Source organism: Melitaea cinxia, chromosome 30 (assembly GCF_905220565.1).
Source record: "Melitaea cinxia chromosome 30, ilMelCinx1.1, whole genome shotgun sequence".
Classification (NCBI taxonomy): Eukaryota; Metazoa; Arthropoda; class Insecta; order Lepidoptera; family Nymphalidae; genus Melitaea; species Melitaea cinxia.
This window is the reverse complement of record NC_059423.1, coordinates 4,024,449-4,157,606: the sequence shown is the minus strand read 5'-3', so window position 1 is coordinate 4,157,606 and position 133,158 is coordinate 4,024,449. Positions and strand designations below refer to the sequence as shown.

Sequence of the window (133,158 nt, the reverse complement as noted above, 5' to 3'; positions counted from 1 at the left end):
ACTACATGAACAGATAATACAATCTGACATTATAACAAAAAGTATGTCTGTTCAATTGACCACATGTATCACGTACATTATCCAAATGAAACATTTAAAAACAAATAATTTAAATTATTTTAATTGGTTATCGTAGCTTATAGACGCCGGCAACACCTGAACCATCACAAGCGCGTTGCCGAAATCGACAACACCTGGCGTCAACACAGCTTATCTATAGAAACTCTTTCTACTTCTCACAGGAACACAACATTATTTAGTGGTGATCTTCCGTACCACTGAGGACTCTTTCCCAGTCGAGCTACCCCAATCTTGAGCAAGATATTTTCCACTATACCCCACCTCAATGAACACATACAGCAATATAAATCACATTCATACACACATCCCTACATATATCCGTGAACTCGGAAATCTATTTGTATGGAAAAAAATGAACGTGTATGAACACGTGAAAATATTTTGCATTGTGCTAGGAGACCTTGAAACAACCTTCAATTACTTGACTACGGTAACTGCGGACTTAGCGATGCGAATGAAAAATATTTAATACTATTTTATTTTTATTATAACTACGAACAAAAAAACTGCTCTTAGATTTTTTTTTTTGTATAAAAAATTGTTTATTAATCGATAAAGGTTATGAAGGTAAAGTGAATCGTGCATTTTCCGTTTTTTTTTTTTTTAATATTAATTTTTTAAGTTTTTTATGATAACCGTTCAGGAGTAGTGGTGCGTAATGTCTAGATATAGATCGGCGGCCGCGAGTTAAATTCTCGCTCGGGGAAGTTATTTTACTTGTTACTTGTACAAATATGTATTTTTAGTCTGGGTTGACGTGTATGGAGTATGAAATCTTTGTCGATTAATGGGGCGGCGGATGGTGAATCAATGAATCAATCAAGTATTTTTTGTACTAGTTTTGTGTCAGTAGTTTATTACTAATTTTTGATATTTAAATAAAAGAATTAAAATATATTTTCTATTTTCATCTCAGAATTACTGGCCTATGTTAGTATGTTATAGTGCATATGAGATTTTTCAGTTTTAATCAAATAAATATTTTTCTTTAATAAATATGTAGTCCTGTTGGTGAGTAAGGTGACGAGAGCTCCTGGGAGGAATTGGGGATGGAGTAGGCAACGCGCTTGCGATGCTTCTTGTGTTGCAGACGTCTATAAGCTACGGTAATCGCTTACTATCAGGTGAGCCGTACGCTTGTTTCCGACCTAGTTGTATATTTAAAAAAAAAAATAGAAAAACTTTATCATCACATCATCAAATATTCTTAAATATATTTTATATAACCAATCTAAAATTTTAAGCTAAGAAAAAGAGGCATCGTAACAAAATCATTTCTTGTACAGTACACAATTTATTATCAACAATAATTATATGACATTTAATGCATATTTTTCATCGATATTATTTTTAAACACAAAAAGCATCGAACCTTGACCTTGTTAAACTAACGAATCGCTTGAACAAGTCGGGTTACATTAAAAATAAACAACATCTACATCAAAATAATATTTACGTCAAGTCTAAAGTTTAAGTGTTCTCATTTGTAGAAGAGTATTGTATTCACAAAAAAAAGTTTTTGTGATTATACGTTCATGAATACCAGTTTCATGTATTTTGGGGGGTATAGGGGACAAAGGTGGCTCGCATTAGTAAATTTTTAGTAAAGTGCGTGTGTCAACTTCGATATGTACTGAAAATTAATCCTTAAAAACCATTAACGTAATAATTATAAAATAGTGGTCGCCCAGACGTCGAAATTCGACCCTAATTAAACATTTAAATAAAATAAAACCATAAAATAATGAAAATAGAGAACCTTTTTAAAAATTTTAAATTGACTCTGCTAACGTCTGTACAATCAACAAAAGCGTATATATAATATGCGTGTGTATGTCAAATACATGGTAGCACTTATGTGTAATGTTTTTTTTTTTGATTTAATATGTTTTTGTGCATAATTGTAAAATGATTGGCTTATATGCGTTTGAGGTGATGTTTTGCTATGACGTTGTCATGTTAAACTATCGTCCGTAAGCCGTTCATCGATTTAATAGACGTTGTCACGTCAAAAATAATATAAAAACGAGAAAGTTACTTTATTACAATAAGGAATCAATAAATTGGATACTTTTTTGTCAATGTTAGGTATATTTCGATTATATCCTTTAGAAATAAAGAAACCGCAATACAAAAACAAACCAGAAACATATCAATGGTGGGAAACAATCGTACGCTCCACTTGGTGATAAGCGATTACCGTTGTCTATTGACGTTGCAACACCAGAAGTATCGCAAGCGCGTTGCCGGTTAAACCCAAAGCCCTCTCCAGGAGTTCTGGACACCTTATTCACTACAGGAACACAGCATTATTTGAGAGCTATATAATTTGGTTATGATCTGTAAGCTGGTTATTTCCTGCTGTGCCTTATCTTCATAAACGTTTTAATTCCTTTGATATTTTCTAGCCGTTTTTGTATGTGTTGTGTGGATTTCTAAATCCTAGCACAGGATTATTAAGGTACTAAGCCTATAATTCAGTGCAGGGTTGCATAAATGATAAAGATGTGTGGACTTAGTGACGCTGTATTTCATGCAAGATGTTGCCGAATTTGTATAAAAACACAGTTTATATATATTTTTTAAAAGAGAGACAGCGGTGTTCTTTTCGGGTCTTTTATGCAGAATCTGCATTCTGAACCGGTGGTATCTTCACATAAAAAAATAAATTAATTTGTGAAATAATTATTTATTAATTTAATAAATTGTTACGTCCTTTTGAAGCCTATTTGAATAAAGCTATTTTTGATTTTGATTTTTCGAAACGATAAAACACAAGATCATAAAGACAAGACCGAGTATTTAAAGGTCAAATCTTAAAGACAGAGATGGCAATACTTCGCTAAATTAACACGAAAACAATTAGAAATGTGTTTTTCCCACGATGCAAAAATTTCAACAGAGTCAAGACAAAAACTGTACAGTTCACCTCCTATGTTACCTAGGTCTTATGTAGTAGGTATTATGGCCGTTAATAAAAATTTCCAGCGATCTCTGTGGTACACTGTATGTTTGTACACCTGGGGTTTACGCAGTGAAGTTTTCTACGTAATTACTTTTGTGAAACAATTTTATAATTAAATGTTTAGTTCATTACAAGATTGTAGGTAAATAGTATTGTCAGTTTTATTAATAATATGATAGGAGGTCATCCATTAGTCACTAGAGGATCGAAAGGGGAGGCAGAAAAACATCACGAAATATCACAAGGCGGGAAGAGGGGCGCTATATAGAGATATTACGTGTATTTGTTTTTGTTGAACGCGAAATATCTAAGCAAAAAATAATGTTTTGAAATTAAAGCCGTCATATATATAATTTTAATAATTAATTAATTTACTAAAACAAAAGCAATAATATTTTTTTTTGTTGTGGAGGCCGGTAGAGAAAGCAATTATCTATAAAATGATAAGTATATAATTTATGAGGAGTAATTGTGAGATTTTTCTAAAAAGGGAGTCAATATTTTAACCTTAGCATATTAATTAATTATTATAATACTAGCTGACCCGGCGAACTTCGTATCGCCTAACACAAACTTTATCGTATGGTATTAAAGTTCAAATTGACTTTTAAGTATTATCACAAATCTTTTGTATGGGAGTATAGAAAAGTGTTGTTTTTAGACCTTTTCAGGAAATTTAATTTTTTTTTTTTTTTTTAGAATTTTTCTCTCCATAAGAACCATCCTCGTACTTCAAGGAATATTTTAAAAAAAGAATTAGCGAAATCGGTCCAACCGTTCTCGAGTTTTGCGCTTAGCAACACATTCAGCGACTCATTTTTATATTATAGAGATATAATTTATAAAAATAGACTTTGAGATTGATAGAATCTGGATGTTTGTCGAGCTTGGGGAGACCTAAGCGAGCAAGCATAGACAAATCAGAAAATAAACAGTAATATTACTTCAGTTGTGAAAAAAAATTGTATTTGACCGATTTTTTGTATGTAATAATTTAGAAACGGTTAAATACCTTGTATCATCCTATAATATATATATGGTAATATTTGAGAGATTGATAATATGTAATTTAAAATAAAATCACTGTTTACATTGATTCTGGTACAATCGTGGTTCCGCTGAGTGATTCCACTAACGTCACGAGTTAAATTATTAAATAAATCTTCAATTATTTTTAGCGCAAAAACAAAAAATATTACAGCGTTTTAAATATTGAATATGATGAACATAATAACAATACTGTGCGACTTAAAATAAAGTTTTTATACAACATTATTTTTTACATTTTTTGTATACAATGAGCACCCTAATCTTTAATTTAACATTTTTGCATAACATTAAGTATTGGAGTTATGAGCGTAGGTAAATATATGTATGTATATGGCACATTCCGATGACTCATTTTTTATTTGATATTAAATAAAAAGATAGATATTAAATATACATTTCATTTAAGCAAATGTTGATATTGTAAACACTTATATTTTAGTTTATATTTTCCTTCAGCTTATCGCAGTCCACTGCTGGACATACGCCTCCACAAGTTCGCGCCAAAGATGGTATGAACTCATTTATTTTGCTTATAGTCACCACGCTGGACAGGCCGGTTGGTGACCGCAGGGCTGGCGTTGTCGCACCAAAGACGCTTCTGCCTGTGTATTTCAAAGTCAGCAGTTGGATGGTTATCCCGCCATCGATCGCCTTTATAAGTTCCAAGGTGGTAGTGGAACTGTGTTATCCCACAGTCGCCTCTTACGAGAACAACGGCAAGAGAGGGGGTGGCTATATTTTTTACTGCCGTAGCCACACAGCTCATGTTATTATATTTAACAAAACGTAACTAATTAACTTTTAAATTTCACTACAAAAAATTTGTGCGAATATTATTCTGTTATTATAAAATGGAAAGTACTAGAACATCAAGAATGATCTGTAGAATTAATAAACACAAGTCAAACAATGAAAAGCGTTTTTGCTAATTAAAATTGAATCGTCTTCTTACACTTGAGCAAATAAAATACTTTATGGTATCAAGACAATAAACTATTCGTCAGACCTCACTTAAATTTGAATGGAACCACTTAAAAAGCACCAACTTTCGAATAAAAATGAGTTAGTTACCTTCTACTTTTATGAAGTTGGTTAAAAAAGATTTTTGATTCTATTTATTTTTTTTTTTAATTATTATTAAACCTCTTTATGTCACATTTTAGTTGTTCTGTTTATTTTAACAGTGTGATTAAGTTACAAAGATGTATCCAAAATTTCCTATTTATATTAGTAACAATTACGACAAATATTACGTTCAAAAAAGGTATCACGCGGAACAAGGCTATCAAAGTCGTTCATATATCAAGACAAAGTTAAATTTAAAAAAAGGGCTAGAATTATTTTTCATATTGAACGTGATCTAAAACTCCTATAAAACGCATCATTTGAAGTATAGCACAGTTAGGAGTCGAATACTCTATATACATACATATATCATACAAATAGTTTTTTAGCTTTTTAAAATATTATCAATAATCCACAATCTAGTTTGTAGCCTACTTGTCTGGTCTAGACATGCTCTTTGAAGGAACTAGGTTCGCGCTAAACGAAACTGGTTTTTCGAGTAGTGATGTACCATTAATTTATTCTATCGATATCGACTGTTTTGAAAAATATATTTTTATTATTCTTACTTTGGTAATTATGGTAAAAAAAAAATAGAAATAAATAGAAAAATATAGAAAAAAAATGGTTTCTTAAGAAATCGATTCGAATTAAATATCGACATACTCTGTCATCACTTGTAAAGTGCTATCGAAATAGATCAACAAGTACAAAATGGTCACCGGATAGTCGCATTACAGATACGATGGTCTGCATTGTGTGCCCATCTGCGCGATTAGGAGTAATATACCTAACACTTCCCTTGACATCGTTCCCAGTCGATTGCCTGGTAAACGATTGACAGACATTTTTATCACTAAGACATATTTATTACTGTCTGACTCAACATGAGTTATTCTGTCTTAAGGGCTGTCAAAAATCACGGGTTTAAGTAGAAAAAAAAAACTAAATAGATACCTATCGGTATGAAATAAACTTTAAGACCCTCATACCCATTACATTTGTAATAATCGGTTGTCGTTCCGGAGGAGTTCGATAAGAAAAACTGTGACACGCGATTTTAACATATCAGATTAAACGACTTCATTATATACTAATTTAATATTTAATAAGGCCGATGATATAGTAGGAAGCTAATATCTACAAAGAGATTACGATTTAGTATAAAACAATATTGTAATCAAGTTAAGGTTGCTGTACATAACTAGGTACATTACCTAAGTTTTTAATGTACTTAATGATAAGATGTAGCAATTATTTCATTGATTATTGTTTTCGCTACCCTGAATTTTTATTTTTGTTAGTTTTTTTTATGAATATAGATTTTTTTGACGTTTATTGCAGGTTTTCAATTCGACTGTATGTTTTTTAAGTGTAATTAACTCATAAATTTTCAATGTACTGATTTTGATAAGTTTTATTCGAAAGCCGGTGCTTGTCGTGTGATTCCATCTAAATTTGAGCGAGATCTGACTAGTTTTTGAGTTATCCGTAATTGATGTTAGTTAGATGATTGTTTTTTTTTCGTCTACCTAACCATGAACGTATTACGATGTTTTCATTTTATTACTTGTCGATGTAAGTGGAAGTCGGTTTTTTTTTTCATAACAGACACAATTATAGCTCTCGAAAAATATTAGTTATGAATTAAATCGGCGAGGAATATATTATAATAGTACGTTCAAGAAAGGGAGGACATAGAAATACACCTATAATGACCAGAAGTCACGAATTTAAAAACGAAAACAAAATACTTATTAGTTCCCATTCTGACTTATTTAGAAAATCTCTGTTTTACTAAAGGTATTTTTTCTCTACTCGCGAAACAATCTATTATTATCCGTGTATATAAAAACAGATATAAATTTCAAATAAATAAGTATGGGTCGGTTTCAGTCTTAACGGGTATCTCTAAAGTAACGGTAAAATTAATTAATAATAGACTAATTCAACTTAATAATTTTAATATTTTATTAACTTCGCAATATGGTTTCAGTAAAGTTAAATTTACGCAGGATGCCATTCTAGACTTAACTTCACACATTGTCAACCAACTTGATCGTAAAAATAAGTGTCTGTCTTTCTTGAGTTAAAAAGGCGTTTGATACAGTATCGATTCCCATCATTTAAAAAGAGTTAGTGTGTATTGGTATTAGAGGAAATCAGCTTGATTCGATGAGGGACTATTCAAGTGGTCGAACCCGGCGTTTAATAATAGGGAAACACACTAGTACCTTGATTTAACTTACGGAGTACCACAAGGTAGTGTCTTAGGATCTACATTATTTTTATTATACATAAACGAGCTATGTGACTTTATTATATATAAATTACTGAAAGAAACCTAATGGACCGTGTACTCATTTGCGACTCTCTCTTAAGATGTAATGATATTCTACCACTTTTGATGAAATTGATCACTGTTGACAAAAGTGAATCAACTACAACAATGTCGTGGTCAAAGGTTAGTCAAGTTGCACAGATTATCGCGAAACTCGGGTTGACCAAGTTGTATAAAAAATACATGTATTACACCCATATTCGGGCCGAGAATCGGACCCAAAACCTAAAGAGCAGGATTATTTTAGTCAGCTACTATCTATAATACAAGCATTAAGTTAACCTGCTTACCTGAGGAACAGATGACCGTGTGTGTATGTTAAGGACATTTATTTATTTATTTACAGCTTATAACTTTTAATAATCCAACCAAATTGAAGATCACGTTATAAAACTTAAAATAAATACAGTTTTACCACATGATAAACGGAATATAGAAATAGACTAAAAAGCTAAGTCTCGCCGATACAGACATAACCGGTTCAGCATCCGTTGTCGTCCACGTTGCGTATTGGACTCGAATATTTCTAGTTTAAGAGATCATCTCTTAGAAACCGCTCGACTGATTTGGTTCAAAGTATTTATAGGGATATCATATTAGAAGAATATTATTGAAAAACTCACAGATTATTTCTGCAATTGTTTAACCGTCTTCAATAAAAAGAGAAGATTCTCAATTCGACCGTATTATTTTTTTGTTTTTTTTTTTTTTTTTTTTGAATATCATATCAAAAATTGACCGCTCCAGCGGGGTTCGAACCCGCGTCTCCGACGTACCGTGTCGGCGCTCTAGCCAATTAAGCTATGGAACGATACACCCGCTCGAGCGAAATTTTCGATATGATAATTTTAAATTACGGTTTAAGCGAACCGTGGCGCCGTCTATAGTGAGCTCTTTACAGAAACCCGTAACTATTCAAAGTTTCATATTACAATGAAAATCTTTGACAGGAGACGACACCGTGCTATTTTTAATATCTAAGATTTTATTTTTGTGTTACCCACATTAGGAATTCTAAACATTTTTTTTTTTTTTTTGAATAACCCCGAGTTCGAACCCCGCTGGAGCGGTCAATTTTTGATATGATATTCAAAAAAAAAAAAAAAAAAAAAATGTTTAGAATTCCTAATGTGGGTAACACAAAAATAAAATCTTAGATATTTTTTTGTTGTTATGTATGTGACCTCAAACTTTTCACTGGGCGTACAGATTTTGGTGATTCTTATTTTTGCATATTAACTTGAGTGAGATCTGACTAGTAGATTTTGAGTTAATTGAAAAAGGGTTTTGTTTTCGTTAAAGGACGAACAATATTATACATTTCCTTGATAATCATAATTTCTATAAGCCAAAAATTTTCAGCATCATAATATAAGTAGGATAAATTATAAATCATCTTAATATCACAGCATCAATCAAGCAAATTAACCACGAGAGAAATCGCAAACACTTTAATAGTCGTGTCTTGCAATTCTCATTTCCTTTAATTATGTATCTGTGAACATTTTATAGTGTTTGCTTTAACTACCTAACTTTGCGGACAAAACTGAAGTATATAGATTTAAGGTTTTTTATTTCTGAAAAGTTTAAATATTAATTTACCAGCTGCCCGGACAGACTTCGTTATGTCAAAAGTTAATAGTAAAATGTTTTTTTTTTTTTTTGTAATAAAATCTTCTGTGGATCTTAAGGAACTTACAAAAAAAAAATAGCCGATTTGGTCGAGCCATTCTCGAGTTATGCGCTGAGCAACATTCATTTTTATTTATATAGATTATTTAAAAGAGCTTATTAGACAATGACCAGTTTGTCATTGGAATGACCTAATCGTACTAACATTAAAAATGCTTGGGTTTGTGGTGATGGATGGATCCATTGATATTTTTTTTTTACTCTTTCATGCAAAAACTAACGAATTCATTGAATTGAAACTTCACATCTTCATTGGTACGAAACTGGAAAATCAGAATAACATATAAATTACTTTTTATCCCAATATTCAAACAAAAATAATTTCTTCAAACTTCTAGCGTCAATTAATTAAACCAGCAGATCTAGTGAACTTCGTTGGTACAAAATCATATTTTTTTCTCATCAATATATCGATTGTTTTAATCATCACTTCAGCCTATGGCAGTTCATTGCTGGACATAGGCCTGCACAAGTTTGCGCGGCAATGGCGTGAACTCATATGTGTTGCCAATAGTCACCACGCTTAGCAGGCGGGTTGGTGGCCGCAGGGTTGGCTATGTCGCACCGAAGACGCTGCTGCCCATCTTCGGCCTGTGTATTTCAAAGCCAGCAATTGTATGGTTATCCCGCCATCGGTCGGCTTTATAAGTTCCACGGTGGTAATGGAACTGTGTTATCCCTTAGTCGCCGCTTACAACACCCACTTGAAGAGAAGGGATGGCTATATTCTTTACTGACGTAACCACGCAGCATGTTTTAAATCATCTTTAAGTAATGTAAACCTTCTGAGAATAACACACACACAAATATAGTCATCCGATTCGGTGCACATGTTCGAAAGTTATACACGTACACACAATTCGGTGATTATTTTTATTTATATATATATGCTACGTGTAACACTGTACTGCACTGTAAACACAAATCGTGATAATGGAAAAAACTCTTACCTTTCATATACTTAAATGATAATATTTCCTTGTATCGATCATTATATGACGTAGGTACGTAAATACTTACAACGTGAATCCTCTATGGTTGTAGTATAAAACAAAACAAGTTTTATTTTAGTGCGCAAATATCACTAAGACAAGTTTTTGATTTAAAAAAAATATTTCTTAGAAGTTATATTTTCTGGGACAAGATTATACATTTAAAATAATAAATTTTTAGTAAAACAGAAACCAGAATAAAACCTATTAGTTAAATAGCAGTTATTTACTGATTTTCCTATCTTTTTGCATGAATTGAAATTATTTTTTCTATATATTAAGAGAAAAAACCTATTTTGAAACATTCTTAATTGGTACTCCATTCCTATTGGTTTTAGCGTGGTGACATGTATCCTATAAGCCTTCCTCAATAAATGGGCTAACATTGAAAAAAAAAATATCAAATCGGACCAGTAATTCCTGAGATTAGCTCGTTCAAGAAAACAAACAAACTCTTCAGCTTTCATCACTTCAGCCCAATACAGTCCACTGCTAGACGTAGGCCTCCACAAATTAGCTTCAAAAATGGCATGAAATCATATGTTTTGCCCATAGTCACTTCGCTGGGCAGGCGAGTTGGTGACCGTAGGGCTGGCTTTTTCGCACCGAAGACGCTGCTGCCCGTCTTCGGTCTGTGTATTTCAAAGCCAGCAGTTGGATGGTTATCCCACAATCGGGCGGCTTTATAAGTTCCAAGGTGGTAATGGAACTGTGTTATCCTTTAGTCGTCTCTTACGATACCCATGGGAAGAGAGGGGGTTATATTCTTACTACCGTAACCACACAGCAAATAATATTTGTATAGATGGTGTGCTTTCTGGTGGAGATTTTTAATATAAACGTCATAAATAAATGAGTAAATAAGTAAATAAATAAACTACTATGTAAATACACAACATAAATGAAAAGCTAAGGGTCAAACAGTTATAACGAGTATATGTCTATTTAAAAGTCGGACAAAGACAAATATATCTAGTGATTTCGGTTTCCTTGTACGTAGACAGACCGAAATTCACAGATAAAAATATTGTCACGATGATGAGTCATTTAGTTAAATGTTTATGTCATTTTCGTACTTTTCGATTGTTTTGTAGTTAGACAAATTCGATAATAATGCTTATTGTGATGTCACAAATTATTGTTTAGCAAAAGATATTCTGAATGACGTCGTTAAAATCTATTCTATACAAATAAATAAAATTGGAGTGTCTGTTTGTAATATTAAAATAGCCGCTTTTTACTATATTCATATTGATTTATACACGGTACACATACCAAAATAATATTTTTTACAATTTTTGTCTGTCTGTCTGTCTGTTTCTTCCGGCTAATCTCTGAAACGGCAGATAGCTGATGTAGTAAGGAGTATCTTAGGCTACTTTTGTTTTAGAAATTTATTTATTTTATAACTCTGTGAACTCAACAATATTTTTTTTTGTTAAATTCCACGCGGACGAAGTCGCAGGCACAGATAGTTCTAATATATTTTTCAAAATCACAAAATTTTACAGGAGAGCGAATAAAGTATAGTTTTTACCGATTATAAAAAGAAGGAGTTTCTGAATTCAGATGGTATTGACAATTTATGACAATTTACGACAGATCAAATTGACACCGATAGAGTGTGACTTTGTTTTTTATTTTACAACTTAGTGTGTGTGAACGATGAGGACAATGCTTATTTCTGATTAGCTAAACACGTACTCGGTAATATAAAAGAGTTGTACTTAAAGCCTTTCGCCTTTTAAAAGGATAATAGGTATTTGCGTAATAATTAACCGACTTCAAAAAAAGAGGAGGATATTTTTTTAATGTGTTCACGGATAACTTCGTCGTTTACGAACCGATTTTGCTGATTCTTTTTTTGTTAGAAAATGTGTTGTTTAGAAAAGGTCCCAAGGGTGGTACCCTGATAACGAAACCAGGATCTGATAATGGCATCTCAGAAAAATCGAGTGGAATCTTCGAATTTCGTAGTGACGACTAGTGCGTTTGTAAATTTTTTTCGTCTACTTCCCTACGTTGTATTACTTGTCGATGTTATTGAAGTCGGTTTTTTTTGCGTTGGCTAGCAAACACAATTATTCGTCAATGTGATTTCAATGTAGAAATAATTATACTGATACGAATGTTATTCACTACAGAGTTAAAAAAATATGTACATTAATTCTTTCGTTTCCGTTCACAAATACGAAAAATACTTATCAATATTCGTAAACAGTATTTTTGGCAATCAGTTAATAAAAAAAAAACACGCGGAGTTAAGGAAAATAATAAAATAATAGAGCTTATTAATATTGAGTGTTATGTACATTTTTTAACATTTGCTATATATACTTCTTCTTAAAATTATTTGAATGCAAAGTTTGTGTGGATCTTTGTAACTCTGTTATTTCAAAACGATTAAACTAATTTGTGTGAATCTTGGTACACAGATAATATATTATTCTGAAGGACATTGAAAAAGCGCGGGACGTAATTATTGTCGCATAAATGAAATTTTAACTAGAAAAATGAAAATAGTATATCATGAATTATTAAGAAAAGATATAAAATATTACAATAACTTTAAATACATTTTTACAATATTCTTATTTAATAAAAACTATTTTACTACTTTTCCTTTTTACACTTTTGCGATTTCATTTGAATGTTATAATGATGTTATACAGCCTATTTACCTTTCTAAAGATACAAAGTATCTAAGTATATAAAACAGACTGGTAATGTTTGATTTTAATGTGTTGAAACAAATAAACTTTTTAAACTTATATTTGTGCTCCCACAGTCTCTACAGTGCTTTGTTTCAATATTTACATAAGTGAGAGACAGGAGATCGTGAGAATTGACCTTATCAACAAAAATAGTTGGAATTTTTTTAACATTAGTCAATTAACAGCTTAAACTACGTTTTTTTTTTATAAACCTTTATTGATATTATATCTAAATAACTGTATTTTAAAAATAGGTCAAATTTTTATTAAATAAAAATATCGATATTTTTACTGTCACTTCCCAAGACCAAAGACGGAACATTAAATAGTTAATAAATAAAACGAGGTTTTCGCATAAACATTTACAATAATAACTAGGTACTTTCGGGTTTTTATTAAGACTAAAAAAATTTATTTACTAAAATAAAACTTTTAAAATAAAACTTTTAAAATCACTTACTCAATTGTGAAAAATCCGTGATCAAATCCATGTTAGTAAAAACGATAATGTTTTTTCTTTTACTTTGAATGGATGTTTCAACCTGTCACCCATTTCTCAACCACTATTAATATCACATAGAACTATGCACACACACGAATTAAGCATGTTTAGATAAGTTTGTCACACACTTTTCCGTGAGACTCGCAATCACACAATTAATATCATTCAACAACGTTTATACAATATCCTGTTGCAGTACCATAAGCGCAAACGCACTACGCAGTTACTATCAAATAATTATTGATGTAATCCCGGTATTTCACTCACTAAACTATTTAATTTCGTCTCAAACAACGCACGTATATCGTACCATTAAAAGCTTCACAAAAACATAGGCGAAACGTCATCGTATCAAACAGGTTCTGTTATTTTTTTTTTCATAACTATACTTACGTGACCGATCTCAATATGCAGTTCGCAAAACAGCCGATAGATGGCGTTAATAGTACAAATAAGCGGGACAAATTGAATGTTACGTTTTGTTATTTCATTCGTGTGAAACAAACCGTATAAAAATTAATAATGTCGCGAATTCCATCGGAGTTAATGTTAATTTTATGTTGATTGGACTGATAACATTAAGATATTTTTTACAGCTTGTTATGTATTCATATTTAGAAGGAATTACTTAACATTTTGGTTCTTATAGTGCAAGATTAGACAACAAAACATCTCTACAACGAGCGTTTTTCTTTTTTCTTTTTACATCGTAACTATTCACTTAGGGTGTAATTAGAGATATTATATAAATGAGAAAGATCTTATAAAAATGTTTTTAAGGTTTGTAAAAGAGTAACGGTTGAGTTTTGTGTTATAAATTCACATAAATTATGTTTAATTTGTTAAAGAATATTACATTATTTATTGCCTTGTTTTAATTGTATTAACTAAAAATGATCACATAATTATGTATGACTATTCAAGCCATCAAAAATATTTGGATTCTATACTAAGATTGAGACAGGATTTTTAACGACTTTTTCCATGCCACAAATATTACTGTATATTTGCTATACGGATTTAAAAGAAGAATAATGATATAACAACTGAATAAAACAAAAATTGCAATTTTTTTACAAATTAAAGAAATAATAACGATGATTATTATGTTTTCAAAATAGAAACGTAAGATATATATTTTTAGATTATTTATGATTATTTATATTTAATGATTGATTTTTTTGTAAAGATTTATATTTTTTATACTTTTAGTTCTTAGCAACTTAGGTTTTACTTATTTACAGAATCCCAGATATTATTACTTCATTATGGTCACATTATTTTACCAAGTTTTATCAAGTTTTCTTTTGTATAGAAAAATACATGTTATAATAAAAATACGTGTGTCGCAAGGGCAATTTTTTTAGTTAAAATATTTAAATATTTTTATTGATGACTTTTGTTCGACGGTTTCTGACAATTTATTCTGTACAATGATTACGTTTTATTAACAACATTCAATTAAGTATAACTAGCCCTCTAGCTCTGCTTCACCTAAATTAATAAATTACATTTTTTAGTTTCACAGATTACAAATATAAATAATTAACCCTATACTTGACATTGTGTCCTAGCGGATACGTTAATTAAAAAAAAATATTACACCCGTCGGAAGTCACATTATTTAAAACTACACAACTAAAATAGTGGATATTTTTGTGCTTTAGTAGTGTAAAAATACTATAATGTTTCTGGCAACCACAGATTGTCAGTAGATCGCAAAATGGCGGACCGGGTGCACGCGTCTACTACACACATGGTAAGAAAATTAGTTATTTAATATTATTTGGTCGTAATCGGATAAAAAAAGTTGCTTATCATGTAGATGAAATATTTTGCTTTATGTAAAAGTGCTTTTTTTGTTATAATACTGTAAAAAGAGCATGTAAAGAACACATTTTTGTGATAGTATCTCCTGATGCACATTGCTAGTCTGGCTACAAATTACGCTCTTTTTCTTATGTATCTGTGTGGATACACTGTCAAATATGTAGTGAAATTTAAAGCCTTATATCTGTAGCTAATTTGATTGAAAGATGTTTTTTTATGGGTGTAGGTACCTCTTCTAAAACGACAACAGCAAAATAGAGCCCGCCAAATCGCCGCTCTCGTTCCAAGGCCGGGAGCCAAATCCGATTTGGATGACAGTGACTCGTCATCTGATGAGTTAAAATTTCACCAACCTTCCACGCTTCGAACTAACGTATCGGACAGCAGCTCTTCACCTCCATCATTGCCGTCCTCGTTTGAAAAACTAAACATTCTCGACTCAGATGAAGACGAAAATGAAGATTTGAATGTGGTTCTACATAATTCGTGCAAACTGCTTAAAGGTAGAAGAAGAAACGCGATTCAGCATAGATGAGATGATGGTGCCTCATAAACCAGAGCAGGAATTCGTAAGCAGTATATTAAAAATAAGCCCAAGAAATGGGGCTATAAAATATTTGTACGGGCAGGTATCTCCGGTATCGTATATGATTTCCTTGTCTACGGAGGAGAAGATACTTTCCGATTTCACACATTTACCGACGAAGAAAGCAGCATGGGGTTGGGAGCAAAAGTTGTCATTGCCTTAGCACAATCCATTCGCTAACCTGCATGTAAAGTTATGTGCTTTGATAACTTTTTTACATCGATTGAGCTTTTGACGCATTTACGAAATGAGTACGGAATATTTTCCGTAGGGACAATAAGACAAAACAGATTGCGAGGAGCAAAGAAAAAGCTCCCAACAGATAAAAACTTAAAAAAAAGGGGCCGAGGATCTCATGCCCAAGTAGTTTGTAATAAAAACAAGGTTGTTGTTGTAAAGTGGCACGACAATAAATGCGTTAAAACCGCAAACACCTATCTAGACTCTCAACCTGTTCAGGAAGTTTTAAGGTACGATAAATATGAAAGACGGAAAATACCCGTGTCTTGCCCAAACATAGTGAAACATTATAACATAAATATGGGAGGCGTAGATCTCTCGGACATGTTAATCGCTTTATACCGAACACCATTCCGCGGACACCGTTGGTACTTACCCCTATTTTCACAAATGGTGGACATTTGCATTAATAATGCGTGGCTTCTTTATAGACGTGACCTAAAAGGTTCAAAACCTATCGCACTTAAAAAATTCCGAATGGAAATTCATGAGAGCCTCCTCAAGTTTAGGAGAACTCAGGCTATAGAAAATGAGAGCTTAGCTCAAACAATAAAGAATCCGCGGACTGAAAGACCTTCCGATGCCATACGATATGATCAGGCTGGTCATATTCCAACCTACTCAACAAAAGGACGGTGTAAGTATTGTACGAAGGGGCAGACCCGTCTATTCTGCCAAAAATGCAACGTAAGGCTGTGTTTAGTGCCTGAACGAAACTGTTACCAAAGTTACCATACTAAATAAACAATAATTATGCCTATTCCTTTTAGGTTAACTTTTAAGTTTTACCCTTTGAAGTGACAATCTAATCATTTAAACATTTAATTAGAATGATAAGCTAGATGAGACTGATAGATATAAGAAAGGTACTGAGTTTCTATTTCTATTATTATCATGAGGTAAAGTAGTATTAGAAGATAAAAGAAAATATTGTTTTAGATGCATAGCGCAGAGTTTTGTTACAATAATATGTTGAAAATGTTACATATTTTAAATTGATCTCGTTATTTTGTAAAGTTTTAAATGTTTAAAGAATAATTATACAGTATATAATCTTGACAGTGTATCCGTGTGGATACTTACTTTTTATTGACATTTGGACGTATACTTGGCAATGTATCTTATAAGATACTATTAATAATAAAATAATTAGAAAGTGTAGATTTTTTTTATTATTTTTTCACCTGTCCTCTATGTACCTAGAAGTAAAATCAATTCAAAAAAATATAAAGTTTCAAGAAAAAAATTCTTGCCAAGTATAGGGTTAACAGATAACATCGATGAAAAAAAAATATTTATAAACTTTTCTTATACTGTTTATCTTATTTAAAAATTTATAATATATACGAACAGAATTGTATACAAATATTGGTAATTGAAACTCACGTATTAAGAGTGAGTTTATCCCTAGAAAAGAATTTTTTTCCAGCACACCCGAAAAGGAACAGTTACAGACAGAAATTAGAGTAATTTTATCTGTTGAATACAGTTAAACGTCAAATAATTTGAACAGCAAATTATTTTTTATTATTATTACATAATTAAGTTACGAGTTTAGTAATAATAATAACATTATAATTCACATTTCACAACTTAAGAACTAAATATCTACAGATAGTTATGGTAAAAATCATGTCCGCGTGGAATGGTGCCAAAAATGCTGAGAGTATTTCGTTTTTTTTTTTGTTTTTTTTTTACTATTCATCCATGTAAAAATCATACTTTTATGTACAATTCCACGTGGACATGATTTGTACCAAAACTATCTGTAAATAATAAGTTCTTAACTTGTGAATTGTAAATATGTATAATGTTTAATTCATCCACTTGAGGTCTCTAATGACGTTTTACCTCTGCGGATTTTTCAGACGTAGTAATATCGTTACCAGGGCAACGTAAACAGCAAACTCTGTTCTACTCTTGACTGGTGAGTTGAATTTATTCATAATTCACTAAAATTGTGTATTTAATACAATCTTTATTTCTTGACAAATATAAAAGTAGTTAGGGCATCGTTTTCCTAATTATATTCATTATTTTTTTACATAATTATAATTAATTTTATATATTTTTTAGGTTATTAATAAAAGTAACATCAATTAAATATTTTATTCAATCATACAGTTTGACAATATAAAAATACAAATAGACTTATTTAGTAATAGAAAAATACAGAGACATAATTATTTTATCACAAGTGATAGATTGCTTTTTATTATTTTAAGGCGTTTTTTGCCTTGTAGCGCTTTTTTAACCACTTCAGTAAAGGAGGAGGTTACTCAATTCGACCGTATATATATAAAATACACACACATGTATAATTATATATATAATAATTATATATAATGTGTGTGTGTATATTCGGTGATAACTTCGTCGTTTATGAACCGATTTTGATAATTTTTATTTTGTTGGAAAGTAGATATCACAAGTGTGGTACCATGATAAGGAAACCAGGATCTGATGATCGGATCCTAGAGAAATCGAGGGAAACCCTCGAAAATCCTCATAACTTTTTACTGGGTGTACCGATTTTGATGATTTTTAATTTAATCGAAAGCCGATGTTTATCGTGTGGTCACATTTGAATTTCATCAAGATCTGATTACAACTTTTGGAGTAATCTTTGATAATGCGTATTTACTTGACTATTAATTGAAGTCATTTTTTTCATTTGCCAGCAAAAAATTACTTTGTTGATTTATTATTATGGATATAGCTTGTTAGCTGTAATCCATCTAAATTTGGTTTAGATAATAATCATTTATGTTATTTATTATAATCTCAAAGTATCTACACATGTAATTTATATAAAATATATTGAAATTAATATGCCACGTTGTTCCATTGCAGCATTGCAAATACCTTTTAGAATTTCTCCCAATATATTCGTTTCTGAAATCATAATAAATATGTGTATAATGCGATAAAACCTTAGGCACTTAAGATAATTGTGGTTACTTGGAAACCAAAAAAAAAAACGTCTTCAATTACATGAACAACTAACACAACGGTCAATCAAATACGCATTAGGGGATACTCAAAAAGTACTCACCAGGTCTAGATCAGATTTAATTTGGACCGCGACAAACTTGAGTTTTCGATTTAAAAAAAGGATCACCAAAAAGTTATAATAAAAACACACAATAAATATATACATAAAAATACAGTTGAATTGTGAACATCCTCCTTTTGTTGACGTGGTTAAAAACTAAACCATACTCTAACTACTATAATAGGCTATTCCATCTCAATAACAGTCCTGGATTTATAAATAGGCCGTATAAGCCGCGGCCTAGGGGCGGCAGATTTCAGAGGACGGTCACTTGATTTCAGAGGGTAAAAAATTGTATTTCTTGTTTCTTTTTTACGCTCTCTTTCGTAATGACTGATTCATTCGTTTACTTAACTTTCATTTGTTTATTTAAATAATAATTTTCCATTTGTAGTAAAGGAGGCCAATTTACTACAAATGGAAAATTGGATGGAAAGGTATGTACATGGGGCGGCAGAAATAAAGTGGCCTACACTCATAAAAAATATAAATCCGGCGCTGCTCAATAATAATATCATGTCATGTCAAATGTCTTTACCAGGTGCTGCTTGCTAAAGTTGTCACTATGCCGGAGCTCATAGACCAGATGTACTGCTCGCAACAGATCGTCATACCACCGAAGTTTCCTTACATCCTCAAGAAATATTGTAAAGGTATTTGCGTAAATCGGTCTTAAATACTCATCAGTCATCATCATCAGGTCAGCCTATTACAGTCCACTGCTGGACATAGGCCTCCCCAAGTTTGCGCTAGACATTCCGGTTTTCCGCTATCCTCATCCAGCCTATACAGGCAATCTTACGCAGATCGTCAGTCCAACGGGCCGGAGGATATCGGATTTAAATAATGAATTTTATTCATTATACTAGCTGTGCTCGCGACTTCGTCCGCGTGGATGTAGTTTGTGTTATGTTCAACGTGATTCTTTAAATTGGCATAACTTTTTTATTTATGAACCGATTGATGTGAAAGAGACACTAAATGTTAAGCTAAGGTTGCCACAATATATTAGTAAAAACCACATCTAAATCGGATAAGCCGTTTCTGAAATTGGCGTGCACAAACGCACAGAAAAACAGACAATTTTTTTGATAATTATTGTTTTGGGTCCTATTTGCGTTGATAAAGGTCCCACTAATATTTTTTCTCATATATCCTTAATGTACAGACAGCAACCCGTTACATTTTCGTAATATGTATTGATTATCCTGGTGAACTTCGTACCGCTATATTCTTTTCACGGCTATAGCCGAAGAATATGATAAATAAAAACTTGATTACGTTTTTCTGTTTAATTTTTTAACCAAGTTCCAAAAAAGGAGAAGGTTCTCAATTCGACTGTACTTTTTTTTATGAATGTTACTTCAGAACTTTTGACTGGGTGGACCGATTTCGACAACTTTTTTTTAATCGAAAGGTAGTGTGTGTCATTTGGTCCCATTTAAGTTTATTTGAGATCTAACAACTACTTTTCGAGTTCTATCTAATAATTCGTTTTTACTTCTCTTTTTTTGCGTCGACCTACGTTGTATTATACCGCATAACTTTTTACTGGGTGTACCGATTTTGATAATTTTTAATTTATTCGAAAGCTGATGTTTATCATGTGATCACATTTAAATTTCATCGAGATACTTGACTATATTTTTGTCTACCTACGTTGTATTACTTGTCGATGTAATTGAAGTAGGTTTTTTTTCGTTTGCGAGTAAATACACAAACGAAAAAATATATATCCAAATTGGTGTGCTCGGTCAGAAGTTATGTCTGAGTCCATTTCGGCGACTTATTTTTAATATTTATATAGTTATTTACTTATATAGTTAATGTTAAACTTTTTGCCTTACCAATTACTTATGATGCACCCACTTTAAAGCTTAAATAAGTATAAGTTAAGATATAATCGAGACATAATTAACAATTTCCCTTTGATTTTATCGTATATTTATTCCTTCAATATTACAGCGGCCATTAAAACTCAGCCATACGACCTTCTCCGCTGGTCGTTCGAATACTTTTCGGCGCTTGCGCAGAACCGTCCCCCTCCCGTGAAGTTGAGGTTGGAATACCCAATATACAGCACGGAGGGTGGTCTGACCAGAGGGTGCTTAAAGGTTCTGGCCAATCAAGTGAGTTACCTGCTTGTATAAAAGGTTTTGGCTGTAAGTTTGAGGTATTTTGCGAGACGGGCTGCTTCAAATCTTAAGTAACATAGTTCCTGCTATGCCCTTTTTCATATAAAAAGTCTATTTTCAAGCATTTTGTAATACTGAAAACATTCAAAATGTAAATAACGTTACATAGATAGTACTAATCCCAACTTTTATAAAAATCTTTACATGTCTGTATATTATAAACAGAGCATTTAAAGAAATAAAAAATTTTAAACTTACTTTTTCCCTATTTTAGTTAATTGGCATGTCACAAGTACCGTTACCAGCTGTCCGTAAAGCCTGGGACGGTTTTTGCCTGGATCCTGAGGAGTTGAAGAGGATATTCTGTTTGTGTGAAGTATATCTTCGTGAAGATTCGGTACCTTTCTTGCATTTTATAGCTGTCGCTGGAGGTCTACTCACTAAGGTATGTTGTTTATCTGAACGGCATTAGACGAAATATCGTCGGAAAATTTGTGTTTCTTTATATAATCTTTCCCTTAGATTACCAGTATAATGAATCTTAATTTTATAAAAGTATCAAGAAGAATAAAACATTTGCTATTTATTTACACCTTATTTGCCCAAAAAACATCCAGACTTTAACCCACACCATGATCCTGCTCTGCGAGACCTTGACCAAGGAGCCTGATGGTGGATCAGCAGCCATACCACTCCAGGACTTCCTCACAATGTACCAGTTCCTGGCTCGCATGGACGCATCCAAGGATGTGAAGTACTTCAATGGCTACCGAGAAGGTATGATCGCTCACTCGCTTCAGCTTACCGCAGTCCACTGCTGGACATAGGTCTCCTCAAGTTCGCACCAGACATACCGGTTTTTTGCTATTCTCATCCAGCCTACACCGGCAATATTACGTAGATCGTCGGTCCAGCGGACCGGAGGACGTCTCACACTGCGTTTGCCAACAGGCGGTCTCCACTCAGAGAATGTATGATCATTATGATGTATTAATATTTTAAGCAAGGCTTGATCACGATCATCACGGATATTGTGTCTAAATTTTCAAATTTGTTAGATGTGTTAATAATTTTATGTACGTAATCTTATTGTCCGGAAGTGTGCGTACCAATTTACAAAGTAAGAGATATAAACATGGTTATGATCTCTAAGCAAATATTTATGGGATTAATATTACTAACTGGCTTTTTTTAAGATCAATATAGTTTCTCCATTCTTTTTTTTCTTGTACATTTAAAGAGTAAATAGTTCCTAATTCCGTTCAGTATTTTTGTTTTATAACTACCCTAATTTCGATATCATAAAATTCCATTTAAAATTATACTAAAGAAATGCCTAAAAACCTACAGGTTAACTGCCTGCTAAGGCTTTCTCTCCAACAGAGAAGATCAGCAAAATTGTAGTTATTAAGACAATAAAGTTAAGTTACCTAAGAATTTTTTGTCGATTCTTTCTTGGTAATATCAGAATTAAAAATTTGTATGAGTTCAACATTAACTCATATAAATTTGGCAATGTGGATTCCAAAGCGCTTATAAAGCCAACTTTAATCACTTTCGATTTTAAAGTGAAGACAGAACTGTACACAGAAATACCAATAACGCTGAAAATGAACACGGTAAAGCCTTCAGGGAGATTGGATTAATTTTCCGATATGATAAAGTCAATATAGTTTAGTACAATTTTCAAATTTCAGGCCAAACACCAAAACCTGAAAGTCCAGTCGAAGAAGAGGAAAACCCAGAAACAGTTGAAGAGCAAGCGGATACAGAGGTAAGGCTTTTAACAAAATGTGACGATATTGTGCTCTCTATATAGGCTAAATGTGAGTTTATCTATGAGTATGAATTATCGAAAACAACTGAACTATGGGCAATTGTATGAAATGGGCAGTGGTACGTTCTGCAAGTCTCAAATGAAGATTTGAGCTAACTCCGTTGCGTCCCTTGTTGTGTATCCATAGGTAACCAAATTTCATAATTTCAGATATTCGCTGAATACTGTAGTGTTCCAAACTTTAACGCTTTTACTATAGTATGGTTACTTCTTGGCGACTTTCTTAATAACAAATTAAACTTTGAACAGTATCATAAAATATTCTAGGTACAAAGTCAATGTAGTTTCCAACTTTAGAAATATTATAATTGTCGTACAGTGCGAAGTAATTATTTCGTACAAAATTTATATTCAAAATTATGTATTGTATTGTTGTATAGTTGTGGGCTCGGTTTTCCGCATTTAGACACAAAGGTGGTCCGTTGTGCGTGAAAAGAGGGCGGACTAGTTCAGCCAGCCCAGCTCCTTCCAAAAGCTCAGAAGCCTCCTGGGGCGTTCACAGGCTTCTCGGATCGTCCTTATTTCTTCAAAATTATGATTATATTTTTAATAGTTTTGCTAAAAATATAAGTAAAACTAATTAGAATGCGCAGTCTCTTATTAGCTTAAATTCTGAGTCAATAATTGTTTCATAGTCATTATCAGAAGATTACTGGCAAGAACTACACGAATGGGAAAATTGCAGACACCTTCAAAAAGTTAATCTCATAAATGACCACGTACCTCAAACGGCGAGATTGAGTGATAAACTGAACATGCCGGTGATTGGCAAAATTAAGAGATCTCCCTCTATCGAGAGAGCTGGACAGATAGAGAGGGAAAACTATATGAGAGAGAGAAAAGGTTATTTTGTCTTTTGTTGTTCATTTCAGTCGTTGAAATAGCAAATTTTCGAAAAGTTGGCAGGTCATGATCTGTTTTTGGGGTTGTTTCAAACATTCAACATTATTTTGCTTTTGTATCATTATGAGACTGATCATATAGGACTTGAGTTTCAGTTACTCCGTCATATGTTAAGCGATTTAAGCAATTGGTTTGCGTTTCTTGTTCAAATAGATAGATTCTAGTATAAATAAGATAAGGTAGCATCCAATTTTGTTTTGTAACAAAAACTTATGAGGTATTATTTATACTTACAATATAGGGAGACGAAAAAATAGTCAAGTAAATACGTGTTATTAGAGATAACTCGAAAAGCACTTATCAGATCGCTATTAAATTTAAATGGGACTATACGACAAGCAACACCTTTAGTTTTAAAAAAGAATCATGGAAATTGTTCCATCAAGTACAGAATTATGATGTAACACACACAAAACCGTAGTCGGTTTGAAAACCCCCTCCTTTTTTGAAGTCAGTTAAAAATAAATTGTATTTGCTAATTGTCAAAACGGAGTCAACGCAAAAAACTACATTTTTGAACTCCCAAAAACGAAACGTAATGAAATAAGACAAACGTACAAGTAGTATCATCCCTTCAGCTAGAGGTAGAGATAAATCCCTCCAGACATAGGCCTCTACAAGTTCGCACCAAAAATGGCGTGAACTTGTGTATTGCTCACAGTCACCACGCTGGGCAGGCGGGTTGGTGACCGCAGGGCTGGCTTTGTCGCACTGAAGACGCTGCTGCTCGTCTTCGACCTGTGTATTTAAAAGCCAGCAGTACAAATAGTAGTTTAGTTTTAATCTGTAAACCTGTCTTTAAATCTTCAAAAATATTTCAGGTAGACCTGCTCCAAGCGAAGAAGTCGAAGTTAGTTTAAACATCGAAATACCAAATTCATTACCGTTTCATTGTTAATGGCTACCATTTTTTTTTCATTTAGTTACTGGTTAAACTTAATAATCTATAATCGAATATATAAAATTCTCGTGTCATGGTGTTAAACATTGAACTCCTCTGAAACGGCTCGACTGATTTTAATAAAATTTTGTGGGCATATCGGGTAGGTCTGAGAATCGGCCATCATCTATTTTTCATACCCCTAAATTATAAGGGGGGGGGATTAAGCGGGTTAATAACATATATGGCAAAGAAACGTTTGCGGGGTCAGCTAGTAATATTATATAGATGAAGAGTTAGTTTGTTTAAACGCGAACTGAAAAATTCTTTATGTGTTAGTTAGTTCATTCACCAAGGAAGGCTATAGCCTATAGGCTATGTAACATAACTTTACATCCAGTAATATCGAGTAGTACCATCTAGTAGATCAGTATCCAGAGCTGAGCATAAATAATAAATGTTAAGAAACCGGAAAAGATTTTCTATTTTGAGGGTTTCCGTTGCGTGCTCTACGTAAACGGTTAAAGCTACTTAAAAATAATCTATACGGAAAATAATTGGCATTAATAGTTCTAAAATAAAGTCTGTGAGAGAATATTTTTATCTTTTAAGATGTACTCAATATAATCTTTTTAATGGTAATCAATTTCGTTCTAAACTTTTATAGTAATGCATTATTTGCGAAGGTAGTTTTAAAGACATGATATAAATATTTATCCAAATATATACATTTATTCGTTACAAGTATTTCTTTCTGAACAAAATAGTGCTTAACATCATTTGATTTCGATGAATATCTTAGGAGATATCACAGTATTAAAATATGTTTTAAGAACTAATGATCACAAAATTTTTAAATGGATGATTTAATTGCATTATTATCAGACAGGCATGAATCATTGCGAATGAAAAATTCTTCACTTCAAATAAGGCAATTTTATGAAGAGAATTTTTGTCTTTGATATTAATTTAAGATTAAGTTTTATTTTCGACTCATAATTTATTTTCTCTTTTTTAAATATAAAGACATACTAAGCATAATTAAATTATACCTAATTTATAAAACATGACGAGAGATAGTAAATACATTAGACAATGATCTAGTTCTAGATTCATTTAGATTCCATAGAATCTAGGATATTGTATCATTTCATCATTATCTCTAGTGTCATTCATTTTAATTATAATTGTAATCGTTCTTACGGCAATTTTTTTTTAAAAGATAGAAGCCATCGTAGAAGAAATTTAAGAAGTCACAAAGAACCAAGGTATATCAAGGAATTCGTAGCCACAGATAGTGTTTTAGGATTTAGTCTTTTCATCACTTCAGCCTATCGCAATCCACTGTTGGACATAGGCCTCCCCAAGGTCGCGCCAAACATTATGGTGCGAACTCGTGTGTGTTGCCCATAGTCACCACGCTGGCAGGCGGGTTGGTGACCGCAGGGCTGGCTTTGTCGCACCGAAAACGCTGCTGCCCATTTTCGGCCTGTGTGTTAAAAGCCAGCAGTTGGATGGTTATCCCGCCATTAGTCGATTTTATGAGTTCCTAGGTGGTAGTGGATCTGTGTTATCCCTTAGTCGCCTCTTATGACACCCTCGGGAAGAGGGGGGGAGGCTACATTCTTTACTTCCTTAACCACACAGCTCTTATAGATATGATAATATTATCCAACCAATTTTATTTCAGAAAAAGCTTCGAGAGCTTAGTAGTGCAAAAGTCAACGAGGCAGAAGATAAGAATGGTAAGGTCATTTTTTTTACATTTTTTTTTTGTTATATGATATTGTATTATACATTTGCCATCAATATATTTTTTATTTTTTTTATTTTTATTTATTAAGAAGCCAACGTCATACACTAAGAATCCATTTTTTAACTTAATACTATCTTATAAAATTCTCATGTCGCGGTGTTTGTAGTTATTCTCCTCCGAAACGGCTTGACCGATTCTCATGAAATTTTGTGTGTATATTTAGTAGGTCTGAGAATCGAACAACATCTATTTTTCATCCCCCTAAATGTTAAGAGTAGTCCACCCCTATTTTTTTTTAATTTTTATTTAAATTATTTATTTTTTATTTTATTATGATTTGGCGTTGAAAAATACATACAACCCTAAATTTTCACCCTTCTACCATCAACCCCTATTTTTAAATAGCGTTTAGCGGTATGCATAACATAATGCATATAGTAAAATTTCATTGAAATTATTCGTAAAATGTTCAAGATATACTAATTTTTGGCAAAACTCTTGTACATCTTAATTCAAATAGTAAATTGTAGTAGTAATAAATATTTAAAAGCTAACTCTATAAGTTTATATGCATGAGCTTAGACTACATATTACGACACACAAACTCAAGTTACATTTTCGGAAGGAATAATTTATTATTTTTCTATAAATGACCTTAAAACAGTTGTCCAAAAATCGAAAGATGAAAACGTTGAAAAGAACAAAGAAGAAATTAAGATCATAGTGACGGATGAAGACGGTCAGGAGATACCGTTTGAAATATATGGTTATTACTTATGATTTTATTTTATTTCAATTAAGTTAAGTGTATTAATTAGACTTATAGTAAGTAGAATACGGTGCTGTTTCAATCGTTCTTGTAGATGTTGTTGTTATATTTTTAAATCGTGACTTTAATATATTCTAAGTTATAATAAATCATAATAATTTTTTATTTGTTAATAATCTTTATCATTAATAATACAATTATGTACTTGAAATTTATCTACTATGTGTTATGGCTTAATTCTAAAATATTTCGGAATTGTTGATTTCATTAACTTTTGAATTATTTGAGGTTAAAACACTATAACAACTGAACTTTTTAAAGTAGTAAGAATGAAGGCAAATTTTTTGTGTAGTAATAAACTTTTTAACGATGAAAATTTTGTGAAGTAACAAGTATTAAAACAAATTATAGGTGAACCTAAACAAGAAGAAGATGCTAACGTAATTGATGAAGGAACAGATGTATTAGGTGTTGAAGAAGTGAAAGATGAAGAAACAGAGAAGAAATTTGAAGAGATAGACGAAAAAGAAAGAATTACATTATTTGTTACAGAAGTATAAGCATACTTAATGAATATTGTGATAGTATACTTATATTTTAAAAGCAGACAAATTTATAATAATCATATATCTAGCTATGCTAATACAGAGTAGGTAAAATATAACGTAATACTTGCCCAAGTATTCTGTTTGAACATAGCCAGCAATGGGTTAGATTCACCACTAGGTCGTCTAGGTCATCACCAATGACCAAGTAAATATGCAGCTTCAAAGGAGTTATAGATACTTTTCTGTCTTAAGACATAACGCAGGGTAGAGAAAGCTAAATATGTTAGGGTAAAGCATTAACTTCTGGCTCTCTAGAACGTACAAACGAAAGTGAAAAAGTTTTTTATAACATATTTCTAAACAGGTTGAGACAGTCGGTATTAAAATACAATAAATATTGTTGTCACTTGTTATTTAGAATCACGCTTCAGCCTGTAATATCCACTACTGGGCACAGGCCTCTTTCCCCATGTAGGAGAAGGATCAGAGTTTAATCCACCACGCTGCTCCAATGCAGGTTGGCGGATATATTCCCTACTATGAGTAACGATTGCTATCAGGTGTACATGATAGAAACCGGGACCGAGCGCTTAACGTGCTCTCCGAGGCACGGAGGGGACCCGCAAAGACTGCACAAACACAATACCCTTAATGGTATAATATTTTTCTTTTTTTTTTCTTTTAAATTTTTGTTCAGTGTTACGAAGAGCGCGAGCGGCGTCGGGAAGATTTGGAACTTACGTTTGACGAGATAGCTGAAATCGTGGATAGGTTCAAGTCTGCTAACTATGATCTTGGTTAGACTTTAATGGCTATTTTGATTTTAATATCTTTAAGTTACTTTATTCAGAGTTGTTTAGTTGAAAATCTACAGGCATAAAATTGATATAACTGTCATTTATTTACAGGCATGGTAGCTGGTAGGCAGATGTCGACGACAAGTGGGGAGTTTGTGGTTTCTCACATCGAAAAGGAGATTATGGATTACATTGACGGTCAGATTGCGATTTTACCTGATCCTGACTTGAAGAAGAAGAAGGTAAGACATGACTTTATTTAGGCTGTTTCGACGATAACATCGAAACAAACAGCTTAAATAAAGCCAGTTTCCGAAGCACGGTAAACGGCTAGTCTCTTAATGATTTACACCCACACAAGAGACACGTAATCTAAATTGTTTTATTTTATACGTCAAGGGTGGCAAACAAGAATATGATACATCCAATGTCAAGGGGTTAATATGAGCATTGCATAGCGTTGTCGCCTCTCTCCCGGAGCTCTGACTACCTTACTCACAACAAAAATACAACACTACTAATCTTTTTCTTTTTCTAATGTTTACGCGAATTTTATTCATTTAATAAAACACTTTTTTTCGGATTTTATCGCGGTTTATTGTTAACTTTTGGTCAACCATGGTCACGGGAGGACAGTCCTCCCGTGACCATGGTTGCTGTAAAGTATCCGAAACGTCGGGAATCAAAAGTTAACAATAAACCGCGATAAAATCCGAAAAAAGTGTTTTATTAAACTACTAATCTTGCTTCCTCAGTGAATGGCGTTAAGGTGACATACACGTTACGATTACACAAGAACGATTGTCGAAACGTTATCCCGGTTAAATCTAGAATACAATTTGCCCTATGTTATCTTCCGGCTTTTTCCACATTACATATTACGCTTCAGCCTGTAATATCCCACTACTGGGCATAGGCCTCTTTCCTCATGTAGGAGAAGGATCGAGAGCTTAATCCACCACGCTGCTACAATGCGAGTTGGCGGATATATTCCCTACTATGAGTAACGATCGCTATCAGGGGTACATGATAACAACCGGGACCGACGGCTTAACGTGCTCTCCGAGGCACGGAGGGGAGACCCACAGGGACTGCACAAACACCCAGACCACGGCAAACACCTGTATGGCCAATACAAATGTTTGTCATGTGTGGGGATCGAACCCACAACCGCCAGCGCAACAGGCACAATCCATAGCTGTGAACGTTGGGCCAACGCGGGGTTACAACCTTACATATATAAAAACATCACATATATAAAAACGCAACTATTTTAAATTACTTTTCTGTTGAATAACTCGAATTGCACCAGTTTCATACACGTTTTAATCGACAGCTACAGATGGACTATTAAAATGGATTAAATCCAAAAAAAAAAATTAACAGCTTATTCCACAACGTTTCTCCACTGCAGGTTGGCGAATGTATTCTCTACTATGAGTAACAATAGCTATCAGCCGTTTATGATAATATCTAGGATCGACAGCTTAACGTGCTTACCGAGGCACGGTGTGAGACCCACAAGAACAGACAACCAGACCGGAAAATTTGCAACGGTTCTTCAGCACATATACGGCACACATACTACACCTAAGTGATGTCTATCAATATGTTTCTTAAATATTACTAATAAAAAAATAATATTGTAGGCTAAACCAGAAGAGGTGGCCATGGTGAAGGATATCCTCGAAAACTTTCTCGATGAAAATATGGACGTGATCGTACCGGAACTTGAAGAAGTTGAAGAAGAGGAACAGCCATTACCGGAAGTAAGATATACTTAATAGTAAAAAATATGACCATTTTCAGAAATGATTTCATTATACCTCGAATATTTCTTAGTGTTTTATACAAGACTAGCAGTTGCCTGGGGATTTGCTCGCGTAGAAATTGATAATATTTACAGAAGGGTTAAAATAGTGCAAAATCAATATATATTACAACAATTTACGACTTCTTGATATACGATATTATTTTATGGTTCATCTTTCGTGCGCTAGACCTACCAGACTGCTCCTGCTCGATCACTCTTCATGGAAACAGTAGTTCAAAAAATATCTTTCTTTAAATCTTTTCAAACCATTTTGGTCCATGGTCCTAATTTAAAAAATGACGGATTTTCATACAACTTTTCAACTCCCATTTCACTTCCTTAGAAGTACAATTTAGCAAAATCTGTTTAGTGAACACCTATTAACTACACACTTGTAGTGTTTTGCCATAAAAAATTAAAAACTTTCACACAAATGTGAGAGTCCTTAGAACACGTTAATCCAGTTCTGTCACAAAATCCTTACGTAACGGGCCTTTACTAAAGATAAACAAACTACCTATGTCAATTTTTAGAGTTCCGTACCTCAATAGGAAAAAACGGAACCCTTATAGGATTACTTTGTCTGTCCGTCTGGCCGTCAAGACCCTTTTTCTCAGAAACACGCAAGCTGAAATTTATATAAAATATTAAGTCACAGTAGACTTGGAGCTGTGAAAAAATCAAATTTCTAAGCTAACGCAATCAAAAGATACAGACAGCCGTTTATGTTGCAAAGTTTCGACATTTGCAAGGGAATCAAAACCTACAGGATACTCAGAGTACCTTCCGAGAACTCAGTCTTGAAATTTGGTACGAAGCAATGTCTAAAGCACAAATAAAAGAAAAATTGCGAAAAACATACATTTTTAGTTACATCATATAATAAAAATATTTTTAATAATTTTTATACGGAACCCTCAGTGCGCGAGTCCGACTCGCACTTGGCTGGTTTTTTTTTGAGTTTGAATTACAAAATTATGAACATTTATATAATTAGTCCAGAGCTCTTAGACTTCCTTGATGGGGCTCTATCGCAAAGTTTCTTCGAAGTAGAACTAATTATTAACTATCTTTTTGCCAAATTTCATGTCTGTAGCACAAAAATTGAATGACTTTCATATAATGCACACACCCACAAACACACGTACACACACGCTCGCACACACACAAACATTTTGTACAACACACACAGACATCTTTAAATTCCACATCATGCATCCCTTTTTTATTATCATTGTTTTATTATTGTTTAATCTTTTATCCTGGTGATCATTGTGTTTGCGTTTATATTTTGTCACTACTTATATTTTGGTCATCTTTGTGATACGACGCTTTGTGAGTAGGGCGTTAATGACTACGATACAGTTTTATACTAATGTAGTTATTATCGTTACAAATTGTTTTTGCTATGTATCAAATATTTAAAATAAATAAATATTATTATTTAAAAAAATATTATTAATTTGCGAGAGCCCTTAAATCATCTTGGCCCGGTCCTGTCTCAAAATTCGATCTTAACGGATGTCTACTAACTATAAACTACTCCCTTGCCAAATTTCAACTTTATGGGTCCAGTGGTTTTTGAAATTTCGTGATGAGTCGCCAAACGACTAACCTAACCTAACGATTTTATATATTTAGATTAATTGAAAATATTTGCTTATAAAATATCTTCGACCCAATTCTTATCGCGAAAATTACCTTGGTGTGCTTTTCAACAAACAGTGAGTTTGCTACAATTTTCAAGATATCTTCAGAATCAGAAACAGAATCGGAATCAGAACTAAAAATCAATGTCAAAATCAAAATTGGAATCCCAATCGAAATCCAAGTCCAAATTCAAATCGTAATCTTAGTGTAGTCGTATTTTTAGTCGTAGTCGTAGTCGTTGTTGTAGACGTTGTCGTATTCGGAGTCGGAGTCGTAGCCGTAGTCGGTTTCGTAGTCATTGTCCTAGCGCTAGTCGTTGTCTTTGTCGTAATCGTAGACCTAGTCGTGGTCGTAGCCCTTATCTTTGTCCTTGTCTCGATGTCGTTGTCGTTTTCATTGTCGGAATCGAAATCTACACATTTTTAAGCACAGTCAAAGAGTTCTCGAAAATGCCAATACCAGTCATAGTCTTATACCTCTTCTTGGTCTTCTTAGTCACGCACCATGCGAGAGACTGCATGTGTCTTTACGCAGTGGATGTATAAATAAATTAGCTTTTGTTAAAAATTAGCATTCGTTTTTATATAACTAAAAAAAAAAAAAACAAATACGTATCAGTAATCGTTTCAGGTAACGGTAGTGTACGCAGTACCCGGTATTGGACCTCCGGTAGACGAGGATTTGATACGAGATTTCGTTGATTATGCCTTGGAAGTCTGCAAGCTACAAGCTGACGTTATTATGCCTAGGAATATACGGCATTTCCTGTGTCCGCCTTTAGAAAAGTAAGTGTTTATTATACATTTATTATTATTACTAGTGTTCGCCGAGTGGTCGAAATTAGACCATAATTAATTTAAATGATAAGTTTCAACATTATTAAGGTTCTGTTGTCGAAGACTATACTTCCATCATTATAAATAAAAGAGTACTTATATATATATACATATATATATATATATATATATATATATATATGTGTGTGTGTGTGTATATATATGTATATATGTGTGTGTGTGTGTGTTTGTGTGTGTGTGTGTGTGTGTCAAATATATGGTATTGATTAATGGATTTAATGTATTTTTTATGCATAATTTCAAAAATATATTAGTATTCTGCACTCCGTTATATCTTATACTATTAAACGAGCAATTCTTGTATATATATATATATAATCTGAATCTCGGAAACGGCTCCAACGATTTTCATGAAATTTAGTATACAGGGGATTACGGGGGAGATAAATAAATCTAGCTAGGATTCATTTTTAGAAAATATCGTTTTATCCCTGTTTTTAGGCAATGAAAAAATGGCTACAATATCGTTAGAATAAGAAGGTAAATTTCGCATCTGTCAATAAAGTTGTAATAGCTCAGGGGAAATCGGCCGATCGCGCTCGGCCGAAAAGATCATGGTTCGAATCCTCACATATTCCAGATCGATTATCGTTTTTTTTTCTTTTTTTTTCTAAAAAAAATAAAATCGAAAAATATTATTCATATTTTATCAATATGTAATTCGTATTTATTACGATTTTCAAAAAACACGATTTACTAAAAATACCGAGCTAAGCTCGGTCACCCAGGTCCTAACCTTTAAGTGTGCGAAATTTCACACTCCTCCGTCCGCGCAATTTTCGTAAAAAGGGGGTACAAAGTTTTGGTATCACGTATTAATATATACATAATATAATATGTGTTTTATTTATTTTTTATTACCATATTTGCCTTATATTCTTATCAATTAAAATATATGATATTTGAAGCGTTTTTTGTTTACTTCAAGTCTCAAATATCTAATGTGATAATTCATTATTCCAATTTAAATTGATTTTTTGGGTTGGGCAGCCTGTTCCTTTCAGCTCACTATAGTGCTGTAGTAATGGTATCTCTATTATAAACAGTAATTATTTTTTTGAGTGGTACAAAATATTAAATGATAGGTGATCCAAAACTTTTTGCTGCCAAACTTTTTTGACAAAGCGTTGTCGCAACGGTGTGACCGTTAACCGAACACTAGTTTGTAACTGTTGCGCTGGTGGTTGCGCAAACATTTGTATTGGCCATACAGATGTCTGCCGTGGTCTGGGCGTTTGTGCTTGTATATTGTATGTGTTTCCGGACCCCCGATACAGGACATAATCCGACTGGGGGCAGTTGAGTGAGAAGCGTTTATTTGTTTTATTTATATTTTTTTCGTGATTGTCTAGTATTTTCACTAAAACGAGTTTTCAGTACATATGCATTTACCGACTTTATCATAAATAAAATGTGTATTTTGCAGGTATGAAGAACCAAAGAATGATGATCAGCAACCGAAGAAAGAGCAGGTCGCAATGGGTGGCGTCATCACGGATTAAATCCATTATGATCAAATTTTAATATAAAAATTATTTTAAAATATATAATTATGACCTATCAAGTATTGTTAAAAATTTAATGTTTATTTTATTTAATAGCACTATAGCACTGTTTTTGTAGTTTCTTCTATAAATTATATTAATACAATTACATAAATACGTAAATGTGTTATTTTATTTTAGCCGATTTCTTATTTATTTTAAACGCAAAATGAAAAGAAAAAAGAAAAAAAGAAGTTAAGGAAATGCTATGGACTAAGTTAATTTCGGTGCAACTTTTTAACCTGTCTTTTAAAAGGAAGTTTAGAAGAAGCGTTTCTTATGCTTACTGGTATGTTATTACCCGACCTAATGGCATTGACTGTAAAAGATTTTTGATAAAAAGACAGATTTGTGAAAAGCTGTGGAACGAAGGAGTCTTTGAGGGGAACGTGGGTCTCTAGAATGATCGTTTAAAAGAAAATTAAATTTCGACTTAAAATAAGGTGCAAAAGGGTTGTATTGTACAGAATATAGGGCAGAAAATTCTTAAATTTCGTCGTTCTCTGATGGGCAACCATTGGGGTTATTATGTATAAACTTTGAGCGAAAAATATGCCAGCTCTCTCATTAACAATTTATTTATTTTTATAGGTACATCCACAGAATACATTTGAAACATTATATATGAATCATTATTACATTATTATCTAATATGTATCCCATTACTTAGTACACAACATTCCACAATATATTAATGTCATCAAGCAAGTATAATAAAATTACTTCACATACAAATTTTAAAAGTAATAAAAAAATAATTAAAAAAAAAACAAAAAACCCGCCTGCGTGAAGAACAACTAATAGAAAATCAACTGAAAAAGCTGGAACAAGATAAAAATTTAATATGCACATTATCGGAGGCGAGTTTGGCATGGCATAGGCGTGGGAAAGAGCAAAGTCCACATTTTTTAAACTTTAATATTGTATTTCTTTATTAGTATTACGGTAATAATAATCACGATATACCTTTTTAAAATCCTTGTATTGTGCCCTTCAATTTGATACCCATATTTTAGTATTCGAGAAAAAAAATTTTTTTCATTAACTACAATGGCTTCGCGCAGCCGCCATGTTTGATTTTTTTTAATGTCACCTATCTAAGAACACTTGGGCAGCTAAGACGAACCTAACGATACCTCAATTATGTAAATCTGTTCAGTGGTTCTGGAAATATGAGGTCGTAAAGAATATTACATACAAACATACATACATACATACAAGATACGCGCGAAAAACATAACCCTTCCTTGGCGGTCGGGTAAAAATCCTACTTATTAACAATAAAATTCATTTTAAAAGATCATTAATTTTATTTTATTTTATTTTTATTTGGGAAACATACAATTCTATATTACATTATTATATTATGACTAATTACAATATTTGAAATCAACAAAGTTTCCACTATTAGCTAATACATACAACAGCACTATACATTGCGTGAAACATATTGTTTGAAAAAAAAAATTAACAAAACAAAATGGAGAAATAAATTTTCTAAATTTAGTGTAAAAGAAAGGAAAAATCTTTTTAAGTAGGCATATATTTAACCATTTGCTTAACGTCCCGCTTGTATCTTCCTATTATGCAATTAAAAATATCAGTTTCCTGTAGGTGTTTGTTATAGAATTTTATAGAACGACATATAAAATTGTTGCCAGTGTACTTTTTTTTGTAAAATGGGACGTGAAACAAATGTCTATGACGAGAATTCGTTCGGGAGCAACTCAGGTTTATATTACTTAATAAAAAAGGTGAATCAACATAATTATTGAGAAGTTTGTACAAAAACATCTGATCCCTTTCAATTCGTCTATGTTTTAGACATGTAAAATTGGGAATGGACTTAAACCGGAACTTATAATGTTTTCAATAAAGTTTAAAAACTCTGTCCAATCCGTTAATCTGAACTTTGTACTGCGGATTCCACACAACAGAACCATACTCAAGTAGAGGTCTGATATATGAATCAAAGAGGTGTGAAAGTGTTGAGCTGTATTTAAAATTCCTACTTACTCTTAAGACAAAACCAAGCATACGTCGGGCTTTGGGGATTATATAATTCAGATGCTCATTAATTGTCTAATAAAATAACAAGGTCTTTTACTTCCGCGCCACGCGTTAGTGCTATATTATCTAAGTTATAATCGAACTTAAGGTATTTTGGGCTTCTAAAGAATGTTATTACATTACATTTTTTTATGTTTAGATTCAAAAAATTGTTTCTACAGTATACCATAAACTTATCAAGATCCCTTTGGAGTAGCTCACAGTCAGACCATGTATTGATTTTTTTTAAAAAATTTCATGTCATCCGCGTACGTTACAAAATGAGATTGATCAAATATTTTAGCCACGTCATTAAAAAATAAATTAAAAAGTAACGAGCGAGGTGTGAGCCTTGTGGTAAGCCCGAAATAACCGGGAGAAACGAGGAACAGAACCCTTTAATGGTCACTGCTTGACTCCGATCACGCCAATCGATTCCAGCTTGCAAACCAAGACCTTGTTTTTATTTTTTATCTAAGCTATTATATTTATTTTAATCTTTTTCATTTTACCTAAGTTATGGGATAGTAAAACAAAGCGGGGTTTCCTTTTTGTTCTATTTATTTATTACATGATTTATGAATTATTGTGAGAGGCCTTTTCTTTTTATTTACATCTTATTTTCTTAATTCTAATACATTTTATTTAGTTATTTATTTATTTATACACTTTACAGAGTTTCAGTTTTAACGATGTTTATTATCATTACCTTACTAACTTATTCTACTAAATTTGTGTGCTAATAGTATTATTTATATCTCTCTTTTTATTTTCTCTTCAACTCCTTTGGTTTTCTTTTTCTATCGATTTACATAATAGATTCAGAGAGAAGAGTATTTCAACAATTTTTAAACGGTTTTATTAAACGGTTTTATTTAGCTCACCCCGTTTGTTTTATTTTTTATTCTTGGGTCAAATTTAGTAATTCAAATTTCACCCTCTTCCTGTCAACCGATTAATCTGAAATTTTGTATACACTTTGGATTTTGGTGACAATATAATTATAAATTATGATAATATATGATAAAGCTGTGTCTAAAACTTGATTATTCGCAGAATTTTAATGCCTCTTCGTTTACTTCTATCGACCGTCTTAGTTCATTATTTATATATTCTTCTGAAATAATGGTATTTTTGCCGAAAAAAAAAAGAAATATTTCTATTTTTTAGAGAGAAAATTTTATTATTTATCAATACATTTCAGACTACGAGTATGTGTTTCATTTTAACTATTGACTGTCTTCGTGTTAATTGAATCAGCCGTTTCAACTATTAGTCTCTAAGCTTTTACGTTTAGAATAAACACTTGTACCGACTTATATTGTCATTTTAATATTCCCGATAATTTGGTGACGTTACAGGCGCCATGCTCACGAAGCGTGGCGTATGTTAGCTGTATGCCTTGAATGGCCCCTTTAAATCTGCAACTGCTGCCAACGTTTAGAGAGGGGTAATCAATTTGATATAATATTTTTAAAAAGCTTTTAAGAAAAAAATTTTTGAAACTATAGTGTAGTTAGTAAGCTTTTTTTTTATTGCCTCTAGTCCTAATGAAAAATATATAGAAAATTTTTGTAGGAGTGAAAAACTCAAATGATAATATTGGCATAGATACGTAGGTGTATATATTGGTAGATATCTATCTATTTTTATCAAAGGCGATGCTTTTTCGATAGGATCCTAATATTCCATCATATAAGTATATGTATATCCTCTCGAACCAAGCAAAGAACTTGTACGAGTGGATATGAAATTACCTCGAAAGGTCAGAAGCAATACTGTGAATACGTACCTATCGTGTGACGCGCCAACCCCTTCAGTTCATCTATATAACTCGCAACGTTCTCGCCGATAGCCTGACTTACGTCTTTGCCTAAACCGGCAACGCTCTCGGTTGTAGATGATTTTTCACTATCGATACCGTCACCGAATATTCCATCTCAGCTAGTGTTTTGGCGCTTGATAATTTTTTTAATGGTTCATACGCCTCGTCTCCCATGACCGCTATTAAAGAAGGTAATTTTAGTCCGTCGTTGATATTACCCTCACCTTAAAATTCATTAATTTCCAGGCGTTCTATGCATAATGACCACGATCCCCTCTTCACGTCGAATTCCGCAACTTTTCCGACATTTTTCCGACATTTTTGACACACGTAGATAAAATAAATACTCGACTCCGCCGTGGTGTATCGAGGAAAATAATACTAATTGCTTGATAGGAATTGTAGATAAAATTTAGGCAAGCCTCAAACCAATTTTCTCTCCATTTGTCAATGTCAATATCTTACTTTTTAATATTTCATATTTATTAGCGACCTAACATAAACAAGCAATAATAATTCTAGCCAGCGTTCGAACAATGTTTGTCCCATACATTACCGAAGTTTCACCAACGGAAAAAATTAATATGCAAAAAAAAAAAAAAAAATAGAAGAAAAAAAAATTCAATGTGAAATTATTATTTTCTTATTTCTTAATTCTAATACCTGAATTTTTCTTATATTTATGTTATACTTACTATTATATAATTATTTGCTTATTACTACAACAACATTTACACTTAACGCAGTACCCAGACCACGGCTAACATCTGTATGGCCAATACAAATGTTTGTCATGTGCGGGGATCGAACCCGCAACCGTCAGCGCGACAGCCACAGTCCGGTACTGTGGCCGTTGCGCCAACGCTTTGTCAAAAAATATCGTGTAAAACTCGTACGTATGTTACATAAACGTCAAGTTGTTTGACGTTTTTATATGTCGATTTGATGTCAACTTCAAAAACTGTCAGTCTAAATTTTATTTTTATATTTTATATTATTTCGATCGTATCTCTTTATTAAATTGACATCAAATTGCATAAAATAATTCCGACAATATCGGAATCATATACAAATTACAAGATTCCGCTTTAACGTTTTTTCTTTTTCAGATTTCCTGAGCGTGGCGTTGCCGAGCAATGACAGCGGCCTGAGGCAGGCGGCCGGCTGCCCGGGTACAGCGGGTCTCCGTGCTGCCGACGCCGCAGCAACGCCTTTATAGTGACTTTATGTGTGTTTATTAAGTGTACATTGTTTAGTGCGATATTATGTCAAATAGTTTTAAAACAACCGATGCATCTCAACCGGAACTTTTCTCGTGTCCAGAACGAGCTAACGGTAGGTCGTTTAGAGGCCGCGAAGGCTTAAAAATTCACACCGCCCGTTGCCACGGCGATCCATTAGTGCATTCATCGCCTATTTTAACCGATCCTTCGTCGACCGTAACCAGTGTTAATAATTCGGTTCCATTTGAAAAATTGATTTCGAAATTTCACCAAAATATCCCGATCGTTAAACGAGTCCCTAGAGGAGCGAGGATGTCTCTAGCTAGATAGATCTCTATCAACTGTGATTAAAAAGTGTATTTCGGACGCTGATTCGGCCTGGTAAAATCTTTTATATTTTCTTACGAATTTTTACACGTTGATAAAACCAAAAATAGTTCTTTATCAACCAAATTAAAGCAGAATAGCTTATTAGACATTCCGATTATCACTCCTAAAAACCCACGACCTTTATATTCCGACTCTAGTAAAATTATTGAAAATAAAGCAATGGATGGAGATCTCGAGAATGCAGCTCGCATTCTTTTCTCTAGTGATTATTTAATTAATGATTACGGAATTATTTAATGATTTGTACCAAAACTATCGGTAAATATTTAGTTTTTAAGGTGTGAATTGTAAATAGGTACCTATAATGTTTAATAAACTATTGTTATTCAGTTGTTGTACGTAAAATCTAACAAATTGGTATTTTGACGAATAGATAGATAGATATGTTAAAAAAAGTGGTCTCCGAGACACGGCTTGATTTTTTTTTTATTTCAGCTACTATATTTATTTTAATATTTTGCATTTAAACCTAAATTCTGGGATAATAAAACATAGCGGGGTGTTCTTTTTATTTCTGTAATTTCTCATCTTAATTGTACCTACCTATTTATTTATTACATTATTTTAATTACTATAATTTTCATTATTCTTAATTCTAGAACATTTTACTCATACATATTTATATGTCAGCAAAAGCACTGTCGTACGGAATTAGTAAGGAATTTATAAACAACAGATGCACATCGTTCGATATTCAACTACCCTCATTTATTATATTACTCGAATTGTTCTGACGTGTATAAAACGAATAGTGCAACCGCCGCTAAGGCAGTCTTGGCTCTAGCTTGGCACGATGCACTTGTTGTATCCTGCTAGTAGCTTAACCTAGACTCATTCGATAATTAATTTGTGCATACGAATTAATTGTTACATATTATGGCGAATAACTCGAGCAGTGAAGGTGAGCGTTGATGCGCATCCCAAAGGAGATCTCCTTAAACCTACACCTGGGTCGCAAGTCCTAGGCACTGTTCTGAGTTACTCCCTATGCCACACGATAGATTGGATCGGATCACATTACAATTTTGTTATAATCATTTTAAGTACTACCTACATAGTATTGTAAAGAGTGCGAGTATAACCTACGCCCGCGCCCTGCGAATATAGAAAAGGACCTTCCAATCAGTCGAAAGACTACATATATGTTTTACTTACTATTATGTATATATTTATTTACTTATTACTACGACAACGCTTACACTTAACGTAGTAGTATCCAGAGCACGGCTAAACGTGCTCTCCGAGGCGCGGTTTTAATGTTTTTATTTTTTATCTAAGCTATTATATTTATTTTAATATTTTTCATTTAACCTAAGTTATGGGATAGTAAAACAAAGCGGGGTTTCCTTTTTGTTCTATTTATTTATTACATGATTTATGAATTATTGTGAGAGGCCTTTTCTTTTTATTTACATCTTATTTTCTTAATTCTAATACATTTTATTTAGTCATTTATTTATTTATACACTTTACAGAGTTTCAGTTTTAACGATGTTTATTATCATTACCTTACTAACTTATTCTACTAAATTTGTGTGCTAATAGTATTATTTATATCTCTCTTTTTATTTTCTCTTCAACTCCTTTGGTTTTCTTTTTCTATCGATCTACATAATATATTCAGAGAGAAGAGTATTTCAACAATTTTATGTCTTTGATTTTCCTCGTTTTCCCAGCCTTTTTATATATTCTTGTAAAATGACTTTGGAGAGTTGTTGATTTTATGTCGATTTTCTAATGGATAAAGTTGTGTCTAAAACTTGATTAATCGCAGAATTTTAATGCCTCTTCGTTTACTTCTATCGACCGTCTTAGTTCATTATTTATATATTCTTCTGAAATAATGGTATTTTTGCTGAAAAAAAAAAAAGAAATATTTCTATTTTTCAGAGAGAAAATTTTATTATTTATCAATACATTTCAGACTACGAGTATGTGTTTCATTTTAACTATTGACTGTCTTCGTGTTAATTGAATCAGCCGTTTCAACTATTAGTCTCTAAGCTTTTACGTTTAGAAATAAACACTTGTACCGACTTATATTGTCATTTTAATATTCCCGATAATTTGGTGACGTTACAGGCGCCATGCTCACGAAGCGTGGCGTATGTTAGCTGTATGCCTTGAATGGCCCCTTTAAATCTGCAACTGCTGCCAACGTTTAGAGAGGGGTAATCAATTTGATATAATATTTTTAAAAAGCTTTTAAGAAAAAAATTTTTGAAACTATAGTGTAGTTAGTAAGCTTTTTTTTTATTGCCTCTAGTCCTAATGAAAAATATATAGAAAATTTTTGTAGGAGTGAAAAACTCAAATGATAATATTGGCATAGATACGTAGGTGTATATATTGGTAGATATCTATCTATTTTTATCAAAGGCGATGCTTTTTCGATAGGATCCTAATATTCCATCATATAAGTATATGTATATCCTCTCGAACCAAGCAAAGAACTTGTACGAGTGGATATGAAATTACCTCGAAAGGTCAGAAGCAATACTGTGAATACGTACCTATCGTGTGACGCGCCAACCCCTTCAGTTCATCTATTTAACTCGCAACGTTCTCGCCGATAGCCTGACTTACGTCTTTGCTTAAACCGGCAACGCTCTCGGTTGTAGATGATTTTTCACTATCGATACCGTCACCGAATATTCCATCTCAGCTAGTGTTTTGGCGCTTGATAATTTTTTTAATGGTTCATACGCCTCGTCTCCCATGACCGCTATTAAAGAAGGTAATTTTAGTCCGTCGTTGATATTACCCTCACCTTAAAATTCATTAATTTCCAGGCGTTCTATGCATAATGACCACGATCCCCTCTTCACGTCGAATTCCGCAACTTTTCCGACATTTTTGACACACGTAGATAAAATAAATACTCGACTCCGCCGTGGTGTATCGAGGAAAATAATACTAATTGCTTGATAGGAATTGTAGATAAAATTTAGTCAAGCCTCAAACCAATTTTCTCTCCATTTGTCAATGTCAATATCTTACTTTTTAATATTTCATATTTATTAGCGACCTAACATAAACAAGCAATAATAATTCTAGCCAGCGTTCGAACAATGTTTGTCCCATACATTACCGAAGTTTCACCAACGGAAAAAATTAATATGCAAAAAAAAAAAAAAAAAATAGAAGAAAAAAAAATTCAATGTTAAATTATTATTTTCTTATTTCTTAATTCTAATACCTGAATTTTTCTTATATTTATGTTATACTTACTATTATATAATTATTTGCTTATTACTACAACAACATTTACACTTAACGCAGTACCCAGACCACGGCTAACATCTGTATGGCCAATACAAATGTTTGTCATGTGCGGGGATCGAACCCGCAACCGTCAGCGCGACAGCCACAGTCCGGTACTGTGGCCGTTGCGCCAACGCTTTGTCAAAAAATATCGTGTAAAACTCGTACGTATGTTACATAAACGTCAAGTTGTTTGACGTTTTTATATGTCGATTTGATGTCAACTTCAAAAACTGTCAGTCTAAATTTTATTTTTATATTTTATATTATTTCGATCGTATCTCTTTATTAAATTGACATCAAATTGCATAAAATAATTCCGACAATATCGGAATCATATACAAATTACAAGATTCCGCTTTAACGTTTTTTCTTTTTCAGATTTCCTGAGCGTGGCGTTGCCGAGCAATGACAGCGGCCTGAGGCAGGCGGCCGGCTGCCCGGGTACAGCGGGTCTCCGTGCTGCCGACGCCGCAGCAACGCCTTTATAGTGACTTTATGTGTGTTTATTAAGTGTACATTGTTTAGTGCGATATTATGTCAAATAGTTTTAAAACAACCGATGCATCTCAACCGGAACTTTTCTCGTGTCCAGAACGAGCTAACGGTAGGTCGTTTAGAGGCCGCGAAGGCTTAAAAATTCACACCGCCCGTTGCCACGGCGATCCATTAGTGCATTCATCGCCTATTTTAACCGATCCTTCGTCGACCGTAACCAGTGTTAATAATTCGGTTCCATTTGAAAAATTGATTTCGAAATTTCACCAAAATATCCCGATCGTTAAACGAGTTAACTAGAGGAGCGAGGATGTCTCTAGCTAGATAGATCTCTATCAACTGTGATTAAAAAGTGTATTTCGGACACTGATTCGGCCTGGTAAAATCTTTTATATTTTCTTACGAATTTTTACACGTTGATAAAACCAAAAATAGTTCTTTATCAACCAAATTAAAGCAGAATAGCTTATTAGACATTCCGATTATCACTCCTAAAAACCCACGACCTTTATATTCCGACTCTAGTAAAATTATTGAAAATAAAGCAATGGATGGAGATCTCGAGAATGCAGCTCGCATTCTTTTCTCTAGTGATTATTTAATTAATGATTACGGAATTATTTAATGATTTGTACCAAAACTATCGGTAAATATTTAGTTTTTAAGGTGTGAATTGTAAATAGGTACCTATAATGTTTAATAAACTATTGTTATTCAGTTGTTGTACGTAAAATCTAACAAATTGGTATTTTGACGAATAGATAGATAGATATGTTAAAAAAAGTGGTCTCCGAGACACGGCTTGATTTTTTTTTTATTTCAGCTACTATATTTATTTTAATATTTTGCATTTAAACCTAAATTCTGGGATAATAAAACATAGCGGGGTGTTCTTTTTATTTCTGTAATTTCTCATCTTAATTGTACCTACCTATTTATTTATTACATTATTTTAATTACTATAATTTTCATTATTCTTAATTCTAGAACATTTTACTCATACATATTTATATGTTTTACTTACTATTATGTATATATTTATTTACTTATTACTACGACAACGCTTACACTTAACGTAGTAGTATCCAGAGCACGGCTAAACGTGCTCTCCGAGGCGCGGTTTTAATGTTTTTATTTTTTATCTAAGCTATTATATTTATTTTAATATTTTTCATTTTACCTAAGTTATGGGATAGTAAAACAAAGCGGGGTTTCCTTTTTGTTCTATTTATTTATTACATGATTTATGAATTATTGTGAGAGGCCTTTTCTTTTTATTTACATCTTATTTTCTTAATTCTAATACATTTTATTTAGTTATTTATTTATTTATACACTTTACAGAGTTTCAGTTTTAACGATGTTTATTATCATTACCTTACTAACTTATTCTACTAAATTTGTGTGCTAATAGTATTATTTATATCTCTCTTTTTATTTTCTCTTCAACTCCTTTGGTTTTCTTTTTCTATCGATCTACATAATATATTCAGAGAGAAGAGTATTTCAACAATTTTATGTCTTTGATTTTCCCCGTTTTCCCAGCCTTTTTATATATTCTTGTAAAATGACTTTGGAGAGTTGTTGGTTTTATGTCGATTTTCTAATGGATAAAGTTGTGTCTAAAACTTGATTAATCGCAGAATTTTAATGCCTCTTCGTTTACTTCTATCGACCGTCTTAGTTCATTATTTATATATTCTTCTGAAATAATGGTATTTTTGCTGAAAAAAAAAAAAAAGAAATATTTCTATTTTTCAGAGAGAAAATTTTATTATTTATCAATACATTTCAGACTACGAGTATGTGTTTCATTTTAACTATTGACTGTCTTCGTGTTAATTGAATCAGCCGTTTCAACTATTAGTCTCTAAGCTTTTACGTTTAGAATAAACACTTGTACCGACTTATATTGTCATTTTAATATTCCCGATAATTTGGTGACGTTACAGGCGCCATGCTCACGAAGCGTGGCGTATGTTAGCTGTATGCCTTGAATGGCCCCTTTAAATCTGCAACTGCTGCCAACGTTTAGAGAGGGGTAATCAATTTGATATAATATTTTTAAAAAGCTTTTAAGAAAAAAATTTTTGAAACTATAGTGTAGTTAGTAAGCTTTTTTTTTATTGCCTCTAGTCCTAATGAAAAATATATAGAAAATTTTTGTAGGAGTGAAAAACTCAAATGATAATATTGGCATAGATACGTAGGTGTATATATTGGTAGATATCTATCTATTTTTATCAAAGGCGATGCTTTTTCGATAGGATCCTAATATTCCATCATATAAGTATATGTATATCCTCTCGAACCAAGCAAAGAACTTGTACGAGTGGATATGAAATTACCTCGAAAGGTCAGAAGCAATACTGTGAATACGTACCTATCGTGTGACGCGCCAACCCCTTCAGTTCATCTATATAACTCGCAACGTTCTCGCCGATAGCCTGACTTACGTCTTTGCCTAAACCGGCAACGCTCTCGGTTGTAGATGATTTTTCACTATCGATACCGTCACCGAATATTCCATCTCAGCTAGTGTTTTGGCGCTTGATAATTTTTTTAATGGTTCATACGCCTCGTCTCCCATGACCGCTATTAAAGAAGGTAATTTTAGTCCGTCGTTGATATTACCCTCACCTTAAAATTCATCAATTTCCAGGCGTTCTATGCATAATGACCACGATCCCCTCTTCACGTCGAATTCCGCAACTTTTCCGACATTTTTGACACACGTAGATAAAATAAATACTCGACTCCGCCGTGGTGTATCGAGGAAAATAATACTAATTGCTTGATAGGAATTGTAGATAAAATTTAGTCAAGCCTCAAACCAATTTTCTCTCCATTTGTCAATGTCAATATCTTACTTTTTAATATTTCATATTTATTAGCGACCTAACATAAACAAGCAATAATAATTCTAGCCAGCGTTCGAACAATGTTTGTCCCATACATTACCGAAGTTTCACCAACGGAAAAAATTAATATGCAAAAAAAAAATAGAAGAAAAAAAAATTCAATGTGAAATTATTATTTTCTTATTTCTTAATTCTAATACCTGAATTTTTCTTATATTTATGTTATACTTACTATTATATAATTATTTGCTTATTACTACAACAACATTTACACTTAACGCAGTACCCAGACCACGGCTAACATCTGTATGGCCAATACAAATGTTTGTCATGTGCGGGGATCGAACCCGCAACCGTCAGCGCGACAGCCACAGTCCGGTACTGTGGCCGTTGCGCCAACGCTTTGTCAAAAAATATCGTGTAAAACTCGTACGTATGTTACATAAACGTCAAGTTGTTTGACGTTTTTATATGTCGATTTGATGTCAACTTCAAAAACTGTCAGTCTAAATTTTATTTTTATATTTTATATTATTTCGATCGTATCTCTTTATTAAATTGACATCAAATTGCATAAAATAATTCCGACAATATCGGAATCATATACAAATTACAAGATTCCGCTTTAACGTTTTTTCTTTTTCAGATTTCCTGAGCGTGGCGTTGCCGAGCAATGACAGCGGCCTGAGGCAGGCGGCCGGCTGCCCGGGTACAGCGGGTCTCCGTGCTGCCGACGCCGCAGCAACGCCTTTATAGTGACTTTATGTGTGTTTATTAAGTGTACATTGTTTAGTGCGATATTATGTCAAATAGTTTTAAAACAACCGATGCATCTCAACCGGAACTTTTCTCGTGTCCAGAACGAGCTAACGGTAGGTCGTTTAGAGGCCGCGAAGGCTTAAAAATTCACACCGCCCGTTGCCACGGCGATCCATTAGTGCATTCATCGCCTATTTTAACCGATCCTTCGTCGACCGTAACCAGTGTTAATAATTCGGTTCCATTTGAAAAATTGATTTCGAAATTTCACCAAAATATCCCGATCGTTAAACGAGTCCCTAGAGGAGCGAGGATGTCTCTAGCTAGATAGATCTCTATCAACTGTGATTAAAAAGTGTATTTCGGACACTGATTCGGCCTGGTAAAATCTTTTATATTTTCTTACGAATTTTTACACGTTGATAAAACCAAAAATAGTTCTTTATCAACCAAATTAAAGCAGAATAGCTTATTAGACATTCCGATTATCACTCCTAAAAACCCACGACCTTTATATTCCGACTCTAGTAAAATTATTGAAAATAAAGCAATGGATGGAGATCTCGAGAATGCAGCTCGCATTCTTTTCTCTAGTGATTATTTAATTAATGATTACGGAATTATTTAATGATTTGTACCAAAACTATCGGTAAATATTTAGTTTTTAAGGTGTGAATTGTAAATAGGTACCTATAATGTTTAATAAACTATTGTTATTCAGTTGTTGTACGTAAAATCTAACAAATTGGTATTTTGACGAATAGATAGATAGATATGTTAAAAAAAGTGGTCTCCGAGACACGGCTTGATTTTTTTTTTATTTCAGCTACTATATTTATTTTAATATTTTGCATTTAAACCTAAATTCTGGGATAATAAAACATAGCGGGGTGTTCTTTTTATTTCTGTAATTTCTCATCTTAATTGTACCTACCTATTTATTTATTACATTATTTTAATTACTATAATTTTCATTATTCTTAATTCTAGAACATTTTACTCATACATATTTATATGTTTTACTTACTATTATGTATATATTTATTTACTTATTACTACGACAACGCTTACACTTAACGTAGTAGTATCCAGAGCACGGCTAAACGTGCTCTCCGAGGCGCGGTTTTGATGTTTTTATTTTTTATCTAAGCTATTATATTTATTTTAATATTTTTCATTTTACCTAAGTTATGGGATAGTAAAACAAAGCGGGGTTTCCTTTTTGTTCTATTTATTTATTACATGATTTATGAATTATTGTGAGAGGCCTTTTCTTTTTATTTACATCTTATTTTCTTAATTCTAATACATTTTATTTAGTTATTTATTTATTTATACACTTTACAGAGTTTCAGTTTTAACGATGTTTATTATCATTACCTTACTAACTTATTCTACTAAATTTGTGTGCTAATAGTATTATTTATATCTCTCTTTTTATTTTCTCTTCAACTCCTTTGGTTTTCTTTTTCTATCGATCTACATAATATATTCAGAGAGAAGAGTATTTCAACAATTTTATGTCTTTGATTTTCCCCGTTTTCCCAGCCTTTTTATATATTCTTGTAAAATGACTTTGGAGAGTTGTTGGTTTTATGTCGATTTTCTAATGGATAAAGTTGTGTCTAAAACTTGATTAATCGCAGAATTTTAATGCCTCTTCGTTTACTTCTATCGACCGTCTTAGTTCATTATTTATATATTCTTCTGAAATAATGGTATTTTTGCTGAAAAAAAAAAAAAAAGAAATATTTCTATTTTTCAGAGAGAAAATTTTATTATTTATCAATACATTTCAGACTACGAGTATGTGTTTCATTTTAACTATTGACTGTCTTCGTGTTAATTGAATCAGCCGTTTCAACTATTAGTCTCTAAGCTTTTACGTTTAGAATAAACACTTGTACCGACTTATATTGTCATTTTAATATTCCCGATAATTTGGTGACGTTACAGGCGCCATGCTCACGAAGCGTGGCGTATGTTAGCTGTATGCCTTGAATGGCCCCTTTAAATCTGCAACTGCTGCCAACGTTTAGAGAGGGGTAATCAATTTGATATAATATTTTAAAAAAGCTTTAAAGAAAAAAATTTGTGAAATTACAGTGTAGTTAGTAAGCTTTTTTTTATTGCCTCTAGTCCTAATGAAAAATATATAGAAAATTTTTGTAGGAGTGAAAAACTCAAATGATAATATTGGCATAGATACGTAGGTGTATATATTGGTAGATATCTATCTATTTTTATCAAAGGCGATGCTTTTTCGATAGGATCCTAATATTCCATCATATAAGTATATGTATATCCTCTCGAACCAAGCAAAGAACTTGTACGAGTGGATATGAAATTACCTCGAAAGGTCAGAAGCAATACTGTGAATACGTACCTATCGTGTGACGCGCCAACCCCTTCAGTTCATCTATATAACTCGCAACGTTCTCGCCGATAGCCTGACTTACGTCTTTGCCTAAACCGGCAACGCTCTCGGTTGTAGATGATTTTTCACTATCGATACCGTCACCGAATATTCCATCTCAGCTAGTGTTTTGGCGCTTGATAATTTTTTTAATGGTTCATACGCCTCGTCTCCCATGACCGCTATTAAAGAAGGTAATTTTAGTCCGTCGTTGATATTACCCTCACCTTAAAATTCATTAATTTCCAGGCGTTCTATGCATAATGACCACGATCCCCTCTTCACGTCGAATTCCGCAACTTTTCCGACATTTTTCCGACATTTTTGACACACGTAGATAAAATAAATACTCGACTCCGCCGTGGTGTATCGAGGAAAATAATACTAATTGCTTGATAGGAATTGTAGATAAAATTTAGGCAAGCCTCAAACCAATTTTCTCTCCATTTGTCAATGTCAATATCTTACTTTTTAATATTTCATATTTATTAGCGACCTAACATAAACAAGCAATAATAATTCTAGCCAGCGTTCGAACAATGTTTGTCCCATACATTACCGAAGTTTCACCAACGGAAAAAATTAATATGCAAAAAAAAAAAAAAAAATAGAAGAAAAAAAAATTCAATGTGAAATTATTATTTTCTTATTTCTTAATTCTAATACCTGAATTTTTCTTATATTTATGTTATACTTACTATTATATAATTATTTGCTTATTACTACAACAACATTTACACTTAACGCAGTACCCAGACCACGGCTAACATCTGTATGGCCAATACAAATGTTTGTCATGTGCGGGGATCGAACCCGCAACCGTCAGCGCGACAGCCACAGTCCGGTACTGTGGCCGTTGCGCCAACGCTTTGTCAAAAAATATCGTGTAAAACTCGTACGTATGTTACATAAACGTCAAGTTGTTTGACGTTTTTATATGTCGATTTGATGTCAACTTCAAAAACTGTCAGTCTAAATTTTATTTTTATATTTTATATTATTTCGATCGTATCTCTTTATTAAATTGACATCAAATTGCATAAAATAATTCCGACAATATCGGAATCATATACAAATTACAAGATTCCGCTTTAACGTTTTTTCTTTTTCAGATTTCCTGAGCGTGGCGTTGCCGAGCAATGACAGCGGCCTGAGGCAGGCGGCCGGCTGCCCGGGTACAGCGGGTCTCCGTGCTGCCGACGCCGCAGCAACGCCTTTATAGTGACTTTATGTGTGTTTATTAAGTGTACATTGTTTAGTGCGATATTATGTCAAATAGTTTTAAAACAACCGATGCATCTCAACCGGAACTTTTCTCGTGTCCAGAACGAGCTAACGGTAGGTCGTTTAGAGGCCGCGAAGGCTTAAAAATTCACACCGCCCGTTGCCACGGCGATCCATTAGTGCATTCATCGCCTATTTTAACCGATCCTTCGTCGACCGTAACCAGTGTTAATAATTCGGTTCCATTTGAAAAATTGATTTCGAAATTTCACCAAAATATCCCGATCGTTAAACGAGTTAACTAGAGGAGCGAGGATGTCTCTAGCTAGATAGATCTCTATCAACTGTGATTAAAAAGTGTATTTCGGACACTGATTCGGCCTGGTAAAATCTTTTATATTTTCTTACGAATTTTTACACGTTGATAAAACCAAAAATAGTTCTTTATCAACCAAATTAAAGCAGAATAGCTTATTAGACATTCCGATTATCACTCCTAAAAACCCACGACCTTTATATTCCGACTCTAGTAAAATTATTGAAAATAAAGCAATGGATGGAGATCTCGAGAATGCAGCTCGCATTCTTTTCTCTAGTGATTATTTAATTAATGATTACGGAATTATTTAATGATTTGTACCAAAACTATCGGTAAATATTTAGTTTTTAAGGTGTGAATTGTAAATAGGTACCTATAATGTTTAATAAACTATTGTTATTCAGTTGTTGTACGTAAAATCTAACAAATTGGTATTTTGACGAATAGATAGATAGATATGTTAAAAAAAGTGGTCTCCGAGACACGGCTTGATTTTTTTTTTATTTCAGCTACTATATTTATTTTAATATTTTGCATTTAAACCTAAATTCTGGGATAATAAAACATAGCGGGGTGTTCTTTTTATTTCTGTAATTTCTCATCTTAATTGTACCTACCTATTTATTTATTACATTATTTTAATTACTATAATTTTCATTATTCTTAATTCTAGAACATTTTACTCATACATATTTATATGTTTTACTTACTATTATGTATATATTTATTTACTTATTACTACGACAACGCTTACACTTAACGTAGTAGTATCCAGAGCACGGCTAAACGTGCTCTCCGAGGCGCGGTTTTAATGTTTTTATTTTTTCATTTTACCTAAGTTATGGGATAGTAAAACAAAGCGGGGTTTCCTTTTTGTTCTATTTATTTATTACATGATTTATGAATTATTGTGAGAGGCCTTTTCTTTTTATTTACATCTTATTTTCTTAATTCTAATACATTTTATTTAGTTATTTATTTATTTATACACTTTACAGAGTTTCAGTTTTAACGATGTTTATTATCATTACCTTACTAACTTATTCTACTAAATTTGTGTGCTAATAGTATTATTTATATCTCTCTTTTTATTTTCTCTTCAACTCCTTTGGTTTTCTTTTTCTATCGATCTACATAATATATTCAGAGAGAAGAGTATTTCAACAATTTTATGTCTTTGATTTTCCCCGTTTTCCCAGCCTTTTTATATATTCTTGTAAAATGACTTTGGAGAGTTGTTGGTTTTATGTCGATTTTCTAATGGATAAAGTTGTGTCTAAAACTTGATTAATCGCAGAATTTTAATGCCTCTTCGTTTACTTCTATCGACCGTCTTAGTTCATTATTTATATATTCTTCTGAAATAATGGTATTTTTGCTGGAAAAAAAAAAAAAAAGAAATATTTCTATTTTTCAGAGAGAAAATTTTATTATTTATCAATACATTTCAGACTACGAGTATGTGTTTCATTTTAACTATTGACTGTCTTCGTGTTAATTGAATCAGCCGTTTCAACTATTAGTCTCTAAGCTTTTACGTTTAGAATAAACACTTGTACCGACTTATATTGTCATTTTAATATTCCCGATAATTTGGTGACGTTACAGGCGCCATGCTCACGAAGCGTGGCGTATGTTAGCTGTATGCCTTGAATGGCCCCTTTAAATCTGCAACTGCTGCCAACGTTTAGAGAGGGGTAATCAATTTGATATAATATTTTTAAAAAGCTTTTAAGAAAAAAATTTTTGAAACTATAGTGTAGTTAGTAAGCTTTTTTTTTATTGCCTCTAGTCCTAATGAAAAATATATAGAAAATTTTTGTAGGAGTGAAAAACTCAAATGATAATATTGGCATAGATACGTAGGTGTATATATTGGTAGATATCTATCTATTTTTATCAAAGGCGATGCTTTTTCGATAGGATCCTAATATTCCATCATATAAGTATATGTATATCCTCTCGAACCAAGCAAAGAACTTGTACGAGTGGATATGAAATTACCTCGAAAGGTCAGAAGCAATACTGTGAATACGTACCTATCGTGTGACGCGCCAACCCCTTCAGTTCATCTATATAACTCGCAACGTTCTCGCCGATAGCCTGACTTACGTCTTTGCCTAAACCGGCAACGCTCTCGGTTGTAGATGATTTTTCACTATCGATACCGTCACCGAATATTCCATCTCAGCTAGTGTTTTGGCGCTTGATAATTTTTTTAATGGTTCATACGCCTCGTCTCCCATGACCGCTATTAAAGAAGGTAATTTTAGTCCGTCGTTGATATTACCCTCACCTTAAAATTCATTAATTTTCAGGCGTTCTATGCATAATGACCACGATCCCCTCTTCACGTCGAATTCCGACATTTTTCCGACATTTTTGACACACGTAGATAAAATAAATACTCGACTCCGCCGTGGTGTATCGAGGAAAATAATACTAATTGCTTGATAGGAATTGTAGATAAAATTTAGTCAAGCCTCAAACCAATTTTCTCTCCATTTGTCAATGTCAATATCTTACTTTTTAATATTTCATATTTATTAGCGACCTAACATAAACAAGCAATAATAATTGTAGCCAGCGTTCGAACAATGTTTGTCCCATACATTACCGAAGTTTCACCAACGGAAAAAATTAATATGCAAAAAAAAAAAAAATAGAAGAAAAAAAAATTCAATGTGAAATTATTATTTTCTTATTTCTTAATTCTAATACCTGAATTTTTCTTATATTTATGTTATACTTACTATTATATAATTATTTGCTTATTACTACAACAACATTTACACTTAACGCAGTACCCAGACCACGGCTAACATCTGTATGGCCAATACAAATGTTTGTCATGTGCGGGGATCGAACCCGCAACCGTCAGCGCGACAGCCACAGTCCGGTACTGTGGCCGTTGCGCCAACGCTTTGTCAAAAAATATCGTGTAAAACTCGTACGTATGTTACATAAACGTCAAGTTGTTTGACGTTTTTATATGTCGATTTGATGTCAACTTCAAAAACTGTCAGTCTAAATTTTATTTTTATATTTTATATTATTTCGATCGTATCTCTTTATTAAATTGACATCAAATTGCATAAAATAATTCCGACAATATCGGAATCATATACAAATTACAAGATTCCGCTTTAACGTTTTTTCTTTTTCAGATTTCCTGAGCGTGGCGTTGCCGAGCAATGACAGCGGCCTGAGGCAGGCGGCCGGCTGCCCGGGTACAGCGGGTCTCCGTGCTGCCGACGCCGCAGCAACGCCTTTATAGTGACTTTATGTGTGTTTATTAAGTGTACATTGTTTAGTGCGATATTATGTCAAATAGTTTTAAAACAACCGATGCATCTCAACCGGAACTTTTCTCGTGTCCAGAACGAGCTAACGGTAGGTCGTTTAGAGGCCGCGAAGGCTTAAAAATTCACACCGCCCGTTGCCACGGCGATCCATTAGTGCATTCATCGCCTATTTTAACCGATCCTTCGTCGACCGTAACCAGTGTTAATAATTCGGTTCCATTTGAAAAATTGATTTCGAAATTTCACCAAAATATCCCGATCGTTAAACGAGTTAACTAGAGGAGCGAGGATGTCTCTAGCTAGATAGATCTCTATCAACTGTGATTAAAAAGTGTATTTCGGACACTGATTCGGCCTGGTAAAATCTTTTATATTTTCTTACGAATTTTTACACGTTGATAAAACCAAAAATAGTTCTTTATCAACCAAATTAAAGCAGAATAGCTTATTAGACATTCCGATTATCACTCCTAAAAACCCACGACCTTTATATTCCGACTCTAGTAAAATTATTGAAAATAAAGCAATGGATGGAGATCTCGAGAATGCAGCTCGCATTCTTTTCTCTAGTGATTATTTAATTAATGATTACGGAATTATTTAATGATTTGTACCAAAACTATCGGTAAATATTTAGTTTTTAAGGTGTGAATTGTAAATAGGTACCTATAATGTTTAATAAACTATTGTTATTCAGTTGTTGTACGTAAAATCTAACAAATTGGTATTTTGACGAATAGATAGATAGATATGTTAAAAAAAGTGGTCTCCGAGACACGGCTTGATTTTTTTTTTATTTCAGCTACTATATTTATTTTAATATTTTGCATTTAAACCTAAATTCTGGGATAATAAAACATAGCGGGGTGTTCTTTTTATTTCTGTAATTTCTCATCTTAATTGTACCTACCTATTTATTTATTACATTATTTTAATTACTATAATTTTCATTATTCTTAATTCTAGAACATTTTACTCATACATATTTATATGTTTTACTTACTATTATGTATATATTTATTTACTTATTACTACGACAACGCTTACACTTAACGTAGTAGTATCCAGAGCACGGCTAAACGTGCTCTCCGAGGCGCGGTTTTAATGTTTTTATTTTTTATCTAAGCTATTATATTTATTTTAATATTTTTCATTTTACCTAAGTTATGGGATAGTAAAACAAAGCGGGGTTTCCTTTTTGTTCTATTTATTTATTACATGATTTATGAATTATTGTGAGAGGCCTTTTCTTTTTATTTACATCTTATTTTCTTAATTCTAATACATTTTATTTAGTTATTTATTTATTTATACACTTTACAGAGTTTCAGTTTTAACGATGTTTATTATCATTACCTTACTAACTTATTCTACTAAATTTGTGTGCTAATAGTATTATTTATATCTCTCTTTTTATTTTCTCTTCAACTCCTTTGGTTTTCTTTTTCTATCGATCTACATAATATATTCAGAGAGAAGAGTATTTCAACAATTTTATGTCTTTGATTTTCCCCGTTTTCCCAGCCTTTTTATATATTCTTGTAAAATGACTTTGGAGAGTTGTTGGTTTTATGTCGATTTTCTAATGGATAAAGTTGTGTCTAAAACTTGATTAATCGCAGAATTTTAATGCCTCTTCGTTTACTTCTATCGACCGTCTTAGTTCATTATTTATATATTCTTCTGAAATAATGGTATTTTTGCTGAAAAAAAAAAAAAAGAAATATTTCTATTTTTCAGAGAGAAAATTTTATTATTTATCAATACATTTCAGACTACGAGTATGTGTTTCATTTTAACTATTGACTGTCTTCGTGTTAATTGAATCAGCCGTTTCAACTATTAGTCTCTAAGCTTTTACGTTTAGAATAAACACTTGTACCGACTTATATTGTCATTTTAATATTCCCGATAATTTGGTGACGTTACAGGCGCCATGCTCACGAAGCGTGGCGTATGTTAGCTGTATGCCTTGAATGGCCCCTTTAAATCTGCAACTGCTGCCAACGTTTAGAGAGGGGTAATCAATTTGATATAATATTTTTAAAAAGCTTTTAAGAAAAAAATTTTTGAAACTATAGTGTAGTTAGTAAGCTTTTTTTTTATTGCCTCTAGTCCTAATGAAAAATATATAGAAAATTTTTGTAGGAGTGAAAAACTCAAATGATAATATTGGCATAGATACGTAGGTGTATATATTGGTAGATATCTATCTATTTTTATCAAAGGCGATGCTTTTTCGATAGGATCCTAATATTCCATCATATAAGTATATGTATATCCTCTCGAACCAAGCAAAGAACTTGTACGAGTGGATATGAAATTACCTCGAAAGGTCAGAAGCAATACTGTGAATACGTACCTATCGTGTGACGCGCCAACCCCTTCAGTTCATCTATATAACTCGCAACGTTCTCGCCGATAGCCTGACTTACGTCTTTGCCTAAACCGGCAACGCTCTCGGTTGTAGATGATTTTTCACTATCGATACCGTCACCGAATATTCCATCTCAGCTAGTGTTTTGGCGCTTGATAATTTTTTTAATGGTTCATACGCCTCGTCTCCCATGACCGCTATTAAAGAAGGTAATTTTAGTCCGTCGTTGATATTACCCTCACCTTAAAATTCATCAATTTCCAGGCGTTCTATGCATAATGACCACGATCCCCTCTTCACGTCGAATTCCGCAACTTTTCCGACATTTTTGACACACGTAGATAAAATAAATACTCGACTCCGCCGTGGTGTATCGAGGAAAATAATACTAATTGCTTGATAGGAATTGTAGATAAAATTTAGTCAAGCCTCAAACCAATTTTCTCTCCATTTGTCAATGTCAATATCTTACTTTTTAATATTTCATATTTATTAGCGACCTAACTTAAACAAGCAATAATAATTCTAGCCAGCGTTCGAACAATGTTTGTCCAATACATTACCGAAGTTTCACCAACGGAAAAAATTAAAATGAAAAAAAAAAAAAAAAAAAATAGAAGAAAAAAAAATTCAATGTGAAATTATTATTTTCTTATTTCTTAATTCTAATACCTGAATTTTTCTTATATTTATGTTATACTTACTATTATATAATTATTTGCTTATTACTACAACAACATTTACACTTAACGCAGTACCCAGACCACGGCTAACATCTGTATGGCCAATACAAATGTTTGTCATGTGCGGGGATCGAACCCGCAACCGTCAGCGCGACAGCCACAGTCCGGTACTGTGGCCGTTGCGCCAACGCTTTGTCAAAAAATATCGTGTAAAACTCGTACGTATGTTACATAAACGTCAAGTTGTTTGACGTTTTTATATGTCGATTTGATGTCAACTTCAAAAACTGTCAGTCTAAATTTTATTTTTATATTTTATATTATTTCGATCGTATCTCTTTATTAAATTGACATCAAATTGCATAAAATAATTCCGACAATATCGGAATCATATACAAATTACAAGATTCCGCTTTAACGTTTTTTCTTTTTCAGATTTCCTGAGCGTGGCGTTGCCGAGCAATGACAGCGGCCTGAGGCAGGCGGCCGGCTGCCCGGGTACAGCGGGTCTCCGTGCTGCCGACGCCGCAGCAACGCCTTTATAGTGACTTTATGTGTGTTTATTAAGTGTACATTGTTTAGTGCGATATTATGTCAAATAGTTTTAAAACAACCGATGCATCTCAACCGGAACTTTTCTCGTGTCCAGAACGAGCTAACGGTAGGTCGTTTAGAGGCCGCGAAGGCTTAAAAATTCACACCGCCCGTTGCCACGGCGATCCATTAGTGCATTCATCGCCTATTTTAACCGATCCTTCGTCGACCGTAACCAGTGTTAATAATTCGGTTCCATTTGAAAAATTGATTTCGAAATTTCACCAAAATATCCCGATCGTTAAACGAGTTAACTAGAGGAGCGAGGATGTCTCTAGCTAGATAGATCTCTATCAACTGTGATTAAAAAGTGTATTTCGGACACTGATTCGGCCTGGTAAAATCTTTTATATTTTCTTACGAATTTTTACACGTTGATAAAACCAAAAATAGTTCTTTATCAACCAAATTAAAGCAGAATAGCTTATTAGACATTCCGATTATCACTCCTAAAAACCCACGACCTTTATATTCCGACTCTAGTAAAATTATTGAAAATAAAGCAATGGATGGAGATCTCGAGAATGCAGCTCGCATTCTTTTCTCTAGTGATTATTTAATTAATGATTACGGAATTATTTAATGATTTGTACCAAAACTATCGGTAAATATTTAGTTTTTAAGGTGTGAATTGTAAATAGGTACCTATAATGTTTAATAAACTATTGTTATTCAGTTGTTGTACGTAAAATCTAACAAATTGGTATTTTGACGAATAGATAGATAGATATGTTAAAAAAAGTGGTCTCCGAGACACGGCTTGATTTTTTTTTTATTTCAGCTACTATATTTATTTTAATATTTTGCATTTAAACCTAAATTCTGGGATAATAAAACATAGCGGGGTGTTCTTTTTATTTCTGTAATTTCTCATCTTAATTGTACCTACCTATTTATTTATTACATTATTTTAATTACTATAATTTTCATTATTCTTAATTCTAGAACATTTTACTCATACATATTTATATGTTTTACTTACTATTATGTATATATTTATTTACTTATTACTACGACAACGCTTACACTTAACGTAGTAGTATCCAGAGCACGGCTAAACGTGCTCTCCGAGGCGCGGTTTTAATGTTTTTATTTTTTATCTAAGCTATTATATTTATTTTAATATTTTTCATTTTACCTAAGTTATGGGATAGTAAAACAAAGCGGGGTTTCCTTTTTGTTCTATTTATTTATTACATGATTTATGAATTATTGTGAGAGGCCTTTTCTTTTTATTTACATCTTATTTTCTTAATTCTAATACATTTTATTTAGTTATTTATTTATTTATACACTTTACAGAGTTTCAGTTTTAACGATGTTTATTATCATTACCTTACTAACTTATTCTACTAAATTTGTGTGCTAATAGTATTATTTATATCTCTCTTTTTATTTTCTCTTCAACTCCTTTGGTTTTCTTTTTCTATCGATCTACATAATATATTCAGAGAGAAGAGTATTTCAACAATTTTATGTCTTTGATTTTCCCCGTTTTCCCAGCCTTTTTATATATTCTTGTAAAATGACTTTGGAGAGTTGTTGGTTTTATGTCGATTTTCTAATGGATAAAGTTGTGTCTAAAACTTGATTAATCGCAGAATTTTAATGCCTCTTCGTTTACTTCTATCGACCGTCTTAGTTCATTATTTATATATTCTTCTGAAATAATGGTATTTTTGCTGAAAAAAAAAAAAAAGAAATATTTCTATTTTTCAGAGAGAAAATTTTATTATTTATCAATACATTTCAGACTACGAGTATGTGTTTCATTTTAACTATTGACTGTCTTCGTGTTAATTGAATCAGCCGTTTCAACTATTAGTCTCTAAGCTTTTACGTTTAGAATAAACACTTGTACCGACTTATATTGTCATTTTAATATTCCCGATAATTTGGTGACGTTACAGGCGCCATGCTCACGAAGCGTGGCGTATGTTAGCTGTATGCCTTGAATGGCCCCTTTAAATCTGCAACTGCTGCCAACGTTTAGAGAGGGGTAATCAATTTGATATAATATTTTTAAAAAGCTTTTAAGAAAAAAATTTTTGAAACTATAGTGTAGTTAGTAAGCTTTTTTTTTATTGCCTCTAGTCCTAATGAAAAATATATAGAAAATTTTTGTAGGAGTGAAAAACTCAAATGATAATATTGGCATAGATACGTAGGTGTATATATTGGTAGATATCTATCTATTTTTATCAAAGGCGATGCTTTTTCGATAGGATCCTAATATTCCATCATATAAGTATATGTATATCCTCTCGAACCAAGCAAAGAACTTGTACGAGTGGATATGAAATTACCTCGAAAGGTCAGAAGCAATACTGTGAATACGTACCTATCGTGTGACGCGCCAACCCCTTCAGTTCATCTATATAACTCGCAACGTTCTCGCCGATAGCCTGACTTACGTCTTTGCCTAAACCGGCAACGCTCTCGGTTGTAGATGATTTTTCACTATCGATACCGTCACCGAATATTCCATCTCAGCTAGTGTTTTGGCGCTTGATAATTTTTTTAATGGTTCATACGCCTCGTCTCCCATGACCGCTATTAAAGAAGGTAATTTTAGTCCGTCGTTGATATTACCCTCACCTTAAAATTCATTAATTTCCAGGCGTTCTATGCATAATGACCACGATCCCCTCTTCACGTCGAATTCCGCAACTTTTCCGACATTTTTCCGACATTTTTGACACACGTAGATAAAATAAATACTCGACTCCGCCGTGGTGTATCGAGGAAAATAATACTAATTGCTTGATAGGAATTGTAGATAAAATTTAGTCAAGCCTCAAACCAATTTTCTCTCCATTTGTCAATGTCAATATCTTCCTTTTTAATATTTCATATTTATTAGCGACCTAACATAAACAAGCAATAATAATTCTAGCCAGCGTTCGAACAATGTTTGTCCCATACATTACCGAAGTTTCACCAACGGAAAAAATTAATATGCAAAGAAAAAAAAAAAAAATAGAAGAAAAAAAAATTCAATGTGAAATTATTATTTTCTTATTTCTTAATTCTAATACCTGAATTTTTCTTATATTTATGTTATACTTACTATTATATAATTATTTGCTTATTACTACAACAACATTTACACTTAACGCAGTACCCAGACCACGGCTAACATCTGTATGGCCAATACAAATGTTTGTCATGTGCGGGGATCGAACCCGCAACCGTCAGCGCGACAGCCACAGTCCGGTACTGTGGCCGTTGCGCCAACGCTTTGTCAAAAAATATCGTGTAAAACTCGTACGTATGTTACATAAACGTCAAGTTGTTTGACGTTTTTATATGTCGATTTGATGTCAACTTCAAAAACTGTCAGTCTAAATTTTATTTTTATATTTTATATTATTTCGATCGTATCTCTTTATTAAATTGACATCAAATTGCATAAAATAATTCCGACAATATCGGAATCATATACAAATTACAAGATTCCGCTTTAACGTTTTTTCTTTTTCAGATTTCCTGAGCGTGGCGTTGCCGAGCAATGACAGCGGCCTGAGGCAGGCGGCCGGCTGCCCGGGTACAGCGGGTCTCCGTGCTGCCGACGCCGCAGCAACGCCTTTATAGTGACTTTATGTGTGTTTATTAAGTGTACATTGTTTAGTGCGATATTATGTCAAATAGTTTTAAAACAACCGATGCATCTCAACCGGAACTTTTCTCGTGTCCAGAACGAGCTAACGGTAGGTCGTTTAGAGGCCGCGAAGGCTTAAAAATTCACACCGCCCGTTGCCACGGCGATCCATTAGTGCATTCATCGCCTATTTTAACCGATCCTTCGTCGACCGTAACCAGTGTTAATAATTCGGTTCCATTTGAAAAATTGATTTCGAAATTTCACCAAAATATCCCGATCGTTAAACGAGTTAACTAGAGGAGCGAGGATGTCTCTAGCTAGATAGATCTCTATCAACTGTGATTAAAAAGTGTATTTCGGACACTGATTCGGCCTGGTAAAATCTTTTATATTTTCTTACGAATTTTTACACGTTGATAAAACCAAAAATAGTTCTTTATCAACCAAATTAAAGCAGAATAGCTTATTAGACATTCCGATTATCACTCCTAAAAACCCACGACCTTTATATTCCGACTCTAGTAAAATTATTGAAAATAAAGCAATGGATGGAGATCTCGAGAATGCAGCTCGCATTCTTTTCTCTAGTGATTATTTAATTAATGATTACGGAATTATTTAATGATTTGTACCAAAACTATCGGTAAATATTTAGTTTTTAAGGTGTGAATTGTAAATAGGTACCTATAATGTTTAATAAACTATTGTTATTCAGTTGTTGTACGTAAAATCTAACAAATTGGTATTTTGACGAATAGATAGATAGATATGTTAAAAAAAGTGGTCTCCGAGACACGGCTTGATTTTTTTTTTATTTCAGCTACTATATTTATTTTAATATTTTGCATTTAAACCTAAATTCTGGGATAATAAAACATAGCGGGGTGTTCTTTTTATTTCTGTAATTTCTCATCTTAATTGTACCTACCTATTTATTTATTACATTATTTTAATTACTATAATTTTCATTATTCTTAATTCTAGAACATTTTACTCATACATATTTATATGTTTTACTTACTATTATGTATATATTTATTTACTTATTACTACGACAACGCTTACACTTAACGTAGTAGTATCCAGAGCACGGCTAAACGTGCTCTCCGAGGCGCGGTTTTAATGTTTTTATTTTTTCATTTTACCTAAGTTATGGGATAGTAAAACAAAGCGGGGTTTCCTTTTTGTTCTATTTATTTATTACATGATTTATGAATTATTGTGAGAGGCCTTTTCTTTTTATTTACATCTTATTTTCTTAATTCTAATACATTTTATTTAGTTATTTATTTATTTATACACTTTACAGAGTTTCAGTTTTAACGATGTTTATTATCATTACCTTACTAACTTATTCTACTAAATTTGTGTGCTAATAGTATTATTTATATCTCTCTTTTTATTTTCTCTTCAACTCCTTTGGTTTTCTTTTTCTATCGATCTACATAATATATTCAGAGAGAAGAGTATTTCAACAATTTTATGTCTTTGATTTTCCCCGTTTTCCCAGCCTTTTTATATATTCTTGTAAAATGACTTTGGAGAGTTGTTGGTTTTATGTCGATTTTCTAATGGATAAAGTTGTGTCTAAAACTTGATTAATCGCAGAATTTTAATGCCTCTTCGTTTACTTCTATCGACCGTCTTAGTTCATTATTTATATATTCTTCTGAAATAATGGTATTTTTGCTGGAAAAAAAAAAAAAAGAAATATTTCTATTTTTCAGAGAGAAAATTTTATTATTTATCAATACATTTCAGACTACGAGTATGTGTTTCATTTTAACTATTGACTGTCTTCGTGTTAATTGAATCAGCCGTTTCAACTATTAGTCTCTAAGCTTTTACGTTTAGAATAAACACTTGTACCGACTTATATTGTCATTTTAATATTCCCGATAATTTGGTGACGTTACAGGCGCCATGCTCACGAAGCGTGGCGTATGTTAGCTGTATGCCTTGAATGGCCCCTTTAAATCTGCAACTGCTGCCAACGTTTAGAGAGGGGTAATCAATTTGATATAATATTTTTAAAAAGCTTTTAAGAAAAAAATTTTTGAAACTATAGTGTAGTTAGTAAGCTTTTTTTTTATTGCCTCTAGTCCTAATGAAAAATATATAGAAAATTTTTGTAGGAGTGAAAAACTCAAATGATAATATTGGCATAGATACGTAGGTGTATATATTGGTAGATATCTATCTATTTTTATCAAAGGCGATGCTTTTTCGATAGGATCCTAATATTCCATCATATAAGTATATGTATATCCTCTCGAACCAAGCAAAGAACTTGTACGAGTGGATATGAAATTACCTCGAAAGGTCAGAAGCAATACTGTGAATACGTACCTATCGTGTGACGCGCCAACCCCTTCAGTTCATCTATATAACTCGCAACGTTCTCGCCGATAGCCTGACTTACGTCTTTGCCTAAACCGGCAACGCTCTCGGTTGTAGATGATTTTTCACTATCGATACCGTCACCGAATATTCCATCTCAGCTAGTGTTTTGGCGCTTGATAATTTTTTTAATGGTTCATACGCCTCGTCTCCCATGACCGCTATTAAAGAAGGTAATTTTAGTCCGTCGTTGATATTACCCTCACCTTAAAATTCATTAATTTTCAGGCGTTCTATGCATAATGACCACGATCCCCTCTTCACGTCGAATTCCGACATTTTTCCGACATTTTTGACACACGTAGATAAAATAAATACTCGACTCCGCCGTGGTGTATCGAGGAAAATAATACTAATTGCTTGATAGGAATTGTAGATAAAATTTAGTCAAGCCTCAAACCAATTTTCTCTCCATTTGTCAATGTCAATATCTTACTTTTTAATATTTCATATTTATTAGCGACCTAACATAAACAAGCAATAATAATTGTAGCCAGCGTTCGAACAATGTTTGTCCCATACATTACCGAAGTTTCACCAACGGAAAAAATTAATATGCAAAAAAAAAAAAAAAAATAGAAGAAAAAAAAATTCAATGTGAAATTATTATTTTCTTATTTCTTAATTCTAATACCTGAATTTTTCTTATATTTATGTTATACTTACTATTATATAATTATTTGCTTATTACTACAACAACATTTACACTTAACGCAGTACCCAGACCACGGCTAACATCTGTATGGCCAATACAAATGTTTGTCATGTGCGGGGATCGAACCCGCAACCGTCAGCGCGACAGCCACAGTCCGGTACTGTGGCCGTTGCGCCAACGCTTTGTCAAAAAATATCGTGTAAAACTCGTACGTATGTTACATAAACGTCAAGTTGTTTGACGTTTTTATATGTCGATTTGATGTCAACTTCAAAAACTGTCAGTCTAAATTTTATTTTTATATTTTATATTATTTCGATCGTATCTCTTTATTAAATTGACATCAAATTGCATAAAATAATTCCGACAATATCGGAATCATATACAAATTACAAGATTCCGCTTTAACGTTTTTTCTTTTTCAGATTTCCTGAGCGTGGCGTTGCCGAGCAATGACAGCGGCCTGAGGCAGGCGGCCGGCTGCCCGGGTACAGCGGGTCTCCGTGCTGCCGACGCCGCAGCAACGCCTTTATAGTGACTTTATGTGTGTTTATTAAGTGTACATTGTTTAGTGCGATATTATGTCAAATAGTTTTAAAACAACCGATGCATCTCAACCGGAACTTTTCTCGTGTCCAGAACGAGCTAACGGTAGGTCGTTTAGAGGCCGCGAAGGCTTAAAAATTCACACCGCCCGTTGCCACGGCGATCCATTAGTGCATTCATCGCCTATTTTAACCGATCCTTCGTCGACCGTAACCAGTGTTAATAATTCGGTTCCATTTGAAAAATTGATTTCGAAATTTCACCAAAATATCCCGATCGTTAAACGAGTTAACTAGAGGAGCGAGGATGTCTCTAGCTAGATAGATCTCTATCAACTGTGATTAAAAAGTGTATTTCGGACACTGATTCGGCCTGGTAAAATCTTTTATATTTTCTTACGAATTTTTACACGTTGATAAAACCAAAAATAGTTCTTTATCAACCAAATTAAAGCAGAATAGCTTATTAGACATTCCGATTATCACTCCTAAAAACCCACGACCTTTATATTCCGACTCTAGTAAAATTATTGAAAATAAAGCAATGGATGGAGATCTCGAGAATGCAGCTCGCATTCTTTTCTCTAGTGATTATTTAATTAATGATTACGGAATTATTTAATGATTTGTACCAAAACTATCGGTAAATATTTAGTTTTTAAGGTGTGAATTGTAAATAGGTACCTATAATGTTTAATAAACTATTGTTATTCAGTTGTTGTACGTAAAATCTAACAAATTGGTATTTTGACGAATAGATAGATAGATATGTTAAAAAAAGTGGTCTCCGAGACACGGCTTGATTTTTTTTTTATTTCAGCTACTATATTTATTTTAATATTTTGCATTTAAACCTAAATTCTGGGATAATAAAACATAGCGGGGTGTTCTTTTTATTTCTGTAATTTCTCATCTTAATTGTACCTACCTATTTATTTATTACATTATTTTAATTACTATAATTTTCATTATTCTTAATTCTAGAACATTTTACTCATACATATTTATATGTTTTACTTACTATTATGTATATATTTATTTACTTATTACTACGACAACGCTTACACTTAACGTAGTAGTATCCAGAGCACGGCTAAACGTGCTCTCCGAGGCGCGGTTTTAATGTTTTTATTTTTTATCTAAGCTATTATATTTATTTTAATATTTTTCATTTTACCTAAGTTATGGGATAGTAAAACAAAGCGGGGTTTCCTTTTTGTTCTATTTATTTATTACATGATTTATGAATTATTGTGAGAGGCCTTTTCTTTTTATTTACATCTTATTTTCTTAATTCTAATACATTTTATTTAGTTATTTATTTATTTATACACTTTACAGAGTTTCAGTTTTAACGATGTTTATTATCATTACCTTACTAACTTATTCTACTAAATTTGTGTGCTAATAGTATTATTTATATCTCTCTTTTTATTTTCTCTTCAACTCCTTTGGTTTTCTTTTTCTATCGATCTACATAATATATTCAGAGAGAAGAGTATTTCAACAATTTTATGTCTTTGATTTTCCCCGTTTTCCCAGCCTTTTTATATATTCTTGTAAAATGACTTTGGAGAGTTGTTGGTTTTATGTCGATTTTCTAATGGATAAAGTTGTGTCTAAAACTTGATTAATCGCAGAATTTTAATGCCTCTTCGTTTACTTCTATCGACCGTCTTAGTTCATTATTTATATATTCTTCTGAAATAATGGTATTTTTGCTGAAAAAAAAAAAAAAGAAATATTTCTATTTTTCAGAGAGAAAATTTTATTATTTATCAATACATTTCAGACTACGAGTATGTGTTTCATTTTAACTATTGACTGTCTTCGTGTTAATTGAATCAGCCGTTTCAACTATTAGTCTCTAAGCTTTTACGTTTAGAATAAACACTTGTACCGACTTATATTGTCATTTTAATATTCCCGATAATTTGGTGACGTTACAGGCGCCATGCTCACGAAGCGTGGCGTATGTTAGCTGTATGCCTTGAATGGCCCCTTTAAATCTGCAACTGCTGCCAACGTTTAGAGAGGGGTAATCAATTTGATATAATATTTTTAAAAAGCTTTTAAGAAAAAAATTTTTGAAACTATAGTGTAGTTAGTAAGCTTTTTTTTTATTGCCTCTAGTCCTAATGAAAAATATATAGAAAATTTTTGTAGGAGTGAAAAACTCAAATGATAATATTGGCATAGATACGTAGGTGTATATATTGGTAGATATCTATCTATTTTTATCAAAGGCGATGCTTTTTCGATAGGATCCTAATATTCCATCATATAAGTATATGTATATCCTCTCGAACCAAGCAAAGAACTTGTACGAGTGGATATGAAATTACCTCGAAAGGTCAGAAGCAATACTGTGAATACGTACCTATCGTGTGACGCGCCAACCCCTTCAGTTCATCTATATAACTCGCAACGTTCTCGCCGATAGCCTGACTTACGTCTTTGCCTAAACCGGCAACGCTCTCGGTTGTAGATGATTTTTCACTATCGATACCGTCACCGAATATTCCATCTCAGCTAGTGTTTTGGCGCTTGATAATTTTTTTAATGGTTCATACGCCTCGTCTCCCATGACCGCTATTAAAGAAGGTAATTTTAGTCCGTCGTTGATATTACCCTCACCTTAAAATTCATCAATTTCCAGGCGTTCTATGCATAATGACCACGATCCCCTCTTCACGTCGAATTCCGCAACTTTTCCGACATTTTTGACACACGTAGATAAAATAAATACTCGACTCCGCCGTGGTGTATCGAGGAAAATAATACTAATTGCTTGATAGGAATTGTAGATAAAATTTAGTCAAGCCTCAAACCAATTTTCTCTCCATTTGTCAATGTCAATATCTTACTTTTTAATATTTCATATTTATTAGCGACCTAACTTAAACAAGCAATAATAATTCTAGCCAGCGTTCGAACAATGTTTGTCCAATACATTACCGAAGTTTCACCAACGGAAAAAATTAATATGCAAAAAAAAAAAAAAAAAAATAGAAGAAAAAAAAATTCAATGTGAAATTATTATTTTCTTATTTCTTAATTCTAATACCTGAATTTTTCTTATATTTATGTTATACTTACTATTATATAATTATTTGCTTATTACTACAACAACATTTACACTTAACGCAGTACCCAGACCACGGCTAACATCTGTATGGCCAATACAAATGTTTGTCATGTGCGGGGATCGAACCCGCAACCGTCAGCGCGACAGCCACAGTCCGGTACTGTGGCCGTTGCGCCAACGCTTTGTCAAAAAATATCGTGTAAAACTCGTACGTATGTTACATAAACGTCAAGTTGTTTGACGTTTTTATATGTCGATTTGATGTCAACTTCAAAAACTGTCAGTCTAAATTTTATTTTTATATTTTATATTATTTCGATCGTATCTCTTTATTAAATTGACATCAAATTGCATAAAATAATTCCGACAATATCGGAATCATATACAAATTACAAGATTCCGCTTTAACGTTTTTTCTTTTTCAGATTTCCTGAGCGTGGCGTTGCCGAGCAATGACAGCGGCCTGAGGCAGGCGGCCGGCTGCCCGGGTACAGCGGGTCTCCGTGCTGCCGACGCCGCAGCAACGCCTTTATAGTGACTTTATGTGTGTTTATTAAGTGTACATTGTTTAGTGCGATATTATGTCAAATAGTTTTAAAACAACCGATGCATCTCAACCGGAACTTTTCTCGTGTCCAGAACGAGCTAACGGTAGGTCGTTTAGAGGCCGCGAAGGCTTAAAAATTCACACCGCCCGTTGCCACGGCGATCCATTAGTGCATTCATCGCCTATTTTAACCGATCCTTCGTCGACCGTAACCAGTGTTAATAATTCGGTTCCATTTGAAAAATTGATTTCGAAATTTCACCAAAATATCCCGATCGTTAAACGAGTTAACTAGAGGAGCGAGGATGTCTCTAGCTAGATAGATCTCTATCAACTGTGATTAAAAAGTGTATTTCGGACACTGATTCGGCCTGGTAAAATCTTTTATATTTTCTTACGAATTTTTACACGTTGATAAAACCAAAAATAGTTCTTTATCAACCAAATTAAAGCAGAATAGCTTATTAGACATTCCGATTATCACTCCTAAAAACCCACGACCTTTATATTCCGACTCTAGTAAAATTATTGAAAATAAAGCAATGGATGGAGATCTCGAGAATGCAGCTCGCATTCTTTTCTCTAGTGATTATTTAATTAATGATTACGGAATTATTTAATGATTTGTACCAAAACTATCGGTAAATATTTAGTTTTTAAGGTGTGAATTGTAAATAGGTACCTATAATGTTTAATAAACTATTGTTATTCAGTTGTTGTACGTAAAATCTAACAAATTGGTATTTTGACGAATAGATAGATAGATATGTTAAAAAAAGTGGTCTCCGAGACACGGCTTGATTTTTTTTTTATTTCAGCTACTATATTTATTTTAATATTTTGCATTTAAACCTAAATTCTGGGATAATAAAACATAGCGGGGTGTTCTTTTTATTTCTGTAATTTCTCATCTTAATTGTACCTACCTATTTATTTATTACATTATTTTAATTACTATAATTTTCATTATTCTTAATTCTAGAACATTTTACTCATACATATTTATATGTTTTACTTACTATTATGTATATATTTATTTACTTATTACTACGACAACGCTTACACTTAAGAGCCAGTCCACACGGCGCGTTGCGTCAGCGTTGCGTCGACGCAGCGCTACCACTGCGTTGTTTTACATACAAATAACCAAGGTGTTCACACGGCGCGCTGCGTCGTCGCAACGCACACATGACGGACAGCAGCCCCCGAGACGAAGCGGGAGGGGGTGTACTCGTGCGACGTCGGAGCGCTTGTGGGTTGACAGAGAGGATACACGGAAGCTCATTTCGTTTTACGTTTACGTTTTTGTATTTAGTTTTATTTGCAGGGTAATTAGTTTTATTTGCAGGGTAAAATGAATACCATTGAAGAAATTGACATAGATTACTTGATTACATTGATACAGGAAAGGGAAATTATATGGGACAAGTCAAACGTAGATTTTAAAAATAAAAATTTAAAAACAAAAGCCTGGGAAGACATATCAAAAGTTTTATTTCCTGATTACGAGAATTTCACAGCTGAACGAAAAAATAAAGTTGGTGAGTTCACAGTACAGATATTTATGTTTTTTTTATTTAAGAGGGCTTTCAAGATTTTCTTGCACCGCCAATTCCGCGATCAGTACAAAATTAATATCTCGACACTCTAAAATTTTAAAACTTAGGGAATTTAGATTAGCGTGAGTACTATTTTATTACTTAGCTCAAAACTAACCTAGACTACGCTGAGTAGGTATAAAATATTATTTTTTTACTGATCGCGGAATTGGCGGTGCAAGAAAATCTTGAAAACCCTCATAATACAATTATACCTTATTTAGCTGCCAAGGCAGAGTTCCTCTAGTCATAAAATAGGTCGCATATTGCTGTCTTATGACATTCGGTGCTGTCTGTTCTTCATGTACGGGTTGTATTGGGAGAAATTCATCAACACTTATAGCAAATTTATCTCTTTGTCTAAAACCATCTCGATCAGCGACAAAATTGTGTAATACACAACATGCTTTTATAATGTCAGTAGCGAAGTCATAGGACACGTCTATCGGTCTGTGAAAAATGCGCCATTTGTTAGCCATAATCCCAAAAGCGCATTCGACATATCTTCTGGCTCTGCTTAGACGGTAATTGAAAACCTTTTGTTGTAAGTCGAGATTTTGACCGCCATATGGACGCATAATATGTTTGCTCAGTCCAAAAGCTTCGTCACCCACAAATACATACGGGGTTGGTATATTGCTACCAGAGAGTGGCTGGGGTTGAGGTAGTGGTAAGTTGTTGTTAATCATTAGCTCGTACAGTTTAGAATTTTGTAATATGGTTGAATCGCATTCTTTTCCGTATGCACCGATGTCGACAAATACGAATTTGTAATTTGAATCCACAATAGCTAGCAACACAATCGAAAAAAAGGCTTTATAATTAAAAAAAAGTGAGCCACTATTTGCAGGATTACACACGCGGATATGTTTGCCGTCGATGGCACCAACACATTGAGGAAAATTTGCCTTTACATCAAAACCCCTCGCTATTGTTTGGAAACTTTCAGTTGTCAGTTCAGGGATGTTGTCTCGAAGAAGATTGGTCCATATAGCACGACAAACTCTTTTTATTATATATGCAATAGTAGATTTTCCCCGTTTGAATTTGAAATGTAAATCAGTTATTGAATTTCCACTTCCTAGGTATCTGAAAAGAAAATAATTATTATAATATGCATTTATGAGATAGATAGATACCCGAAAAAAAATACTGACATATTCAGACATCGATAGCAAATAACTTTCTCTATGTAACCAATTAATTCTGGAATCGCGAAAAAAATAGCAGCTGTTGCATACATTTTGATTCAGTAGGTATTGCTTTTTGTATGTAACAGCTGTTATATTTTCACGATTCCAGAGTCGGTCACATAGTGTTTGTTAACGATATCTGAATATGTCATTAAATTTTATCGAGAAATTCACTATGTATAAATTATTAAATCATGTTTACTATTGGTTTTGCAGGTAATGATTTAATAAAAAAATGGAGAAGTGTAAAAGATAATTACTTCAGATATTCAAAAAAATTAAAAGAAGCATCAAAATCGGGCTCGGGCGCTACGAAACTGAAGAAGTATCATTTATACAATCAACTCCTTTTTTTGAGAAAAGTGGAACAAAATGCCACCGAATCTAGCTTAGACTCGCCTAGAGAAATCAACAATGAATCTACGTCTACAAATGATGACATTACCACAGACAACACTCCGCGCTATGTTCCAGTCGCGCGCAAAAGGGCAATGCAAATGGATGAGTTTGAAAGAGAAGGACTAAAACTTCTCAAGGAGCCGGAAAATCGCCATATGTCCTTTTTCAGAGCTATATTGCCATCTATTCAAGAATTTTCCGACCGAGAAACTCTCCGTTTCCAAAGTAAAGTTATACAAATTATAGATGAAATGCGGTATGGACAAACATCATCATATGTGAGTGGCCCATCAACGTCTCACCAACCACCATATGGGTATCAAACAGCAAATTTTCAAAGTACATACATTTCTGATTTTAATAATTCAATTACATCTCCAGAAACATCTCAAGCAAGTGAAGAAACTGAATACGATTTTTCTAATTTGTAATTACTGGATGATATCTCTCTTAAATAATGTCTAAATTTAAAATTATGACAATTGCTGATTATTTGTGAGTTGATTACTCTCTTAAATAATGTCTAAATTTAAAATTATGACAATTGCTGATTATTTGTGAGTTGATTACTAATTAAACAAACCAAAAAAACTGTTATATTTTTATTACTTAAATATATTTATATAGTTACCTTAAAGTGATTCCCAGCATTTCTACTGGTTCCACTGGATTCCTCATATTAGTATAGTTTTTTCGTATGTGTGGTTCTAAGGACTTCAATAAACATTCGAAGCTGGATACACTCATTCTAAAAAAATTATAAAACTTCTTTTCGTCTAATAGCAACTCCCGATATTCTAAAAAAAAAAACTGTCAATCACGATTTCTTAATGAAATGAAAGGACTGATCCAGTACCGTCTTGTGATCTTGCGTCGATTTCGGCGGTGACGTAGTAATAGGAGCAATGCTAGACGTCTTTTCCGATCCATGATTTGCTATAGACTGACTGCGAATTTTTTTCAAAATACTTGCCGCAACTGTGCGTCGCCGCTGCGCCGACGGAACGTTGACTGCGTCATAGTAACGCTGCAGCGCCCGTGTGGCCGGCTATGCGTCAAAATATTTGCGTTGCGACGACGCAACGCAACGCAACGCGCCGTGTGGACACGCTCTAAGTTATGGGATAGTAAAACAAAGCGGGGTTTCCTTTTTGTTCTATTTATTTATTACATGATTTATGAATTATTGTGAGAGGCCTTTTCTTTTTATTTACATCTTATTTTCTTAATTCTAATACATTTTATTTAGTTATTTATTTATTTATACACTTTACAGAGTTTCAGTTTTAACGATGTTTATTATCATTACCTTACTAACTTATTCTACTAAATTTGTGTGCTTATAGTATTATTTATATCTCTCTTTTTATTTTCTCTTCAACTCCTTTGGTTTTCTTTTTCTATCGATCTACATAATATATTCAGAGAGAAGAGTATTTCAACAATTTGATGTCTTTGATTTTCCCCGTTTTCCCAGCCTTTTTATATATTCTTGTAAAATGACTTTGGAGAGTTGTTGGTTTTATGTCGATTTTCTAATGGATAAAGTTGTGTCTAAAACTTGATTAATCGCAGAATTTTAATGCCTCTTCGTTTACTTCTATCGACCGTCTTAGTTCATTATTTATATATTCTTCTGAAATAATGGTATTTTTGCTGAAAAAAAAAAAAGAAATATTTCTATTTTTCAGAGAGAAAATTTTATTATTTATCAATACGTTTCAGACTACGAGTATGTGTTTCATTTTAACTATTGACTGTCTTCGTGTTAATTGAATCAGCCGTTTCAACTATTAGTCTCTAAGCTTTTACGTTTAGAATAAACACTTGTACCGACTTATATTGTCATTTTAATATTCCCGATAATTTGGTGACGTTACAGGCGCCATGCTCACGAAGCGTGGCGTATGTTAGCTGTATGCCTTGAATGGCCCCTTTAAATCTGCAACTGCTGCCAACGTTTAGAGAGGGGTAATCAATTTGATATAATATTTTTAAAAAGCTTTTAAGAAAAAAATTTTTGAAACTATAGTGTAGTTAGTAAGCTTTTTTTTATTGCCTCTAGTCCTAATGAAAAATATATAGAAAATTTTTGTAGGAGTGAAAAACTCAAATGATAATATTGGCATAGATACGTAGGTGTATATATTGGTAGATATCTATCTATTTTTATCAAAGGCGATGCTTTTTCGATAGGATCCTAATATTCCATCATATAAGTATATGTATATCCTCTCGAACCAAGCAAAGAACTTGTACGAGTGGATATGAAATTACCTCGAAAGGTCAGAAGCAATACTGTGAATACGTACCTATCGTGTGACGCGCCAACCCCTTCAGTTCATCTATATAACTCGCAACGTTCTCGCCGATAGCCTGACTTACGTCTTTGCCTAAACCGGCAACGCTCTCGGTTGTAGATGATTTTTCACTATCGATACCGTCACCGAATATTCCATCTCAGCTAGTGTTTTGGCGCTTGATAATTTTTTTAATGGTTCATACGCCTCGTCTCCCATGACCGCTATTAAAGAAGGTAATTTTAGTCCGTCGTTGATATTACCCTCACCTTAAAATTCATTAATTTCCAGGCGTTCTATGCATAATGACCACGATCCCCTCTTCACGTCGAATTCCGCAACTTTTCCGACATTTTTCCGACATTTTTGACACACGTAGATAAAATAAATACTCGACTCCGCCGTGGTGTATCGAGGAAAATAATACTAATTGCTTGATAGGAATTGTAGATAAAATTTAGTCAAGCCTCAAACCAATTTTCTCTCCATTTGTCAATGTCAATATCTTACTTTTTAATATTTCATATTTATTAGCGACCTAACATAAACAAGCAATAATAATTCTAGCCAGCGTTCGAACAATGTTTGTCCCATACATTACCGAAGTTTCACCAACGGAAAAAATTAATATGCAAAAAAAAAAAAAAAATAGAAGAAAAAAAAATTCAATGTGAAATTATTATTTTCTTATTTCTTAATTCTAATACCTGAATTTTTCTTATATTTATGTTATACTTACTATTATATAATTATTTGCTTATTACTACAACAACATTTACACTTAACGCAGTACCCAGACCACGGCTAACATCTGTATGGCCAATACAAATGTTTGTCATGTGCGGGGATCGAACCCGCAACCGTCAGTGCGACAGCCACAGTCCGGTACTGTGGCCGTTGCGCCAACGCTTTGTCAAAAAATATTGTGTAAAACTCGTACGTATGTTACATAAACGTCAAGTTGTTTGACGTTTTTATATGTCGATTTGATGTCAACTTCAAAAACTGTCAGTCTAAATTTTATTTTTATATTTTATATTATTTCGATCGTATCTCTTTATTAAATTGACATCAAATTGCATAAAATAATTCCGACAATATCGGAATCATATACAAATTACAAGATTCCGCTTTAACGTTTTTTCTTTTTCAGATTTCCTGAGCGTGGCGTTGCCGAGCAATGACAGCGGCCTGAGGCAGGCGGCCGGCTGCCCGGGTACAGCGGGTCTCCGTGCTGCCGACGCCGCAGCAACGCCTTTATAGTGACTTTATGTGTGTTTATTAAGTGTACATTGTTTAGTGCGATATTATGTCAAATAGTTTTAAAACAACCGATGCATCTCAACCGGAACTTTTCTCGTGTCCAGAACGAGCTAACGGTAGGTCGTTTAGAGGCCGCGAAGGCTTAAAAATTCACACCGCCCGTTGCCACGGCGATCCATTAGTGCATTCATCGCCTATTTTAACCGATCCTTCGTCGACCGTAACCAGTGTTAATAATTCGGTTCCATTTGAAAAATTGATTTCGAAATTTCACCAAAATATCCCGATCGTTAAACGAGTTAACTAGAGGAGCGAGGATGTCTCTAGCTAGATAGATCTCTATCAACTGTGATTAAAAAGTGTATTTCGGACACTGATTCGGCCTGGTAAAATCTTTTATATTTTCTTACGAATTTTTACACGTTGATAAAACCAAAAATAGTTCTTTATCAACCAAATTAAAGCAGAATAGCTTATTAGACATTCCGATTATCACTCCTAAAAACCCACGACCTTTATATTCCGACTCTAGTAAAATTATTGAAAATAAAGCAATGGATGGAGATCTCGAGAATGCAGCTCGCATTCTTTTCTCTAGTGATTATTTAATTAATGATTACGGAATTATTTAATGATTTGTACCAAAACTATCGGTAAATATTTAGTTTTTAAGGTGTGAATTGTAAATAGGTACCTATAATGTTTAATAAACTATTGTTATTCAGTTGTTGTACGTAAAATCTAACAAATTGGTATTTTGACGAATAGATAGATAGATATGTTAAAAAAAGTGGTCTCCGAGACACGGCTTGATTTTTTTTTTATTTCAGCTACTATATTTATTTTAATATTTTGCATTTAAACCTAAATTCTGGGATAATAAAACATAGCGGGGTGTTCTTTTTATTTCTGTAATTTCTCATCTTAATTGTACCTACCTATTTATTTATTACATTATTTTAATTACTATAATTTTCATTATTCTTAATTCTAGAACATTTTACTCATACATATTTATATGTTTTACTTACTATTATGTATATATTTATTTACTTATTACTACGACAACGCTTACACTTAACGTAGTAGTATCCAGAGCACGGCTAAACGTGCTCTCCGAGGCGCGGTTTTAATGTTTTTATTTTTTATCTAAGCTATTATATTTATTTTAATATTTTTCATTTTACCTAAGTTATGGGATAGTAAAACAAAGCGGGGTTTCCTTTTTGTTCTATTTATTTATTACATGATTTATGAATTATTGTGAGAGGCCTTTTCTTTTTATTTACATCTTATTTTCTTAATTCTAATACATTTTATTTAGTTATTTATTTATTTATACACTTTACAGAGTTTCAGTTTTAACGATGTTTATTATCATTACCTTACTAACTTATTCTACTAAATTTGTGTGCTAATAGTATTATTTATATCTCTCTTTTTATTTTCTCTTCAACTCCTTTGGTTTTCTTTTTCTATCGATCTACATAATATATTCAGAGAGAAGAGTATTTCAACAATTTTATGTCTTTGATTTTCCCCGTTTTCCCAGCCTTTTTATATATTCTTGTAAAATGACTTTGGAGAGTTGTTGGTTTTATGTCGATTTTCTAATGGATAAAGTTGTGTCTAAAACTTGATTAATCGCAGAATTTTAATGCCTCTTCGTTTACTTCTATCGACCGTCTTAGTTCATTATTTATATATTCTTCTGAAATAATGGTATTTTTGCTGGAAAAAAAAAAAAAAAGAAATATTTCTATTTTTCAGAGAGAAAATTTTATTATTTATCAATACATTTCAGACTACGAGTATGTGTTTCATTTTAACTATTGACTGTCTTCGTGTTAATTGAATCAGCCGTTTCAACTATTAGTCTCTAAGCTTTTACGTTTAGAATAAACACTTGTACCGACTTATATTGTCATTTTAATATTCCCGATAATTTGGTGACGTTACAGGCGCCATGCTCACGAAGCGTGGCGTATGTTAGCTGTATGCCTTGAATGGCCCCTTTAAATCTGCAACTGCTGCCAACGTTTAGAGAGGGGTAATCAATTTGATATAATATTTTTAAAAAGCTTTTAAGAAAAAAATTTTTGAAACTATAGTGTAGTTAGTAAGCTTTTTTTTTATTGCCTCTAGTCCTAATGAAAAATATATAGAAAATTTTTGTAGGAGTGAAAAACTCAAATGATAATATTGGCATAGATACGTAGGTGTATATATTGGTAGATATCTATCTATTTTTATCAAAGGCGATGCTTTTTCGATAGGATCCTAATATTCCATCATATAAGTATATGTATATCCTCTCGAACCAAGCAAAGAACTTGTACGAGTGGATATGAAATTACCTCGAAAGGTCAGAAGCAATACTGTGAATACGTACCTATCGTGTGACGCGCCAACCCCTTCAGTTCATCTATATAACTCGCAACGTTCTCGCCGATAGCCTGACTTACGTCTTTGCCTAAACCGGCAACGCTCTCGGTTGTAGATGATTTTTCACTATCGATACCGTCACCGAATATTCCATCTCAGCTAGTGTTTTGGCGCTTGATAATTTTTTTAATGGTTCATACGCCTCGTCTCCCATGACCGCTATTAAAGAAGGTAATTTTAGTCCGTCGTTGATATTACCCTCACCTTAAAATTCATTAATTTCCAGGCGTTCTATGCATAATGACCACGATCCCCTCTTCACGTCGAATTCCGCAACTTTTCCGACATTTTTCCGACATTTTTGACACACGTAGATAAAATAAATACTCGACTCCGCCGTGGTGTATCGAGGAAAATAATACTAATTGCTTGATAGGAATTGTAGATAAAATTTAGTCAAGCCTCAAACCAATTTTCTCTCCATTTGTCAATGTCAATATCTTACTTTTTAATATTTCATATTTATTAGCGACCTAACATAAACAAGCAATAATAATTCTAGCCAGCGTTCGAACAATGTTTGTCCCATACATTACCGAAGTTTCACCAACGGAAAAAATTAATATGCAAAAAAAAAAAAAAAAAATAGAAGAAAAAAAAATTCAATGTGAAATTATTATTTTCTTATTTCTTAATTCTAATACCTGAATTTTTCTTATATTTATGTTATACTTACTATTATATAATTATTTGCTTATTACTACAACAACATTTACACTTAACGCAGTACCCAGACCACGGCTAACATCTGTATGGCCAATACAAATGTTTGTCATGTGCGGGGATCGAACCCGCAACCGTCAGCGCGACAGCCACAGTCCGGTACTGTGGCCGTTGCGCCAACGCTTTGTCAAAAAATATCGTGTAAAACTCGTACGTATGTTACATAAACGTCAAGTTGTTTGACGTTTTTATATGTCGATTTGATGTCAACTTCAAAAACTGTCAGTCTAAATTTTATTTTTATATTTTATATTATTTCGATCGTATCTCTTTATTAAATTGACATCAAATTGCATAAAATAATTCCGACAATATCGGAATCATATACAAATTACAAGATTCCGCTTTAACGTTTTTTCTTTTTCAGATTTCCTGAGCGTGGCGTTGCCGAGCAATGACAGCGGCCTGAGGCAGGCGGCCGGCTGCCCGGGTACAGCGGGTCTCCGTGCTGCCGACGCCGCAGCAACGCCTTTATAGTGACTTTATGTGTGTTTATTAAGTGTACATTGTTTAGTGCGATATTATGTCAAATAGTTTTAAAACAACCGATGCATCTCAACCGGAACTTTTCTCGTGTCCAGAACGAGCTAACGGTAGGTCGTTTAGAGGCCGCGAAGGCTTAAAAATTCACACCGCCCGTTGCCACGGCGATCCATTAGTGCATTCATCGCCTATTTTAACCGATCCTTCGTCGACCGTAACCAGTGTTAATAATTCGGTTCCATTTGAAAAATTGATTTCGAAATTTCACCAAAATATCCCGATCGTTAAACGAGTTAACTAGAGGAGCGAGGATGTCTCTAGCTAGATAGATCTCTATCAACTGTGATTAAAAAGTGTATTTCGGACACTGATTCGGCCTGGTAAAATCTTTTATATTTTCTTACGAATTTTTACACGTTGATAAAACCAAAAATAGTTCTTTATCAACCAAATTAAAGCAGAATAGCTTATTAGACATTCCGATTATCACTCCTAAAAACCCACGACCTTTATATTCCGACTCTAGTAAAATTATTGAAAATAAAGCAATGGATGGAGATCTCGAGAATGCAGCTCGCGTTCTTTTCTCTAGTGATTATTTAATTAATGATTACGGAATTATTTAATGATTTGTACCAAAACTATCGGTAAATATTTAGTTTTTAAGGTGTGAATTGTAAATAGGTACCTATAATGTTTAATAAACTATTGTTATTCAGTTGTTGTACGTAAAATCTAACAAATTGGTATTTTGACGAATAGATAGATAGATATGTTAAAAAAAGTGGTCTCCGAGACACGGCTTGATTTTTTTTTTATTTCAGCTACTATATTTATTTTAATATTTTGCATTTAAACCTAAATTCTGGGATAATAAAACATAGCGGGGTGTTCTTTTTATTTCTGTAATTTCTCATCTTAATTGTACCTACCTATTTATTTATTACATTATTTTAATTACTATAATTTTCATTATTCTTAATTCTAGAACATTTTACTCATACATATTTATATGTTTTACTTACTATTATGTATATATTTATTTACTTATTACTACGACAACGCTTACACTTAACGTAGTAGTATCCAGAGCACGGCTAAACGTGCTCTCCGAGGCGCGGTTTTAATGTTTTTATTTTTTATCTAAGCTATTATATTTATTTTAATATTTTTCATTTTACCTAAGTTATGGGATAGTAAAACAAAGCAGGGTTTCAATGCGCTCAAACTTATTAAGTTGCTCCTCAGTAATGTCAAGATAAACAGTGTCAGCATAATCAAGCCTATGCTTGATTATGTAAGAGAATGTTAATATGTATAATATATTAAAATTAACAAATTTACCAAAAAAACTAATCAAAGAATTTAAAATAAAAATAGTTTTATTAAAATAAATAAATTAAAACAGGACTGCATCTGAGTTCAAATTTAAATGCTTATGCTGTAGAACTAAAACAAAGCCAGCTGATTTATGACTGTGACACACAGAGGCTACAATCTGAAATAGAAGGTTTAAAAAAGTCACTCAAGGAAATAAATGATATGTATCAGTCCTCTAAACAACTCAGGAACGTATGTCATCCATAAGCGATTAAAGTAATCATAAATAATAATAATAAGATCTCACCAACGAATTGTCATAACAGCAATAGAAAAGGGTCTTTAAGGTCCAGTGATACAAAAATTAACCAACCTAAGAACTACTTGCAGGCTCGGTGTGACACTGGCATACAGATACTAAATAATGTTTTGGAAACAAACTATAATAAAATAGTAATGGTGTCAGATAAGATAGGTCAGGTAAAGAATGTATTGAATTTCTGTTCACCTGGTGCCAGCTATGAATAGCAAATAAAAAAAATTAATTCAATAGAACTAGACGCAAATTCTGTCGTTATTTTACTGCACGGTGACAGTTTGGCAATAAAAAAAACTGATTTAATAAGAGATATATAAAATTTAATACAGATACAAAACAAAAAAGAATGTAAATTCATATTAAGTACTTGGCCTTATTTATACGCATTGACAGATGAACAGAATAATTACTTATACACATTGAATTTTAATTGTATAACCTGCCTCGTTGGCGTAGTAACCTCACACTGTTTGATATAAATAAATTCAACTCTAGATTTAAATAAACAAATAATGGAATGTACTTGTCATTAAAATGTAATAATTGTGACGAAAAAAAAACCGACTTCAATTACATCGACGAGTAGTACAACGTAGATCGACGAAAAAATAGTCAAGTAACTGCGCGTTATCAAAGATTACTCAAAAAGTAGTTATCAGATCTCAATAAAATTTATATGTGACCACATGACAAACATCAGCTTTCGGTTAAATTAAAAATTATTAAAATCGGCACACCCAGTAAAAAGTTATTGCGGATTTTCAAAAAGTTCCCTCGATTTCTCTGGGATTTCATCATCAGATCCTAGTTTTCTTATCATGGTACCAAACTAGGGATATCCCCTTTCCAACAAAAAAAGAATTATCAAAATCGGTACACCCAGTAAAAAGTTATTGCGGATTTTCAAGAATTTCTATCGATTTCTCTGGGATCCCATCATCAGATCCTGGTTTCCTTTTCATGGTACTAAACTTGGGATATCTCCTTTCCAACAAAAAAGGAATTATCAAAATCGGTACATCCAGTAGAAAGTTATGTGGTATAATACAACGTAGGTCGACGAAAAAAGCGTCAAGTAAAAACGCATTATTAGTTACTTACGTACTTAGCTTTAACTTTTAACTATGCTATTAAAGTGGGATCTTTTCCAGATTTGCTAAAATGTAGTAAAGTTTTACCACTCTTTAAAAAGGGAAGTCGAAGTGATCTCAGTAATTATAGACCCATTTAAATCCTACCGTCCTTAAGTAAAACATTTAGAAAAAATTATACTACATCAACTTGTTTTCCATTTTAAAGTTAATGGAATTTTTCACAGTGAACAATATGGTTTCACTAGAGGTCGCTCTACGACAGATGCTGGCGTGGCACTTCTCAAACATATACAGGGTGTCTGGTAATTAATGGATAACCCCGCGGGTACTTATGGAGGGGCACAGGACCAATCCAGAAAAAAATAAAAAATATATCTGCAACGGTCTAGGATTTATTTAAAAAAAATTAAGTACGAAATTCGATACCTTTGTTCAAACTTTTGGGCACTACGGCTGCAAATTCAATAATAACGAATTGATTTTTTTCTGGAAATAACCGTGGATAATCGGCCTTTTAACGCGCATTACAAAAAAATTCTAGCCACAACTGTTTCTTTTTTTAAATACCTAAAAATGAAAAATAGTGTATTCGAATTTTTTATGATAAAGTTTGAGCACCTGTAATATAAAAAAAACGTAGGGGGACTTAGGGTGGCCCATAGTTTTAAAAACATGCCTACTTCATGAAGGTTCTTAAATTTTTTTATTGTCGAATTACCGAGTTATTGCTACCTGTGTTTCTCTAGCCCTATTTTTCTTATAACCAAAACAAATAATAAAATAAGAATTTTATTTCGAAAATAAGTGAAAGTGGAAAGCACCTGCGGGGTTATCCATTAATTACCGGACACCTGTACATGACGCTTGGGAAAAATCCAAAATTCTATTGGTATATTTAGTGACCTATCAAAGGCATTCGATTGCGTGGACCACGGGATCTTATTAAGTAAACTTGAGTATTACGGCGTTAATGGTAAAGCTCTTAATCTAATTGCTTCATATCTATCTTCTGGATCTAGAAGTCTTCTGGATCTGTGCTAAAAATGGGCGTTCCACGGGGGTCGATTCTGTGTCCATTTCTTTTTTTAATATATATAAATGATCTGCCATTTTATGTTAAATATATTTGTGATATAGTCCTATTTGCTGATGACACTTCTTTAATATTTAAAGTTGATAGGTAAAAAGTAAATTATGATGACGTAAACACTTCTTTGTCGCTAATTCAAGATTGATTTAAAATAAACAACTTAGTTTTGAACGCCTAAAAAACCAAGTGCGTTGTGTTTTCGTTACCTAATATCAATCAGCATCCAAATTATAATTTTATAATAAATAACGAGAGGCTTGTGGTCAATGATACTTCAGTTTTCTTAGGGATACATTTGGGCTTAAAACTTCAGTGGTTTTCCCATTTGTCATCCTTGAATGGTAGACTCAGCTCCGCAGCATTTGCAGTTAGAAAAATACGACAGCTGATCGACGTTGCAACTGCACGTTTAATATATTTTAGCTATTTCCATAGTGTTATATGTCTTACGGCCTGTTACTGTGGGGTAATGCTGCAGATATTGAGACTATATATCTATAATATAAAAATGAGTCGCTGAATGTGTTGCTAAGCGCAAAACTCGAGAACGGTTGGACCGATTTCGCTAATTCTTTTTTTAAAATGGTCCTTGAAGTACGAGGATGGTTCTTACGGAGAGAAAAATTCGAATAATTTCCAGGAAAACCCTAAAAACATGCCTTTTCTTTTCCCACAAAAACGTTTTCTAACTAAAATATAGAGTCAATTTGAACTTTATTGCTATTCAATAAAGTTCATGTTAAGTAATATATTAGGGCGCATTTTACGTAAGTTATTAATGATTATCATTACAGCCTATATAGTCCACTGCTGGACATAGGCCTCCACAAGTTTACGCCAAAAATAACGTGAACTCATGTGTTTTGCCCATAGTCACCACGCTGGGCAGGCGGGTTGGTGACCGCAGTACTGGCTTTGTTGCACCGAAGACGCTGCTGCCCGTCTTCGATTTTAATGATTAAATTGATCTTAATTGTAGACCGCATTTTAATTTAATTTTACATACAGTAAAAATTATATTAACCAGCTATTTCACATTACTAATAATATTCTTGCGAGGGCGTTAACAATGGAAAATTCCCGTTTTTAAAGTATCGACTCCAAATTTGGTACGAATTTCCTTTATGTGATGTAGAAATGATCAATGATCGAATTTTAGGATAACTCATCCCCAATAAGGATTGCGCGGGTGAGCGTTAACAATAAAAATTTTAAATGAATGTAACTCCGAAACAACTGAACCAATTTTTATCAAATTTTTTAAGCATCTGTAATTTGGTCCAACTTGGGAGATAGGGTAGTTTTTATCTCAATTGGACCCGATAGGTGGCGCTGCTATTGGTATGTAACTCCGAAACTACTGAGCCAATTTTTATCAAATTTTGTACGCATCTGTAATTTGGTCCAACTTGGGAGATAGGGTAGTTTTTATCTTAATCGGACCTGGTAGGTGGCGCTGCTATCTGTATGTAGCTCCGAAACTACAAAATCAATTTTTATCAAGTTTTGTAAGCATCTGTAATTTTGTCTGACTTGGAAGATATGGTAGTTTTTATCTCAATTGGACCCGGTAGGTGGCGCTGCTATCTGTATGTAGCTCCGAAACTACTGAATCAATTTTTATCAAGTTTTGTAAGCATCTGTAATTTTGTCTGATTTGGAAGATATGGTAGTTTTTATCTCAATTGGACCCGGTAGGTAGCGCTGCTATCTGTATGTAGCTCCGAAACTACTGAATCAATTTTTATCAAGTTTTGTAAGCATCTGTAATTTGGTCTGACTTGGAAGATAGAGTAGTTTTTATCTCAATTGGACCCGGTAGGTGGCGCTGCTATCTGTATGTAGCTCCGAAACTACAAAACCAATTTTTATCAAGTTTTGTAAGCATCTGTAACTTTGTCTGACTTGGAAGATATGGTAGTTTTTATCTCAATTGGACCCGGTAGGTAGCGCTGCTATCTGTATGTAGCTCCGAAACTACTGAATCAATTTTTATCAAATTTTGTACGCATCTATAATTTGGTCCAACTTGGGAAAAAGGGAGTTTTTATCTCAATCGGACCCGGTAGGTGGCGCTGCTATCGGTCTGTAACTCCGAAACTACAAAACAATTTTTATCAAGTTTTGTAAGCATCTGTAATTTGGTCCAACTTGGGAGATAGGGTAGTTTTTATCTCAATTGGACCCGATAGGTGGCGCTGCTATTGGTATGTAACTCCGAAACTACTGAGCCAATTTTTATCAAATTTTGTACGCATCTGTAATTTGGTCCAACTTGGGAGATAGGTTTGTTTTTATCTTAATCGGACCTGGTAGGTGGCGCTGCTATCTGTATGTAGCTCCGAAACTACAAAATCAATTTTTATCAAGTTTTGTAAGCATCTGTAATTTTGTCTGACTTGGAAGATATGGTAGTTTTTATCTCAATTGGACCCGGTAGGTGGCGCTGCTATCTGTATGTAGCTCCGAAACTACTGAATCAATTTTTATCAAATTTTGTAAGCATCTGTAGTTTGGTCTAACTTGGGAGATAGGGTAGTTATCTCAAATGGACCCGGTAGGTGGCGCTGCTTTCGGTATGTAAGCTATCAAATTTGGTAGCTGTTTTCCGGGCAGGACAACGTCTGCCGGGTCCGCTAGTATATATATATATATATATATATATATACTAGCTACTACTATATATATACTATATATATATATATTGCAAAAAAGGGCTATTCGCGGCATTTACGATCTTGGAGCTCGAGTCTCCCTACGGGATATTTTCCAAAAGGTAGACATATTAACAATTGCGTCGCAGTATATTTATAACAATATTATGTATATTCACCAAAATATTCATTGTTTTGAAATAAATAGTAATAATCGCATTGTAAACACGAGAAGGAATAACAAAATTGAAACTCCAAGTTTCCGACTGCGCAAAGTAAACGTTTCCTTTCTGGGTCATGGTATTCGCATGTATAATAAAATCCCACAAACGATTTTGGAATTGCCTCAACATCAATTTAAAGTTGTCATAAAAAAAAAAGAGATAAAGTTTATTACTCGGTGCAGGATTACATAGTTGATAAAGATGTATGGACTTAGTGACGCTGTATTTTATGCAACATGTTACTAATTTTGTACTAAAACACAGTTTATATATTATTATTATTATTATTATAGTAACTGCGGAATTTCTTGCCGATTCTTCTCTGCAGAATCTACATTCCGAATCAATGGTAGCTTTACTTCTACAAATATAATAATTAATATTTTAAGTTTTAATTTGTAAAATGACGATTCGAAAGTGCTCTTGGAGCCTATTTGAATAAAGCTGTTTTTGATTTTGATTTTGAATGCTATGTGCAAGCGCAAGTTTGGTGGAGTAGGCAGAAAATTCTGCAACCTGCGGAGTGATCCTACAGCTGAAAAAACTTTACGACTTAATTCACACATCTGTGGACGCCAAGAGAGGTTTTGATCCAACATGATACCCAAGTTAATCACTTTATTGCTGTATGGAATTTCAACGCCATCAAAATTATAGGAGGTAGTTGTGATTTATTAATGCGAGAAATAAATTTAGAGTATCCTATTATAATTGGTTGCGTTTTCCCTGGATTGACCGCTAAACCAAAGGATTTACTTCAATTCACTTCAGCCTATCGCAGTCCACTGCTGGACATAGGCCTCCCCAAGTTCGCGCCACACATCCCGGTCTTCCGCAATCCTCATCCAGCCTACACCGGCAATCTTATGTAGATCGTCGGTCCAACGGGCCGGAGGACGTCCCACACTGCGTTTGCCAAGACGCGGTCTCCACTCTAGGACCCGTCTACTCCAACGGCCATCGGTCCTGCGACACAGATGACCAGCCCACTGCCACTTCAACTTGCTAATTCTGTGGGCTATGTCGGTTACTTTCGTTCTCTCGCAGATAGTCTCATTTCTAATCCTGTCTTTGAGAGAGACCCCAAGCATAGCCCGTTCCATTGCACGTTGAGCGACTTTAAACTTGTGGACCAGTCCCTTGGTCAGTGTCCACGTCTCGGCTCCGTATGTTAACACAGGCAGGACGCATTGCTCGAAAACTTTTGTCTTCAAGCATTGCGGAATTTTCGAAGTGAAGACTCGACGGAGTCTGCCAAACGCCGCCCAGCCCAACCGAATCCTCCTATCGGCCTCCTTCTCGAAGTTGTTGCGGCCTAGTTGGATAGTATGGCCTAGGTAAATATAATCCTGAACAACTTCGAGAAGGGTACCATCGACCGATACCGGTATCGGTATGACTTGGTTGTTAAAGATAACTTTCGTTTTATCCAAGTTCATACAGAGACCGACACGTCGGGAGGACTCGTTTAGGCCGGCCAGCATTTGGCCTAACTCATCCAGCGTCTCCGCAAAGATGACAATATCGTCGGCGAAACGAAGGTGAGAGATGAATTCACCGTTGACGTTGATGCCCTGTTCCCCCCAATCCAAGGTCTTAAAAACATCCTCTAGCGCAGTGGTAAACAGTTTCGGTGATATTACATCCCCCTGTCTTACCCCGCGCCGGAGGGAAATGGGTCTTGTTCTTTGGTCATTGACATGAACGGTCATCGTCGCCGCGTCCTACATAGATTTTAGTACCTCGATATATCGCCAGTCGATATGACATCTCTGCAGAGAGTCCAGGACAGCCCAGGTCTCGACGGAGTCGAAGGCTTTCTCGTAGTCCACAAATGCCATACACAGTGGTTGATTATATTCTTCCGTCTTTTGGATAATCTGCCGAACAGTATGGATGTGGTCCACGGTGCTGTAGCCATTTCGAAACCCAGCCTGCTCTGGTGGTTGGAATTCGTCGAGTCTTCTGGCGAGACGATTCGTAACAACCCTCGAAAACAGCTTATAGATGTGGCTCAGAAGTGAGATCGGTCTGTAATTCTTTAACAGAGACTTATCGCCTTTCTTAAACAACAGCACCACCACACTCCAACAGGACCACGCCTCCGGCGTGGTACCTCGGTGGATGACGGCGTTAAATAGTCTTGCCAAGGCTTTCAGGACAGGTCGCCCTGCGGCTTTAAGGAGTTCAGTGGTAACTCCGTCATCCCCCGGGGCCCTCCCGTTTTTAAGCTGCCCGAGCGCTGCACCAATCTCATCTTCTTCGAAGTCCGGGATACACTCCGAATAATGGCGCAACAATGGTGCCCGTGGATCTTCGGTGTCCCAAGTCGCAGGCTTGCGTGCGCTCGACGAGTACAGCTGTCCATAAAAATTCTCAACCTCTTCTCGGACCTGAGGGCGAGAGCAGACGGTTCTGCCATCTGCTGTTTTAAGCTTCGCAAGAAGGCTTCTCCCCAATGGTCTTTGGAAAACTTTGGACCCCCTATTCTGCTCAATCAGAGTAGCAACCTCTCTCGTATTTGAGCAGCGGAGGTCTCGGCGAATAATTTTCCGTACCCTCTTGGAAAGAGCCCTCTGTTCTGGCGAAGCAGCCGGCAACTCGCACCTCTGCCGCATCAGATCCAAGGCTTCGGGAGAAAGTTTGGACTGCTTCGTTGGCTTTGTTGGTGGAAAGTGCCTGCGACCCAGTGTACACACCGTCTTCACCACGTTGTCGGTTATCTCGTCCTCGTCGCTAGTAGTTTCCAGCGAATCGAATTTTGGAGTTCCAACTGAAACTGCTCGGAGCCACATAGTATTTGGGGCAGCGTAGGTCGGAGAGTAGATTTCATCAAGCGGGTCCGCTCCTTTCGGAGACATATATTCAGAGTGCCCCGTACTAGCCGGTGGTCGCTGCCGGTGTTAAACCTGTTAACCACTGAGACATCTCTGAATATATGCCTTTTATCCGCTATGATGAAATCTATCTCGTTCCTCATCACAGTATCGGGGCTTTGCCATGTCCACCTCCTTTGGGGCTTCTTCTCAAAAAATGAGTTCATCAAGAAGAGCCCCTCCGATTCGAGGAAGTTGACAAGCGTCTGCCCCCTGTGATTTCTGTGCCCCAATCCGTGTGGTCCGATGCTCGATCCGTCGCGGCCTTGTACTCCTACTTTAGCGTTGAAGTCTCCCATAACAACGCTGTAGAAGGTCGAAGTAGTGCCATGTATGGCCCTTGTAATATCTTCATATAAGGCTTCGACTTCATCGTCAGAGTGTGCCGAGGTCGGCGCATATACCTGTATCACTTTCAGGGAGTACCTGTCGGTGAGCTTAAGTACAAGGTACGCTACCCGGGTCGACACACTACTGACTTCCACAACGTTGTTAGTGAGAGTCTTGTGAACCAGAAAACCGACGCCACCTTGGGAAAGCCCATCACCTTCACGGAAGTAGAACAAGTGCCCGGAGTCCAGGATCATCGTGTCCTCTCCCTCTCTTCGGACTTCAGACAACCCCAGTATGCTCCACTTAATGTGACTAAGTTCTACCTCAAGTTCGGTGAGGTGATGGTCCAACCGTAGCGTGCGTCCATTATACGTAGCCAGGAATATTTTTCTATGGCAGCCTCCCGTACCCCGGTGATTCTTGGCACCCTCTACCCCACCGTTACCACGGCCGCTGCCGTAGCCGGGAATAGTGGGGCTGCCGGGAACTGAGGGCCTTATTTTTAAGTTCGAACTCATGGGGGTTTTTGCCCATAGTCACCACGCTGGGCAGGCGGGTTGGTGACCGCAGGGCTGACTTTGTCGCACCGAAGACGCTGCTGCCCGTCCTCGGTCTGTGCATTTAAAAAGCCAGCAGTTGGATGGCTATCCCGCCATCGGTCGGCTTTTTAAGTTCCAAGGTGGTAGTGGAACTGTGCTATCCCTTAGTCGCCTCTTACGACACCCACGGGAAGGGATACTTCAATTAGCAACTCGTAATAAATCACCATTGATAGAGACAGTTCGTGGTAATTCTTCAATAGTGCAGTGTGTGTAGGTTTGGAGATCGTCAGCATAAAGATGGTAGAGAGAAAATATAACTTTGCTGATGGAATCGATGAAGATAGAAAATAAAAGAGGGAAAAGCACGCCACTTTGCAGTACGCCAGCACTGACCACACTCCAATTAGAAAAGGAGTCGTTAACCCTGACTCGTTGCCGGTGACCTCGCAAGTAATTTTGAAACCACTCAATCACCTCAGGAGATATGTTAAGAGTATGATGTCGTCCAAGACGTATCCGTCTACAAAAATCCGTAAAATAAAAAATTAAAAGAGCATAAAAAGTTAATTATAATTTGATTCATTCAATTGAACACTGGAATTTAAAACAGTACGGTGATCAGTCTTAAAAAGTAAACTCCAAACGAGTATTTGAACTCACACACAGTTTTTTATTTTATTAATGTCAGCTTCATTATTGACTTTAGTCATCAGTTAACTAAATGACTCACTACGAATATCAAAACTCTCTTAACAGAAACGATCTAACTAAAAGTGCAATACGTGTTTAGTTCCTAGTGGTATAACCATACACATTAATAATGAGTGCAGTATATGCCTACTGTTATAATGCAATGCCACTCGTACATAAATTATTACGACACTTCAGACGTCGAAAATATCAAACATACCTTCAATTTTTTCAGTCCAGCCTATTGCAGTCAACTGCTGGACATAGGCCACCACAAGCTCGCGCTAAAAATGGCGTGAACTCATGTGCGTTGCCCATAGTCACCATGCTGGGCAGGCGGGTTGGTGACCGCAGGGCTGCTTTTGTCGCACCGAAGACGCTGCTGCCCGTCTTCGACCTGTGTATTTCAAACCCAGTAGTTGGATAGTTATCCCACCATCGGTCGGCTTTTTAAGTCCCAAGGTGGTAGTGGAACTGTGTTATCCCTTAGTCGCTTCTTACGACACCCACGAGAAGAGAGGGGATGGCTATATTCTTTACTGCCGTAGCCACACAGCCGATACACATATATACAAATAATACATATATGTATAAAAAGAAATATACACAATTAGGTACTTACTTTGATATTTGACCATTGTGGTCAAAGTCTGTTAAAGTCCTCAGATGAATCGAATATAAAAAAGATTGTCCTTACATCAGTTAGCAGGATCACCATCGAACCACTGTCAAGAGGTCCAATCTGTAGTTATGAATAAGGGCGGTAACAGTGGCATATTTTAAGATTCAGTGCCACAAGTGAGTAATTAGCCTCCCCATTAATTAAGGGAAAATGGTAAAAGCAGTGTATGTATTAGGGATGTGCAGCGTAAGTTTATGTAAAAAAAATCAGTCGACCTTTATTTAGGCTTCCCACTCCATAATTTTATAAAACAATCAAGTCAAGAAATATGTGGAATATATTTCGGCTGACCCCTTTTTATTATTATTCGATAAATTTTTCACATTTATAGTACATATACCTTGCGTTGCCACTCGCAAAATTCCATCCGAACCATGACTCTTTTAGCCCTAGTGTAAATACTCTTCTACACAAGGCTAATAGAGAATGTATGACCAAAACCACAACACTAATCTCTTTTATTATTTGCAACTTCTTTGGTATTTTATTTTTATACTTTTGGAAAGTGGATGCCGTAATCCTGGGAATGTAACCATGTAACCCCAAGAGTATTACAAGCATGTAACCGCCCTAAAACCCAAACCTCACCAAGAGCTCTGGCTACCTTCCTTACCGCAATATTTGAGAGCATTATATGTATATAGAGCAATATATAATAAAGCATTACAGAAGATCACAGCCATTTTACTTGATTGTGGTACTTCTTCTGTCAGTTCGGCTGCTCCACATTTCGTGCAAGATATTTCCCGCAGTACCTTACTTCTCTGACTCTGTATTCCAAGCATTTTTTTAGAGTCAAAAGTATGAGAGACCTGCATGTGTTAAACATTATAAATTTTTGGATTAGTATTTTCAAGAATATAAATAAAACATATCAAACTTTACATTCTTTTATTTTAATATATATGGAATAATAAATTAACCCCCCATGTATATATCATCCTATCACCGAGACACGTTGGCTGCCTGCGGACTATCCCCGTCCTGCTTTAACTAAGCTCTGAAACTATTATCATATCGCTCTATAGTAATTGTAAGTTAAACAAGGTATAGATACTGTTAGATTAGAAAGCCGTTGAATCCTTGGTGTAATTAATAAAATATGATGTACTGAAATTGATCGAGTTACACGCGAGGCCTAATTAAACCGGGACGGGGACTATTATTCGTTGAGCATTTATAACCCAGCACTAAATATTAACATTCCATCACGATTTGTTCACGGATTTTTTATTTAAACCATTAACCGCTGGCATCGAAGCGAAACAAATTCAATTTAAAGCATTTCTTCTCGCGATTAATGAACAAACTGCCATGACGCCATCATGTTTTACTATTGGCGCGAAATGCCATTTTGATTTTTAAACGTCATAAATTTCGATTCTTTTTACAGAGAATATTTACTATGATACACGTTATTAAGCATCGATTTGCATTATTAAAAATATAGTGGAACAAAATATGACGTCGATTGTATGACAGTATATTCAGAAATAGTCTAATTTAACTCACAACTCCGGAACACTACAACATACAGCGAATTATACAAACACAATTTCACGTTTAGGTATAATGGATTATACCCTGGGTAACTAAAATCTATATACACAATTTTATGTCGCATTTACTCGAATTACACGAATAAAAAACGTAAAAATACAAACAAGCATAAATTAAATTTACAGGCTAAAATAACCTTGAATGACAAAAGTTTCAAAATTTACATATATTTACTTACAAGCGACTAACTAAACAAATAATACAGAAAAATCGCTTTTAGGAATTTATAATTATTATTATACATTAATAACGTTGTACTACGCTGTCGAAATGCGATTCGTAATCGATAACGAATCGATATTTTGTCGACTAAACGATTCGTAACTAGTATCGAGAATACTCGTCTCGATAAACTTGTAACAACGTCCAAGACAACTTAAATAATATTTAACACTGGAAGTAAACGGATAATAAAGCCGAATATTTTTATACGAAACAAAAAAAAAATCGATTTTGTATTCGACTACTATAAATGGCAGCTATATTTGAGTACGTGTTACAAATAATCTGATATAATATTTTAGATAGATTCGAACGTTTCAAGACATTCGAACAGAATGAGAGCGAAAGCATTAGGATTATAGTAAAACGCTAAACTTTAACGAAAACTTAGGCATTACTTAACAGTACGTATATACCGAACATCCTGTAGTTATTTTTAAAAATCGGAAATTAAGAAAAAACATTACGATTTAAAAACTTGTTTAACAAAATTTACTTAATAGTAATGTCATGTGTAGGTAATTATTTTTTTATGATCATCACATTTTTGATACGTTATTTTCTTAAAATTTGTCTTTTTTAAGGAAACAGATAAATTAAACGTATTTAGTAGGTACTTTTATTAATTTGTCCTTTTAAAATTAATGTGTAAATTGTTACGTAATTTTATAAATTAACTCAAGATTTTTTAAAATAATTATCAATATTAATTTTATTATAGACGTCGGATTACAAAATCAAATGCATACCAAATAATAAATTTATAATAGTATGCACACAAAAAAAATAATAAAGATATTAGAACTACATTGACGGTAAATTAAATTTACGAGTACTTTAAATCCAATAACAAAGGAAGACTTTTTTTACATTAATTAATTTTTTTTGTGGAAAATAGAAAATGAAAAAAGAACTTGCATTTGCTAATTATTTTGTATGATGTTCTGTTTTTACTATTTTGTATATTTTAAAAGAAATTTATTGTACTTATTTAAAACTGTAATGATCATCTTAAAAAGCGCTACAGGATATTTTTATGTTTATTAATAGTCAGCTTCCTATATTCAAAAAACGATTTGTTTTGCCAACGAACGTAGCTTTCAACATGTATACAAAAACAACAGTTTTCTAAGTATAGGAAAGTACGAGACAAGTCTGTGTTCGAAATTTTTCACATATCGGTATATGTTATCAAATATTCACTAGCATTACAATAAAATAAATAAAATTGTAAAATTAACGACATTCAAATTCATTTTAAATAAATATCTTATTAACTACCTAATTTTAAGGAAGCGTCATGACATGGAAATAACCGAACTAGATGGCTGACAAAGCCATTATTATTCTGGTTCCTATATTCGTATAACGAGTCGTTTTGATTACGACTAACGAATCGTTATGAATATAGGAACTGTAACTGTAAGGGTTTGCTTCACCGATTGTAGAGATAGTTTATCATACAAATAAGTTACGAATAGACTTTAAACAATACAAAGTAGAAAAAATAGTCCATTAGGACTCTGTCTCTCCTTAATTAATAAACTACAATTTTTCTTCTTGAACTTTCACATTTGCAAAAAGAAATATCTCTATAGTGGAGTTCGATGGTGAAAAAGAATAATATTTGATAAAATAATCTGTTCAATACCGTCATCTGTCATATAGGGTTAACGGCGCGGTCTTATACACGGTCATGCAACGGAGCCCAATTTCAATAGTGAGAGATTAGTACGAAAGTGTCATAACTTTTCGTTCGCGTCAACGCCGCTGTACGTCACTGCTATAGCTGTGTGCGGTCAAGTGGTGTGGTGCACACTGCGCACGCCCGTTGAATAACTTTATATTGTAATTGGTTATATTTTAAAACATAATCTATCGTCATGCCTCTGGCGGCTGCAAATTGAAAAGAAAAGGGCAACCATACATCGGCCTTAAGCCGACGTACCCCACTACTGTTGTTGCACGACCTGTATACAAAACCATAGTTAATAGCAGCCGGTGAAACAGGCCCTTACATTTTATAAGCTCCGCTATTTTGCTCTTTTGACTAATTTATTTCTAATCAGGTTTTTTTAAAAAAAAACTGTCACAAATTACGTCATTATTTAATTTGACAACTTATCTTTTATTTTTTATAAACAATTTTGGTATTTTTAATCGTAACTGTCATCTAAATATTACTGAATTGTTTTGATTAAGATTTAATAGAGAATAAGTAATTATTTGATATATTTTTTTTTATTATGGCTAGATTTAAGTAGTTAACCTTAAAAAATCAAAATATTATCAACGTAAAAAATTTCAAGATTTTTTTTTAGATCATATCCGAAAAAAACGTAAACCCTAATTATCAGAAATCATAATAACCGTATTTCTTATTTTACAAAAATTTTACAAACAATATTGTTTTGGATAACTTTTCACGTTATTCACTAAATTTTGAGCGTTAGTTTCTAATCATTAAAAAAAATCGAAAAAATTTCACTAACATTTTCATTGTAAATAAGGTCTTTACCTCAAGATAAGCCTAGCATTGAAAAATTTGTTTATAATTTTTTTCTGCATTTCCTAAAATGAAATTAATTGTAAATACTTAAAAAAAGAGTTTTAAGTATATAATTAAACTTTGGCAAATCAACCGGTACCTATCTTGAAATGAAAATACAACTCTTTTCAAGATAATTTTTTAACTAAAAAAAAGACTTAATGTTTGAAGAACCAAACAAGCACGCTCACAATTTTTTTTACTCCGCTACCGGTAAAGCTATTGAAATATTGCTATAACAAAAAAATTTGCTACAAATGCTACAATAGTTAGATGATGAAATAGTACCAACAATAATTGGTTGCACTTAAGTTACGGCTTAAGATGGAGTGATTTTTCTCTCATTTTCTATAAACTAGAATTAAACGCGAACCGATTTAATTTATTAAGTCGTTGTGACACCGTTCGAGTGACGAGTAGCGTTTTTACGGGTTCCATTCCACGCTTACAAATAAGGCAGTTTATTATCTATGGTTCCATTTACAATCATTATTAATAACGGGAATTATTGCATCTCTATTACGATAATTATTACTATAAATAAAGTTTTGAACTTTATTTAATTTATGTTTTTGAAAAACCATTGAGCTGTATCTAACGGTACAAAAGATCGGGAACAACACCTTAACAATTAAAAAAAAAACTAACACCTAGCGCTCGATTACTTGAACGCGACTAGAACTGTCAAAGTGACAGCTATCACCTTGACAGCGATCACCTCAACAGTTTTTACCTTGACGTGTGGCCGCCAGATTTCGTTATGATGACGAGTTGACGTTAAAGCCGCAAGCCTTGTGAAGCTTTAAAAAATGCTGTCGGTGTCCGATCGTAGCAACCTCCATCTTGTCAATATGCATGTCAGCGTGAAAAAAAATGTCGAAAGGGCTCTTGGTCGTTCAAAGCGTTCCTAAGCTGGAAGTGGCGATGTCAACGAAGTTTATTTTGTAATTGTAATAAGTTTGGGTGACATCAAGCGATGGCCAGAAGTCTTGCGGCTCGCGTTAGAAAGTCAAGGATTCGGCGCCAAATACTTCGAAGTGCGTTGGAACGGCTGAACAAAAATCTCCACAGGAAAAACACGGCGGCCACTTGAGTCAGAATGTGCACTATGTGTAACCTGGAAATTGATATTAAACATAATTATTACAAATTTTAAGCATCTTAAAATTCATCTTGATTCTGCAATGGTTCAGTACAAATCAAGATTAAAAGAAGATTTGTATTAGAAATTGACGACGCGTTGGTGAAACGGTCACAGCACTGGTTTGTGGCTGTTGCGCTGGCAGTTGCGGGTGCCTCGGAGAGCACGTTAAATCGTTGATCCCGATTGTTATCATGTACACCTGATAGCGATCGTTACTCATAGAATATATCCGCCAACCCACATTGGAGCTGCGTGGTGGATTAAGCTCTGATCCTTCTCCTACATGGAGAAAGAGGCCTATGCCCAGCAGTAGGATATTACAGAGTGAAGCATATTAGAAATAAGGAAAACTTTAAGAAATTAACTAACGATCGGATTTATATCAAAAAATGATACGTTATTTTATTAAATCGTTTAATTTCGGAAATTTCGTGATCGAAAACAAAGTACCTACCACGCATAGCCAACCTACACCAGCATTAACTGGACCGTACTTTTAAAGATTGTACATTATCATCTGCAGATAATTTTGGGGGCTACCGTGTTCATAGTTTCTAAACTTTTAAACCAAATACCAACATTTACTGGATTATCTCTAAAAATGGATTACACTTTAATGATTTACAACTAACTACATATTTTAACTTTCACCCCTTTTGTCCAGTAAACTGTTCTTAATTTAGATATACTGTAATAACAAATAACTGCTGCTGATTGCAATGAACTCAAATCATACCAGGTTTCATTTAGAATCAATCCAATATTTTCAGTATAATACGCGGCCAAGAAAAACAATAATTTTGGCTAAAATTGGCGTTTACAGGATGCTCCTCAAAATATATTTGAACATATACATATATTTGGACTCGTTGCAGGTTTATTGCAAGTATATATAAGCTCAGTAATTTTACTCACCGACGTAGTGTTTTTCTTGACTTAGGTAGTGTATCTGGACTCTCTTTGAAGAGGAACCTTCTTATTCCTAAGACGTAGGACTCAATGTAAGCGTCCCAGTCTATATTAGTGACGTCAAAGTCGAAGGTGTTCTGGTCCTCGGGGGAAAGAGCAGAACAAAGGGCCTTCACGTTGTCATCTGCGAAGGCCCATTGACGGGTCGTGAAGTATTCTAGACACGCTGAAGCTTTCTCCAACTTGTTTTGAACACGCATCATCCTGTAATTATTACAAATTGATACAGAAGTTAATATTGGATTCATTGTTAACGTGAATTTTAGTACCAATTTTTGTTATTTCTTTCCAAATATGTAATTTTTATTAAAATAATTATGTAACTTAAGAATCTATTTTTCTATCGATTTTGCCAAAACACATCTCTTGCAATATGCTATATTATCTATAATATATATAAACGCGAAAGGTCATTCATCACGAAATCTCCGAAACTATAACACCTACAAACTTGAAATTTGGCAGGTAGGCTCCTTATAGGAAGTAGACATCCGCTAAGAACGGATTTTACGAAACTCAACCCCTAAGGGGGGTAAAATGGGGGTTGGAAGTTTGTATGAGAGTCCCATTTTTTGACGTAAGAGACTTGAAATTTAAAATGTATGCTCTATAGATGGTAACAAGGTGTTCAAATAATGTATCTTTAGAAATCAACTCCCTTTTGGGGTTAAAACGGGGGATGTTACGTTGACTCACTAATCACGAAATCTCCGAAACTATAATGCTTACAAACTTGAAATTTAGCAGGTAGGCTCCTTATAGGGCGTAATCTATTGCTAAGAATGGATTTGACGAAACTCGACCCCTAAGGGGGTAAAACGGGGGTTGGAAGTTTGTATGAAAGTCCCATGTTTTTGAAATAAGAAACTTGAAATTTAAAATGTATGCTCTATACATGGTGAGAAGGTGTTCAAATAATGCATTGTAATCTATAATATATAAAAGAGAAAGATCACTGACTCACTCATCACGAGAACTCAAAAACTGCTGGATGGTCCATTCATCCAGGATGGACAAAGATGAAATTTGGCAGGGAGGTAGATTATAATTAATAGACGTCCGCTAAGAACGGATTTTGCGATATTCCACCGCTAAGGGGGTTTAATTGGGGTTGATAATTTGTATGAAACTTATACAGCAGGGTCGGTTTAAAGCAAAATAAGCGCGTTGCAACCCTATGTGTTCAAGAAACATTTATATTGATCACATATAAGTAGTACAAAAAAATATATTTTTTACAATATCCAACCTTTACGTTACTAGAATACTTTTTATTTACCCCTGTCTTCACGGAGTCACGGAGGTGCGTGCGTTACGCTATTCTGTGGCATATAGTTACGTAGAACCATATTAAAAACTGAATTGCATGCAGTATAGTTAAACATATTTACACTACAATACTACATTATTACTACATTATTTCATACCACAATTCTGACGAATTCAACGAACCATTTTGTTAAACGCGACGCGCGCTTCACGCGCACGTAGTCGCGGGCAACAGTTAGTGTATTATAAAACAAAGTCCCCAAAAGTGTATGTGATCGATTCCCTCAAAATCTACGGAACGGATTTTCATGCGGTTTCATCAATAGAGAGAGGGCTTCAAGAGGAAGGCTTATGGAACGGTTAAGCCGATTATGATGAGAGTTTCACTGGAAGTTTGCCGGAAAAACTTTGTGTCACACTGATTTCAACGCGGGCGAAGCCGCGGGCACAGCTAGTACGTATATAAAATGGTGGACATATAATATCGTTTAAAAATTTAGCAAAGATTTTTTTTTACAGCCATCGGACTTTTAGCTATATATACATACTATATATATACACATAATCAAACTGCTGACAGTGGAATTTCGCTATTGAAATAATACGCGCAAAATATTTCCACCAAGACATGACTGATTGATTGAAAAAGTATTTAATCTGTTACATCAGAAGAGAAAATGTTATCTTAACGATAACATAATAGTAGCAGTGGCTGCAGTAACAGAAGCAGTTTCTATCCTCACCTACAAGATACTTTATAAAGATCGTACGAAGATCCATTGGGTCTTTTTTTAGACCCACGATTCATGAAAAATAGTACGAAATTAATTAAAAAACGATATTTCTCATGTTTTTCGTGGAGCTCAATATTTCGACATTTTTTACGAATTTCTAGTTCACGAGACTGAAATTTTGCAGGTAGATGTTGACGGCATTAGAAGTGTCCATATTGAACTACCTTCTTTCTCGTAAGTTTGATGCGTAAACACCCCGGTCACCACTACGATTGTCACTGTCGCGCCTACACGTACGTTACGTACTGTTATAAGACACTGGTTAAGTGTATTTTTCTTTAAAAAAAAAAAAAACAGGAATATTCTCAAAACTGGAAATACTTTTAAATAAAACGAATTTGAAATGATTTTTAAATGAGACCGTCTGAGTCGGAGGTAGGAATAGAACTAACTGGGAGAAGCAGGCGTCTGAGGGTTCTAGAGGAAAGGTGCTGAGATGGCAGGACGGGTAAAGGATAAGGCTAACATATCAAGTTATAACAGTACGTTTTACGTACACTCGACGTAGATAATTTCGGAAATATCGAGCTCCACGGAATAAAAATAAAAAACATGGTAAATATCCCGTTTTAAATAATAACTTTAGCAACGAAAGTGAGCATGTCAATTTAGAATGTTATAATATAGTAGATGCGGCGCAGCTTACGCACACGAGCTGGGCGCGCGGTACTGCAGCAGCGACTGGCGGTGATGTCGCCGCCCGGGTACCTAAGGGGGTTACTTATAGTGGGGAGAGAGGCGCGGCTCACGCACACGGGCTGGGCGCGCGGTGCTGCAGCAGCGGCTGGCGGTGATGTCGCCGCCCGGGTACCTAAGGGGGTTACTTATAGTGGGGAGAGAGGCGCGGCTCACGCACACGGGCTGGGCGCGCGGTGCTGCAGCAGCGGCTGGCGGTGATGTCGCCGCCCGGGTACCTAAGGGGGGGTACTTATAGTGGGGGGAGTGGGACGGCTCACGCACACGGGCTGGGCGCCGGCCGCGCGCGCCGCCAGGTCGGCGAGCGCGGCGGGCGCGCGGTGCTGCAGCAGCGCGCGCGCCCCGTGCGCCGCGCGGCTGGCGGTGATGTCGCCGCCCGGGTACCACACCACCGAGCCTGCGCACCAGTACATAATCGACTTATACAGAATACTATTATAATTAACACAGTTGCATCAGCTGCGAGAGGTGGCCTTAACGCTATCGCAGCGATTTCCTCCAGGCGACCTTTGGACAGACGACTGATATAGAGATGTGTGAGAAGAAGCAAAAAAATATATGAAAGAGAGAACAAAAAATAAATAAAATATATCTAAATTATAGTACACATACTTGCAAACAAACATACACACACATACACAAACAAATAACTATACACATGTCAACACTAGCGCCGTCATACGCAATTAGAAAGGAATTTATAAGCAATAGATGCAACGATCGCGCCACCTAGCACATCGTTCGATAAGTCATCTACCCTCATTTATTATATTACTCGAGTTATTCTGACGTGTACGAAACGAACGGTGCAACCGCCGCTAAGGCAGTCTTGGCTCTGGCTTGGCACGATACACTTGTTGTATCCTGCTAGTAGCTTAACCTAGGCTCATTCAATAATTAATTTGTGCAAACGAATTAATTGTTATCTATTACGATTAATTTGGCTAGGCGAGGCGTACAACTCGAGCAGTGAAGGTGAGCGTTGATGCGCATCTCAAAGGGGGCCTCCTTAAACCTACACCTGGGTCGCAAGTCCTAGGCACTGCTCTGAGTTACTCCCTCCGCCACACGATAGACTCGATCGGAACTCCGAAGAGCGTGCACGCATACACGTATTCGGTGTACGTTACAATTTTGTTATAATCTTTTTAAGTACTACCTACATAATATTGTAAAGAGTGCGAGTATAACCTACGCCCGCGCCCTGCAAATATAGAAAAGGAGCTTCCAACAGTCGAAAGACTACACATATAATAAATGAGTATAAATAGACGAAAAATATTAACAAACGCACTAGTCGTCACTACAATTTTCGAGGGTCTCCCTCGATTTCTCTAGGATCCCATCATCAGATCCTGGTTTCCTTATCATGGTACCACACTTGGGATATATTCTTTCCAACAAAAAAAGAACTAACAAAATCGGTTCATAAATGACGAAGTTATCCCCGAACATACATAAAATATATATATACGGTTGAATTGAGTAACCTCCTCTTTTTTGAAATCGGTTAAAAACAAAAGACAACATTAAAGTCAGAAGACAAATACATTTCTTTGGTAATTTTGTTAAAAGTTTTCAATGATTGTGCGCATTTTATAATGAGTAATAATGAATTACACAACCGACAACCTTCAACAGTAAAGGATTTCGAGTAAAAGTTTCAAGTTTTAAAGGCATAGAAGAGATAGGTTTGATTGAAGATTTGTGGGATACATTTAAGAAAGGGGTCGTGAATGTTGCTATTGAGGTATGTGGGGTAGCTAAAAGAAGGAAAGGATAAAGATGTACAAAATGCTGTGAAAGAAAAGAAAAAAGCGTGGTTGGATTGGTTAGCGACAATAGCTAACCAACAAATTCAAAAGGCAATGGATGATGAGATAAAGGAAGCAAGAACGAAGTATAAAAGATTGAAATTAGCGGCGAAAGAAGTTGTGTCTAGAAAGAAAGAAGAACGAAAGGATGATATTGATAAAAAGCTCACTGAAGATTTCCAGTCGAAAATCAAGTTTTTCTGGAAATCATCAAAATTGCCAGAGGAAAAACCTCTAAAATCCCTACATAGTTCTTGTATACTCTTGCTATTATTAATATATTCTCTTGTTGTAGAAGATCTTAGATAGTGGGACTCTACGCGGAGTATACTATTAATATGGTTTTTAATATCTTGTACAACACTTGGGTCAATCGGTGCTCGGCTTATAGAACGCCCTCTAAGATCTTCTTCTACGAAACCATTGGAATTTGTTTTCATTTTCACAGTTCTTATTTGTCTCTCTGTTATATTTAATGTATGAATAAAAAAGGTTTTATATACGCGAATTCTTTGGCAATCGGCTGTAAAATAAAAGGCTGTTTTTGGTTTACGAGGATTGGCAGCACTTGTGTACTTATGTTTTGGTTTCAACTCCATCATGCATGCCTTGATAAGCGATCGCTTTAAGTCCAAATTACTTAACTGCCAATAAGAGTTGAATATTTCGAATCTCTTCTCAGAGGTTATATTATCAGAACAACGAAGTCTACAAGCGCAACTTCCTCTTAGTTTTTTTGCAGGTACCTCCTTATTAGATTTTGAAAGTGATTGGTAAGCTTTTCCGTAATTCCGAAGCGATTTGTTTCTATTGAGATGAATTGCGCAGGCGCTTCCTATATTTTTTATTCTGTGAAAGTAATTCAATGTTAGACGAGGTGGCTGATCAACTTAAAGAGCGTCGTAGTGATGAATCGTTATAAGTCGGATCAGCGTCACACAAATCAACGTCTGATTCCTCGTCTATACCTATGCATTCTGATTGCACTGCTGTTGGCGGTAGTTAATGTCTTTATTTGAACGTCTTTAGCTAATTAAAGGCCCGGCATAAATTATATTTGAGCAATCTGTTGAAGTGCCTGGTATGGTTGAAGGTGAGCTGTTAATGTTCATTTCGCCTCCGTTTTTTTCTGCTGATGAAGAAGACTTTGATGATGACGACGATATGCTGGAACTTGAAGATGATGACGTAGAAGAACTGGATGATGATGTACTATTGGACCTATCTCTTATGTTTTGTGATGATTGTTCTTCAATAGTTGAAACAACGTTATACCCACAACTGATTTTCGACGTATTGTTAACATTTTTTAGAATCCGTTGTTCAGTTTCCGCTTGCGGTAAAATTTTAGGATTCATACTAGAACTTCCATCTATCGCCTTATCCAAAGGTAGTTTCAAAAAGTTTTCCTTATCACACTCTTTGGATTTATTTTGAACATAACCTTCGGAACTTGCTGTTCTCATCGCTACACACTGTTTTTCCATTTTATTTTCATTCCGGCATAATAGAAGAAAAATAAGATCTACTTTTCTTTTCAATATTAATTTTAAACTTCAACTGAAATAAACATAAAAAGGCTCAATTACAATAAAGCTCTCTAAGTCACATAGCATTCAGTAAAGAAAAAACATATTTACGTATGTGTCTTCGTAGTTACAAAATCGGTTAGTAAAGTAAAGCCATAGTATACAATAGGTCTCCATCCAACAAGCAATATTTAGTAATCAAATGACGGCACTACAAATACGACACCACAATATTATTATTATTTAGTATTGAAACGCCCAAAACCAAAAAGAGTCATTACAAAAGCAGATGCCAAACTTAATGAATCTGAATGAATAACTTACCTTACATTTAGTATTAAAACAGCGAATTACAGTTTACGTCGCTTACGGAGCAACCGCGCGGCACTCAACGTTTAGCACTATCGACGCAGCATTGAATGGGGTCCTTTAATAGCGAGGGACGCGCTGTAGACGCGTGATTTAAAAGAGACCGAAATAGTACGTTTGTCCTTTTCTGGGCTAAAAGAGTCTGTAGATGTTTAATAAAATGATAGAATACATGTTTATAAGTCGTTTAATGTATAAAAGTCATTTTCTTAAAATTTTTAGTTAAGCCACTTCAATTCTAAAGGTGCGATATAATAAAATGGTAGGAAAGTCAAAACTGTACATTGAATATATTTTTTAAAAGAATACTTGGGATGTGATCTACAATCGATACCGAAGCCAAAAATATAGTTTTTAGAATTCTTGTCTGTTTGTCTGTATGTATGTCCAGGATAAACTCAAAAAGTACCGCATGGATTTACTTCAAATTTGGCACGAATATTACTAAGAAGTCGGGTCTACATATAGGATACATATTATCACGCATTCTGTAACAACGTGTAATCTAACGACGCATATTTGAATGTTGTTGTTATTATTTTAATAACCATGCTATATAAGCTAGCTTCACACTATAAAAATCACGCAATATAAGTAACTAAGTCGATAAACACAATTAAAAGAATATATGTAGACAAGACAATTTTAAAGCAGCGCCATCTATGAGATTTGTTGTAGATATGAAATGTAAACAAGAAACGGTAAATGAATGTTATTTTAAAAGGTATAATCGTAGGTATTTTTGGTGCTGTATAGCGTTCACGAAGACGACGTCGTGGGCAGCAGCTAGTACTAAATACAACACTCAACTACACACACACACACACACACACACATACACGCACACACACGCACACACACACACACACTCATACACACACACACACACACACACACATACACGCACACACACGCACATACACGCACACACACGCACACACACACACACTCATGCACACACACTCATACACACACACGCACACACTCATACACACACATAGAAACATGCATAAATAAACTCTTTTTTTTGTCTTTTGTGATTAAATCATGATAATGTTAAGTTTTTATTTTATAAGTATGAATATGGAAGAGCGGGACATCCTGACACAGGTAAAACACTTACTTAAAAGGATGTCCCAACAACAGCATCATGTTATGTAAACGTTTTTTTTTTCTAAATAAATATTTTTTTTACATCGTTCCATAGCTTAATTGGCTAGAGCGCCGACACGGTCAGTCGGAGACGCAGGTTCGATCCCCACTGGAACGGTCAATTTTTGATATGATATTCAAAAATGTTTAGAATTCCTAATATGTGGGTAACACAAAATTAAAATCTTACATGTTCATGGACAATTGTTTGACAGATTTAAAAGAGAATGAAAGTGGGTTGACAATGAATGAGTTAAAAACGACAAATGTCTTCACCGTGCTGATGACCAAGTATTACTTGCGTCTTTTGCCGAGGAGTTGCAGGAGATGGTAACTGCTATGAATGGAGCTTTTATAAGAAAGGGAATGAAGATGAATGTAAAGAAGACGAAAGTGATTGTGTTTGAAAGAGATGAGGCAGTGACAGACTGCAATATCGTGATTGGAAATGAAAAAATTGAACAGGTGAATGAGTTTGTGTATCTGAGTTCAAAGTTTACAAGAGATGGAAAGTGTGAGAGTGATATCCAGGAAACAGGGTGAATGGGGCTTTGCACTTCTTTATGAGCAGTCGGAAGGTGTCTAACAAGGCTCGTTTGGCTGTGCATGAGAGGGTGTTGGTTCCCACACTCATGTACGGCAGTGAAAGTTGGGTATGACAGAAGAAACATCAAAGCAGAATAAATGCAGTTGAGATTAGAGCGTTAAGAAGTATGATAGGAGTTAAACTGAGTGACAGGATAAGAAATAGTGAGATAAGGAAACGTTGTAGTCTGAAAGGAGATGTAGTGACAAAAATTAAAAAAGATATGCTCAGATGGTTTGGTCATGTCGAGAGAATGAGTGAAGAACGATTGACGAAAAAAGTGTATAAAGCGAGTGTGAATGAAAGGGTTGGAAGGGGTAGACCTAGGCGGACGTTCCAAGGCCAATTAAGGGACGTATTGAAAAAAGGTCAGGTCAAGAGTACCCTAAACCAAAGAGCATGTATGAAGGAAATAATGAAAGTGGACGAAGCGAAAGAAGTATGTATGGATCGTAGCAAGTGGAAAGAAGTAGTCTCTGCCTACTCCTACGGGAAAGAGGCGAGATTATATGTATGTGTATGTATATTATATGTATGTATGTATGTAAGTTTAAAGAATGGGACGAGACCTTTAAGATAGGGTTATCTTTTGAGTGCAACGCCCGCTCGTGGGTGTCGCGAAGAGACTCAAATTGCTGTGTAAGATACATCGGTGTAGCTGGGCTAAACAGGATAGAATAAAGAAGAGACAAGAAACTGTTTCTGAGTGGTTCAAAAAAGGAGGAGGTTACTTAATTCGACCGTATATATATATTTTTTAATGTATTTTCGGGGATAACTTCGTCGTTTATTAACCGATTTTGATAATTCTTTTTTTTTTTTTTTTTGTTGGAAAGGAGATATCCTAAGTGTGGTACCATGATAAGAAAAACAGGGTCTGATGATGGTATTCAGTAGAAATCGAGGGAAACCCTCAAAAATCCGCATAACTTTTACTGTGTGTACCGATTTTGATGATTTTTAATTTAATCGAAAGCCGATGTTTTTTATGTGGTCACATTTAAATTTCATGGATATCTGATTAGAACTTTTGGAGTAATCTTTGATAATGCGTATTTACTTGACAATTTTTTCGTCTAACTACGTTGTATTACTTGTCGATATAATTGAAGTCGGTTTTTTTTTCGTTTGCCAGCAAACACAGTTATCTGACAGAAAATTGTTTAGAAATATTGCTGAAAATTTCACGAGTACATTGCATTAATAATCCGACGCATTTCACTGCTTTATATTGTATAAAATAAAATGTGACGATTATCAAACGGTGATATAAAAACTAAAATTAACTGAAGTCTTTTAAATTTAAAATTAACTATAAATGCAAAAAGAAAAACAGAAAGAAGATAAAAAAGCGAAACTCACTGAAGGGATGTTTTCTCATATACTTGAAACTAGTTTTGACGAAGCGCTGCCACGTGATGGGATTCTGCTGACCCGTGCAGCAGTTGTAGACAACCACACCATCGCCTCTGAAGATTTAAAAAAAATACACATATGTAACAAATGCAATATAAGCACATACGTATAAGCTGAGCTGAACCTGTACACAGAACTCGAAAGTTTTATCCGAGTTCCATATATTAATACAGATTGTCCCAATTACGTTTTCATTACCTTTTTTTTTAATACAACTAGGTCGGCAAACAAGTGTCAGCCCTCCCGATACCGATAGTAAACTTACCGTAGCTTATATACGGCTACGGTAGTAAAGAATATAGCCACCCCTCTCTTTCCGTGGGTGTCATAAGAGGCGACTAAGGGATAACACAGTTCCACTACCACCTTGGAACTTACAAAGCTGACCGATGGCGGAATAACCATCCGACTGCTGGCTTTGAAATACACAGGCCGAAGACGGGCAGCAGCGTCTTCGGTGCGACAAAGCCAACCCTGCGGTCACCAACCCGCCTGCCCAGCGTGGTGACTATGGGCAAAACACAACGAGTTCACGCCATTTTTGGCGTGAACTTGTGGAGGCCATGTCCAGCAGTTGACTGTGATAGGCTGAAATGATGATGATGATGGTGATAGATGTCTGCTACATCAGAAACGTAGCAAGCGTGTTGCCGACTCTACCTTACCTACGAGCCTTTTCTACCTTATTTCAAACAAATGGCATATGACATCGTTTGACAAAACGACTAGAATTTTAATCTTAAATGGTGGTATTTTGTTGTCAACGTTTGTACCCCCCTCTTAATCTCTCTCTCTCTCTCTTCTCAATTATAAATATCAACTCACCGTCTTAAATGAGTCCGCCAAGCGCATACGATCATCAAATTAATGACGGTATCGACTGGCACCAAATCCGCGACCCGTTCTCCATTTCCAAGCATAGTACGAAAAATACCCTTGCCGACAGCGGCTATGATGCCATTGGGACCGTTCCAATTGTCCACCCAGCCTTTGACCGGTTCCCGGAGAGACGACAGTACTGAGGAAAGAAAAACAAATAAAATTTTATTGTTTGTCATTGCGTCCATTCGTTATATATGTTATTGAAGTTATCGGGGAAGTGGACATAAGGTGCCAATCAAAATACCAATTATAAATTCATGCTATGTTTCAATCCTATATTAGATCATCTTCAGGCATCTTTACATGTAGTGTTTAATTGACATCTTCATACTTCTATTGTTAATGTGCATAATCATATAATGCTTTATAAATATAGGTTTTCAATAAAAGGGGGGAGGTTCTCAATTCAACTGTATCTATGTTTTAAGTGTTTCTTCATTACTCTTTCTGAGGGGTACCGATTTTAATCATTAATTTTTACACGAAAGCTGGTACTTGTTTTGTAATTTAAATTTAAGCCAGATTTGACGAGTACTTCTGATTTATATCTCATAATGCGTATTAAATTGATCTTGACTTCGATAAATACGGAGTCGGGTATATATATTTTTTTTTTGTGAATAAACACAATTATATTTTATGAGGTATAGCCAGCTTTATAATATCTATACAGACTCACCATACTTACCATTACTCAGTACACTTTCAGATTATTTCAGTTTTAAGGAAAGTCCAATAATAAATAATATAGACTTAAAAGTAGGTTAGAGTCGCCCACATTACGTCACGTTTAAAAATAAATTTTACGAAGTAGATATAGACTCATTACTAATATATTCCGTTGACAAAAGTAAAATTTTTATTTCACATACAGACATGTATGTGTAACTTATGAGTAAACCGTATTTATAACCACGTGAATACCGATTTTTCACTACAGAATGTACGTTCCGTATCGGCGGTAGCCTTACTGAACAATAACTGATTCTTAAGGAATGTCATTTTTATTTTTTAAATCATCATCATCATCATCATTTCAGCCTATTGCAGTCCATTGCTGGGCATAGGCCTCCATCAGTTCGCGCCAAAAATGGCACGAAGTCATGTGTTTTGCCCATAGCCACCACGCTGGGCAGGCGGGTTGTGACCGCAGGGCTGGCTTTGTCGCACTGAAGATGCTATTGCCCGTCTTTGGCCTGTGTATTTCAAAGTCAGCAGTTGAATGGTTATCCCGCCATCGGTCAGCTTTATATGTTTCAAGATGGGTAGTGAAACTGTATTATCCCTTAGTCGCCGCTTACGACACCCACGGAAAGAGAGGGGGTGGCTATATTCTTTAGTGCCGTAGCCACACAATCATGTAGCATATTTTTTAAATGACAATTCAAAAGCCATTTTGAAGCCTACTTAAATGGACTCCTTTTTGTTTGGTCTAAGTTGGTCTTTTGAGCGAATTTGAAGGCTCCAGGTTAACAAATTGTCAGATTCTCACCGATTGACGGTCTGACGATCGCGACGGGAAGGTTGCCACATTCCTTTATCAGCATATCCTCAGCTAACGCCTTCGTGAAAGTGTACGTGTTTGGTCTGTCCCCTGAAATAATAGAAACAAACATAAATAATGACATATCATATGCTGCCTACATTTAGATTCTTTAAATTGCAAGTTTGTTTAACGCCCTTTCTATTTCCGATTCCTGGAATAAGAAAATCACAAATAATGAACTGGTATAATATAATTTTATTTTAATTAAAAGCGATTAGTTTTGTTAAATCAATTTTTTTTTTTTTAGTATTAATGAAAAATACGCCCAATTACGGTTACTTCTAATCAGCATTCAATTCGAAAATTTCTAATAAACGGTTCCCATATACCAAAATCCATTGGTTTTACTTACAAACCTTTCACTTTCGAACATATCAAATGTAAAACGGATCGTTTCCTACATAAGAACCGGGATTACACGACCTACCTACTAAATCCTGTCCGATGGCAGCGTCTGTACCAGAGTGACTAATCGTAAGTGTTTGTGTGTAACCAATCGGTTTGTTTTGCTAACAAAACTTTCAACTCGGATTTCAATGGTCATCGTTTCCAGTTTCACGTATAAAGTGAATCGTTTTACGTATCACCTGCCTCTCATCACTGACCTACTAAGTCCGGTGTGATCCTATCCACGAGGTCGTCGGGCAGCGTCTGCACCAGCGTGACGACGTGCTCCGGGTGCGCGGGCGGAGCGTACACCGTCTCTTCGACTCTCTCCCTCTCGCAGTTGCAATACGCAGTCGACACGTGGACTAGGGCCTGGCGAATTACATTCGTGACTACATTGAAATGACATGAAACGGTTTTGACTTGGTACTTTGACTTGCCTATTATGACTGTTCAGTTTCTATAACTAATTTTTCCTGGGGATTGGGGATAAGGTCGGCAACATGCTTGCAATGCATCTGGTGCTGCATACATCTATGAGCTACGGTAATCGCTTACCATCATGTAGGCCTACATGATACGGTGGTACGCTTGTTTGCCGACCTAAGTAAATAAAAGAAAGAAAAATAACTTGAAACAAAGTTGAAAATTAAATAATTGTGATTGCTGGCAAACAAAAAATAACAGACTCCAATTAGTTTTTATATCACCTTTTAATCATTGTCACCTTTTATACAATATAAAGCAGTGAAATGCATCAGATTATTAACGTAATGTACTCGTGAAATTTCCAGCAATATTTCTAAACAATGTTCTGTCAGATAATTGTGTTTGCTAACAAATGAAAAAAATCGACTTCAATTACATCGACAAGTAATACAACGTAGGTAGACGAAAAAATAGTCAAGTAAATACGCATTATTAGATATAACTCAAAAAGTAGTTGTTAGATCTCGATGAAATTTAAATGTGGCCACATGATAAACATCGGCTTTCGATTAAATTAAAAATCATCAAAATTGGTACGCCCAGTAAAAAGTTATGCGGATTTTCGAGGGTTTCCCTCGATTACACTAGGATTCCATCAACAGATCCTGGTTTCCTTATCATGGTACTACACTTAGGATATCTCCTTTCCAAAAAAACAAGAATTATCAAAATCGGTTCATAAACGACTAAGTTATCCCCGAACATTTATCTATACTAATATTATAAAGAGGTAAAGTTTCTAACTTCGTTTGTTTGTAGAGGGTAATCTTCACAAATACTGATCCGATTATTAAAATTCTTTTACTAACAGAAGACTACACTGTTGAGGAGTAATATAGGCTATATTTTATTGTGATTAAACAAAAAAATCAGTGAAATATCTTATATATAAAATTCAATATATTTAGACAAATAAATAATGTAAAAATTAAAATAAAGTATATGTATGTACATGGCATATATAAATGGAAAGTTGTAATAGACACACGTAGACGTATATAAAGTTAATGAATTATTGTGATAACGATTCAAAATGAGGAAAGGAGATAATATGTGACTAGATGAGAAGGATTAAAATTGAAGGAAATGGTGTTTTTATTAATCGTTAACCGACTTTAAAAAATGGAAGTGGTTCTCATTGATACTTTACTAGATTTAACGAATTTGTCTGACTCTGTTCGCTTCCTAATGACTATTAGGAAGCGAACAGATTACCTATTACCAAAATTAAGAAAGTCTCGAACTACCATTAAGCGGATGAAGATAGGAATTCAATAGAAATAGAACATCCCTCTCATTATCATCGCCATATTAACGTAGATTGAAATAGTACATAGAGACAAAAGGCGTTTTCGAGCACTTACTGCTCCTACATGCTTAGATTGCACCGACAAATATATAACATACATGTATGAGACGAATACACGTTTTTACATTCTGAGGCTGCATTAATTATGCATACACACGGTCTTCGCGTCGGGGCGCAGTTTTCAATGGTATTATGTATTTGTATACAATATACATTTACTTCAATACTAATGTAACCTGCTTCTGACGGTCAGTAGCTAGTCTACTGATAAGAATGGAAATTTTTCAATTGTAAAACTGAATTTGCCTCAATAAAATTACAGCTAAATAATATTACTCTCAAATAGTGTTGTATTGTGTAAGGTAGCCAGAGTTACTGGGAATGCGTTGCATTAACAGCGTGGATGGAATCGGCTATACAGTGTAATATTCTTGGAGTTTCAGGTGTCCATAGGCTATGGTAACCGCTAACTATCAGGTACAATTCTCACCCTTTTTTTAGATTAAGAATATATATATATATATATATATATATATATATATATATATATATATATATATATATATAATATAGCTCAGCTACCTAGCTAGGAGAATAAGAGATCATACATAAGAATAGCTTTCAAACTACATCTAAAATAATTATTTCTTTTTTGTTACTAGGAACTTTTAAAGTAAATATAAATAAAAACTTGTAACAAAAATACTTAGGAAATTGTGATGGTACCATAATGCTGTTTGTTTAGTATTATATTCATTTATATTTTTTATTTCATTGTAAATAGGTTAAGTTTGGAAATATGTTTTTGATATTAAACACTATTATTTATAACTGTGTTTGCTGGCAATCGAAAAAAACCGACTTCAATTACGTCGACAAGTAATAAGCCGTAATTAGACGAAAAAAATTAACAAACGCACTAGTCATTACTATGATTTTCGAGGGTCTCCCTCGATTTCTCTGGGACTCCATCATCAGATCCTAGTTTTCTTATACTAGGGATATCTTCTTTTCAAAAAAAAAAAGAATTATCAAAATCGGCTCATAAGCGACGAAGTTATCCCCGAACATACATTAAAAAATTATATATGGTCGAATTGAGTAACCCCCTCCTTTTTTGAAGTCGGCTAAAAATATCACACAATATTGCCTCATTATCCGATTGTCTCAATATCCCATTCGAGGATTCTTATTTAGAGAATAGTTGAGACTTAATCAACCAAACTTCTATAAAATAGAACAGATTGGTTAACAATTTATCTATAAACATTTACAATATTTGGGAGCCCCTTTGATAAGGTAGGAAGATCTACGAGGACAAAAATACAGACCGGAAACAAATACAATACCTACGATTAAAAATCGTCGCGGGAATCAAATCAACAATTTTCGGCGTTAACAAAACTTTCAACATTAGTTTTTACAAAGTTTTACCAAGCCGTTGATCCCTGTTACGACTTCAGTAATATTAGACAAATTATAAGCTTGATTATTACTTAATTTAAAATAAGAATAATGATAATTAATGAAAGAAAATTTATGTTAAAATGTCCAAGTGTTCTCACTCGTCTATTCTTGTAATAAAACTAAAATATCCTTCAAATCAAATAGCCTTCATAAAGCTTACCTCTAGTCCAAGCATACGATGACACAACTGGACTAACTGCTGGGTTCCCAGCATGTTGATAGTCACCGACAGTTTTAGCTTTTCGTCAAACTTTACCGTCGCCGCCGAATGGAACACCACTGACACCTGGACAAAGAACACTATAAGAGAACCTTTACACATTAGAGATATATGAGACATTAGAGACTCATAAAACTTAGGCTTTAAATTTTTCGTATAATTGTTGAGCAGTGGATCCTTAATCTACCACGTTGCTCCAGTTGAGTATAAGGCGTTTGTTTATATAAGAAAGGTTAGTGTCAAGTACATTTAACTATTTCCCTACATTTTCTTTTTAAACTAAAGGATAGTTGGAGTTCCTCAGATAAGGTTTGTTGGTATTGTAATCTCATATATATGAGTGGTTATGTGAAAAACGACTTTTAAAAAATTAAATAAATATAGTGTTAGAAACCTCTTAATTACAATCTCTTTTTTTATATATTTGTTTTGTTAGTTATAGTAATTATGAATGTACCAACCGGCCAAAAAAACTATATCCATTCTACGGGATATAATACGCCGTTGCAAGGTGAGGTCCTTTATTTGAAATTGTGAAGGTAACGTAATTTTTATAGAGACGCATATATCAAAACCGTAGAAATAAACGATAGCGCGATTTAATTGCGTACAACGACATCTATCTTAGTATAGCAACATTACGTTGAACAGTTTTAATATTATGAATTATATGAAATAAAAAAAATATGCTACATTTTATTACAATACTAAACATTGAACATTATGTTATTTTAAGGAACTACCTCTTATGGTACACACACATATCCCTTAAAATGAGTCGTACATAAAATTGTGCCTCATTGAATCCTATCAAGATAAATCGAGGCAAACGAAAATAGAATCGTACATTAGAATCACTAATGGACTTTAGCTAGCAGCGTATACAATAAAAATAATATACAATAAACACAGCTATATAACCAGTCGGAAAATATATGGATAATCTAACCTGTACCAATTTATATAAATTGCTATTTCTACGGCGTTTTCGTAGATTCAAATATGTTGGACAAAATATACTAATTTGTTTTCTTTACTCGTTCCAACTAAAATTATCTCGAAGCAATAAAAATACCATTACATTCGCGTAGATGGAACAATACCTGCAATTTTTATATTGCCAGCTATTTCCGTTTTATCATGCATTCTTTTAAGTCAAACTTTTACCACTTGTTCATCTTACTGGACGATTTACATTGTGTTAAACTAAATTATGATATCTTGGGTCAATTTCCCTGGTGATAATTTATCTGCTGATAGATAATCGGAGGACATTATCAGCAAGATAGGTAGCTCTGCCTAATAAACTACTACTTTTTATTTATCACATTGCGAATACAAACATCTGACGGATAAATTGGAGATTTGTTGTGGAAAATTAAAAGTGTTACTTATACGGGTATAATGGATGTTTTCTTAGAGGTTCACAACTTTCAGTTGGCAACACTGCTTTATTTGGTAACCCATTTAACAGTTGATAGTTGCTTTTGATTTACTTTGGTTTGACATTTTTCTATGGATATACTTATACCAGAGCAACGCTTACAAATTGTTAAAATCTTTTATTAATATAATGGTCCTTTTGAGACATAAAATGGCATAATGGCCTAATAAATGGCTTTCCTTGATTACACATCGGATCAAAACAGAAAGAATTTTTTTAAACTGGATCCTGTACTAATAAGTAAAGCTTTTAGAGCGAAAGTATTCTATATACTTTTTATCAACGCTGTAATTATACATTAACTACAAATCACCGATTTTTGTATGACTGAAATTACTTATAGTATTACTGATTTAGTTTTGTATAATCTTCACTTATCCCAACTAAAACACTTTTCCTCTACATATGAAAGAAGAGTTGGAACCAACTACATGACACTTTTGCGACGTGGGTCAAAGCATACTCTCCCTATTACCTACTAAGGCTTATGATCGCTATCCAAAATTTCTTTTCTGACTGGTGTTTCGACTGTGTTCGATCAGCGACACCATGGAGGCGACTCGTTGAAGCCCTACAGCCATTAGGAGTAACGTTAGCAACGGTCCACGTCGGACATGAGGCTAACTTGGCTAGACGGATAGGAGTCTACGGCGTCCCTTGCTTAACATTAATACTTGATAAACAAGTGTACATATATAAGGAAAGTTTGAACTCTTTGCCGAAGATATTAGGTAAGCATGTCTTTACTTGTATTGTAATATTTGTAAGTATATAAAAAATGAATGCTAAATTTAATTATTTTATTTGACAAATTGTTTCCTTGGAGCATTACAATTTTTTTATTTGTTCATTTTTAGTTGAGTATAAAACAACAAGTGGTGTTTAACCAGAAGAGACAGCTATTCTTGCTCTCCAACACACGGTTTTGCAAGAGCCTAAATTTAGATTAGTATTGTACGAACACAAATGATTACTTCAAACAGGATCCTTGGAGTTGTACTGAAGCTTAGCTCACTAAAACATACCTTCTGACATAACATCGCTTGGTCCGCTGGACTGATGCCTAACTCTGGTTCTGTGATATCACCCACTATTGGTACGATCTTGTTCAGTTCTTGAGGCCGTTCTTTCCTTAGTGTCTCGAATAACTGCAGACAACAACAAAATTATAGCTTTAATTATACTTCGACTGATTTTTCTTGAAGATTTTTCTCTGCGGAACCTACGTTTTGAATTAAATACAAGTAATTTATTAAGAACAAATAAATATCAGTTTGTAAAAGAGCGATTTAAAAGTGCTTTGGAAAAAAAAGTATAACAAACCAACATTAAAAATAAATTTATTCAAATAGGCTACAAATTATATCTAATATATAAAATTCTCGTGTCATGGTGTTAAACATTGAACTCCTCCGAAACGGCTCGACCGATTTTAATAAAATTTTGTGGGTATGTCGGGTAGGTCTGAGTATCGGCCAACACCTATTTTTCATACCCCTAAATTATAAGGGGGGGGGGATTAAGCGGGTTAATAAGATATATGGCAAAGCAACGTTTGCGGGATCAGCTAGTATAATATTAAGATCCAATCCTTCTCCTACATGGAGAAAGAAGCCTAAGCCCAAAAGTGGGATGTTACAGGCTGTATGCGTAAAAAGGCTTCAAAAGCACCTTCGAATCGTCATCAATCAATTAAAATTCACCGATTTGGAATATAGATTCCGCATAGAACAAGTGACAAGAACTCGGCAGTTAGTCTTTGAAAAAACAAACTGTGTTTTAACACAAAATTGATAATATTTTGCACGCACTGAACCAATATTTATCAAATTTTGTAAGCATCTGTAATTTGGTCCAACTTAGGAGATAGGGGGTAGTTTTTATCTCAATTTGAATCGGTCGGTGGCGCTGCTATCGGTGTGTAAGCAATCAAATTTAGTAGCCGTTTTCTGGGCAGGACCGTTGTCATTCCGGGACCGCTTGTAATATTATATAAATTATATTAGGGATTTGAGATTAGGGATTATAGATATTATTAAATTACATTATTATCACAATTGCATATTACGATAGATAGGCAAGTCTATCGCCTTGACGATAGCACGGTCGCGCCTTACTTTGTCTATCACTCATCTAAATATAAATAATATGAAATTCCGCGATTTTGATTTATTATGCCTTTTTATGTTACATGCGATACCTACAAAAGAAGTGCTGACGCCGCTCGTCGCCACGAGTCTTCGGTGCAACGTATGACCCCAATATTAATTTTATATCAGAAATTTCCTTACAGAAGATCACAGCTAAATAATACTGGTTTTAAGCAGTATTGTGTTGATGTTCGTGAGTAAGGTGACCAGAACTCCTGAAAGGAATTGTCGACAATGCGATTGCGATGCTTCTGATGTTACAAGCGTCTATAAGCTACGGTAATCGCTTGCATCAGGTGAGCCGTACGCTTCTTTACTGACTTAGTTATATAAAGAAATACTTATAAAAAAAAAATATATAATATATATATATCTGACTAGCTGTGTGGACTTTTACTGGCAGATAGCTGAAGTAGTAAGGAGTAACTAAGGCTACTTTTATTTTAGAATTTTTTAAATATTTTAATTTTATTAAACAATACGAGCTGAACATTAACTTTTCTATTAAATTCCACGCGGACAAAGTCGCGGGCACAGCTAGTTTAATAATATATTGTGCAATAAACCATTAACAAATAAATATATTCACGTATTTCGAGTTTAACTTTACCAGTCTTTAAAATGTAACTTATATTAAACACTCTGAAGAGGTCTTCGTTTTGTCGCTTTGTAAAACCTTTTTGGTGTAAAATATAGACAATAAATAGACGTCCAAACCATGAGAAACTTTTTATGACCCCATACACCACTTGCCCACCCATTGTCGCTTGAAATCATTAAATATTATTAAAACAAAATTATCGCGTGCTAGGTCGTCGAGGTAAATTTTTTACATTTCTACGAATATCGATCCTAGTTGGTTAGGTCAAGATTCTTAGGAGCCTTATTTTATAGCTAACAGTTGAATATATTAGTACCAGCTGACCCAGCAAACTTTTTTTTGCCATATATATTATAAAAGCCCTTAAACCCCCTCCTCTTGTAACTAAGGGGTATGAAAAATAGATATTGGCCGATTCTTGGAGCTACCCGATATGCACACAAAATTTCATTAAAATCAGTCCAGCCGTTTCGGAGGAGTATGGTAAGTAACATTGTGACACGAGAATTTTATATATTTAATATTATTTTTTTTATACAAACGCTGTCCTGACAGTAACAAATACAAAAAAGCACTATCCAATGTGGTTCAGTCGTTCAAAAGTTATGCTCCTACATGTTGGTTATTTATTTTCATTTTTATGATAAGTTCTGTTTCACTCCTTCCTCCAATTATTTTATTTTATTTTATATTTTTATACTTTATTTTACACCAAATATGAAATAAAATGAATAAGCAACATTAACAATAATTAGTAGAAAAATGTACAAAAGGCGGCCTTATTGCTAAAAAGCAATCTCTTACAGGCAACCCTAGGGCAAAGGAGATGATATATTGAAGGTGTTGGTGTAGAGTTTCATGTTATAAAATATAACTATCACTGATCAGTTATGTAAGCGTCTGTAGAAGTTTTGGAGATAGGCCTCAATTCGTACGAAGGATTAAAATTTCAGCTAAAACCACAACTTTTCTGAACAAAATGTTCGCTGATATACAACTCAGATTTTCTTTTTCGAAATAAGCGTGTTTTCATATATCTATAGCTTTCATATATCTAAGCGTATTTTCATATATTTTATAGAGAAATAGCATGTAGACCTTTTGCAAAAACAATAGTAATACACGACCATCTGGCTTAGAATCGATTCACATTTATGCACAGTCATTGGCCTGTGCATAACAGGAACAGGAACATAGATATATTGCCTTTTACTAGCTCCCACTTTTACCATAATTGAAAATAACTCGTTAAAATCGTTATCTTAGTCAAATGAGACGTAAATTAGATGACGAATGGTTAATGTTCTAAAACCAAAATTTTGGAATCATTGATCTCAAAATGCAATTTAAAAGCGATAACTTAGCGAGCGATAGTCTGCCTTTTTTGAATATTAGTTTCAATTGTTCCAACTTTTTTAGGTTTACAGGCTTTTAATGATAACAAATTAAGTTATTGGGTCTTCGTGCTAATTCAGTACAAAAGTACATATGACAATTAGAGCAATCATCGATTCATATCAAACGCGATATGATTGTAATTTACTTAGAACATTCTATCGCACGACCAATTTACAAACATCGCAATTTGCCTAATTTTTGCAAGTTTTCCTTCAATAGTAATATTTATTTTGGTGAAATTCCATAATTTAAAGTACACGAGCTAACAAGCTTGTAAAATTTAGTTACAAGTGACTAAGTAAAGTCAAAATACTAGTAAATTGTATACAATACCTACATGTTTTACAAAGATTATTGTATTTTTTTTTCGACTTCATTCTCTTAACATTCTTTGCCAGAGTTCTTAAAAGATCACATTTTTAGCAATAAAACCCTATTTATAAATTGATTTCGTTTTTTTTTTTTTATTGGAATACAACAATGAATGTTTCTATTGTATTTCATTGTAAAGTATAGTAAATGAAATGTATATACTTACAGGTGATTGTGTGAGTTCAGTAAGACGTGACGCGACATCCTGACCCCTCTTCGGCCTCATGAGTAAATAGATTTTCTTGATTTTTGGACAACTCCGCAGCAATTTTTCAACTAGCACCTATTATCAATAAATAATTGTATATATAATAATAAATACGACTAGCCCGTTGGCGCAGTTTGTAGTGCCACCCTGCTTTCTGCTCCGATGGTTGTGGGTTCGATTCCCACCCCGAGTCTGGGTGTAATATAAATATTTATCTATATATGTATTATTTATAAGTATGTTTATCGAAAAAAAAATATGTAGCTATATACCAGTCGGCTGTAACCTATAACACAAGCATTAAGTTGCTTACTTTAGGAACAGATGACCGTGTGTGTATTGTGTAAATATTTATTTATTTATTTATTTATTAAATAATTGTATAAATGTATTTAACCTACACACAACGTCAGCTGTTCCTAATATCCAAGTTGTCTGCTCCTAAAGTAGATAGGTAACGCCAGTGTTTCAGCTAACAGCTAACTGATACAGCTATTTATATATTTGTATAAATCTAAATATAAATAATACATAAATAAATAAACATATAATACTACTAGACATCGGGTGTGAATCGAACCCACGACCTCCGCAGAAAAAGCAGTTTCGCTGCTAGGGGGTCTCAGCCTTAAAGAGTATGACCATTCATTAATGAAATACAATGAACCTTTAAAACGCTTTTCAAAGACTCAATATTGACCATATCTCGTTTTACCCGCTTAACTTCTGTTTATAAAATAAAATAAAAAAACATTCAATTGTTTCGTCTATTCGTCAGGTTTATTATTTGAAATATCATTATAAATATACAATTTCACTTAGGTACGCCATCAAAAAATCATTAAGATTCCATAACGATACCATAACATCGTTATGAGACGGTTAAAAATCTATCAAAACATTATACATCCACTGAGTGGGCATGAATCGCGACCAAGGGTCGGCAACTCGCTTGCTATGCTCCTGGAAATGCAGGCATATAGGCTACGGTATCCACTCACCATCAGCCGTACCGTACGTTTGTTTATCACCATAGTAGCATAAAAAATCCCACTCTTGTACTAGTATCCCAGTATAGTGTTAGCTCAGTCGCACGCTCGCTTTAGCTTGTAATATCCCACTGCTGGGCATAGGCCTCTTACCCTATGTAAGAGAATGAAGCTCTAAGCTTAGTCCACCACGTTGTGCCAATGCGGGTTAGCGGATATATTCCCTAATATGAGTAACTATCGCTATCTGGTGTACATGATAACAACCGGGACCGACGGCATAACGTGCTCTCTGAGGCACGGTGGGGAGACCCACAAGGACTGCATAAACACCCAGACCACGGCAAATGGCTGCAAACGGCTGTATGTCCAATACAGATGTTTGTCATGTGCAGGGATCGCACCCCAGCGCAACAGCCACAAACCAGTACTGTGACCGTTGCGCTAACGCGATGTCAAACACGCTTCGGAATAATTAATCGAAACAAAATATTCGAAACAAGTTTATACATTTTCATAGCGAGGAAAAATCGAGCATTGTTTCTTTATATATGCTTATTGAGATAATAGGTAAGATTTCTTCAGTAGCGAATACGATATTTTCCATTTTCTTTTCGTTTGAAAATGGCGAGTAATGTTACAAAAAGGAAACAGCTATAAAAATTTCATAATTCAACATTGAATAGTTTCAACTGAATCACAATTAGACATTGAGACATTAAATTAAACCATACTATATGTATGTATATATTATAATTATGTACATTATACATACCGTTTCAAATTTATAAAAAAAGGTCAAATGTTAGCAGTAGTTTAGACACATGATTGGTTTTTATTTACATAAATAATCCACTTACTGGACTTCTAAAACCATGGCAAACGCGGTTTAATTTCATGCTTCTCGTTGTAATCTATCTTGTAAAGTAAAAATGTAATATAAAAGAAATAAAAATATGCGTTTTCTTACCTTTCCCATGAAACCCGTACCACCAGTGACAAAAACCGATTTGTCCGCGTAAAACTCAGCGACCGGCACATAGTCCTGGCTTCCAAAATGGCCGCCAAGGCAAGACGCCATGTTTATTCCCTTGTAAAACGATTCCAATTCAAACAGACGTCATCAGTTTTTTTTTTCTTGGACTCCCGTGAGGCATGCACTCTTTTGTTATCACGAATTAATCTCTTATTATCAATCTTGTCAACATGGCGAGCTGAAACAATGGATGCTTTAATGAAAAAGTTGTTTAAAAAACCCCGCGAAATATGAGACACGAACGTCATGAATACGGAATTGATTTGAGTCATAATTAAAAAATAACAAAAAGCTTCGGAGGTAATACGTATATATGAAAAACATAAATACATTTATCTATTACATATAAATAAAATTGGAGTGTCCGTCTGTGATTTAAAAATAATTTTGTTTTTTCAAGTGCATATAGTTATTTATACGATACTAAAACAAAAACAAACGACTGTTTGTCTGTTTATTTTTCTGTTTGTCCGGGCTAATCTTTGGAACGATTTAACTGATTATTATGGGACTATATATATATAAATATATATGAACTATTATATGTATATCCTTAAAAAAAAATACGCTACAAGACTAAAAAGGTAACAAAGTTTGTGAAATAAATCAAATTTGCTCAAGTTTGAACGTGACTGACGTGTTTCGATCACGATTCAGCCCGTAACATCCCCCCACTGCTCGTTATACACCTCTTTCTCCATGTAGGAGAAGGATGTGTTTCAACATCATCACATAATCTCATCAGCTTATTATAGTCCACGGCTGGACGTAGACTTGCGTAAGTTCGCGGTAAACATCCTGATTTTCCGCTATCCTCATCCAGCCTACACTGGCAATCTTACGTAGATCGTCGCTCCAGCGGGCCGAAGGACGTCCAACACTATATTTGTCAACACGCGGTCTCCACTCCAAAACACGTCTGCTCTAGCGGCCATCGGTCCTGTGACACAGGTGAGCCTACTGCCACTTCAACTTACTAATTATGTGGGCTGTGTCGGTTACTTTCGTTCCCTCGTGGATAGTCTTATTTCTAATCATATCTTTGAGAGAGACACCAAGCAAAGCCAGTTCCATTGAACGTTGAGCGACTTTGAACTTGTGGACCGTATGTTAAAACAGGCAGGACGCATTGGTCGAACACTTTAGTTTTCAGGTATTGCGGAATCTTCGAAGCGAAAATACATTTCGAATAATGAGTATTATGTAAATAATTCGGTAAGTCTACATGTAAGTTATGTAAGCGAATAACTTTAACTGCGGATAACTATAAATTTTATATTACAATTTTATTTTGAGTCATTGAACAAATCATGTTACAAATTATTCTCTAAATGACTGCTGAAAAACTTAAACATTTCTTAAGATTTCTACGTGCGGTATTTTGAGAAATCCTTCTTATAATAATTATACATATAAATATACTAATTTTCTAACGCTGAATCAATCAATTTCTTAATCGAAACCAATTTTGAAGTAAAAATGATTGATGTAAATTATTTACGAAAATTACCTGTCACTTAACGTACAAACACATTTTCACTTAAAAAAGTTATATCTTCACAAATATACAGATCTCGTTGTGTACTAAAATACAGGGCACGAAATAACGTGTAACAACCTCGACGACACTAAATAAACTAAATTATTTTATCTGATAAAATATATTTTCTCATTGATAAAACTTGACGTTAGCGTAATCTGTCTTTCAAAATTTCCTGGCAGTTGATAGAAGTTTTGATTTTAAGGTTCTAATGTAAATCTTCTTATAGAACTGTCATCCTATTCTGAACATTAAGATTACTTACAAAAAGTTTCTTTGGCAGGTTTGGAGGCAACTGTAAAATCAATAAAATCAAAATACTATTTCTTATATTTTTGACCGTCTTACCAAAAAAGAGAAAGTTTACAGTTCGACTGCATATCTTTTATTTATTTTACCTAATGATTTTTTACTGGTCACACCAAGTTAAATTATACTTTAGTCAACCTGTCTATATAAATTGGAGTTGGTCAAATCACGTCGGGGTCACCAGTTTGGAGGAGTGTGTGAGGAACAGGGTGTAAATTCCTCATCTGCCATTGAAAAGGGCAGATCCTCCGACCAGACGGGTGTTGTGTCTGGCAACTCGGTACTGCCCCAACGGTTAATGTCAGGTTCTTGTATATATACTCAATCACTTTGATAACTTTGATAGCGCGATGTAGGATACGTCAGTTTTCTCTAGTTTGTATGTCGCGAGATAGATGCCGCTACATTGGTTCGAATTGTTTTAGAACAAACATTATTAAAATCTGTTTTTAGGCGCGTAGCAATCATAATCTATATAAATAAAAAAATGTTTAAACTACACACATAACTTTCGAACGGCAACAACAAATTAGATAATTCTTTTTTTGTATTCGTAATTGTCAGAGAAAGGTATATATTAAAGAAAATATTTAAAGCGATATATTTTCACAAAAATGTAATGTAAAGTTTACTGGGCAGTTTTTACATTATCGCGTGACACTCAATAGCCCTCAGTGGAATGATAATTCTATGTCGAACATATGGAGACACATACAATATAAAAACACAAACACGACAGACATCTATAACGAACACAAATATTTGTAATGTCACGTCACCGTCATATTAAAAAGGCACGTAACCTATGTACTATAAATCCTGCTTAACATTGAAGTAATTACCCTAGGGCCAAAAGGGCCATGGCCCGGGATAGCATTCTGTGAGGGGCGACACAAGCCAAGCACGTATTAGGAATGTGAAAAATTAATACATTTTTACAACAACGGAAATTTACCATGATTGATTTCGATTACTATGACGCCGCGTTGGAGCAACGGTCACAGCTATGGATTGTGCCTGTTGCGCTGGCGATTGCAGGTTCGATCCCCGCACATGACAAACATTTGTATTGGCCATACAGGTGTTTGCCGTGGTCTGGGTGTTTGTGCAGTCCTTGTGGGTCTCCCCACCGTGCCTCGGAGAGAACGTTAAGCCGTCGGTCCCGGTTGTTATCATGTACACCTGATAGCGATCGTTACTCATAGTAGGGAATATATCCGCCAACCCGCATTGGAGCAGCGTGGTGGATTAAGCTCTGATCCTTCTCCTAGATAGGGAAAGAGGCCTAGGCCCAGTAGTAGGATATTACAGGCTGAAGCGATTTCGATTACTATCCAGAACTATGGCTAGGGCGGCCTAAAAAAGGGTTATCCGAATATAATCATCTTCGGTAAAATTTTCTTCTATCTTTATCAGTAACAAATCCCTTAATACATACGCTGCTTTTCCCCTTAATTTATGGGGCGGCAAATTAAAATTGCCCGGGGCGATGAATCTTAAAATACGGCCCTGCTCTTAACTTTCATATATTGTCTTTAATGAAGTCAATCACCTAAATAGTTAATTTAATGAGGTACGTAATCTTTCTATAGACTGAGCTAATCACCATCGCTTTGTCTCTAGTCGAAAGTTACGTTTTCTAACTCTGATTGTCATTAATGGACATTTATTTTATGATATAATTGTTTATTAATATTGTATTAGAAAGTTTATTTACGTACTTATATTGTAGGCTATATAATATCATGCTAAGATAAAAAAAATGATGACAAGTTGATGGTATAATCATAGCATACAACACGATATCAATCCTTTTTTAGTAGCGTAGCGATTACCGTAGCTTTAAACGTCTTGCTTACCCAACCTCCTAAACCTCCCCAGAATCTCTGGTTACTTTGAAAGCATTATTATTTAGTTTTGATTTTCTGTAAGGTCAAAGTACTTTCCTAGTCGAGCTGCTCCAGATTTTGAGCGGGATATTCCCTGCTGTGCCCTACCTCAATTATAACGACCTGACGAGACAGTAGACGTAATGAGAAAAGCATGCGTCAATTTATATTTTGATTTTAGTGTTTTATAATTTTAATGAAACGCAATTCGGTTTATTTAATGAATAAATAAATAAATAAATATTTACACAATACACACACGGTCGTCTGTTCCTAAAGTAAGCAACTTAATGCTTGTGTTATAGGTTACAGCCGACTGGTATATAGCTACATATTTTTTTTCCGATAAACATACTTATAAATAATACATAAATAAATATATAAATAAATATTTATATTACACCCAGACTCGGGGTGGGAATCGAACCCACAACCCTCGGAGCAGAAAGCAGGGTCACTACAAAATGCGCCAACGGGCTAGTCAAAATATGAAAATGAGAATATATTATTTATAAATATTACAGTAATTGTTCATTCCAAGTAATAAACTGTACAAGTAGTAAATGGAAAGTGTTTGGTATATCGAAATAACCAAACTTCATGATTACTGACTGTACACTTAGCTTATCAAAAAGTAATAAACATTTATCCGTATCTATTCCACAAACTGTCGCATTTGTAATGTTAATATGATTATTACTAGCTGTGCCCGCAACGCGTGGAATTTAACAAAAAGTTATTGTAAAGTTCGCAGAGTTATAAAATATATAAATTTCTAAAATGAAAGTAGCCTAAGGTACTCCTTATTACATCAGCTATCTACCAGTGAGTCCCGTCAAAATCGGTCCAGCCGTTTCAGAGATTAGCTGGAACAAACAGACAGACAAAATTTGTAAAAAATATTATTTTGCTATATGTACCGTGTATATTAATATTAAAAAACAGGCACTCCAATTTTATTTATTTTTATAGCTGATGGATAGATAAAAAGCTCGCCTATACAAATAATAAATTGTTGATATTTCAAGTGCAGTATAGAATTAGATACATTATTTTTAACATATTGTTGTATAAATGTACTTCTTAAGGTTATTTATAATATTTCATATGTCTTGAAAACCAAAATCATAATGTATGTGTAATAAATATTATCAAAACGTTATAATATGACTAAATCTTTGCAGGATTTCGATAGTAATGTTCATATAACCTGACTACCATTGATCAAATTTTATCGCTTTATCAGCAATTGTTAATTCAACTTTTCGTAAAATACACAGCGCGTTGAACTGATATATTAATTTAGTCTGTAACATCCCAGCGCTGGGCAAAGGCCTCTTATGTCATGTAGTAAGGGTAAAGTTTAATTCACTAGCGGGCGTCTCTCCGTTGACGGATATATTCCTTACAATAATCAACAACTATCGGGTATCAATGATAACAACCGGGACCGACAGCTTAACGTGCTCTCCGAGGCTCGGTGGAGAGACCCATAAGGACTGACATATAAATCGAATCGGAATCGATAATCGGGAATCGAAACCGCAAACCGTCGCTGTTTAGGCAACTACAGGCATCACTACACCAGAGCTGTAGTTAAATAGTAAAATTAAGTAGAAGTTGGATACTAAGAGTAAATGCTGTCAGCAATAATTATTATAACTAGTGTTCGAAATTCGAACATAATTAATTTGAATTATAAGTTCGAACATTATTAAGGTTCTGATTCCAAAGACTATAGCTTCTATAATAATAAACAAAAGAGTATAAATGCGAGTGTGTGTGTCAAATACATGGTAGTGTGTTGTATTTTTTTTTTTTATTGATTTAATGTATTTTTTGTGCATAATTTAAAAAAAAAATATTAGCATTCTGACTCCTTCTCTATATAAACTATTAGTGTGCGAAATGTCATACTCCTCCATCCGCGCAATTTTTGTAAAAAGAGGTACAAAGTTTTTGCAGAAATAACACCAGTAACTGCACACAAGCACTCGAATGCACAATGAAAAAAGAATTGTCAATCGGTACATACAGTAAAAAAGTTATTAGGCAAAAAATAACAAAATACAATTTCACTCATAATCTCTTTTTTTTATAAGTCGTTTAAAATCTAGAAAATATCTCTGTGTTTAGTTCTAGGTGTCGCATCTCAAGCTATTTAGCCTACTTATCGAGGATGTTCAACCCACGTAAACTTATTCAAAGTAAGACATACCAGAGACTATAAATGCATTAGTCAGTGTTAAGATACTTCTCGGTTGGTATTGCGATGCTATAACTATAAATATAGCTTTGCATTAAATTTAGGCGTATTTTAAAGTGAGTTATACGTTTTAATATATAATTATAGTAATTAAATTTGATTCCAGAAAATATTCTGACTTAAATATAGCCATAATTTACCCTTCAGTGATTTGGATTCCCTTAGATTATCATTTTTATTCTAGATATAACTTAAAACATGCATTTTTATGTAACTAGGTCGGCAAACAAGCGTACGTCTCACCTGATAATAAACGATTACCATAGCTTATATGATATAGATTACGTCTGCAACACCAGAAGCATCGCAAACGCGTTGCCGACCCTATCCCCAATTCCCCCCAGGAGCTCTGGTCACATTACTCACCAACAGGAACACAACACTGCTTGAAAACAGTATCATTTAGCTGTGATCTTTTATAAGGTCGAGGTACTACTCAAGTCTGGCTGCTCCATATTTTAAGCAGAAAATTTCCTACTGTGCCCTATCTCAGTTAACCTATAAAAAAAGTTCGTAAAAATCGATTTTTTAGTATGTTATATTAAAGATAGATAAAAATAGACAAATACAGATAAATATATATGTATTCTGTCACTCGTAAGCAAGGTCGCAGATAGATTATCGAGATCGGCCATAATTAATTGAATGTGTCAAGATTAATTATTGTTTGAATAGATCTCGGCTAGTCGCGCACCACTTGACAAATTATATTGAATGACATTTACGGTTTCAAACCAAAATGTGACAACTAAACCCTGATCTGCCGTGCTTAGGTATAAAGCAAATCTATTTCCACTGCTTTTGGAAAAATTTGACGCCATTACATTTCTTTTATGATCATAATTGAAAAATATATCATTAAACCAAATATTATGATACCATATATTGAGTTCAAGCAAATTCAAAACTACAAAGATTTTATCTTAGAGTAGCTGCACCCTGCGCGCGTTGCTACGCTTTTTTTTTGGTTGTACTAACTCAGAAATGTTTGTGGGCTCATGCAGAACATTTTGCTGAAGATCATGACATGATTAGTTGCATAGTTTACGATTCTATAAAGGGTACACAGACAAACATTCATTTACATATGTATAGATTTCGATATTTATCCTTTCAGTCAGTCAGTTCAGCCTATTGCAGTCCACTGCTAGATATATATGCCTTCCCAAGTTCGCGCCAGACATCCCGGTTTTCCGCAATCCTCATCCAGCCATATATACCATTTATATTTTATTTGCCTTTTACTCAACACGGCAGCATTACTAAGACACACAATGTTACTTGACACACTTTACCTATTATAGTAGTTTGTTTAATACTTTTTAAAGCCTCTTTTCATACCATTGAAGGGCATTAAACCAAAAAAACTTTAATGTGGTTTTTTTTCGAATAAATTACTTCTCACACCTTACAGAAGATCACAGCTAAATAATACTGTTTTCAAGCAGTATTGTGTTCCTATTGGTGAGTAAGGTGACCAGAGCTCCTGGGGGGATTGGGGATTGGGTCGGCAACGCGCTTGCGATGCTTCTGGTGTTGCAGGCGTCTATAAGCTACGGCAATCGCTTACCATCAGGTGAGCCGTACGCTTGTTTGCCGACCTAGTGACAAAAAAAAATTGAAATCTACTTATCAGGAATAATTTAAAAACAACTCGTTGGATCTCTTTTAAATTTAAATGGAACAACACGACAAGCATCAGTAGGTATTCAATATTGGAGCACCCAGTAAAAACTTAAAGTGATATACATAAAAAAGCAATGAAATTGATAACCTTCTCTTTTTGAAGTAAAACTTCTTTATTCACGCATGACTTGAGGATTAAGCTAGTGAATGCGTGACGAGAGCGTTACGAAAAATGTGATCGGGCGAGGCGAATGGAAGTTGAGAGGGAGATATAATTTAGTGAAGATAGAAAAAGAGAGAGTTATGTTTCGTATATTACTGTAGGGGCAACTTAAGAAATTTTACTTCAATCGTGTGGTCTAAAGCACAGTCGTATTTTTAACCGACTTCCAAAAAAGGAGGAGGTTCTCAATTCGACTGTATTTTTTTTTATGTATGTTGTTACATCAGAACTTTTGACCGGGTGGACCGATTTCGATAATTTTTAATTTAATCGAAAGCTAATGTTTATCATGTGGTCACATATAAATTTTATCGAGATCTGATAACTACTTTTTGAGTAATCTTTGATAACGCGTAGTTACTTGACTATTTTTTCGTCGATCTACGTTGTATTACTCTTCGATGTTATTGAAGTCGGTTTTTTTTTCGTTTGCGAGCAAACACAATTATTTCGAAGTCAATTAAATATTATTATTTTTATTTAAAACTATTCCTCTCCTATTCCTTATATATACATAAAAATAAAGAAAATCAAAATAAAATACTCTTGTGAAAGATAGATACGATCGAACATTTCATTCACACACATTTCACATTTTTACCGTAAGTTTTCTGGTATTGTTAATAATATTAGCAGCAGCGCTGACCTGATTTCACGAGCTATATCCGTGTGGAGATTAAAAACGCTGCTTCTACATATATGTGATACTGTTTGACTCTTATATACCGGCTTGGGGAATGAATATTATAAATCTGACTTTATTTTGAAGTAGCTGATGGAAAACTTTGTACCGCTGTTTTTTCGTAATAATAATAATAATTTCTTTATTTCAGGTAACAATTGACCCATAAAACAATTCTACTTAAACAATTCTTATAACAATCGTTAATTAATAGATTTTTTTTCTTGTTCACATGATTACTTCTAACAATAACGGTAAGAGATACAAATATTATTTCACAATGTTACAAATCTTATTTTATTTTATTTATTTATTATTCGGTTCAGTTATTCGGAAATTTATTACCTATTTTGAAAAAAAAACCGATTTCAGTTTAGCCTGCTCCGTTTACAATGTATTTCATCATATCTAATATTTATTTAAACCTTATTAATATATTTTTTTATTATTTATTTATGTTAGTTTTCGAAATTTAAATAAATGGCTGTAAATATATATAAATTGTAGCTGTGTACCTACAATTTTATTTGGAACAAGTGGTGCCCATGACTTCGTCCACGTGAAATCTTTAGACAACATTTTTTGCGTATAACTTATCTTTTGGTTTATTTTAGATTATAAGCATCGTTGTTTAGATATTTACATGTTCAACGTAATTCTTCAAATTGGCATAACTATTTTATTTATGAACCGATTGACATGAAACAAATATTCAAAAATGTTAAGTGAAGGCTACCACAATATATTAACGAAAACCACATCTAAATTGGATAAGCAGTTTCTGAGATTAGCGGGCACAAACAAACAGACAAAAATTCTAACAATCATTGCTTTGAGTACTATTTGCGTTGGTAAAGGTCCCAATAATATTTTTTCTCATATATTTTCCATGTACGGACAGCGATCCGTTACATTATTGTTATATGCATTGATGATCGATGATTAATTAAAATGGAAAACGTCCCGATATCTCATTCGATATTTGAAATAGGCATACATATGGTTATAAGCACTTAATGAATGATAGTGTAGCGTTCAACAAAATCAATTTTTCCCATTATTATTATGCTATACAAAGCGTTAAAATAGCATACGGTAAGAAAGCAACGTTACATACAATTTAATCTTATTTACGCGGTCAGGATTACTGAATACCGACGCGAGTTATTGTTGCTACGCGTATTACACAACATGTTTACGCTATAACACCTTTTATTTTGCATGAGATGACTTTCAAGTAACTTTTCATTGAGATAGGGGGAACAGCGATATATATTGATTAAAATCTGGAGCAGCCCAAGTGGAGATGTAACTCAACTTTACAAGCGATCACAGCTAGATAATAAATAATTGTTCCTGGGGTGTGAGGTGAATAAGTAGTCAGAGCTCTTGGGGTAGGTCAGTTCGGAATTAAAAGACTAAGAAATACCATTCACGAATCTGAAGATAAAAACAAATACACTGCTAACTTCTTTGATGAGGAATTGTAAATTGACTTTATTCTGTTTAAAAGGTATCTGCATCGGATAAAACATCTTTGTAATTAACTAACATAAATATAGCTTCAGCCTGTTATATCCCACAGCTGGGCATAAGCCACTTTCTCCATGTAGGAGAAGGATCAGAGCTTAATCAACGACGATGCTCCAAAGCGGTTTGGCGGATATATTCCCTACTATGAGTAACAATCGCTATCAGGTGTACATGATAACAACCGGTACCGACGGCTTAGCGTTAACAACCAGACCCGAGATAAATATTTGTAGAAGTGCGTATATAAATCCGAGCGGGAATCGAACCCGTGACCGTCGGTGTTTAGGCGATATCCATACGGAATACGCACCATTACACCAGAGTGATCTTCAGCATAAATATAATACAAGTACAAATCGTAAAACTATAAAATAATAATATTAGTGTCCACTTAAAATTAACACAATAAATTCCTTAATCTCAAATAAATTTATAATTGTGTTTGCTGGCTAACGAAAAAAAACCGACTTCAATTACATCGACAAGTAATACAACATTATCAAAGATTACTTCAAAAGTTGTAATCAGATCTCGATGAAATTTAAATCTGACCACATGATAAACATCGGCTTTCGATTAAATTAAAAATCATCAAAATCTGTACACCCAGTAAAAAGTTATGCGGATTTTCGAGGGTTTTCCTCGATTTCTCTGGGACCCCATCATCAGATCCTGGTTTCCTTATTATAGTACCACACGTAGGATATCTCCTTCCCAACAAAAAAAGAATGTTCAAAATCGGTTCATAAACGACGAATCCCGGAACATACATTAAAATATATAATATATATACGGTCGAATTGAGTAACCTCCTCCTTTTTTGAAGTCGGTTTAATAAAATACGTAAAAACATTTAAAACTAGCAATATTTTAAAGGTGTTTTTTTCCTCTTATGCAGAGGTGTCTTTGAAAAGTTTTTAAAATCAACTCGAGTTTCCTTTGATCGCGTTTAGTGCTACGTACACAAAATCAGGGAACCTTACACTTAAATATATAAACTTTGCCACACAATATTAAAACTTTGCCTATTCTGCGTAGTTATTAGTCGTAGAAGAATATATTTTTAAA

General features: G+C 34.1%; 3 protein-coding genes and 12 long non-coding RNA genes across 16 annotated transcripts; 4 read left to right on the top strand and 11 right to left on the bottom strand.

Annotated features, from left to right (window-relative positions):
* The first annotated feature begins 19,678 nt into the window (after nt 1-19,678).
* On the top strand, nt 19,679-34,725 carry LOC123668106. The gene is made up of 15 exons (XM_045601900.1): nt 19,679-19,766; nt 21,079-21,242; nt 21,523-21,693; nt 21,866-22,025; nt 22,946-23,022; nt 23,721-23,928; nt 24,810-24,838; nt 26,559-26,613; nt 27,289-27,390; nt 27,805-27,947; nt 28,639-28,738; nt 28,850-28,980; nt 30,388-30,507; nt 32,832-32,986; nt 34,485-34,725. Exons 1-15 carry the CDS (start codon nt 19,679-19,681, stop codon nt 34,558-34,560), a joined length of 1,779 nt encoding a protein of 592 aa, XP_045457856.1. The 3' UTR covers nt 34,561-34,725.
* Nucleotides 34,726-39,236: 4,511 nt separating this feature from the next.
* LOC123668220 lies at nt 39,237-67,103 on the top strand. 2 transcript variants are annotated; one of them, XR_006745527.1, is made up of 8 exons: nt 39,237-39,811; nt 43,735-43,960; nt 47,359-47,584; nt 51,000-51,225; nt 54,598-54,823; nt 58,231-58,456; nt 61,874-62,099; nt 65,474-67,103. It is a non-coding gene; the product is annotated as an uncharacterized LOC123668220 (long non-coding RNA). The 2 variants fall into 2 exon arrangements; XR_006745526.1 differs by lacking the exon at nt 39,237-39,811 and having other exon boundaries at nt 43,386-43,960.
* Nucleotides 44,980-46,474, bottom strand: LOC123668229. Its single transcript, XR_006745535.1, has 2 exons — nt 46,235-46,474; nt 44,980-45,575 (listed from the first exon to the last, which is right to left on the bottom strand). It is a non-coding gene; the product is annotated as an uncharacterized LOC123668229 (long non-coding RNA).
* Nucleotides 48,603-50,294, bottom strand: LOC123668226. Its single transcript, XR_006745532.1, has 2 exons — nt 49,858-50,294; nt 48,603-49,198 (listed from the first exon to the last, which is right to left on the bottom strand). It is a non-coding gene; the product is annotated as an uncharacterized LOC123668226 (long non-coding RNA).
* Nucleotides 52,611-53,709, bottom strand: LOC123668231. Its single transcript, XR_006745537.1, has 2 exons — nt 53,470-53,709; nt 52,611-52,808 (listed from the first exon to the last, which is right to left on the bottom strand). It is a non-coding gene; the product is annotated as an uncharacterized LOC123668231 (long non-coding RNA).
* Nucleotides 55,843-57,337, bottom strand: LOC123668228. Its single transcript, XR_006745534.1, has 2 exons — nt 57,098-57,337; nt 55,843-56,438 (listed from the first exon to the last, which is right to left on the bottom strand). It is a non-coding gene; the product is annotated as an uncharacterized LOC123668228 (long non-coding RNA).
* On the bottom strand, nt 59,476-61,215 carry LOC123668223. Its single transcript, XR_006745529.1, has 2 exons — nt 60,731-61,215; nt 59,476-60,071 (listed from the first exon to the last, which is right to left on the bottom strand). It is a non-coding gene; the product is annotated as an uncharacterized LOC123668223 (long non-coding RNA).
* Nucleotides 63,485-64,582, bottom strand: LOC123668230. The gene is made up of 2 exons (XR_006745536.1): nt 64,343-64,582; nt 63,485-63,682 (listed from the first exon to the last, which is right to left on the bottom strand). It is a non-coding gene; the product is annotated as an uncharacterized LOC123668230 (long non-coding RNA).
* A 13-nt stretch (nt 67,104-67,116) lies between the features above and the next one.
* LOC123668227 lies at nt 67,117-68,213 on the bottom strand. Its single transcript, XR_006745533.1, has 2 exons — nt 67,974-68,213; nt 67,117-67,314 (listed from the first exon to the last, which is right to left on the bottom strand). It is a non-coding gene; the product is annotated as an uncharacterized LOC123668227 (long non-coding RNA).
* A 544-nt stretch (nt 68,214-68,757) lies between these two features.
* Nucleotides 68,758-80,541, top strand: LOC123668224. Its single transcript, XR_006745530.1, has 3 exons — nt 68,758-69,332; nt 75,872-76,097; nt 79,517-80,541. It is a non-coding gene; the product is annotated as an uncharacterized LOC123668224 (long non-coding RNA).
* LOC123668219 lies at nt 72,085-72,927 on the top strand. The gene has a single exon (XM_045602005.1). It carries the CDS (start codon nt 72,214-72,216, stop codon nt 72,847-72,849), a length of 636 nt encoding a protein of 211 aa, XP_045457961.1. The 5' UTR covers nt 72,085-72,213; the 3' UTR covers nt 72,850-72,927.
* On the bottom strand, nt 73,877-75,375 carry LOC123668232. The gene is made up of 2 exons (XR_006745538.1): nt 74,731-75,375; nt 73,877-74,074 (listed from the first exon to the last, which is right to left on the bottom strand). It is a non-coding gene; the product is annotated as an uncharacterized LOC123668232 (long non-coding RNA).
* On the bottom strand, nt 77,117-78,954 carry LOC123668225. The gene is made up of 2 exons (XR_006745531.1): nt 78,374-78,954; nt 77,117-77,712 (listed from the first exon to the last, which is right to left on the bottom strand). It is a non-coding gene; the product is annotated as an uncharacterized LOC123668225 (long non-coding RNA).
* A 455-nt stretch (nt 80,542-80,996) lies between the features above and the next one.
* Nucleotides 80,997-81,690, bottom strand: LOC123668222. The gene is made up of 2 exons (XR_006745528.1): nt 81,260-81,690; nt 80,997-81,130 (listed from the first exon to the last, which is right to left on the bottom strand). It is a non-coding gene; the product is annotated as an uncharacterized LOC123668222 (long non-coding RNA).
* Nucleotides 81,691-96,755: 15,065 nt separating this feature from the next.
* On the bottom strand, nt 96,756-122,067 carry LOC123668270 (putative fatty acyl-CoA reductase CG5065). The gene is made up of 11 exons (XM_045602036.1): nt 121,957-122,067; nt 119,956-120,072; nt 116,294-116,416; nt 113,765-113,890; nt 110,558-110,711; nt 109,899-110,000; nt 108,350-108,542; nt 107,471-107,577; nt 100,923-101,055; nt 97,846-98,103; nt 96,756-96,903 (listed from the first exon to the last, which is right to left on the bottom strand). Exons 1-11 carry the CDS (start codon nt 122,065-122,067, stop codon nt 96,756-96,758), a joined length of 1,572 nt encoding a protein of 523 aa, XP_045457992.1.
* Nucleotides 122,068-133,158: the final 11,091 nt, after the last annotated feature.

Coding starts and splice junctions, on each gene's coding strand:
- LOC123668106 (XM_045601900.1), top strand. CDS start 19,679: ATGCCGGAGCTCATAGACCAGATGTACTGCTCGCAACAGATCGTCATA. Junction 19,767..21,078: donor CCTCAAGAAATATTGTAAAG/GTATTTGCGTAA, acceptor TCAATATTACAG/CGGCCATTAAAACTCAGCCA. Junction 24,839..26,558: donor CTCCAAGCGAAGAAGTCGAA/GTTAGTTTAAAC, acceptor ATTTTATTTCAG/AAAAAGCTTCGAGAGCTTAG.
- LOC123668219 (XM_045602005.1), top strand. CDS start 72,214: ATGTTTACTATTGGTTTTGCAGGTAATGATTTAATAAAAAAATGGAGA.
- LOC123668270 (XM_045602036.1), bottom strand. CDS start 122,067: ATGGCGTCTTGCCTTGGCGGCCATTTTGGAAGCCAGGACTATGTGCCG. Junction 110,001..110,557: donor GATCACACCGGACTTAGTAG/GTCAGTGATGAG, acceptor CTATTATTTCAG/GGGACAGACCAAACACGTAC. Junction 98,104..100,922: donor GCGGCCGGCGCCCAGCCCGT/GTGCGTGAGCCG, acceptor TAATAATTACAG/GATGATGCGTGTTCAAAACA.